Raw genomic sequence first — 111,159 nt, forward strand, 5'->3', positions numbered from 1 at the left:
GCCGGACAGAAGAGGTTCAATCTTGGAGGTCAGCATCTCTCTTTTGTTGTTTATGTGTAGATGGTAAAAGGCTGAGAGTTTGTCAAAGGATGTTCCTGTCTACACTTGGCATCAGGCAGTGGACTTTTTTAAAGTGGGTTGGGCGAAGAGGGGAAAGTCCCGAGAAGATGACGAGAGTGAGTTTAAGGACAGAGGAGCAGGACTTTCTAAAGACCTTCCTTCTGGATCTGCCAAAAGTTCCATCGCACTACTGCAGGTCCTCATCATCAAAGATGTACCTGGAGCCTTTCTTCAAGTTCATCAGTCATCTCCACACACAGTATAAGCAATCATGTGCAGACCACAGGATCCAGCCTCATGTATTCATCCTTTGGAGTGATGGGTGTGGCTATCATAACAGAAATCTGGTCCTGAGCAATGCCCTCTTAAAGTTTGCTACTGAGAAAAAGAAATGTGTTGAACGAGTACCTTGAAAGAGGTCACACACAAATGGAATGTGACTGTGCACAATGTGATTGAGAGGAAGTTGAGAAACCGTGACATACATGTTCCAGCTGAGTATGCTGCAGTTATTCGAGGAGCTCGTTCCAGTCCAAAACCATATGAGGTGAAGTATGTTGGTTACAGCTTTTTCCAGGACTTCAGCAAAGTCAACATCTGTATGTCAGTCCGAACTGTATGTCAGTCCGAACAAAGTTGGAAATCCTACGGTGCATGACCTTTGAGCAGTCAGGTGTTTTTTTTTTAACACACTTTTTCACAAATACATGAAACATCAGCCATATCATATTAAAATATTTGGTTTCATAAATCTAAACATGCTTTTGGTTCCCTCTTATCTCTGTGACCTATGTACCCCGACACACCTCCCCCCTCTTTTCTTTAATCTATCTATTAGATACAATGTGGATGGCAGTATGGAGTTTAAATTACTACACTCTTACAACTGGCAACCCTTCACGTCCCCATCCCTGAGGAAGACGTGAGTCATATCACTTTTCGATAAAGCCTACTCAGCTTCAGTGTGTATGGGGAAGGGCCAAAAGAGTTTCAATGCCTGTGGGATGTGGCCTGTTGACATTACTTCCCTTTTACTTTTAGAGATTAAAAACTGTCTGTTCATTTTGCTGTTGATCAATGAAGCAACCTGGTTGGTAAGAAAGATGGCTGTGAGTGCTCGCAGGCTGGCAGGTACTGCGACTCCACTTAATTTAAAACAATCTAGGATGCCACCAAATGTATCTTACAACAACAAAGGTATAAAACCGATATCACAACGTCTGCACGTTAGGAAAACGAGCACTCAGGTACAACGCGTAATTTTGATTCTTCAATTTGTTGCAATCTGCGCTGCAGCATGGAACACCTGGTCAACTTCCTATCACTTTTCGTCACGCTCTGTGAAGCATATCGCTTTCTCCCCTGTCGTTTCGTGGTGCCAGTACATCGCTTTGATTTTAAACTACGGACGCGCTGACGTTCATCAACAGGACCGCAATGAGGGATCTCAAACATCGGCACAAAAGAAAGCGTCAAATTTACTGTGTATGCTTCTACTACTGTGTGGAGATATCCATCTAAACCCGGGTCCTGTGGGCGGTCGGCTAACTACGGAACACAGTGTCAACTCTTCGCTTGCTGCTTATGGTTCTACAACTTCCACAGTGGTGAGTTCTGCTCCTTCTAGAGCCGCGGACATGTGTGTGTCGTCTTTGCAAACCAACTTAATATCGCGCACAGTGAAAAGGAAAGTTGAAATTCCCGCTGTTGACCTTTTAACGCCACGCTTTCCCCCGTGTTCAGAGTATACGTGCAAAGACAGAGTGACTTTGAAACAACAAAGATTTAGATTGTTCCAGACTGTAAATCATGCAAAAATTCTCTGGGAGCCAAAAGTAAAGCCGAGGGGAATCCTTGGTGGACATTTGAATATTAGAAGTGTCATGTCAAAGACTGAACAGTTGGAACATCTGCTAACGGACTCAAATCTGGATTTTTTGTGTTTGTCTGAGACTTGGCTAAAACCCTCTACTCCTGAAACTCTATTTTATGTATCTGGCTACAATGTTTTTAGATGTGACCGGAAACAGGGAAAGGGTGTTGGAGTAATGATATATGTGAAGGAACATTTGGATTGTAAATTGATTGAAAATCTCACTGAGTCGTTGGAATGTGTGGGAGTAACAATCAGACTATCATCTGAAATGTCTTTTAAGGTCATTGTGTTGTATAGACCACATACAGCAAAAGACATTTTTTTTAACCATCTCATTGAGATACTAAAAAAATGTGATGATAAGGAAACCATTTTGTTAGGTGATTTTAATATAAATTGGCTGAACAAGAGTATCAAGAAAAAGTTAAAACAAATTAGTAACAAGTTTCAGATGGCACAAAGGATAAAACATCCTACACGAATAACAAATTCGTCCCAAACTTTAATAGACTTAATCTTTACTAATCACGCAGAACGAATTACCAAAACCTATAATTTGATAACAGGCTTGTCTGACCATAATCTTACTTTAATGGTTAGGAAATTATCAAAAATGAGATATAAACATTTTAATTCAATTGACCGTGATTCAGTGGCTTCTTATATTCCCAAGAAAGATATAGAACTGTTTCATAATGAAATACAAAAAATTGAATGGAAACAATTAACATCTGGTAAAAATTGTCAGTCAGCATGTAATGATTTTTTAAAAACATTCCATGAACTTTTATCCAAATATTCTAAACAATCCCATTTAAAGAATAAATCCAAAAAAAAATTCTTGCCTTGGATAAATGAGTCCATATGGAATCTAATGAAATCAAGAGATACAGCACTTAAAAAGTCCTTGAAAACAGGTCACATGACTGATCGACTTTTATATACGGAGCTTAGAAATAAGGTTATAAGGTTGTTAAGAGAGACGAAAGCAAACTTTTATATGAATTTGATTGAACAAGCAAAAGGTGATACTAAAAAACTTTGGAAAGCTGTTGATAAAGTCACTGGACGAAAACATTTTAAATGCCAGAAAATGGAAATTAATGTAAATGAAAATCTTGAAAACGATCCACAAATAGTTGCAAATTATTTCAACAATTATTTTATAGAATCAGTTAATGAACTTGGCAAATATTACAATTGTACTAATTATCAAATATCTGATCCATTTATTGATAATAATCCAAGTTTTTTGAAGTTCAAACCAATCAATGAATCTAAAATATACAAAATCTTAGAATCACTGACAAACTCCAAATGTAAAGATATTTGGGGGCTTAATAGTTCAATCTTAAAAAGACATAAAGATATTTTAATGACTCCTATTACTTATATGACTAATAAATCAATCGAAGAAAATATGTTCCCCACTGTTTTTAAAAATGCAATTATCACGCCAGTTTTTAAAACCGGTAATAGATATGAAGTATGCAATTATAGACCTATCTGCATACTTCCTGTTGTCTCAAAGGTCATTGAAAAAGTAATTAAAGAACAGTTATTAGAACATCTAAATAAAAATAATCTTCTACATCCCATGCAATTTGGATATAGGAAAAACCACTCCACTGAAACTGCATGCTGTCATTTTATAGAAGGGGTAAAAACTAAACGGGACAAGGGAGGGGTCGTTGGCACTGTGTTTCTAGATCTTCGCAAAGCATTTGACACGGTCAACCACTCAGTGCTGCTGAAGAAATTGAGCAACTATAAACTGTCCAACAGTGCACTGCAGTGGATAAAATCATATCTAAGTGACCGTGTACAGTGTGTGAGTGTCAGTAATATGCTGTCTACTCCAAAGGCTTGTGACACAGGTGTCCCCCAGGGCTCTGTTCTTGGACCTCTGCTGTTTACACTCTATATTAATGATCTCCCTACAGTGTGTGGTGAGGTGGATGTTCAAATGTATGCCGATGACACTATTATTTATGCACATGGAAATGACGCTACTAGTGTCGCTAATAAATTAACTAAGGTCATGAATAACATCGCTGACTGGCTCACCTCTGCTTCGCTTACACTTAATGTAGATAAAACGGTGACAATGTATTTCACTAAAATTAGAAAACCAACAACCTTTTCATGTGTTTTTGTAAAAGATAAGAAGATAAAAGTAGTAGATGAATTTAAATACTTAGGTGTCCTTTTGGAACCAACATTAGGATTTAAAAAGCATATAAAAAAAAATGTCTAATATTTTAAAATACAACATCTCAGTTTTTAAACATATTCGAAATATGCTTACTTATGATGCCGCAAAAATATATCTTGATGCAATGATTGTTTCTCATGTTAATTATTGTATCTCGTGTTGGTCTCAAACAAGTGAAACAACATTAAAACCTTTAAAATCCCTTTATAATCAGGCTGTAAAGGTATTCAATAAAAAACCATTGAGACATCATCACTGTCAAATTTTTAACCGGTTAAAAATCTTAAATTTTGCGAATTTAATTGTGTACTCAAATGTACGATTAATTTTTAAGATTCTTAATAATAGCGCACCTCCACCACTGAGGAGATTTGTACAGCTCTGCTCAGAACAGAATACCAGGACATCTAGGTCCACAAGTCGAAATGACTGCAGATTACCGAACAGAAGCTCTGCCTTTGCACAGACAGCCTTCTCATTCAGGCTGTTAAAGAATGGAACAATCTTCCAGATAGTCTTAAATTATCCTCTGATCTGAAGTCCTTCTCGCAAAATGTTAGAAAGGTATTATTAGATAATCAGTTATGCCAGCATTGACTATGTTTATGGGTTAGTCAAGTTTTTAATGTAGAAATTTTAAATGGTTTATTGTTGACAGTATGTATAGGGTTAGTCAAGTTTTTAATGTAGAAATTTTAAATGGTTTATTGTTGACAGTATGTATAGGGTTAGTTTAGGCTGAAGTATGACTGTAAATGTGGTTATAAATAGATAGTGAGTTATTGATGTTTAGATGCATATATTTTATTGTTTTACCTGCCCAGGGACTGCGGATGGAAATTAGCTGTAGCTAAATCTGGTGTTAAGCATCTTTTCTCTTTGAAGATTAATGTACTTGCACATGGTCCCTGTCAAATAAATAATAAACAAACAAACAAACAAACAATGTACGAATCAGTGTTGTAGTCAAGTCACCAACTGTCAAGTCCGAGTCTCGAGTCCCAGTCACCAAAGAAGAGTCAGAGTCGAGTCCAAGTCGAGTCACCATTACCTGAGTTCGAGTCCGAGTCGAGTCGAGTCTCGAGTCCGGTGTTTGAGTCCGATTCGAGTCTTGAGTCCCCAGTGCCTACATGATTCCACTCTGGCACCTTTAAAGAGCTGATCAAATTTATAAAAGAGGTTCTACATTAAACAAAAATGACAACACTGTCACAAATGCAAAGGGAGTTTATTTATTGATTTGACACTTTGCAACACACTTTACAACTTTATGACGGCATCAAAAGCATTTGTTTACTTCCACTGTTGTGATTGAGAGACCCCAGTGTAGAATATTTACAAATTGCATCTTTAATCATGCTGCATTTTCATGTTGCATTTTAAAAGCATCAGATTTGAAAGCATGGTACTTCTCAACCTTGCACGGTGAGGCCTCATCAAAATGCCTCCATGGCTAAATACCCTTTCAATGGGTGCACTGGTGGCAGGAATACAGAATACCTGTGTGGCAAGCTGATAGAGTGCAGGGAACTTGGCTTTGTGTTGCTGCCAAAACCCAAAGCATGGGACTGAGTCCTGCTCGGCGATCAAGTTGAGATATGCAGTAAACTGAGCATGGACAGATGGCTTGTTGTTAGCGGAGGAGGGAGTCTTCCGATAGTGGGAGAACATTTTCAGCTTCTTCTGAGGGGCATCAGGAGGAGATGCTGGAGCATCACCTACCCCTGGCCCGGTTGCAGAGGCTGATGATAATGACTCTTGTTTCTCACCTTCTGATACTTGATACATACTCTGAAACAAAAGGTGGCAGGAGATATATGTTATAAATATGTTATCAAATGGGCTTACATATTAAATGTAGACGTAAACATGAAAAAACATTTCTCACCTTTTATTTGACTTTTTAGATCCCCTTTAATGCTATTGTCCAGCTGCTCATCATGTTCTAGCCACTGGAAATCAAATGCTGGGTCCAACACAGATAGAAAGTAGGCCAGGCTTGAAAGGAAATTTGGTGGGACCTCTTTCTTCATCTGGCTCACATCCCGGCATCATCACTGCACTGAAGATCTCTGTGAACCTTGCTTTTATGGAGTTCTCCAGAGCTCTCACCAGCGGCCCACATTATCTGACTTTTCCTCTTATTTCCTGCAGATGACTGTGCAGAGTGAGGACACAGGGCACAACAACACTGACAGTGACAGTTTTCTCTCCCTGAGTCAGGTTGGTTGCCTCTAAGAATGGATCGAGAACTTCAATCAGTTTTTTAAGCTGAGCATATTCTCACTGTGATAGTATTAGACTTTTGTGCCCCTCTGAGTCCAAAACGTATGTTAGCTTTTGTATGTCAAAATTGACATGCCTTTACTTGCTTCAAAGTGGAATTCCATTGCATAGCATTTGCTGTTGGAATTGTTGCATCACCGAAGTATGCTTCAAAGCAGTCTTTAAAAGAGGTGCCACTGTGGAGTAGGTTGGCTGTACGGGACAGCTTGGCTAGGGTGCCTGACAGCCCATTGGCTTCTTTCAAACCATCTTTTATGACCAACTGCAGTGAATGTGTGAAGCACGACAGTCTCTGCATCTTACAGTTTTCATCCAAAGTGGCATTGACTGCCTCTTGATCTTCTGCTGTGAGGTCTTGCCAGATTTCATCCTCCAGCTCCATGAATGTGTTGGGATCATGAACTTCAGCAGCCTCATCTTCCTCTGGCAGAAATCTGGCCTGGAATGCCTTCCTCATGTTGGATGCATTATCAGTGATGACAAAGTTGATCTTATTCTTAATCAGATACTCTTCAGCACAGCATATAGGCCTATACTGAGGGTCCAGGACATGAAGGAAGTGCCTGAAGTTCTCATTGTCAACTACGGAGAAAGGCAAGCAACAGCTGATGATGAGATCTTTTACAAGGGCATCACTTATAGCCTTTTGACGTGGATGTTTGGTGTCGTAGATTCCTTGTTGTCCAGCATGGAAAAATGATGTAATGGCACTCTAAACTGAAGCACCTGGTGTCAAATGTGATGCAACGGAGGCACAGTATTGTTGGTACCTAGCGGGAAAAATTATATACACTTAAGCCAAATCAAGCAACATATTTTAGGCACTCTTTCTTGCAGCTAGAAATGTGTATGATATCACTAGAATTGTCTTCGACCTTTGATTCATGAATCGGATCGTGTGACATTGGCAATTTGAATCATGAATCAATACGCTGATTCATAACCGTTCAAATCTTTATTTGAGGAAGCATATGCTCTCGGACTAAATATAAAATATCTTAAACTGTGTCTGAAGATGAACGGAGGTCTTACGGGTGTGGAACGACAATAGGGTAAGTCATTAATTACATAAATTTAATTTTTGGGTGAACTAACCCTATAAGCGCTGAGCGCGTCCGTCTTTGGCTCAGCGCCAGCCATTGCAGAAAGCACAGTTTGAATCTGGCAGTTATGTCACGTCACTGTACATTCGCTTCACTGTACGTATGTCTGATGCCAAACAGGCCGACTTCGCCCAACCCTAGCTTCCTCTGTTTATTATCATATATCAATAATATATATATATATTTTTTTTTAAAGGAAAGCATTTTACTTACTTTTCTGGGTGCATCCGTGATAGATGTTTGAACTTGTCCCAGTCTTTTCCTCAATTGTGCGATTACACACACAACATTTAGCGCTGCTCTTACCATCATTAGACCCTTACGAAACAAAAATATATTGCAATATACTAGAATTTATATTGCAATACATTAGAAAATATATTTCAATGTATCAGAAACTTCCTCATATATTTGAAAATATATAGCAATATATGGATGGACAACCTATTGCTATATATTGATTCATATATTAAAATACATTGATATACAAACAAAACTGAATTATTTCATGTATGTTTATTGAAACAAAGTATTTTTTGTGAGTTAAGCAAGCTCCTGCATATGTTTACAGAGGTTGATTAACAATAGCCCAAATCAGATGGTGCATGACATTCAATATATTTTCTATATTTAGAAAATCAGATGGTGCATGACATTCAATATATTTTCTATATTTAGAAAATATTTCTATTAGGGCCGGGACTTTAACGCGTTAATTAAGATTAATTAATTACGTGACTTTAACGCGTTAATTACGTGACTTTAACGCGTTAATTAATTACGCAAAAAAAAAAAAAAAAAAAAATTTACCACACTTATTTTTGCACCGCGGAACGTTTTTCAATGAATGAGTTTCGACGGACCAATTATACTGGAACACCAACTAGCGCTCCGGAGTCACGACAACAAACCATGAGTGAACATGAACGAAGCTATGGAACGAAGAAGCTGATGAGACTGCTTTGCCTGGCCCCGTGGATGGGAAATTTTGTTTAAAAAAACGAAAGAATGGAAGCGTCGTCAAGAGCATGGTTGTGTGCAAGCTATACAACAAGGAATTCGCGTATCACCGCAGCACATCGAGCCTCAAATATCACAAAAATGCTTTTGCTAAACTGGCAAACGTGCACTGGTCTGCTGGACTGAAATAAATAAACAATATTTTGTTGATTAAGCTTATGTATTCAGTCATTATTCAATGGTATACTAAAAATACATGTGAAAAATTACTTCTCATTGTTCTCAGGTCAAATATTTATATGCAATTAAAATGCGATTAATTAATTACAAAGCCTCTAATTAATTAGATTAATTTTTTTAATCAAGTCGCGGCCCTAATTTCTATATTATATTTTAATCTGTTATATTTTAAAATATATGACAGACAGTGTACATTAGATTATTTCATATTTACCATGTATACAATATATATGATAATTATATACTATGTAATATAAATCAATATATTTAAGACATATGTTCCCATATAAATCTGATTATATTATCCAGTACATTGAGGTATATTATCTCATATAATTTTACATATATATTTACATATATATACAATGACTCTTCCAATATATTATTTCATATATTGTAGGATATATTTCAATATACATAGCAATATATTGAATAGTATAATGATATGTATTTAGTCAATATATGAAAACGGCAATAATTGCAGTATTGTCCCATATATTGCAATATATGACTTGCATATAATATTATTATATAATATATCATATGATATATTACCATGTAAATTTCACAATATATGGAGACACATGAAATATATTGTCAACTAATATATTGAGAAATATATTGTCAGCTAATATATTGAGAAATATATTTTTGTTGCGTAAGGGCACATACATTCAATGAAGAGAGCCAAATCACAGAAACTGCAAAAAATGGCCTAGATTCCTCTGCTCACTTATGAACTATTACAAACAGCCACTCTATAAACTGGTGAAGTTTACTTAAATATTTTTTTTTTTTAAATGATCAATTAAAGTTGTATTAACAAATAATACATTAAAAGACATGTGTATATTTCCCACCACGCGAATAATGCAGGACAATGCGGCGTAAGTGAGTGACGTCAGTGAATTGTGTTCGTCGAGCAAGGAGAGCGAGCGGTAGCAGTGTCTTTGAGGGAAAAATAGATCACAGAATCCAAAACAGGAAAAGTGTAACATCTTATATCAAATTTTATAACCTATTTAGTCAGAAACAACGTAATCATTTGATGAATGCTCAAGTCCGATTTTATATATCCTCAGCTCGAGACTCGAGTCTAAGTACGAGTCATCAGTCCTCGAGTCCAAGTTGAGTCCAGAGAACGGAGTCTCCAGGGCTCGAGTACTCCATCACTGGTACGAATTAATTATGAAGGCTGAGCAATTGTAATATTTGGTGAATAACTCCTTCCATAGTCACTCAAAACTGGGAATTCTAGTCACATTTATGTTTGTTTCACTGTAATGTCACATTTTAACAAGTTGGTGAAAACAGCATTCTTTTATTTCAATGTTTTACCAGTTCCTGCAATTATCAACAGCATGATTGTTCACACCTGAAGTTATAGTTGAACAATATCACATGAGCAAGCGTTGTTTTCCAGAATCATGTTGTGACATACAATTTAGACACAATATCTTGTCCGTTTTTTTGCTATTTCACTCATCAGTGCCTCGTCAGTTTCCCCCATGCACGTTATTATGCATTAATTCTCATCTTGTTTATATGTTGAATCCTGTGCAAGACAGAAAATCACCTCTTCAAGCCATGAAACACAGTTACTAGAGAGGGAGAAACTTGAGCTGAGAGAGTGGCTACTGAGAAAAGGTTGCAGTTAGAGAGAGAAATACTGCAGCTTTGCTAAAGGTGCAGGCAGGAGTTAAATATACTGAATGTTTGAATATTTTTCGAATAGCGAGAGCGCAGACAATTGTGTCATTAAAATTAACTACCAAATTGCATTTTTTTATAACAAAAGAAAATAAAAACACCTGCTTGTTATGTTTATTTATTCACTGAATTTAGTTTGTTTTATTTATTTTTTAAAGAAAACAAAACGACTACACTGTCTGTCACTGTCACACACAGGCGTGTGATGTAGCCATACTGCTGTTCATTTCCTCTAGTTCATGTGTGTGTTTAGGTACACTGAGCTGTTAAAACAGATCTGGTGGTTTATTTGTGAATTTATCTATAGTGTTTGGGAGAATTGTTCTACCTGGTCGATAACATGGAGCAGTATGGCAAATATCAGTGCGCAGTGTGCACGTGCGCTATGATGTCCCAATTCATTGGCTGCATCCTTCGAAGGCCACATTTTTGGTGCTCCCTTCACCAAACACACAAATCCAGTGCAGAATTCAGCAGCTCGATGGGAAAAAATCACATTGGGAGTTTTGGGCTAATTTTGTTGCAGTGACCTGGCAACCCTAGCTACCGTTGTTCTACCATTGTTTTCTTACCGTTGGACACGAAGGGTAGAATGGATCCTTCGAAGTGTAGCCCATTCCACGGCTGAATAATACAAATATAAAAGGACATAGCCTTCAAAGGATGCAGGCCTTGAATTGGGACAACTTTTATCAGTAGAATTGGTTAATTAAATCTAGTTTATGGTTAAAACGTTGAGTGCGTACATATTTTGCTTGATCCCGTTCAATAAGTCTGTAAACGCAGCTCCTAGCACATAATTTGTATTATCTACATCAATATTAAAAACACAGAAAATCTGTGCTTTATTGACAGTGAACAATAGGTATGAGTAAAAAATCTGCAAACTCTTTTAGGAAATTAAAATAGGGTCCCGATGGTCTATATATGATAGCCAAAGCAAAAAATAATAGGGATTTTTTTCTTAAATTTGAGTGTACCATTTAGCATAAGTGTAAAAGTAGCCACTGTGCAAGTAAACCTCACTCCACTGTCCTCAGGACACGCTCTAGCGATTGACACTAAATGTTGCAGCCTTTAGCCTTCTTGTTAGAGCGTCCGACTCTCATGCCGGCAGACCCGGGTACGAGTCCCACTTGGAGCGGGTGGTTCGAACAGGAGGGATTACACAAGTACTTCAAATGAATCAATCCTGTTTCCTGTTGTTTGAGTAACATTAAGAATATCTCTATAGATAGTTGCAACACCCATCATGGCCAATCAGACAGGGCTCTTGCATAAAACAGTAGCCTGGTGGAGTGGACTCATTAGGACTGTAGTGAGATCTGGTATTTCAATATGATCAATATTTGTTAGCAAAATATCAAAAGGTTACATATTATAATACTTCTGCATTTCCAATATCAACAGCGCAGTCCTGTATGAGTGGAAGAATACACATGCTAATTACCTTGTATGGAGTTCAAAGCAATAGATGTAAAAAAAAAAAACTTGTTCTCATTTTGCAATTTGAGCAAATACTCGTAGAGAACTAATTTCTCCACAAGGATACACCTATCAATCAAATCAAAAGATGCACAACCAATAGACAAAAAGACAGAGGTATTTATACAGAGTCTTCTACATTCATCTCAATGCAGCTCCTATGGGTTATGTGTATCTGGAAGTGTATTTGTAAGTTCATAATACCTTTTAATATTTATATTAGAATCTTCCCTTACAGGTCTGAAATAATCATTAGGTTTAAGCCAGGTTTCAGTCAGAGAGATTATATCAAAGATATTATCTGTGATCATTTCATTTACAATAATTGCTTTAGGTGTGAGTGATCTAATGTTAAGAAGACATAGTTTTAGAGAATGTTTTTGTGAATTTCTTTTAAGATTATCTGGTTTAATCTTGCGTTCTGTCTCGCAAAGAGGGAAGAAGCTGTTCCAGGTGGAGATCTTGAAGACCGGGGGCGGCGGAGGAGAAGTGGTCCTCACCCAAGGGCTAGCTCGCATCTTCCGCTGCTGAAGCCGTAGTAAAGGAGGGATAGGATGATCGCATTCTGGGTGCTCAAGCCCTGAGCAGAGCACAAAGACTAGAAGAGATCGGAGTGATAAAATTACTCACCATCGACTTGTGAGAGCCAGGCCACGATATCCCTTGCGCTGATCAATGGTCCTGTAGCTGCTTCTCCACAAGGTTAGCGATACGCGAGACCACGTTAGTGATTCTAGCAGGCTAAGGCTAGTAGCGAATGATCGGAAATGTGTAGCAATATTAAAGCAATCAGATTTTCAAAATGAAATACTATTGGGGATATGTTCACCCGCTATAAAAGAGAAAATATTAGAAAGGAAAACTGAGGATTTAGAGCAGGGGTCTTCAACTAAAATAGCTTGGGGTCCAGAAAAAAACCTTCCTCACCGGCTGAGGTCCGAACAATTATATACCTAAAAACATGAATTGATGTCTTTTTGCCAGACTAAAGAAATTAGTGTAGATTAAAATGTCTTTATTGAACAAAATATATGTTCTCATATAGATAAAGAATGTCTTTTCATATTGTTAAAGCAAACATAGGTAATCCTTCCAAAAATGTATTTCATTTTGAGGTTGTTCTGTTTAAGTTGCGTTGATCTAATTCAACCAGTAGCCATGTCTGACAAAAATATGATGAATGAAAAAATGCCTTCATCTCTAAATCTGCACTGAAAATACATTAATTTCAACATTACTAGCAACTGAAGTGCTTTTTCTGCTGAACTGAGATAAACAGTAACAATCAATTAAAACAAACGCTCCTGGTTAAAAAACAAAACTGAAATATCATAACATAATTTTATGTTCATTCACATGAAGGAAGCATCATACACCCTCAGTACTGCTGTTTTCACCATGTCAATTAAGTCTTCGTTTGGCAAGGCAGAGCAAACTTCCTGCACCCTGCCCAACCAGGCTGCTCTGTAACATCACCGCCCACATATCTTCTGACCAGCATAATTTACCTGCCACCCCCAAAGGGCATGAAGTAGGCATTAACCTCAGATTCTCTGAACTGATAAATATTTCATAAACGTCTGGTGTCAAACTGACAAATGCTATCTGGCACTTGTTCCTTATTATCAGCAAGTCTGGCATTTCTTTATGCCAAGAAAACAATTTAGAAAAAAAGTTGTTTTAATGGTCCACGTGGCATCGTGGATGCTGTTTTGTTCTGCTTATATCGAACATTTTATGAACTTTTATCATTTTATGTAGGAAAATTATATAGCATTAGTTCTATTGCCCAGTCCTAGTGCACGGATAAATCATTTATAATAAATACTGCAATATTCAATTAAAGATTTGGCCGTTTAAATTTAATGGCAACTTTAAGGACTAGTTCTGGACAGTATTCAGTCCTGCAGTATCAGTGTAGTATTTAGAATACAGGATTACTTTTCTTTCTTTTTTTTTTGTCTTGTTTCTCTAACTTAGATTTTTTGAGGGTGTGTCTGAGACTGATTAAGCAAAATGCATGTGGGAATACACAAGGAAACTAAAATCTTAGCAGGAATGAGGATCTTCAGAGCTAGGAATGAAGATCTTCAGAACTAGGAATGAGGAAACTGCTTTACATACAAACCTGATTTAAACACATCACTCAAACACAGAACCAGGAAACAAGAATCACCTGAGTTCAGAGAAACTGAAGTGTAGTCGAGCTGTTGTGTGTTTGTTCTCTGTGTTCATGCAGTAAAATGGCAGAAGCCAGAATTTCTCAGGATGAACTCATGTGTTCAGTGTGTCTGGATCTCCTGAAGGATCCAGTGACCATTCCCTGTGGACACAGTTACTGTAGGAGCTGTATAACAAGCTGCTGGGATCAGGAGGAAAAGAAGAGAGTGTACAGCTGCCCTCAGTGCAGACAGACCTTCAGTCCAAGACCTGCCTTAGCTAAAAACACCATGCTGGCTGAAGTGGTGGAGAAACTGAAGAAAACTAGACTTCCTGCTGACTGTTACGCTGGAGCTGGAGCTGGAGATGTCCAGTGTGACATCTGTACTGGAACAAAACACAAAGCCGTCAAGTCCTGTCTGGTGTGTCTGAAGTCTTATTGTCAGAATCACCTTGAACAACATGAGAGTTTATCTAAAGGAAAGAGACACAATCTGGCCAATGTCAGTGGACGACTGCAGGAGATGATCTGCCAGAAACATGACAAGCTCCTTGAGGTTTTCTGCCGCACTGATCAGAAGAGTATATGTGTGCTGTGTACGATGGATGAACATAAAAACCACGACACTGTATCAGCTGCAGCACAGAGGACAGAGACACAGGTATGAACTTAGAGGTCTCATTCAATTATGAATTATAATAATGTACTTGGCTTGCTGTCCTTTTAAATGGAGGCACAAACCCAACACTGTAAAAAATGATTTAGAAAAAAAATTACCTGGTTGCCTTAAAATTTTGAGTTCATTGAAATTAAAATTTTGAGTTAATACAATGAAAATTTTTAGAGATTCGACAACCTTTATTTAAATATTATTAAAAGATTTTGTAAGCATATTGGGTAATTGTGTGTGTGTTATTTCTGATGATGCAGTGAAACATGCCAAATAGTGCTATTTTCATGATTTATCATTTTTTTTTATGTGGTTCAGATACAATAATATTTTGAGTTTTATTTATTAAACTAATTTCCTTCATTGTATCAACTCAAAGTTTTAATTTCAATAAACTCACAATTTTAAGGCAACCAGGTTACTTACTTTTTTAAGTTGAACCAAAAAAAACCAACCAAAAATGTTTACAGTGAAGGCTTGGCTTGAGCTCTGAGCTCAACACCCTAATAATGTTTGAAAGAAATATAAGTGGAGGTGAAGGCGCACACTAACATCTGCTTATATATTCTCATGAAGACGATTGACAGGACTGAATGATTAGACTTCTCCCGATCCTTTGTTTGTAAGTTCAGTAATAACATCTGACTTGCGTCAAACGGCACAGATCAGAAATCCGTTATAAAAGTGGTAAGAACACAACAAAATATTGAGAGTGTATATTGTTGAGGAATAGTATTAAAAGTGCATTTTAACCATCAATTTGGTCTGCATTAGTGTTACATTCCCTCCTCAGTCTAGGGGGATGAGGAGGGAGTAACAAGACAAAACGATAACTAAATGAATGAATGAATGAATAAATAAATAAATAAATAAACGAGGAGAAATCTCCTTTTCCACTATCCCAGCACTATCAATTGTTACACTTTTTATTTTTTGGAAAGAACCAAGGATATATTTTATTAAAGGGTTAACAAAAAACAGTAAATACATAAAAATCAGAAAACAGATATCAAAACCTTCATAAGAGGGCAAGGCCAAAATAACAAACAAAACAATACCTTCAGGGTTTTAAACAAAATAAATTCCCTAACAAATGAAACCAAAAGTAAAAAACAAACAAAAAAACAGGAGAACACCCCCCTACATGGTTTAACACGTCAAAACTCACACTGAGTCTAAATGGCAACGTCTAGGTGTGTAACGATTTGTTTTAACAACGTAACACGATTTGAGGTTGTCGATATGATTTAAGGACAATATTGGTTCACTTAGAACGATATGATCCGAAACGATTCAGTGACTTGAAATCGATTAAGTAACTTTTTAGCCAAAAATTTAAATCAGTGTGACTGTTTTATTTCAGTCGAATCGAATCATTGTTAAAACGAATCATTACACCCCTAGCAACGTCGCTGTGATCACACCATAGATTCACAATATACAATTTACTCAACAGCAACTACAGCCAGTTACCGTTTCCGATTGCATCTCAAATGAGCCTTCCCTCAATGGCTCATGGCTTTATGATCCTACATCGCCATCAAAACACTGCAAATCCAACGCATTCGTGTAGCTCACCATGATTTGTATAGACAAAGATTACAACCGAGCAGCTGTTATTTAAAAAATGGTGGTCACAAGTTCGTATTCGTCTTGTTGGTCACGTTAACCCTGCCCCTAGCCACTGATGCAAGCGGTTCTTACTTTAGCCCAGCAATGTTTTTGTGCTACTTAAAGGGGTACTTCAGCGCTGGGAAGATGAATCTGTATTTAAACTGGATCATCAATGTAGTAGAGATGTGAAATTATTTTTTAATTTGGTGCCTTCTAGACTGAGAAAAGACAAAAAATGTATTTTTGTCTCATGGGGATGAAAGACTACTATTCCCAGAATGCTTCGCTGCCCTGTGAGGCCATTCCCAAAGCCACCAACTTGATTACAGTGACTGAGTTGGAGAAGACACTACAAATAAAAACTGAACGTGTGTGTTCAATATAATGAGTGAGTCACCGCGCGAGTATCCCAGCACTGAGAACTAACAGCAAGAGTGAAAAAAATGAGCTGATGAGGTCTCGTGAGGAGAGCTGAGGTAATCGCGACTACACTCGCGGCATACGCTCACAACGCGAGTTCAGTCTGGCACGCGTTTCAGTTCATGGCTTTGCAAGCTTAACTTTCATAGAAATTAATTTGAGAAGTTAGAAGACTTACATTGCTCACCATAGCTCTGTTTAAATGAGTGCCTGTAGCTGCAAGCTGAGCTCTCCCTGCAAGATGAGTGTAATCTCCCATCCCCCATGCGCAGATTCAAAACATGCGGAAATGGCTCCCTCTGCTGGCTGTAGTCTTTAGCCTTTGGCCAAACATTCCTCCTATGATGCAAATATCGTCAATTTGCATCATAGAAGGAATTTTTCCAGAAATAAAATGCATAAATCTCTTGTCTCAGGGGGATATGAGGGGGGAAAGCACAATCATTTGAATATACTCCAGGATTTCTACTGATACAAAGCCATATGCTAATCGCTGAAGTAACCCTTTAAGAACCACTTTTTCCGATTCGGAGCTGGTGCTTTGGGTGTGGAAAGACAAAGAACCGATTTGAAACTAGGCTCTGGCTCCGAATCAGCACCAGCACTGCCTTGGTGTTAAAGGGGTAAGTCTATATGATAACAGAAGAGGGACTCCTCAAAAGCTTCGACTCACTGCTGCTTCATATCTATTACACTGAAACCACACTCCTGCTAATTAAGATTAGCTGTGGATGGTTTAGAGCGCTACATGACAGAGATAGTGAGAGAGAGAAAGAGGGAGGGGAGAAAAACATTACATATACAACCACAATTCCGTCATGGGACGTAACAAATAGGAATTAGGGTTTAGATTTGAGTGGTTAAAACAATGTCTCTTGGACATGGTAACAACACACTAACACAACTCAATCAGGCCTCGCTCCCATCACTTTGTGTATACCTTGGGAGGGAATTAATTAACTGAGGGATATTATGGTATGTTCATTCCCGGAAGAAAACTCAAGACTAAAATGGAGGAGTTTCAGAGTTCAGTGGTCTGCACAGGCTTTGATGTGAAGTTCTTCAGGACTGGTCGGGTTCGGGTCAGGTAGCAGACCTCAAACAGCAACATTACAAAAAAAATTACTAACACACTAAAAAAAATATGAAATGGAAAAAACGTGGAACCCTCGGCTTTAAACCAGTAATATTTTCATTAAAAAAAGTACATACTTTTAGGGTGTAGCATAAGCAGGTGAATTGGGATGCAGCATTTATCTTCTAAAGTGATAAGATGGTGTCATATGACATGCATGATCCAGTGAGGTTTGATGTTATTGAAATGACACCCTTTTTAATTTTGGCTCATTAAAACAAAGACATTCTTCAGAATATCTTCTTTTGTCTTATAAAAGAGAAAATCATAGAAGTTTGGAAAGACACGAGAATGTGTAAACAATGAAAGAATTTACATTTCTGGGTGAACTCTCCCTATAAATCTTGGCACTTATAATGAACCCCTCAGTCTCATCTCTTCACTGATACTGGATTCATATCTTTACTGATATATGTGTTTCTCCTGTTTCTGGTTTGTGCTGCAGAAGCAGCTGAAGGAGACGCAGAGGTCGTTCCAGCAGAGAATCCAGCAGAGAGAGAAAGATCTTCAGCAACTGAGAGAGGCTGTGGAGTCTCATAAGGTGAGTCTGGAGAAGAAGAGAAGTTTGAGAAGTCTCAGTCAGGACTCACTGAAGCCACTGTGTGATTGTGATGTGTGTCCTAACAGCGCTCTGCACAGACAGCAGTGGAGGACAGTGAGAGGATCTTCACTGAGCTCATCTACTCGATTGAGAGAAGCCGCTCTGAAACCACACAGCGGATCAGAGATCAAGAAAAGACTGCAGTGAGTCGAGCTGAAGAACAACTCGAGCGACTGGAACAGGAGATCAATGATCTGAGGAGGAGAGACACTGAGCTGGAGCAGCTTTCACACACACAGGATCACATCCATGTCCTGCAGGTAACAGAGATCTAGGAGAACAAGAGACTCACAGAGAAACATTCCATGAGAGCAGAAGTGTTGATGTGTGTGTTTGGTTATTATATAATCATCAGTCAGACTTTCATCTGATTATCATCTTCTGACAGAGCCATTTACATGTATGAGACACTTTTATCCAAAGCGACTTACATTGCATTCAGGGTAAACATTTTCCATTTAGTCAGTTCTTGCTTTCCCTGGGAATCAAACCCTTTACCTGGGGTTTGTTAGCGCCACACTCTTATTGTTAAAGCTACAGGAAAGCTACTCACAGGAGACGCACTTACAAATGCAGTTCAGCTCTGGAAATCTCTTAGGAAACATGTTTCTGGGATTTTCTTTTGGAATATATATTAAGCTGCCAAACAACAACAGTTTAAAACTTTTTTAAACCATGAACTTGATGATACACCATCCAACAAACACAAAACATTTTCACATATTTTGATTCCTATTTATTTTCTAAAATATTAAGATTTTTAATGTTGCAACACAACATTTAAAATTAGTATAAATTTGAAATGTTAATATCATGTTTAATCCGAACACAAAACCAGACCAAACTGCGAATTTTGTGAGATGTTTCATTTATTTTATTAGTTGTTAAAATAATGTAATATGTACATTGGAATAATTTGTTTAAAAAATTCATAAAAGTGCCAAAATACAATCAGAACAAATTGTTTATGGTAGTGCTTACCAACCCTTGTGAGTAAAAGGAAACAATCCACTCTCATGCCTCTACTCAGCCATGGTTCCTCATCTAGGCTGTGTTCCACTCCACATTTAGACGTGCACTCAAACTTCCCTAAGCACTTGCCCTCGGGGGAATCCCAGCCGCCATTTTAAAGTGCGTTCCTCTTCTTGAAGTGGTCATGGGAAGTTTAAATGGACAGACCCTCATCCCCTCGATTTTGCCTAAGAGAGCAAGTCTACTCTTATGTTGACAGTCGAAGTATATAGTTTATAGTGGCTGATCATGGCTGAGGTAAAGATGTACATCTTTAACCATGAGTCTGGCTTTATACTTGTTCTCCAGGTACAAGGTACAGTGCTGAAAAAAATGTGAATTTAAGAAGTTTCCTTAATGCCATATCACTCGGTTCTCGGGTGTGCACAAATCTCCAAAAATCCTCTACTTGCTTCTCTGTGAACCAGCCCTGAAGCTGTTTCTGTTGCCATTGCAGTCGCTCTGACTTTCAATTAAATAGGCATTACTGTCAATGATGTGTCTGTGAAGGGTTTCTAATCCACTCTTCTGTTACAGACATGGCTTGATTTTCATGCAAATACTCACTGAATTACATGCCACTTCCGTTGAGCCCCTATAACCGAAAGCAATTTGACTTGTTCGAGTAAATCTACTATTTAACCCTCAAACCCTTCTAAGAAAAGGTTTTATCATCCAAAAAAGAAAAGAAAAAAATATTTACCAGTTCACATATACTGTAAGTGACATGGTAACATGATATGATTTGTTGCTCTAATATCAAATGATGAATATGAGAAGACTGGATCTGATGCTGCTAAAGTGCTGGATTAAGGAGAGTTGCTAAAGATCAAATCTGACAGTAGTGCAGGTTATTGGCTGAAGTGGGGAGGTGATGAGCTTTGATTTCTGTTTTCTGTAGAGTTTCCAGTCTCTCTCAGCTCTTCCTGAATCTACAGATGTATATGAAAATCCCTTCGGTTCTCTCTCCTCTTTTGATTGCGTGAGAGAATCGGTTCTTCAGCTGAGAGGCAAACTCGAGGATTTCTTCAAAGAGGAGCTGAAGAAGATCTCTGACGGAGGTAAAGTCCTGGAGATTCATCTGCTCTCAGAAAATCATCCTCCATCATCTCATATAATGTAGAAGATCTTATTAGAAATGTCTCAGGAATGGATGCAGGGATAATTTTCTCTTAACATGATAATCACACTCTACATGTCTGTTGATTTCCACAGTCACTGCTATCTGGACCAGGAACGACTTTGTAAAATGTAAGTCACTAAGAAAACAAGCAAAAAGTGTGTTCGCGGGGAGCGTTTGTTTAAGAAACATAGACGTGTAGTTGTATTAAAGGGGTGGTTCCATGTTTTTTTTCTAGGCTTGGTTGTGTTTATGGTGCGCAGTAGAGGGCTGCATTGGGATTGAGTCCCGCCGGGTTCCGCGGGACCCAACGCAAATCTCGCGGGAGCGGGCGGTTTGAATTTTACTGCGGGCGGGAATGGGCGGCTAAAAAAAACACCGCGGGATAGGGAGGTTGCCTAGCTCCATGATGTAAATGTCAATAGATGATGTAGAAAGGAACCTCAAACGAGGTATTTACAGCACAAAAGCTAAGCAAGGAAAGTCTGACATTTGGAGAAGATAAAGATGGAAAGCAGCTGGACTTTGTTCATTGTGACAAATGTGCAAAAATACTCATCTACAATGGGCACAAATCCAGAACGTCTGGGTTGAGGTGACACACCTGCTCTGTTCTCCCCGGTCATGTAGTTTTCATGTAGCCTAGTTTATCATATTATGTATATATTTTTTTCAAAGCAGTCTATTTTTATGTGCAAAGTTTTTGATAAAAAATGAAATTATATTTGAATGTATTGTGTGTTTTGTCTTTTTTATTTATTTAATTTTTTACATGCAGGCCAGGGAAACGAAACGACCCCATGAATCTCTTTAATAATATCAATACAAATACGTGTGTTTTTTTTCCTGCGGGACGGGAGAAGACACAAAATCAATGCATCTCTATTATTGTGCGGGAATAAATTCTCAGAGGTTTGCGGGTGCGGGCGGGAGTGGACATACAAATTGCGGGAGCGGGCGGGAGTGTAACACATACGTTGCGGGAGCGGGCGGTAATGGTCAGAAATTCGGCGGGTGCGGGCGGGAGCGGGATGAAGAAAACAGTCCCGCGCAGGGCTCTAGTGCGCAGTATAACATGTCTTAATACTTCCTTTTTTTTAAACACTTTATTTTTCTTATATTTTACCTTTATTCCACACCGCTGTCTAAACCTAGAAAAATGCATCGGCAATGCAGGATGTCAAAGTATTTAGGTACCCTACACGTTAAAGGTGCCCAAGAATGAAAATTTGAATTAACCTTGCCATAGTGAAATAATAATAGTTCAGTACATGGACATCACATACTGTGAGTCTCAAACACCATTGCCTCCTCCTTCATATGTAAATCTCGTGAATCAAAAACACCACGGAAAAAAAGTGCTTCTCAACATAAACCCAACCGTGACGCAAGCGTTGGGGATCATTTATATGCACGCCCCCAACATTTGCATCTGTCCAAACATGTTCATTATCAGGCGGAAATGACGGCGCCAAATCATCAAACGACACTTGAGGATAGCAAAAACGGCTCTCATGACACATGTCATGTTTAGGCTGTGCAGGGGACTGTTATCATATGTCAACAGTCATGGTTGAGCTTTATTATAATCGGATACCACAACAAATTGTTCGTTTGTTCGGCCCATTTCAAGCAAGCTTTGCTCAGCATCTTAAGGGGCAACATTCCTGCAAGCAGTAAGTAGTGATTTATCCACTTATTGATTAGGTGTTTAACAATTCTTATTGTCCGCATTGTCTAGAGATTGTCATTGTCTATTGACCGCATTGTCTAGATGACGCAAGATGATAGTACAGTAACAATAGGAAACTCCAAGTACCATACAAAACTAAATAGTGTGTCTAATGACAAGGTTAATATTATTTTGTATTACAAAATACAACCGTAGATACCGTTCACTCAATACTTCTAGCAAACGTCAACTTTTCCACCAAATAAGTTAGAATGAGAGTCATTGGAGATTGCTGAAATGCAGCTTACTTGTTTATTGGTGTTTTCGGATCATCCGCGTGCGAGAGAGAGAGCTCGCGTGCATACAGTTGCCAGATTGGAACAAACACGAGCTCTTTCTCGCACGCAGATGATCTGAAAACACCAATAAACAAGTAAGCTGCATTTTATCAATCTCCTTTTGAGATGTTCTGCTTAAAGTAGCATTCAGTCGGTCTGTGTTCTGTCAGGACCAAGCCTGCAGTCTCCCTCTCATTTACTGAAGCTTTCGCGCCTCGATCGCCCCCTGGTGGCCGGTTCCAGTATAGCCGCACCTCTGTGTTTTCTAATGGACGCGAGGCAAACTAAATAATAAAATTACACTTCAAATATTTTTTCCCCAAAGTTAGTTTCTGTCACTGAAGGCAGTTATCATCACGATTTCATTTCAAGTGTTCGTTTTTAAAATAAGTTTAGTTTGAGTTAGTTATTTGATGCTATAAAAACGGGGGGTGTGACGTCATGATTCACAGCTGAGACTGACGGCTTCTCTGAGTGAAGTTGTCACTCAGGCACTAACGGACTTTTTTCGAAATTTTTGGGAGCAGATTGGAGCTTTAGCTTTAATTTCTACATTTCCATAACTGTTTATTTCACACCAACATAATTAATCGTTCTGCATCTGCGAGAGTGTGGGCGGGCTTTTGATATCGCAGCTGTACTTCCTGCTCTACTTCCTGCGCTCTACTGCGCAACTCCAGTCCCGAAATCGCTACTGCGCAGACTCGGTCCCAAGATGTCCACGCTGTGCAGGCCGCCTAAAAGCTTCAAATCTGCCAAGCGGAAACGGATGATGTCGAGTCGTCCATTTTTTTTTACGGTCTATGGTCAGGACTCACGAGCTGAACAGCTGAACTGCTGTGAGCTGCTGAAATAAGCCAATCAGAGCAGAGCTCAACATTAATATTCATGACTCTTCCAAATAAGGCAAAAACAGAGCATTACATCCTAGGGACAATGTATAGGGTTGTAAATGGACCTGTAAAACTGTATCTGGACAAGTTTGCCCTTAAATAAGCAACATACCCTCTATGTAGATATCAGAGAACAATTTAACATATTGTTTCAAATCATTCTAGGACACCTTTAACATGTTGCTAGCATTAATTCAAATGTTGCTAACATGATTTAACATGTTTTAAAACACTGCTAGCATGAACTAGCATGTTGCTAACATGTTTTAACATTGCTAACATTAATTAGTATGTTGTTAACATGTTTTAAAAGATTATTGATACTAAATGATTTTTTGAATAGTGTTATTATAACAAACAGAATAATAACCAAAATTAAAGGAACGGTATGTAGGAAATGTATTTCAATTAATCATAAAATGGTCCTGATATGTCACTAGACATTAAGAAATCATGTTAATTTCAAATACTTATATCAGTGACAATGTAGTCCAGTCAGGATATTGTCATTTAAAAGTTTTTGTTGCAGCCCTCAACTGATGTTGATGTTGACATGTGTTTTGGCCTGAAACTCCACCCTCCAACTATTTACCAATCATGAAGTCAGTAGTGTTTCAGTATCCGGGTTGCCAGCTCTGCTCTAGTTACCACAGCTGCAGCTACGCCTATCTGGCAACCTCGAGTCAGGGGGAAGGGGGAGAGATGATACACCTACAGTACCAGTTTTGGCCACAATCTTACATACATCTCCTTTAATAAGACAATTAGACATTTTATTTTAATTGATGGATAATGATACTGATGGTTTGCACAGGAAATCAGACAGACAGATTCATAATTCCTGATTGTGATATGTTTTCTCTCCATCAGATACCCATCAGCTGACTCTGGATATGAATACAGTGAATAAACACCTCCGTCTGTCTGAGAGCAACAGAATGATTACTTACACTGACACAGAGCAGTCTTATCCTGATCATCTAGACAGATTTGATGTGTATGAGCAGGTTTTGTGTAGAGAGAGTGTGTGTGGACGTGGTTACTGGGAGATTGAGTGGAGTGGTAATGATGTGTTTATATCAGTGTCAAATAAGAGCATCAGCAGGAAGGGACGGAGTATTAAATGTTTGTTTGGATATACTGATCAGTCCTGGAGTTTGATCTGCTCTTCCTCCAGTTACTCATTCAGACACAATAACACAAAGACTGAACTCTCTGTAAAGCCCATTAACAGAAGACATAATAGAGTAGGAGTGTATGTGGATCACAGTGCAGGAACTCTGTCCTTCTACAGCGTCTCTGACACAATGAGCCTCATCCACACAGTCCAGACCACATTCACTCAGCCGCTCTATCCTGGGTTTTGGGTTTGCACTGGATCATCAGTGAAACTGTGTTGATGAATCAGGATAGACTGATGAGAGATTCTACCCATAATGCTTTGAGCTCACGATAAATCAGTAACAGTGAGATGTTATAGTCTCTTATTTTTTCTTCATAACATTAATACTACAGCTTAATATCTGTCAGTGAAATAACGTCAGAATAAATGTATAATCAATCCTCATTTAGACAGTCAGAACAGTGTGTGTGTAACTATGAGTAACGGTGTGTACCTGTGCTTTTCTCAAACTATTTCATTCGTTCACTTCTTAATGTAGTGTTACATAAATCATTTTCGTTATTACTATCAAAAGTACTTGTTCGATTAATTAAGAATGTATTTGTTGTAAAATGTATAAATGTAAGTTTATTAATAATTGTGAAATAGGTAAACCCCTGATCAGTGAAAGTATGAGCTCAATTATTCTAATCTAATCCAGTGTACTTTAAATAAAGCTCCTCCTGAACATAACTGAACACAGACCTGATGCTCTGACTCCTAGAAAGATATAACAGGATTGAATCCATTCATCATCAGTTCAATCCAGATAACTCAGAAATATATGAGGTATAAAATAAGGAAAACTGTGAACTGAACTCAGTCCAGATGAATCACTATTACTGTAAATGTCAAGAATTGTTGGTGTTTCTCTGTACAGTGGTTCATATTGGTTGTCCTCCTGATCTGTCTTGGGATCGTCCTGCTGCTGCTCTCAGTGCTGGAATCAACACAAATAGTTCCATATATTAACAAACTTCACTTTCATCAGAGCAAAGAGAGTAAATGATGAAGTGTGATGTTTCAGTTCAGAGATAAGTCTATAGATAAGTCTAAGATCTATACAATGAACTTTGACCTTCCTCGCTGCTCAGGTAAATGTTGTTTAGTTGAATCTAAATATGTCTAAAACGGTAACAGCTAAGATATTTTTTTAATTCAATAAAATAATACTTTTTATTAGTCAAATATATAAATTAAGGTCTTTGAATAAACCTAAATACAATAATTTATACCAGTACATTTTTGACTAATTTATAGGTTAAATGCCTCTTACAGTTACAGTATCACTGTCAATAGTGTAAACTACACTCACCTAAAGAATTATTAGGAACACCTGTTGAATTTCTCATTAAAGGGGGGGGTGAAACACTGTTTCAGTCAATCTCATGTCATTCTTGAGTACCTATAGAGTAGTATTGCATCCTTCATATCTCCGAAAAGTCTTTAGTTTTATTATATTTGTAAAAGAAATATGGGCTGTACCGAGTCTTTCCGGAAAAAACCGAGCGCCTGGAGGCGTATCGTGTGGGCGGAGCTAAAGAATGACGAATGCGCAAAGCAGTGACGTCCTCAAGCGTGGAGAAACCCTTGCTATCGATCTCAGCTAATACGTGATCCAGAATCTAATTCAGAGGCTGAAATAGAAACAGCAACAGCAGGACGTCCGTCTCTGTGGTATGTACTGTATTTACTCTCAGTTTATGAGGACATGATTTGGTTTATGGACTATTGTATGCGACCAAACCTTAGTAGCAAGCAAAACGGCTTTGCACGTCAGACTAGTGTAACGTTATAAGTTACATAGAACAACAATGAATTCTGTTAGCGCATTTGAATGACGAAGTACGCGATCGTGTCGTTTACTGATGTTTACATACGCGACGATAAGCAACAGCACAGACATTTTAAGCAGTTTTACTTACCGGCTGCTTCCAAAGCAGGACCGAACCTTTATCGCTGGGACCGCTCCGTCAAAAACACACTTCTTGGAGTGTGGAGATCCACTTTGCGATGCGACTGAAGCATTTCTGCATTCAAATCGGTTCAAATGCAGCGCTGCCTTCCCGGAATGCTGTGTTGAAGAGTTGAAGTCGCTTAATGTCAAAGTGGAGGAATGAAGTGGAGCGCGGCGCGGACTATAACCGACATTAGTGTTCACAGACGACTGGATCTGCAGCTGAGAGAGTGTTTACGGCCGTGCATTTGCTCTCTCACCTCTAGTCACGCGCGCGCGCACCCTACCGGGAAAAGAGCCCGTACGGCCCATACAAGGACCTTCTGGTCTATTAACGTCAAGTCGACCCATACTCGAAAAAAACTCTCCGAAACTTGTGAGAAACCGGAAGGAGTATTTTGAATACAGAAATACTCCATCAAACGTCCAACATTAGTTTTTGAAACTTTGTCTATGTTTAGGATGGGAATCCAAGTCTTTAACAGTGTAAAAAGCTCAGTATGCATGAAACAGCATTTCACCCCCCCTTTAATGCAATTATCTAATCAACCAATCACATGAAAGTTGCTTCAATGTATTTAGGGGTGTGGTCCTGGTCAAGACAATCTCCTGAACTCCAAACTGAATGTCAGAATGGGAAAGAAAGGTGATTTAAGCAATTTTGAGCATGGCCAGACGGGCTGGTCTGAGTATTTCATAATCTGCTCTCGATTTTAGTTGATACATTCAGATGGTAAAGTCAGAATTTGGCATAAACAGAATTAGAGCATGGATCCATCATGCCTTGTTACCACTGTGCAGGCTGGTGGTGGTGGTGTAATGGTGTGGGGGATGTTTTCTTGGCACACTATAGGTCCCTTAGTACCAAAGGGGCATCATTTAAATGCCTCAGCCTACCTGAGCATTGTTTCTGACCATGTCCATCCCTTTATGACCATCATGTGCCCATCCTCTGATGGCTACTTCCAGCAGGATAATGCACCATGTCACAAAGCTCTAATCATTTCAAATTGGTTTCTTGAACATGACAATAACCAGATCTCAACCCAATAGAGCATCTTTGGGATGTGGTGGAATGGGAGCTTAGTGCCCTGGATGTGCATCCCACAATTCTCCATCAACTGCAAGATGCTATCCTATCAATATCGGCCAACATTTCTAATGAATGCTTTAAGCACCTTGTTGAATCAATGCCACATAGAATTAAGGCAGTTCTGAAGGCAAAAGGGGGTCAAACACAGTATTAGTATGGTGCTCCTAAAAATCCTTTAGGTGAGTGTAGTATAAACAAAAACTAAACATGATCACTATCATGATGTAGTTTAGACTGCATTAGCTTTCATAAAGTGTAACAAATGTCAGCATTTTGTAATAGTAGGGAAAGGTTACCCAGTTATACATGACTGCAAGTTGTGTAACAACACTACTGTTACGGAACAGAGATTCCAAACAGGAAATATACAAAAGGTGAGTTTATTAACAGTAGGGGAAATAATATAAAGGAAGGCGAGTACTTCAGATGAGTTGGATGGTAGAAGAATGGAGAATGGGAATACTGGAAATCTCTGTTTAGACGGAGAATGAGGAGGTTGTGACGATGTATAGACACGAAGGACCAGGGAAACAATGGAGACACAGAGGAACAGGAGATACAATATAGGAAGACAATCTTTGTGGGAATGGGGTGGCTGGGTGGGCATCCTGGAGTCTTTTGAGGAAGGTGATAGAGAATGTGGCGTTCTGAAGGTGGATCGACTGAGCAGGAGGGCATATAGGATGTATTGCTCTAACGTGCAGCCATGCACATTCCATGGTAATCCTCAGCAAACTCCCATGCACAAATGCTGCCTTACAAGTCATTGTCTGATAAGACAGCAAGGCTTTATGTGATAATTATCCTTTTTCATATTGTGGCAAGCAGCGAGGCGAGGGACCGTGAAAGCCAGTGACGAGTGTTAATGGGCGCCAGCTGCGCGCCACACCGGTCTCGTCTCACGGCGGAGTGACGGGAGCATAAAAGGAGGAGCAAAGACAGTGGAAGCAGGAGAGAGGACCTGACCTGGATTTATGTTATGGTTTGTTTATGGTTTATTATGTGTGTGCGGGCAGTGGTCCACGAGGGGCTGCCCGTGTTACTTTCTATTTGTTTGTTTAGTTTGATTTAAAGTTGTTGAATGTTAGCCGGTTCCCGCCTCCTTCCTGCCCATCTACGAACTGCGTTACACATATCTATTCTGCAAAATGTAATGGTGTTCAAGACGATGAAAATTAAATCTTTGATGATGACAAGATCAATAACGTCGGGAACAGTGTGTAAGTTGTAGTAATTTATGTTTGTGATTTTTCTTTAAATTATATATTAATGTAAAATTGCATGTATATATAATTTGATTTCAATAATCTACATTTGACAGCATTGCTTGGAGAGAAAAGATGATGAAGAAGAAGAGAAAACTGAAGGTGATGACAGCCAAGATAAAGAATATGTTCCTCGTCTTTGTATATGGTATGTTGTATGTTGCTATTACCAAACCAACAAGTTGCTGGCATAGTTTTTATTATTGTAGACATTGCACAAAAGAGTCTAAAGTCACTAACAGTATTTAACTGGCATTTTTTTCCTCACAGTATACACTCTCCATGTTTGACCAAACTGAGTATCCATTGCCCCATTTGCCACAGAAAAAATGAAGCAACATGAATATGAGATGCTTTTTGGCTAAACCAGTGGTTCCCAAACCTGTCCTGGAGGACCCTCAGCACTGCACATTTTGGATGTCTCTTATCTAACACACCAGTAGAGACTGCAAGACATGCGTCAAGTAATGTGCAGTACTGGAGTCCTTCAGGACAGATTTGGGAATCACTAGGCTAAAACCATCATATTAGCTGTTAAATGTGATTTATTATTTATATTGTATGTTCTGACAGAATGGGTGGAGCACTGCAGGTATCACCATGCATTGACAGTCTGCCAATAATCGGACTGGAGTAGACTTTTCATGACATATTTAACACAGAGCCTCCGTCCACTGACCCACTTCCACATTCTCAAACATCTTGTTTTCCCTCTCCATCAGAAGTCCTCACTGAGGCTGCCAGTACAAAAGTGCCCATACAGGTGCAATTTCAGTCATGTGGAGTGCCAAAGCCTTCCCTTTAAGGTTTCCATCATATCCAGGGGTACAGCAAGCATCATGGAATGGGTAAGTAATTGTAACCATACTACACTGTAACCATGTTTAAAGTCTATGTCCATGTATTTGCTGTGAACTTGATTACTCCTTTGTTAAAGCTGTTGGCTCATTGTATACTGGTATTTTTAAATGTATTTATGTTGCTTTTGGATGTTTTTGTCAAAGTGGATGTACTTAATATCCTGTTTACTCTTAGACCTGTCCCATTGGCCATATTGTGTGGAGGTGGAGCTCAGAGCCTACAGTAAAATGCAGGATGCAAGCGGGGGATTTCATGTTGGCCACTAACATCTTGTTTTCTATTAAATAGAATAGGTGCCAATAACATGCAATAGGTGTCACCTATTGTGTGGACACCATAAAGGAGGTCTGGAATGGCAAAAGAGCAGAAATAGTACACCGTCTACAAGAGAGAGATGTGGTGATCGTAAGTGAGGTGCAACTTAAATTTGTGGTCTTTTTCTTAAAAAACTAATTTAAGGTATAGTTTACAATGAAATTGGCTGGAAAACCAAGGCTACTCACCTATCCAAACCTTGCCACACCACCTCGACAATTGCTGTGTTTATACCTCTGCTGGCCAGGCAGCATCTGCTTGACACTCTATAGCGATACTCCAAGCAAAGCTGCCTAAGGATTTGGATGAGGCTGGACTCAACTCAGCCACATTCAGAGAGCTGTGCAACGCCACGGATCTGCCTCTGTGCACCACAGATATGGCTGTGTGCGCCACTAAGACAACGGCACAGGCCATTGGTTGTTCGATAGCCAGGTTGGAGCCAGTGTTGGAGCGCCACATGTGGCTGATCTTACCCGAGCTCAAAGACGTGGATAAGGTCGTTTTTCTTGACTCACCAGTCTTCTCCACTGGCGGCCGGACCACCCTCCAAAATGTCTCATTCAGTTCCGGGTGCTCGAAAAAGACTGTATGTTGCCCACACAGAGCCTCTGTTCTCATACCCTGCTTGGGAGCTGCTTTTATAGTGTAAATAAAAATCAAACATACTCAAAAAGCGAGGCAAATTTCCTCTTCCACACACATGCACATTCCTGATTTGTCCTCATGTGCCATGATGTGACAAAGACAGCACACCACACATGAACAGATTTTCAACCAATCTGTCCCGACTGTTAAAACACAGGATATCTCGCAAAATTTTGTGAACTTCTCAGATAAAGTTTGAGGCAATGCACACACGCTGACCCTGTGTATAAAACATACCATGGTTTTACTACAAATACAAAATAAAACAAGGACATTGTAGTTAAACCATGATAACCACAAATTAACCATAGTTTTGTAAAAAATAAAATAAAAACAGAAAACTTTCTACTAATGTAGGTCAAACCAGCAACGTAGTACTTACCCAACATGATCATCATTTTTGAGAGAAATAGTGAAGGTGAATGCATATACAAAAAAAGCTCTCCGTTTAGGATTCGAACAAATATAATCCAAGACCCTTTGATGACGTGTAGGGGTGTAACGATTCGTTTAACAACGATTCGATTCATATCACGATTTGAGGTTGTCGATACGATTTAAGGACGATATTGGTTCATTTAGAACGATATGATCTGAAACGATTCAGTGACTTGAAATCAATTCAGTAACTTTTTAGCCAAAAATTTAAATCAGTGTGACTGTTTTATTTCAGTCGAATCAAATCATTGTTAAAACGAATCGTTACACCCCTAATGACGTGCATGTTTACGTTACTGTTTATCATCTGTCCATCATCGTCTAAAGCCCGCCCTGATAATTTCATTGGTCCGGAGATAATTACTCTATGGATCGAGGCCAGACCGAACCGCCCGGCCTAAAAATGTTGTGGGCGGGGCTAAGTTTGGCTGGCATCTAGGCTAAGGTGTGCCCACTGCGCTCGAAATTGGACGGTGGTTAAGCTGCACGTCAAACTGCAGCTCGTGTGGGGAGATAACTAGAGCAGCGAAAATGTACATTTAGATTTAATTTATGCTTCTCCCAGTATTACAGTCTTTATAAAATGGATATTATGTTATCACAAATTGTTAAATACATGACCTTTTGTTGAATAAATGCTTTTAAATGGGAATTTTTAAACGTCAATTGCAGGTGATGACTGCTTGGCGCCACTCCCAGGCTGAGACATGCAGAGTTTTGAAGTTTACACAGCGTTTGTTAGGCTTCCGTATTCTGTATTGTTAGGTGTGCTTTCTGATGGGATATTATTTCGTTTCACGTGAGTGTGCATGCGTTTGTCTTCGGGGTTCCCCCCACACATCAGGATTTCTGAACATGTTGAATATTTATGATTCGTGATCGGGGCGGCTCCGACTTTCTTCCGAGCAGGTTCGGACACTCATAACATATTTCACACCACAGGAAAATCTGATAAGACAATCTTTAAAACCATCAAGATAATCGGGACATTGCTAGGATTATCGGAAGGGTGGAGATCGGCCCCAAATCAGCCCAATTATCTTTTGGTGTGTACACAGCATTTGTGCATGTATTAATTCAGCCCCTCGCCACATGGGCCAAGGCCTGGCAAGCCATCCCTGTAGTTTCAGCCTGGGTTCTGATCATAATAAAACAAAGTTATGTACTTCAATTCACTCGAAAACCTGCGTTATTTAACAGTGTGGTCAAAACCTCTTTGGAAAGCAAGGATGCATGTTCTGAGGTAAACACTATGCTGGCGATAGGAGCTATAGAAATTGTTCCTCCAGCACTGAGCGGGTCAGGTTTTTACAGCAGGTACTTCCTCATCCCCTAAAAGGATGGTGGTCCAAGACCCATTCTCGATCTCAGACAGGGCCCTAATCAAACGCTCATTCAGAATGTTCCCTCTGAAGCAGATCTTCTCATAAGTACGTTTGGTAGACTGTTTTTTTTACCCTGGATCTGAAAGATGCTTACTTTCATATCCAGATAGCCCGCCCATCACAGGCGGATCTTGAGATTCGCCTTTGAGGGAGCGGCATATCAATATCCGGTACTGCTGTTCGGCCTTTCACAAAGTGCATGGATGCAGCTCTCTCCTGAAGGGTTTGGGCCAGACACACTTGTCTCTTCACTTACATTTATATCCTTCCTAATTATTTTTTGTTATTATCTTTATAAAATGAATAATCAGTGATAATCAATATTGTGTAATCCTCCCTATATTCAATAAGATTAACGTATGACTCAAACTCTAGGTTCCTTGTGCAGTGTAATCAACTTTCTCAGGTATATTCTGATTCCTGCTGACCAAAACTGATTCCTGCTGTACACATAGGATTATGATAGGTGGGTGGGACACAACCACAACTGAGGATGATTCATGATTGGCTTAGGTAGACACGCGCGACCAGGAGTCAGAGCGATGGCATGTCCAATGGCTTTAAAGTTCAAAGCGTTCGCAAACTGGAAGTATAATCATTACTTTTCCCTCGTTGAGGTGAAAGGTAAGACTGTTTATGTAATGTGCAACTTATTCCCAAGAAGAGTCTCTCCACGTTAAGGATAACGTGAGCTCCGCTACCAAAGGAGGAGATACCAAAACTAGGTTTCTCTCCACCGCAAACTCTTATCACCCAGACAGAATTTAACAAAATAATATCAAGATATATAGTCGAGGACATGCTGCCATTGTCGGTAGTTGAGTCAGATTCTTTCCGGGCAATCATTGCGAAAATACCCGTGAGAGACAGAGAGTGGGTAAGCCCGCCATACAAACAAGACTTGAGAGCACTTCTTGTTAAACTGTTTACTTTTGTGAGGAAGAAAATACTTCAAGCAGGCTACAGTATGTCTACCAGTTGTGAAGTTGTGTTTTAGAATTTTAATGTGCACTACAAAGAGTCTAGGCTGTGTAGGCTAATATATTTTTTCTTATTATTATTTTCTATTTTTGTAGACTTTTCTTAAGGAGCATAATTTATTTTTAGATTTATTTGATGGCCAGTTGGGTTCTGTGCAATAAATATTAGTTCTAAACAACCTATTTAGTTTTATTGTTCCACTATATTACTGATATTTACAATAATGTATTGAATTTGATAGGTGTCTCTCACATTGGCCCTCATTTATCAATCTTGCTTAGAAACGGGCGTATATGTTGACATAAGATTATGCTTACACACTCCTCTCACAGCCTGATTTATGAAACTGTGTATGCCTCTGCAATCCAGGTGTACGCAATACCTGCCCTTGATAAATGCCGCAGCTGAAACCGATCGTCATTAGAATAACACGCCCCTATATATTCAAGTCTCTGCCTCCCCCACACCCTCATTTTAAGCCATGAACACACGGAAGACAGCAAAGAAGCAAAACTTCTCCGATGTGGAGCTCGAGACCATCACCAGATTGAAAAAAACGAAATTGTTTTATTTGGGAGTTTAAAGAGTGGGATTAAAGGTGCCCACAAAAACAAAATATGGACCCAAATTACGAGTACTGTTAAAAGTGTGGGGGTTGAGAAGCGCACTCCAGCAGTTTTAATAGCTGTTTGGATGATAAATTACATATCCCAATGCATTATTTTACAGCACATGTTTTGAAACAATTAGCATTTAATTTCGTATCACGTGTATTGGGGTGTACAATAGTGATGATGATGTGATGTGGAGTACCATTAATTCACATTAATAATTGCATGACAATTTGTAAGATTCTTATTATTATTATGATTTTTATTATTAATGGCGCTTATTGTTATTTAGAAGAAGAATGTTGTTATTATTTATTTTATTATTATTATTTAAAAGAAAAATGTCATTTTTATTATTTTGTCAGACTGAATTATTTTCAGTCCCAGTCCGTGCGCAGCTATCGGGTCTAACCTTGAAATGTCAGGTAAAGCGCACAGGCTCGCAACTGGAGGGATACATATGCCTACAAATCAAATGCTTTGGTATAGTCACACAAATTAAACATTGAAGTCCATGTTGCACAAAAATAAACACTAAAGTTTATAATTACTGTTGTTGTTGTTTTACAGTGGGTCATAATATAGCATATCTTTGTCAGTGCGTTTTGTGATGTTAGGTATTTTTTTCCTGCGCATTTTCGCAGAAAAACTCAAAACGTGCGTACACCACCTCCTGAGCTGGCGTAGGATTTGAGCGTGGCGTAGGATTTGAGCGTGCCGTATGCCAACGTCCATATTGATAAATCTCAAAGTCACCTTGGGTTTGGTGTACGCACTTGTGATAAATGAGGGCCACTGTCCCCCAGCAACATTAAAATGGTGTAGATTAGTGTACAATGTTTTATAATAATAATTTATTCCATTTATTGTCCATTTCATTCATTTAATATTGGGGGCATCCAAGTTATTTTATATATATGAACATTTAAAAAAGTGCAACACAGTAGTTACTTTTCCTGGTAATTAGTTAATTGTATAATGATGCAACTCAGTTACTAATTGAGTTACTATTTATGAGAAGTAACTAGTAAACTATAACTACCAACACTGCGGCTGGGAAAGTAGAGTTCATTAAAATTCCAACAGAAGTACCATAGAGGGTGTGTGGCTTATTTAAGGGCAAAAATTGTCCAGATACAGTTTTACAGGTCCATTTACAACCCTATAAACTGTCTCTAGGATGTAATGCTCTAATTTTGCCTTATTTGGAAGAATCATGAATATTAATGTTGAGCTCTGCTCTGATTGGCTTATTTTAGCAGCTCATAGCACTCAGCCGTTCAGATGTTCAGCGAAGCAGCTTGTGAGTCCTGACAGAACACAGACTGGCTGAATGACACTTTAAGCAGAACATCTCAAATGGAGATTGATAAAATGCAGCCTACTTGTTTATTGGTGTTTTCAGATCATCTGTGTGCGCGAGAGCGCTTGCGTGTATATGGTTGCACAAGATTGCATATAGATTGCAAATGTTTAGGTAAAACACCGGAAAGTATACGTGTTCTTTTCACAGAAAAGCTCGGATTGGGGTCTTTAAATTACTGAAATCTGGCAACCGCAAGCACGAACGGTCTTCTTTCCCCCGACAAAACCAAAACCAGTATCAAAACAAAAAAAAACCCAGGTAAAAAAGTAGTATACTTAAGTGTATTTGAAATATGAATAAAGTACATGAATTATAAAAGAAGTATGCTTCTACTTGTTGTACTTTATTTAAAGAGTATTTGATTTGTAATTTTTAAAACATTTTAAGTATATTAAATTTGACATACTTAGAGTGGCAATTCAGTGTACTTATGGGAAGTATATTTTTTGGAAATGAATTGTTAGTATACTTTTTTAAGGTGTACTATCTTCTCACTTCATTAGAAGTGTGACTTCTGTACACTTTATACAGTACACTCTAAAATAAGTGTATTTCTAGTGGCATATCAGAGTACTCTCATAAAATATGTTAAAACAAAAAATATATAGTGGTAATTTAGTGTACTTTTAGTAAGTATGTTTATTTGTAATACAAAGTATAATGTATTAACGTGTACAATGATTTCACTTCATCTGTAGTGTAATCTTAGTACACTGTAAACAAAGTACACTCTATACGTGTACTTTTTTAACATATCACAGTACTGTCATAAAATATGCAAAGATGCAAACACTTTTAGTGGAAATTTAGATATTTATTAATTTACTGTAGCCTACTAATGTAAAGTGTATTGACATTGTTAGGATTATTTCTTAAAGGGTCATATGCTACAATGCTGCAGTGAGTAAAACAAGTTCATTTTGTTTACTGTTACATCTTGTATTAATGCACAAACACTTGATTGACAGAAGGGTCACTTTATGTAACAGGTAAAGAAAAGTAATTCTTTGTACACATATTGTATTTACAAGTCAATTCAATAGGTCACAGGAATTTTGGGACTTCTTGGCAGTATTCAATTTTTTTGATGCCACATTAGTCTCGTTCAATGTTGTTTGGCAGAGGAAGAACATATACCTTCTCCCTGGATTCAACCATGACACATTTGCGTGTCAATGACTCTGGATGGATGGCATACACTATATTGCAAGAGGAATTTCATTTCTCAGTTCATGACCCCTTTAATCAGGTTAATATCGGAGTATTGTTGTCCATGTAAACGTACTGAATGTTGAAAACAGTTTCCTAAGCCTTTGTTATTTTTTTGTGGAAAAATTTTCAGGATCCTATTATGAATAGAAAGGTCAAATAACAACATTTATTTGATTTAAAGCTGATGTAACAATATAAATCTCTTAACTGACACTTTTGAACAATTTTGTGTTCTTGTTGAATAAAATAATTATGTCTTACAAAAAACCCCACTTGAACAGTAATTGGGCAAATATAACATTTCAGTATACTTTAAAATTTGATAAAAAGCAGTTACAGCTTCATATAAATAACCTTATACAGAACATATTTAAAACTATCTTTTAAAACTAGAATGTTTAGATTTTTTTTTTAAACAGTATTTTTGTAAGGCACACGGAAAATTTAACTAAAAAGAAAGACCAACAGAAAATAGACGTGTTTTATAAATACATTAAAAAATAGTCAAGAACATCTAAACTTTAAATGTCACAAATTAACAATCAAATTATTGTCCTTTTTGTTTTCCAATTTGTATGTGCTTTTGTAAAAGTTTTAATTAATTTTAACTTAGTTGTAACTTTCCCCCAGTTTCACAGACAAGACTTAGGCCGTGAGTCCACTAAAGCGTTTTTTTTCACACAGCTGGCTGGCGTTTTCATTGTTTTCAATGGGAGCGCCGCGTTTTTAGAACGCCTGGTGCGCAACGATGTGCTGAGCGAGTATTTCACGGTCAAACGCTGAGCGGTCAGCGTTATTTACTGGTAGCCGAGAGTTGAACAATGTTCAACTTTGAGTAAAACGCAGCGCTCACTGTCACTCTTCACCCAGCTGTCCAATCACAGTGGAGGAGGGGCGGGACAAATACAACACCAACCCAACTGCCACATTCTGTGTGTCGTGAACAGATGACAACAAGCAATAATAACGGAACAAAATTATTTAAAACAAGAGCCAGAGCTTTTTTTTTTGCTGAGTTGTACTTTACATTTTATCTGCAATTTAATATCAAACCAATACAGAAACAAACTACCTGTGAAATTAGTAACACTTCCTCGGATTTCAGTAACACTTCCCCAGTCTCAACTGAAGAAAAAAAACGAAACAAAAAAAACGCTGCCTTCCAAAACGCTCAAGCGCTCAAAGCGAGGCGTTTTCAGCAGAGCGCCTAGCGTTTTCAACTGGCTAAAAACGCTTTGGTGGCCTTAAGCTACTCTCAGACAAAATTCATGTTTTAGCTGTTTTAACTAAAGTAACGCGCTCTGAAATATCTTAAAATATGCCATTGTTTTGTCTCAAAATGCACATCAGTATAGTTTTTTCTACGGTATGTCTAAAAAAATGACTTAAGTGCCCTAACTGAACTAAGGCCTAATCCTAGCTTAGTCTAAGCACTGTCTGTGAAACCGGGCCTTCATTGGATAAAAAATAATCACGTTTATATGGAGGACTAAGTGCCACTTAAAAATAAATAAATACATTTATACATTGGAATATAAAAATATAAACTGGCATTACAAATTTATCAGTATTTTCAAAACTGACCAAAATATTGTAACTATTTAAATGCAAAAATTGCCTTTTAACCTTTACCACCAAACATGACACTCCTACATGTCAGCTTTTTTTGACAGCGATTGGATTCTTCTTGATTTGCAGCAGCTGTATCTCTGCGAGACCAGATGCCATCACTGCTTCTTACTGAACTGCTCCAGTGCTTTACTGACTAAGTCAGAGGTGATTCCTTCATGAACCAACACGCAGTGAACGCCTGAAAGAACGGGAAACAGCTGTGGATTCAACCAAACTTGGATTTCCAACTTTCATCACACAGTTCCAGTAGATCTCTGAAGAAGCGGTAAAGGTTTGTGGTGGAGAATAAGCCGAGACCTACCCAGCCTGCCAACTTCCTTGATGTTCCAATCCTCATCGTCAAAGAACATCATGTCAGAAAACTGGACGCCACTGTCAGCTTTCAACCTGGAGACAGAACGACAGTCATTAGATGGTCTAAGATAGACAGAGACACACACACAAACATGTACACTGTGATGGCCAGAAGAAAACATTGCCCCTAAGAACACAGCACATTCACCTGCCGCACTATGGAGAGCACCACCAGAGGAGAACAGGGGAGCTGAGCAGAGACTGAGTGCTGGATGTTATACTGCCCAATCAGTGGAGTAATCTTACCCAACCATGTTCTGGAGGATAGAGGCCTAGCAGAGTATATGAGTTGCCTGGACCACCCTTACTAACCCTACATCTCTCCCAGATATAAATGAGATGCCACAAGGTGCTTCCTAAAAAAGAAGGAAAAGCCTGAGTTACAGATTTCTCCCACACCTTATGAAGAATAAAAGTTCAGTCATGGTACTATTTTCACTGATACTATAGTTTTCACGAAATTTTGTTTTAAGAGTTTTTTAGGTGACAATAAAGCTATTTATACCTCAAATATGTGACTCATAGTCTTATAATTCTAGAATTATAATTAGTATCGGAGGCTTGCGCTACACTGTTTAACTGTGAACTTGAGATTTGAATCCATGGCAGAAGGAAGTAGTTTCTGCACAAAAGAGGGATTTTAAAGGATGCTCCATTGTTGTTTCCTATTTATTAACTCAAAATGTATATAAAAGCAATATCTCAGCCATACTGATAAATTATGGGATGAAATTAGACTTGTTATCCATTAACTTGATAAATGTTGCAGATGTTTTACTATCCACAACCAAAAACCTTTCAACTTTTATGTGCAAAATCCAAAATTACATGAATGTGCAGCATTTTGTACAAATAGACATAGTTTGATTTTGTACTAATGTGGGTCAGAATTTGTGTCTATCAAAAGGAATGAACAGGCGAGAGGCTCATAGGGCATACACATTCTTATTTATTTTTTCCATAGGCGGAATTATTTTTATACTGAGCTAATGACATTTTTCCCCTAACCCTAAACCTACCTATCACAGAAAACTTTCTGCATTTTTACATATATAATAAATTATCGTTTAGTATGTTTATCACTACAAGGACATCGGCATGATCTCACAATGGAAAATGGACTGCATTTATACAGCGCTTTCAACAGACCCTATGGCCATCCAAAGCGCTTTACATGTTGCCTCACATTCACCCATCCATACACCGACGGCAGTGTCCAGCTAGTCGGGAGCAGTTTGGGGTTAGGTGTCTTGCTCATGGACACCTCGACACTTGGTCAGGTGGAACCGGGGATCGAACCACCAACCTTCCGGTTTGTAGACAACCTACATGAACCACTGCCGCCCGCCCATAATGTGGTGGAGTGACCTGAAATCTGAATACACACTAATAAAGACTGTAGTACTTATAATGTAGGTCAAACCATTGCACACCCACACACGACTGCTTTACTATCTTCGTTGGGGCTCTCGATAGATGTAATGGTTTTTATAAGCTGTATATTCGAACCCCTTACCCCTAAAACCTACCCATTACAGAAAACGTTTTGCATTTTTAACAAACAAAAAAAACTTTTCTGTATTACTTAAGATTCCTTCCTCATGGGGACCTCAATTTAAATCCCCAACAAGCAGAAACCTCGTGGGGTGCTTCCCAATTCTAATTTGTGTTTCCTTTCCTAGCTACCTTTCCTCGCGCCTTAGCTCCACCCCTTCAGGATGCGAGGGAAGGATGCGAGGAAAAGACGTGAGGATGGAGGAATTGAATCAAGTGAAATGATACACTCTCTTTAACGTCACTTCAAAGCGTCGTCAATTAATGATAACACCGCTGGATTTAGTCTTGGGGATTCTTGAACATTAGAGATAACTATTTATATTGTGAGCTTCAGCCTCCACAAAATACCACATTTGTCCATATTTTAATCAATATTACCAGTTATTATTAACAACGAATTCCAGTTAACTGCTTTTTATTTGTTGTATAGTATTAGTTTCTATTGGTTTCTTTCATTTTCTTGTGCTTTGATATAATTCTGCAACTGTCAGGTGTTGTTATTTGACAAACATTTGTGTGTAAACATAATAATAATTAAAGCTGCAAGCAGCATTTAGCGGGGTTCAAGCGTTTAAGGCCTTTTAAGCACATAGGCATTAAAGACATTAAGTTTTATTTAGCAAGGTTTTAAACACTAAAATAATAGATGGAAAAGTCCATTTACAGCCAATATAGGCAATTTACCATAAAAAATGCATGGTTTTTATAGCTTTTTAACAGTTATAGCGCCACCTATAGTCCGATCTCTTTAAAACTTTTCATGCTTCATCAGCATGTCATGCTACATATACCCAACAATTTTCGTGAATTTTTGAGCTTCCCTTTTGAGTTAGCGCCAACTAGTGGCCGATTTCTTTTAAAAAATCTTACAGACCTCTAGGACCATGAGTCAAACATGCCCACCAAGTTTCGTTCCGATCGGCCTCTGTTAACCTTGTCTAATAGGTGCTCAAATTTCATTGGCCGATGGCGGCCATGTTTTTTGAGATACGCCAATGTCTGCATACCAATTTTCAGGTTAATTGGACTAGCGGTCGCGTGGTTATAGCCCTTTTCATGTTTTTTTTTCACATTATAGCGCCACCAAGTGGCCAATCGTCGCAATATTTTAATCGTGACCTCAAATTGAGCCGATATACATGTGTACCAAGTTTGGTGACAATATCTCATTTCCTTCTTGAGTTATAGCCTTTTTAGTAAAATAGGCTCCGCCCTGAACGTCCATTTTGAAGCCAATTAGCAAAAATGAATTGAAATTTCAACTTTTTTTCGATAACTATTGATAAACAGAGACCAGAGAACATTTTGACACTGGTTTGGTTCCGATCGGTCAAAAAACCAGGGACTAGTTTGCAAAAGTAGGTTTTTAACATAATTGTGAATATTTAATTAATGATTTGACTGACAGCAATGGTTCTAGAGGCAAATTTGTTCAGCATGAGGAGATCTATCATATGATATGCATATTTTGTGGATGCGTGAAAAAACACGTGATTTCAGAGCCATAAAACTCGTTAGCGCCAACTAGTGGCCGATTTCTTTCAAAATTCTTACAGACCTCTAGGACCATGAGTCAAACATGCCCATCAAGTTTTGTTCCGATCGGCCTCTGTTAACCCCATCTAATAGGTGCTCAAATTTCATTGGCCGATGGCGGCCATGTTTTTTGAGATACGCCAATGTCCTCATAGACGTACATGGGGCCTTGGACCAAGACACTGCATACCAATTTTCAGGTCATTCGGACTAGCGGTCGCGTGGTTACAGCCCTTTTCATGTTTTTTTCGCATTATAGCGCCACCAAGTGGCCAATCATCGCGATTTTTTTATCGTGACCTCAAATTGAGCCGATATACATGTGTACCAAGTTTGGTGACGATATCTCATTTCCTTCTTGAGTTATAGCCTTTTTAGTAAAATAGGCTCCGCCCTGAACGTCCATTTTGAAGCCAATTAGCATAAATGAATCGAAATTTCAACTTTTTTTTGATAACTATTGATAAACAGAGACCAGAGAACATTTTGACACTGGTTTGGTTCCGATCCGTCAAAAAACCAGGGACTAGTTTGCAAAAGTAGGTTTTCAATAAAATTCAAAATGGCGGAAAAATTTGCATACTGGAAATAATATCTGAGATATACATTTTGTTCGCCAAGAACTCAGCTTTCCAATGATATATGACACTTGAGTGTGGACCAAACGGTTTAGGAGTTATGAGCCTTTTCTCGCAATTGATTGCTATAGCGCCACCTATGGGCCAATTGGGGTCATAGCTTCTCAGGGTCTCCCCAACATGAGTACTACCATCTGACAAAGTTTCAAATTTCCAGCTCTTACGGTTTGGTCTGCACGATGCGTTTTAGCGGAGAATAATAATAATAATAATAATAATAATAATAATAATAATAATTAAAGCTGCAAGCAGCATTTAGCGGGGTTCAAGCCTTTAAGGCCTTTTAAGCACATAGGCATTAAAGACATTAAGTTTTATTTAGCAAGATTTTAAACACTAAAATAATAGATGGAAAAGTCCATTTACAGCCAATATGGGCAATTTACCATAGGAAATTCATGGTTTTTAAAGCTTTTTAACACTTATAGCGCCACCTATACTCCGATCTTTGTAAAACGTTGCATGCTTCATTAGCATGGTATGCCACACATACCCAACAATTTTCGTGAAGTTTTGAGTTTTCCCTTAGGATTTATAGGCTTTTGAGTATATTTTGCCACGCCTCTTTTCTAATTGGCCCTGTTATAGCCTTTCAAATGCAAAAGTTCAACTTTTTTTCAATGAATATTTATCTAGAGAGTCTATAAAATTGTACTAGACTGGTTTTATTCCGGTCGGGCAAAAAACCAGGGACTAGTTCTCAAAAGTAGGTTTTTAACATAATTGCAAATATTTAATTAACGATTTGATTGACAGCACTGGTTCTAGAGGCAAAGTTGTTCAGCATGAGGAGATCTATCAAATGATATGCATATTTTGCTGATGTGTGCAACACCACGTGATTACAGAGCCATAAAACTCGTTAGCGCCAACTAGTGGCCAATTTCTTTCAAAATTCTTACAGACCTCTAGGACCATGAGTCAAACATGCCCACCGAGTTTTGTTCCGATCGGCCTCCGATAACCTTGTCTAATAGGTGCTGAAACTTCATTGGCCGATGGCGGCCATGTTTTTTGAGATACGCCAATATCCTCAGAGACATACATGCTACCTTGGGCTAAGACACTGCATACCAATTTTCAGGTAAATCGGAGTAGCAGTCGCATGGTTATAGCTATTTGCAGGTTTTTTTCACATTATTGCGCCACCAAGTGGCCAATCGTCGCGATTTTTTTATCGTGACCTCAAATTGAGCCCATACACATGTGTACCAAGTTTGGTGAAGATATCTCATTTCATTATTGAGTTATAGTCTTTTTAGTAAAATAGGCTCCGCCCTGAGCGTCCATTTTGAATCCCCTTATCTTCCGTGAATCGAAATTTCAACTTTTTTCAATGAATATTGATTTTCAGACTACAGAAAACATTTTGGCACTGGTTTGGTTCCGATTGGTCAAAAAACCAGGGACTAGTTCGCAAAAGTAGTTTTTCGACAAAATTCAAAATGGCGGAAAATTTTTCCAGACGGAAATAAAATCGGAGATATACGTTTTGTTCGCCATGGTCTCAGCTTTCCAATGATATAAGGCACTTGAGTGTGGTCTAAACGGTTTAGGAGTTATGAGCCATTTCGCGCTTTTGATTGCTGTAGCGCCCCCTATTGGCCAATCGGGCTCATAATTTGATAAGCTCTCCTCGATTTTTGGGCTACCATGTGGCAAAGTGTCAAGTCTCTAGCCCTTACGGTTTGGTCTGCACGATGCGTTTTAGGGGAGAATAATAATAATAAATATAGCTGCGAGCAGCAATTAGCGGGGTTCAAGCGACTTAAGGCATTTAAGCATTTAAGGCATATTGCATTTAAGGCTCTAAAGCAGTAAAATAATTAAATCTGGGAGCTCAGGTGAAATGAAGTGATACATTGACAAAATTCGATTGCAAATGTTAAAATAGTGACTTTATAAAGACTGAATTTGAGTTGTGCTTGCAATGGCAAAACTTGTGGCCCTGTTGCTACCCTACACTGCTGACATGTTTTTAGCAAAATGCTAACACGATTAGCATGTTTTTAACATACTGGTAACACAATTAGCATGCTGAAATAATCGATGGAAAATACCATTTACAGCCAATACAGGCAATTCACCATAGGAATACATGGTTTTCAAAGCTTTTTAACACTTATAGCGCCACCTATACTCCGATCTCCATGAAATGTTGCATCCTTCTTCACATTGTTATGCCACATATACCCATCAATTTTCGTGAAGTTTTGAGTTTTCGCTTAGGATTTATAGGCTTTTGAGTGTATTTTGCCACGCCTCTTTTCTAATTGGCCCTGTTATAGCCATCCAAATGCAAAAGTTCAACTTTTTTTTAATAATTATTGATCTAGAGAGTCCAGAGAATTGTCCTAGACTGGTTTGGTTTCGGTCGTGCAAAAAATCAGGGACTAGTTCGCAAAAGTAGGTTTTTAACATAATTGCGAATATTTAACTAACGATTTGATTGACAGCAATGGTTCCAGAGGCAAAGTTGTTCAGCAGGAGGAGATCTATCATATGATATGCATATTTTGGGGATGTTTGCAACACCACGTGATTGCAGAGCCATAAAGCTCGTTAGCGCCAACTAGTGGCCGATTTCTTTCAAAATTCTTACAGTCCTCTAGGACCATGAGTCAAACAGGCCCACCAAGTTTCGTTCCGATCGGCCTCCGTTAACCCCGTCTAATAGGTGCTCAAATTTCATTGGCTGATGGCGGCCATGTTTTTTGAGATACGCCAATGTCCTCATAGACATACATGGGGCCTTGGGCCAAGACACCGCATACCAATTTTCAAGTCAATCGGACTAGCGGTCGCGTGGTTATAGCCGTTTTAGTATTTTTTTCATGTTATAGCGCCACCAAGTGGCCAATCGTCGCGATTTTTTTATCGTGACCAAAGAATGAGCCCATAAACAAGTGTACCAAGTTTGGTGAAGATAGCTCATTTCTTTCTGGAGTTATAGCCTTTTTAGTAAAATAGGCTCCGCCCTGAACGTCCATTTTGAATCCCCTTAGCAACCGTGAATCGAAATATCAACATTTTTTCGATAATTATTGATATTCAGCCTACAGAGAACATTTTGGCACTGGTTTGGTTCCGATCGGTCAAAAAACCAGGGACTAGTTCGCAAAAGTAGGTTTTCGACAAAATTCAAAATGGCGGAAAAATTTTCATGACGGAAATGAAATCGGAGATATACGTTTTGTTCGTCATGGTCTCAGCTTTCCAATGATATAAGACACTTGAGTGTGGAGTACACGGTTTAGGAGTTATGAGCCCTTTTGCGCTTTTGGTCGCTGTAGCGCCACCTATAGGCCAATCGGGGTCATAGCTTCTCAGTTTCTCCCCAAATTGAGGACTACCTATTGGCCAAGTTTGAAGTCTCTAGCACTTACGGTTTTGTCTGCACGTTCAGTTTTAGGGGAGAAGAAAAATAATAATAATAATAATAATAATAAATATAGCTGCGAGCAGCAATTAGCGGGGTTCAAGCGACTTAAGGCATTTAAGCATTTAAGGCATATTGCATTTAAGGCTCTAAAGCAGTAAAATAATTAAATCTGGGAGCTCAGGTGAAATGAAGTGATACATTGACAAAATTCGATTGCAAATGTTAAAATAGTGACTTTATAAAGACTGAATTTGAGTTGTGCTTGCAATGGCAAAACTTGTGGCCCTGTTGCTACCCTACACTGCTGACATGTTTTTAGCAAAATGCTAACACGATTAGCATGTTTTTAACATACTGGTAACACAATTAGCATGCTGAAATAATCGATGGAAAATACCATTTACAGCCAATACAGGCAATTCACCATAGGAATACATGGTTTTCAAAGCTTTTTAACACTTATAGCGCCACCTATACTCCGATCTCCATGAAATGTTGCATCCTTCTTCACATTGTTATGCCACATATACCCATCAATTTTCGTGAAGTTTTGAGTTTTCGCTTAGGATTTATAGGCTTTTGAGTGTATTTTGCCACGCCTCTTTTCTAATTGGCCCTGTTATAGCCATCCAAATGCAAAAGTTCAACTTTTTTTTAATAATTATTGATCTAGAGAGTCCAGAGAATTGTCCTAGACTGGTTTGGTTTCGGTCGTGCAAAAAATCAGGGACTAGTTCGCAAAAGTAGGTTTTTAACATAATTGCGAATATTTAACTAACGATTTGATTGACAGCAATGGTTCCAGAGGCAAAGTTGTTCAGCAGGAGGAGATCTATCATATGATATGCATATTTTGGGGATGTTTGCAACACCACGTGATTGCAGAGCCATAAAGCTCGTTAGCGCCAACTAGTGGCCGATTTCTTTCAAAATTCTTACACTCCTCTAGGACCATGAGTCAAACAGGCCCACCAAGTTTCGTTCCGATCGGCCTCCGTTAACCCCGTCTAATAGGTGCTCAAATTTCATTGGCTGATGGCGGCCATGTTTTTTGAGATACGCCAATGTCCTCATAGACATACATGGGGCCTTGGGCCAAGACACCGCATACCAATTTTCAAGTCAATCGGACTAGCGGTCGCGTGGTTATAGCCGTTTTAGTGTTTTTTTCATGTTATAGCGCCACCAAGTGGCCAATCGTCGCGATTTTTTTATCGTGACCAAAGAATGAGCCCATAAACAAGTGTACCAAGTTTGGTGAAGATAGCTCATTTCTTTCTGGAGTTATAGCCTTTTTAGTAAAATAGGCTCCGCCCTGAACGTCCATTTTGAATCCCCTTAGCAACCGTGAATCGAAATATCAACATTTTTTCGATAATTATTGATATTCAGCCTACAGAGAACATTTTGGCACTGGTTTGGTTCCGATCGGTCAAAAAACCAGGGACTAGTTCGCAAAAGTAGGTTTTCGACAAAATTCAAAATGGCGGAAAAATTTTCATGACGGAAATGAAATCGGAGATATACGTTTTGTTCGTCATGGTCTCAGCTTTCCAATGATATAAGACACTTGAGTGTGGAGTACACGGTTTAGGAGTTATGAGCCCTTTTGCGCTTTTGGTCGCTGTAGCGCCACCTATAGGCCAATCGGGGTCATAGCTTCTCAGTTTCTCCCCAAATTGAGGACTACCTATTGGCCAAGTTTGAAGTCTCTAGCACTTACGGTTTTGTCTGCACGTTCAGTTTTAGGGGAGAAGAAAAATAATAATAATAATAATAATAATAATAAAAATCTTTACAATTACAATAGGGTTTCAGCACTTCGTGCTTGAACCCCTAATAATAATAAAAATCTTTACAATTACAATAGGGTTTCAGCACTTCGTGCTTGAACCCCTAATAAAAACCCTAACAATTACAATAGTGTTTCAGCACTTCGTGCTTGAACCCCTAATTAAAGCTGCAAGCAGCATTTAGCGGGGTTCAAGCCTTTAAGGCCTTTTAAGCACATAGGCATTAAAGACATTAAGTTTTATTTAGCAAGATTTTAAACACTAAAATAATAGATGGAAAAGTCCATTTACAGCCAATATGGGCAATTTACCATAGGAAATGCATGGTTTTTAAAGCTTTTTAACACTTATAGCGCCACCTATACTCCGATCTTTGTAAAACGTTGCATGCTTCATTAGCATGGTATGCCACACATACCCAACAATTTTCGTGAAGTTTTGAGTTTTCCCTTAGGATTTATAGGCTTTTGAGTATATTTTGCCACGCCTCTTTTCTAATTGGCCCTGTTATAGCCATCCAAATACAAAAGTTCAACTTTTTTTCAATGAATATTTATCTAGAGAGTCTATAGAATTGTACTAGACTGGTTTTGTTCCGATCGGGCAAAAAACCAGGGACAAGTTCGCAAAAGTAGGTTTTTAACATAATTGCAAATATTTAATTAACGATTTGATTGACAGCAATGGTTCTAGAGGCAAAGTTGTTCAGCATGAGGAGATCTATCAAATGATATGCATATTTTGCCGATGTGTGCAACACCACGTGATTACAGAGCCATAAAACTCGTTAGCGCCAACTAGTGGCCGATTTCTTTCAAAATTCTTACAGACCTCTAGGACCATGAGTCAAACATGCCCACCGAGTTTCGTTCCAATCAGCCTCCGATAACCTTGTCTAATAGGTGCTCAAACTTCATTGGCCGATGGCGGCCATGTTTTTTGAGATACGCCAATATCCTCAGAGACATACATGGGGCCTTGGGCTAAGACACTGCATACCAATTTTCAGGTAAATCGGAGTAGCAGTCGCATGGTTATAGCTATTTGCAGGTTTTTTTCACATTATTGCGCCACCAAGTGGCCAATCGTCGCGATTTTTTTATAGTGACCTCAAATTGAGCCCATACACATGTGTACCAAGTTTGGTGAAGATATCTCATTTCATTATTGAGTTATAGTCTTTTTAGTAAAATAGGCTCCGCCCTGAGCGTCCATTTTGAATCCCCTTATCTTCCGTGAATCGAAATTTCAACTTTTTTTCAATGAATATTGATTTTTAGACTACAGAAAACATTTTGGCACTGGTTTGGTTCCGATTGGTCAAAAAACCAGGGACTAGTTTGCAAAAGTAGTTTTTCGACAAAATTCAAAATGGCGGAAAAATTTTCCTGACGGAAATAAAATCGGAGATATACGTTTTGTTCGCCATGGTCTCAGCTTTCCAATGATATAAGGCACTTGAGTATGGACTAAACGGTTTAGGAGTTATGAGCCATTTTGCGCTTTTGATTGCTGTAGCGCCCCCTATTGGCCAATCGGGGTCATAATTTGATAAGCTCTCCTCGATTTTTGGGCTACCATGTGGCAAAGTGTCAAGTCTCTAGCCCTTACGGTTTGGTCTGCACGATGCGTTTTAGGGGAGAATAATAATAATAATAAAAACCCTAACAATTACAATAGTGTTTCAGCACTTCGTGCTTGAACCCCTAATAATAATTAAAGCTGCAAGCAGCATTTAGCGGGGTTCAAGCCTTTAAGGCCTTTTAAGCACATAGGCATTAAAGACATTAAGTTTTATTTAGCAAGATTTTAAACACTAAAATAATAGATGGAAAAGTCCATTTACAGCCAATATAGGCAATTTACCATAGGAAATGCATGGTTTTTAAAGCTTTTTAACACTTATAGCGCCACCTATACTCCGATCTTTGTAAAACGTTGCATGCTTCATTAGCATGGTATGCCACACATACCCAACAATTTTCGTGAAGTTTTGAGTTTTCCCTTAGGATTTATAGGCTTTTGAGTATATTTTGCCACGCCTCTTTTCTAATTGGCCCTGTTATAGCCATCCAAATGCAAAAGTTCAACTTTTTTTCAATGAATATTTATCTAGAGAGTCTATAGAATTGTACTAGACTGGTTTTGTTCCGGTCGGGCAAAAAACCAGGGACTAGTTTGCAAAAGTAGGTTTTTAACATAATTGCAAATATTTAATTAACGATTTGATTGACAGCACTGGTTCTAGAGGCAAAGTTGTTCAGCAGGAGGAGTTCTATCATATGATATGCATATTTTGGGGATGTGTGCAACACCACGTGATTACAGAGCCATAAAACTCGTTAGCGCCAACTAGTGGCCGATTTCTTTCAAAATTCTTACAGACCTCTAGGACCATGAGTCAAACATGCCCACCGAGTTTCGTTCCGATCGGCCTCCGATAACCTTGTCTAATAGGTGCTCAAACTTCATTGGCCAATGGCGGCCATGTTTTTTGAGATACGCCAATATCCTCAGAAACATACATGCTACCTTGGGCCAAGACACTGCATACCAATTTTCAGGTAAATCGGAGAAACAGTCGCATGGTAATAGCTATTTGCAGGTTTTTTTCACATTATTGCGCCACCAAGTGGCCAATCGTCGCGATTTTTTTATCGTGACCTCAAATTGAGCCCATACACATGTGTACCAAGTTTGGTGGAGATATCTCATTTCATTATTGAGTTATAGTCTTTTTAGTAAAATAGGCTCCGCCCTGAGCGTCCATTTTGAATCCCCTTATCTTCCGTGAATCGAAATTTCAACTTTTTTTCAATGAATATTGATTTTCAGACTACAGAAAACATTTTGGCACTGGTTTGGTTCCGATTGGTCAAAAAACCAGGGACTAGTTCGCAAAAGTAGTTTTTCGACAAAATTCAAAATGGCGGAAAATTTTTCCAGACGGAAATAAAATCGGAGATATACGTTTTGTTCGCCATGGTCTCAGCTTTCCAATGATATAAGACACTTGAGTGTGGACTAAACGGTTTAGGAGTTATGAGCCATTTTGCGCTTTTGATTGCTGTAGCGCCCCCTATTGGCCAATCGGGGTCATAATTTGATAAGCTCTCCTCGATTTTTGGGCTACCATGTGGCAAAGTGTCAAGTCTCTAGCTCTTACGGTTTGGTCTGCACGATGAGTTTTAGGGGAGAATAATAATAATAATAAAAACCCTAACAATTACAATAGTGTTTCAGCACTTCGTGCTTGAACCCCTAAAAATCTTTACAATTACAATAGGGTTTCAGCACTTCGTGCTTGAACCCCTAAATATAGCTGCGAGCAGCAATTAGCGGGGTTCAAGCGACTTAAGGCATTTAAGCATTTAAGGCATATTGCATTTAAGGCTCTAAAGCAGTAAAATAATTAAATCTGGGAGCTCAGGTGAAATGAAGTGATACATTGACAAAATTCGATTGCAAATGTTAAAATAGTGACTTTATAAAGACTGAATTTGAGTTGTGCTTGCAATGGCAAAACTTGTGGCCCTGTTGCTACCCTACACTGCTGACATGTTTTTAGCAAAATGCTAACACGATTAGCATGTTTTTAACATACTGGTAACACAATTAGCATGCTGAAATAATCGATGGAAAATACCATTTACAGCCAATACAGGCAATTCACCATAGGAATACATGGTTTTCAAAGCTTTTTAACACTTATAGCGCCACCTATACTCCGATCTCCATGAAATGTTGCATCCTTCTTCACATTGTTATGCCACATATACCCATCAATTTTCGTGAAGTTTTGAGTTTTCGCTTAGGATTTATAGGCTTTTGAGTGTATTTTGCCACGCCTCTTTTCTAATTGGCCCTGTTATAGCCATCCAAATGCAAAAGTTCAACTTTTTTTTAATAATTATTGATCTAGAGAGTCCAGAGAATTGTCCTAGACTGGTTTGGTTTCGGTCGTGCAAAAAATCAGGGACTAGTTCGCAAAAGTAGGTTTTTAACATAATTGCGAATATTTAACTAACGATTTGATTGACAGCAATGGTTCCAGAGGCAAAGTTGTTCAGCAGGAGGAGATCTATCATATGATATGCATATTTTGGGGATGTTTGCAACACCACGTGATTGCAGAGCCATAAAGCTCGTTAGCGCCAACTAGTGGCCGATTTCTTTCAAAATTCTTACACTCCTCTAGGACCATGAGTCAAACAGGCCCACCAAGTTTCGTTCCGATCGGCCTCCGTTAACCCCGTCTAATAGGTGCTCAAATTTCATTGGCTGATGGCGGCCATGTTTTTTGAGATACGCCAATGTCCTCATAGACATACATGGGGCCTTGGGCCAAGACACCGCATACCAATTTTCAAGTCAATCGGACTAGCGGTCGCGTGGTTATAGCCGTTTTAGTGTTTTTTTCATGTTATAGCGCCACCAAGTGGCCAATCGTCGCGATTTTTTTATCGTGACCAAAGAATGAGCCCATAAACAAGTGTACCAAGTTTGGTGAAGATAGCTCATTTCTTTCTGGAGTTATAGCCTTTTTAGTAAAATAGGCTCCGCCCTGAACGTCCATTTTGAATCCCCTTAGCAACCGTGAATCGAAATATCAACATTTTTTCGATAATTATTGATATTCAGCCTACAGAGAACATTTTGGCACTGGTTTGGTTCCGATCGGTCAAAAAACCAGGGACTAGTTCGCAAAAGTAGGTTTTCGACAAAATTCAAAATGGCGGAAAAATTTTCATGACGGAAATGAAATCGGAGATATACGTTTTGTTCGTCATGGTCTCAGCTTTCCAATGATATAAGACACTTGAGTGTGGAGTACACGGTTTAGGAGTTATGAGCCCTTTTGCGCTTTTGGTCGCTGTAGCGCCACCTATAGGCCAATCGGGGTCATAGCTTCTCAGTTTCTCCCCAAATTGAGGACTACCTATTGGCCAAGTTTGAAGTCTCTAGCACTTACGGTTTTGTCTGCACGTTCAGTTTTAGGGGAGAAGAAAAATAATAATAATAATAATAATAATTAAAGCTGCAAGCAGCATTTAGCGGGGTTCAAGCCTTTAAGGCCTTTAAAGCACATAGGCATTAAAGACATTAAGTTTTATTTAGCAAGATTTTAAACACTGAAATAATAGATGGAAAAGTCCATTCACAGCCAATAGAGGCAATTTACCATAGGAAATGCATGGTTTTTAAAGCTTTTTAACAGTTATAGCGCCACCTATAGTCCGATCTCTTTAAAACTTTGCATGCTTCATCAGCATGTCATGCCACATATACCCAACAATTTTCGTGAATTTTTGAGCTTCCCTTTTGGGTTAGCGCCAACTAGTGGCCGATTTCTTTCAAAATTCTTACAGACCTCTAGGACCATGAGTCAAACATGTCCAATGAGTTTCGTTCCGATCGACCTCTGTTAACCCCATCTAATAGGTGCTCAAAATTCATTGGCTGATGGCGGCCATGTTTTTTGAGATACACCAATGTCCTCATAGACATACATGGGGCCTTGGACCAAGACACTGCATACCAATTTTCAAGTCAATCGGACTAGCGGTCGCGTGGTTATAGCCTTTTTCATGTTTTTGTCACATTATAGCGCCACCAAGTGGCCAATCGTCGCAATTTTTTTATCGTGACCTCAAATTGAGCCGATACTTATGTGTACCAAGTTTGGTGACGATATCTCATTTCCTTCTTGAGTTATAGCCTTTTTAGCAAAATAGGCTCCGCCCTGAACGTCCATTTTGAAGCCAATTAGCAAAAATGAATCGAAATTTCAACTTTTTTTTGATAACTATTGATAATTAGCCACCAGAGAACATTTTGACACTGGTTTGGTTCCGATCGGTCAAAAAACCAGGGACTAGTTCTCAAAAATAGGTTTCAGACATACTCCAAAATGGCGGACATTTTAAGACTAAACAAAAAAATTCCCGCTTACAGTTTTTTCGTCTTGGCCCAAGGATTTCAAAAGTATAAATCATTTGAGTCTACGACCACCGGTTTATGAGAAAAGCTCACAAATGTAAAAAAAAATTGGTTTTTTGCGCTATAGCGCCACCTATTGGCCGATTGGGCTCATATTTTGATAACCTCTCCTCGATTTTTGGACTACCTTCGGGTAAATTTTCAAGTCTCTAGCCCTTACGGTTTGGGCTGCACAACGCGTTTTATCGGAGAATAATAATAATAATAATAAAAATCAGTACAATTACAATAGGGTTTCAGCACTTCGTGCTTGAACCCCTAATAATTAAAGCTGCGAGCAGCATTTAGCGGGGTTCAAGCCATTTAAGGTCTTTAAGCATTTGACGCCTTTTGCATGGAAGGTTTTTAAGCACTGAATGAATTTGAGAGATATCAGGTGAAATGAAATGATTAACTGATAAAATATTATTATAAATATTATAGTAGTGACTTTATAAAGTCTAAATATGAATTATAGAACAATATTAATCAATTGTATGACAAAATTACTATTTTACTTTGCTAACATGATAAACATGTTGCTAGGTGGTTGCTAGGTTGTTCTTGATGGTTGTTATGGTGTTGCTAGGCAGTTGTTAGCTGTCACAGATGGTTACTATAATGTTTATAGAGTTCTTACTATGTTCTTTGCCTGATTTAACACTTAGCTAATCACTGCTAGCATGTGTAGCATGTTGGAAGTGCTGTTTGCTCGAATGACAAACAGACAGACAGACACACACACACACACACACACACACACACACCACCTATTTTTGTGAAGTTTTGAGTTTTCGTTCAGGATTAATATAGGCTTTTGAGCATGTTTTACCACACCTATTCTCTAAATGATCCTGTTATAGCTACCCAAAGTGTAAAGGTCAACATGTTTTTGATAACTATTGATCAGGAGAGTCCAGAGAATCATACTGCTGTGGTTTGGTTCCGATCAGGCAAGAAAAACCAAGGACTAGTTTGCAAAACGAGGTTTTTAACCTAATTGTGAATATTTAAATAAAGATTTGATTGACAGTATTGGTTATAGAGGCCAAGTTGTTCAGTATGAGAAGATCTATCATAATATATGCATATTATGTGGCTGTTTTAACCCCACCTGATTAACGAGATGGAAAATACCATTTACAGTCAATACAGGCAATTCACCATAGGAATACATGGTTTTCAAAGCTTTTTAACACTTATAGCACCCCCTATACTCCGATCTCCATAAAACTTTGCATGTGTCTTCAACATGTTATGCCACATATACCCAATAATTTCCGTGAAGTTTTGAGTTTTCCCTTAGGATTTATAGGCTTTTGAGTGTATTTTGCCATGCTTCTTTTCTAAATGGCCCTGTTATAGCCATCCAAATGCAAAAGTTCAACTTTTTTTCAATAATTATTGACCTGGAATGTCTATAGAATTGTCCTAGACTGGTTTGGTTCCAATTGGATAAAAAACCAGGGACTAGTTCGCAAAAGTAGGTTTTTAACATAATTACGAAAATTTAATTATTGATTTTATTGACAGCAATGGTTCTAGAGGCAAAGTTGTTCATCATGAGGAGATCTATTATATGATATGCATATTTCATGGATATGTGCAACACCACGTGATTTCAGAGCCATAAAACTCGTTAGCGCCAACTAGTGGCCGATTTCTTTCAAAATTCTTACAAACCTCTAGGACCATGAGTCAAACATGCCAACTGAGTTTCGTTCTGATCAACCTCCATTAACCTTGTCTAATAGGTGCTCAAAATTCATTGGTCTATGACGGCCATGTTTTTTGAGATACACCAATGTCCTCATACACATACATGGTAGCTTGGGCCAAGACACGGCATACCAATTTTCAGGTCAATCGGACTAGCGGTCGCGTGGTTATAGTGATTTACATGTTTTTTCCCCATTATAGCGCCACCAAGTGGCCAATCGTCACGATTTTTTTATCCTGACCTCAGAATGAGTCCATACACATGTGTACCAAGTTTGGTGAAGATATCTCATTTCCTTCTTGAGTTATAGCCTCTTTAGTAAAATAGGCTCCGCCTTAAATGTACATTTCCACGCCCCTTTTCGTTCATGAGTCAAAATGTCAACATATTTTTGATAATTATTGATATTCAGACCAGATAGAACATTTTGGCACTGGTTTGGTTCTGATATGTCAAAAAACCAGGGACTAGTTTGCAAAAGTAGGTTTTTGACAAAATTCAAAATGGCGGAAAAATTTGCATACCGGAAATAAAATACCTCCTATGTTTTTTGTTCGGCTTGAGCCAAGGATTCCAATGATGTAAGACACTTGATTGTGCGACAATGGGTTTTTGAGATATAAGCAAAATAGTGACTTTTTTTTGTTTTTTGCGCTATAGCGCCACCTATTGGCCAATCTGGCTCATAATTTGATAACCTCTCCTCGATTTTTGGACTACCTATTGACAAAGTTTCAAGTCTCTAGGCCTTACGGTTTGGTCTGCACGATGAGTTTTACGGCAGAATAATAATAATAATAATAAAAATCGGTACAATTACAATAGGGTTTCAGCATTTCATGCTTGAACCCCTAAAAAAATCTTTACAATTACAATAGGGTTTCAGCACTTCGTGCTTGAACCCCTAATAAAAACCCTAACAATTACAATAGTGTTTCAGCACTTCGTGCTTGAACCCCTAATAATAAAAATCAGTACAATTACAATAGGGTTTCAGCACTTCGTGCTTGAACCCCTAATAATAATGATTATTCATGTGATTATAATAAATTTATTCATGTGATGGCAAAGCTGAATTTTCAATACTATTACTTATTTCAGCCCCATTACACCATTAGTGTAGTACCATTACTACAATCTTCGTGATCCTTTAGAAATTATACTAATATGATTGTTTTCTGCTCAAGAAACATTTATGATTATTATCAATGTTGTAAAAATGTTGTGCTGTTTTATTGATGAACAACAACTTTTGTAACATAAAAGCCAGCGACCAGTGGTGTATATAAATGTAACCCCTCAGGTCTTACTCGCCCTGCTCTGTGTGGGCCTCAAACCTGAGCCTCCGGCATGGGAGACGGGTGTTATAATAAGGAGGCTTGTTAGCATCCGTTGCTTGAGCACCTCTTGTGATCAATTACATTTTTAAATATTCTAAAGAGAAAATGTGTGTGATGCCACAGAATGCGTTGTTATGGGGTTACTCGTGTTCTGAATGTTTTTCAGCATTGCTATGTGGTTGCTAGGGTATTCTGGGTGGTTACCATGGGATTGATTACTGGCCATATTCAAAAGAGTCAATCCTATACCTCTTAAAGTGAGTGACCTTTGACCCAGGGTAGATCTCTTTGAAGGAGATGTATTGGTTGAAATTATAGAGTGACAGCAGTTGATTGGCTCCTTCTCGATCAGTGGATCTTTGAGAAACAGAAAGAACACAGCTTATATATATATATATATATATATATATATATATATATATATATAACCATTTTTTTCTGATTTTAAGTCTTACCGTGATGCAATGCCGATCTTGAATCCTTGACTATGGAGTGAGCTCAGGATCTTTTCAGTATCTTGGCAAACGGGAACTTCAGCAAATCTCGAATCCCGCACTGTTCCGCTGGAGCAAAGAAACAACAGCAAAAACAACTGGGTAAACAAACATCTATAAATCAAAAGAACAAACGGTGAATGAACACAATATCTGGAGAAGACCAACCTGTCATCGATGTGAAAAGGTGCCTGAACATGAGCGTCAGAAAATAATGGCCAGAGGGTGAAATCTAAAAGACAAAAAGGTAAATAAATGTAAAAAATAAATACATGTACACACACACACACACAGACACACACACACGCAGTAAGATTTTTTTTAATGTTTTTAAAAGTAGTATCTTCTGCTCACCAAGGCAGCATTTATGTTATTAGAAATACGAAAAGCTGTAATTTACAGCTGTATTTTATTAAAATATATTTTAAAATGTAATTCATTCCTGTGGTGCAAAGCTGAATTTTGAGCACCATTACTCCGGTCTTCAGTGTCACATGATCCTTCAGAAATCATTCTAATATGATGATTTACTGCTCAAGAAACATTTATAATTAATATTAATGTTGAAAACAGTTGTGTAAAATTTTTTTTTAAGATTCTTTGATACAAAGTTCAAAAGAACAGTATTTATCTGAAATATAAAGCTTTTGCAACATTACAAATGTCTTTACTGTCACTTGATCAATTAAATAACTGTACATAATTTATGTATTCAAGTTCTTTTCCAAAAAAATTAATACAATTCTTACCGACCCAAACCATTTAATTGGAAGGACAATGTTACAAAATATTTTTTATTTCAGATAAACACTGTTCTATGTTAACCACTAACACAAGACAGAGCGACGAATCAGTGACTACGTTTACATGGACAGCAGTAATCTAATTATTGACCTTATTCTAAATAAGACAATATTCTGATTAAGGTGTTTACATGAGTTGCTTTTAGAGTACTCCGTTCATGTTCCCGTTTTACATGTGATAGAACATAGATCGATTATGGCACGTCATTACGTCCCCATGCCACGCTATGGTCTCCAACATCCAATCATAGTGTGACTTTGGCAGGTGTGTTAATTTTATGGGCTCAGGAAACCTGCTAACTTCACCTGCGGGTGTCGCTGTTGGACAGTGTTACTTTACATTAAGAAGTACTAAAAAAAAAACACTCATTTTTATAACGTTTTATATACATTTACTTTAATTTATTTGTGTAATAGTATGTATTGTCTATTTCTGTTTTTTTGAAGAGACACTGCTCCTCTTTCCTCCTTATTGACAGCCTACATTTATAATAATAGCTTTGATTAATGATGAAAAAGGTTTAAAAATCGTGACTGTTTGGATTGTTTTTCCTGCCGTCGAGCCACAGGCGTTCACTGAATGACCCATCTGGTTTGCGATTACAGATACAAACTTATTGTATTTTACTTTTACAATGAGCATTATTACAACAAAAATAAAAATATAGAGAGAGGACGCAGTGTTCAGAATGAACAGTCAAGCAAAACACACACCACCCATAGCAACGCGTTATGACAACGACATTTCAGACTCACAGATAGGTAAAAGATAAACGTGACTTTTCCGCCATTTGTTACTGTTTTGTACACATTGTTATATTAATTATAATTCCAATTCTGTTTTATTGGCCACAATATTATCGATGATTGTTGAGGGGCACATTTGATTAATTTTCAAAAAGGGCAGAGGCTCCAACCCACAAAGCCTCCCCTCTGCACTCCCCTGTTGTGCGTAACGTTATGTGTCCTGTCACAAAATGCGGTGAAATATCCGACATGACATTAATAGTTAGATTAGTGTGTACATGTCTCCGATAATGCAACTAAAATAGGCATACTCCACATGTCTTAATCCATTTTATGTTCAGTTAGATTATGACTTTAATCAGATTAAGGTAAATAGAAATCGCTGTCTACATGGTAGCCTCTTAATCAGAGTATTGTCTTAATCAGATTAATATCGGAGTATTGTTGTCCATGTAAACGTAGCCACTGAAACAGACGCTAAGAAAAAGCTCGCCAGTCCACTTCCTCTTCTTCTTTTGGTTAATGGTGATTTACAGAACCTACTTAATACAGATTGCCACCTACTGGATGGTTGTGCAATCATTTTTTCAATGTTTTCTTTTAATAAATAATCTTTAAAGGTCCTTTTCTTCGCAATCCCATGTTTCAAATTTTAGTTAGCGTGTAATGTTGCCGTTAGAGCATAAATAATACATGTAAAATTATAAAGCTCAAAGTTTAATGCCAAGAGAGATTTTATTTAACAGAAGTTCCCATTCAAAGCCTACAGCGAACGGCTGGTTTGGACTACACCCCTGCACTTCCTTGCAGTAGAACAGTTTGTTGACTAACCCTCCGCCCACAAGTACACGCAAAAAAGGGGGCGTGGTCTTGTTTCTCTCCCACTTGGAGAAGAGCACCCATAGGCTCTGTGCACAAAGCGTAGTGACGAACTTCCGCTGTCGCCAGAAGTCGGCATTTCTGTTTCCGGTTTTCTAACGCATCGGCCAGAATGTCTTGCTTTACTAGATGTCTCCAGGACCTTCCAAAAATAAGCGTCAGCGATGTTCATCGCATCGTCGATGCCTGGTCTCCTGCTCCGACAAGCAAGAGGGACAAGGGATTTAAACTTTATATATCAAGTTACCTGCACAACTACGAGGGTAAGTAGTTTAATCTAACGTGTTATGCCGGCAGATAGCGGCTAAGCTAGTTAGCGACGTATTCGTTTGTAGTGTAAAGTTAGTATAGAAGTTTGTTTTTCTTAATTTTAAACGCAGACGGTTCTTTTGTGATAATTGTAATCTCAATGGCATTAACTTGCTCTCCTCTCAGTTTCTAATAAAGATCAGGGCACAGGCGCTGTCACTGTCAGGGCATTGTGCTACAGGTCCATGAGGAAAGCAGAGAAACCTCACAGTTTGAGAGTATGGTGAAGCTAGAATTGATAAGCCAGCAGTTGTAGGCTTGTTACTTTAATAGCCCGGTGTTCCTGATGTTCCTGGGGATTTAGCAAAGGTAATCTTGTTTAGTATTATTATAACTCTTAAATGAGTAACGTTATGTAATGAAAAGAGTGGTTAAAATTGACAGGTGAGTTTACTTTGCTTGTCCCCATTCGGGTTACTGCATGCGTTCTTGTTGATGTTATAACGTTAATATTATTACTTATATAACCCGGTGTTCCTGGGGACTCAGCTAAGGGCATTCATGTTTAATGTAACTATATTGTAGGCAGGTAAGTTTCCCTAGCTGGTCCCCTCTGGGTAAAATGTGTTCTTGTTCAAGTTTTCCTCAACTCAGTCATTCGTTTAAGATACAATCTTGTATTATTTAAAGGTATTAGGCTAACATGTTTCAAATAAACATTTAAGGATTTTGTTGGCATATTATACTACATAATCTAGAATATTAGATATAGAATGAAAAAACAAGATTATGTCCTAAACAAATGATTAAACAGTGATCAAGCAATGACAAATCAGTATTTAATACTTCATTTTACTTATGCAGGTGGTGTTGAAAGACTCCAGTCCTGTGGAGCTTATTGAACACAGCTGCACATGTGTTGCTGGAGCTGCATTATGCAACCACTGTGTTGCTTTGCTGTTCCAGTCAGCACATTACTCTGAACTGAATATGTCAGTGGTCCCTCCTGTGCTAAGCTGTACTGAAGGGGAACAGCAGTGGCACAAGCCCAGAACTTTGGTAAGTGTGCACTATAATTATAGACCTGTGGCTATATTTTCTAACTACATCTAACTTTTAACTGTATCCTCAATAACTTGATAGGGTATTAAGCCAGGCCCTGTGGAAAAGATGGTCGTGTTGTCTGCTAAGCCAAAGTGTAGAGCAACAACTGAGGGTGTAAGGTAAAAGCTGATTATTGGAGATTTATTACATGTTGCATGTTAAATTAAAATTCCTTTGTGGATATGCCACTTTCCACTCATGAAAGTTTTATGTTCTACACAGGAGCACACTCTACAAAGGCCTGACTGGAGATCTACCTGATCTATCCGTCCTTCAGGTGAGTAGGGATATAACAATCAAATTTCACTGTACAGTTTATCATAACCAAAATCTGTAAACCAATATTTCATGATTTTCTGATTACAAATCCATGCATAACACACTGCGGATAGAAATTACAGAAAAAAAAGTTACTGGTATGATAATAGTGGTTATTTTATATTATTATATTTAGCGAATTGTTATATTATTATTTCCCAGGTGAAAGAGGTATATAAAGATTTCTCTATAGCTGAGGCACCGATGATCTGCAGCTTGGGCGTCAGCTGTGAAATTCCCCTGGTCGACTCTGCCCTGGGCAAGGTTCAAGCTGGTAGTCCCTTGTCCTACCAACAACCTGCAATAGCAAACCGAAACCTCTCCTTCCATGCTGCCCCACCACAACCATCTGTGCCTCTTCAGAACTACCGCCTACAGCCATCTAGTTGCATGTATGTCTGTACTGAACCACAACAGCTACACTGTAAGAGTCTGGAGGTCACCTGGGACATGGCACACAAATATGAATGTGCTACCAGAGACCAAAGTTCATGTACTGAATGGCATCAGCTAAGGAGGCATAGACTGACTGCCTCACGGTTTCGGGAGATCTGCCAGGTTCGAGAGAACACAGAAGAAGGTCTGGCGAACCGGATACTGCAAGGGACCCGGCAGACGGCAGCTATGAAGAGGGGGCTCGAATTGGAGGCAGATGCAATTTGGGAATATTGCCAAATAAAAAGGGTCAACCACTACCCCTGTGGATTAGTAATTCACCCAGATGCTCCTTGGCTGGGTGCATCACCAGACGGGTTAATCTTTGACCCTTCAGAGCAATGTCAGTTTGGGCTGGTTGAGATTAAATGCCCAAATGTTAAAAGCTATGTCGACTGCCCATATCTGAAAATGAAGGCAGGCAAATTGGAGCTAAAACCAACACATGCTTACTACTGGCAAATACAGGGGCAGATGTTATTAACAGGGATGATTTGGTGTGATTTTGTTGTTTCAGCCGAGGAAGACATACTCATCCAAAGAATTTACAGAGACAATGATGTCTTGGATGTGATCAGAGGGAAAGTAGACAGGTTTTATTTCTATGTCTACATACAGAAATGTCTGCTTCAGGAGTAGGACTTCAACTAATGTTTTTTTTGTTTATTGTTTCCTTTTAAATGTTTTATGCTTTGTGTTATTATTAAAATTTAAAATTAAAGATGTTTTTATGATTAATAAAAGTATGTTAACACTGAGCACCCCAAGAAAAAGACTAGTCATTTATAACCATTGTACTAAAGGCAGATGTCTCTGGCACTACAACCGTCTTTAACAGCAAATGATAGTAAATGATTACATGACCATGCCTGTGATTTTTAGGTGTTTATTATGTTCCACCTACAAGTTAATATGAAAGTTTACAAAAATATTTACAAATTATATCTGAGAATCATTTTGCAAGTTTAGTTATTCTTATGAATTTGTTGAACAAATAGTTAATATAAATCTCTTTAAAATATGGCAACAGTAGCTCACAAATGTATAAACATATTTACTAATTATATCAGGCAATTTACAAAATGACAGTTATTATTTTGTGAACACAAGTAGTTAACATCAACCTCTTTAGAAAATGGCTACAGTATCTCACTTCATAATCTCCATTTCTTGACCAAAGGTCCATTTTGGTAGTTTGAGAGGAGACAAGCAACTGTAAAGATTTGATTTATGCTCCCTGCAATAGAGAGAGGGATAGTAGTGTCAAAGAGTTTATTCTCTTTAACTCTTCTGATTAACCTTTCGATGTGTACTCTCAAACGGGCAATGGACTGCGTCTTCAGAACATCTACCTCAGACATTTGGGCCTTCTTGGAGAGGAAGGCAGGACGATGAACAGGCCCAGGTACAAGGTCATCCACCAAGAATCCCTTGTCCACCATGATGGCCATGTCAGGTGTTAAGAGTGATGTAATCCCTGACTGACGAAACACCTCTCTGTCACTCATGGAACCCTCAAAGAGTGCTGACACAAAAGTCAGGGCTCCGTGAGGGGACATGCCCACCATAGCCTTAAAGGTGCAATGGGACTTGTAGTTTGAAAAAACTTCGCTCTGAAGGAGCAGGGATGAAGGTGTTTGACACCGTAGCTCTGTACAATCAAGCACTACTTGTGTGTTGCTGTAGCTGCCATCAAAGTCCCGAGGAAGACTGGCCTTCACAGCTGCAGGAGACATCCATATACAGACTGAGCCCAGTAAGCTGTAGAGGAAGTTGGCCCAGGTCACAATGATTCGGCTGACTGTTGCTCTGTGGATGTTAAATCTGTGAGCCAACTCTCTCTGGGTACAGCCAGTGGACAGGTATGTGAGGAAAAGAAAAAGCTCATCTATCGGCAGCAGTTTCTGGGAAGAGATGAGTTTAATGAGTAGGGGTGTACCAAGATAATGCAATACAAACATGTAACAATATGTATCATGGATGGTAACAATCTGTATTGTGTATAATACAGATTGTCACCCAAAAAGAAAATTACTGTGATAGAAAAAAAAAGTTTACAGAGTGAACTTATTTTTAGTGTCAGTACTACATGTATCTCTCATATTGGGGTGTGTGTGTGTGTGTGTGTGTGTGTGTGTGATTGAGAGAGAGAAAACTTACAGTTGGTCTGGATATAGGGCTTTCAATTGATGTGCTAGTGGCATAGGGTTTCTTTGCCCTGGTGACCCTAACCATTTTTGCTGTTGCTGTCTCGATCAGGTTCCAGAACGCCATCAGATGCTCGTATGAGGGGAATCTAAAATACAGTATTACAATCAAAATTAGTTGTTTTCGTCATACAAGCTCAAGAATATGATTAAGATGACAGTGAAAAACAATTACTTGGTCAGTTAGTCAATCAGTAAAATGTTATGAGATGATGTTGATATTACAACTGTCTTACCTGGTGTAAAATCTGATGTCTTCGGGCGACGAAGCAAACCGTTTAAGTCCAAATGAGTGATGAAGGTGAACTGTTTGGAGCTGCTCCCTCAGTGCCTCGATTTCCCTCAACGCATCTTCATACTGCTTTCGGTCTACACATACAGTACGACTGGTAGCGTAGTCGTGGTCTACAACCATCGGAACCATGGCGGGATGCTCAATGTCTTCCTCGGGTCTCGGCGGGTCAGGTTCTGGACTTGGTGGTCGAGATCGGCGCTCCCAAACACCGGCCCGTGACACCTTTGTATAGTTATTCCACTCGAATAACGATGGAACAGAACCTGCTGCTAAAACCCGTCTACCCTTAGCAGAAGTGCGGATTTCATTCTCGGTGAAATGTCGACTGCATACCTTGGTGTGAGTGGTAACCGAAAATCGCGCCCTCCTTATTTTGTGCAACCACTGCGCACGAAGGTTGGTGTCCTTCGGGAAGCGGTGGAAGCTCAAATGGCTGTTGTACCGACTTGAAGCCGAGCAAAGTGGCACACAGCAATGCTCCTTAGACCCACTCATGGTACTTTGAAATCTAGATGTGTCTCGCACATTATATTTCTTTTTCCGTACAACAACAGCAGCACACATCTTGTTTGTTTGTTTATAGCGGATGAAGACAGGAAGTAAACCGGAAACTGATATGCCGACTTCTGACAATAGCGGAAGTTCGTCACTGCGCTTGTGCACGTAGGCTATTGAGCGTGTCCATCTCCCTGTTATGGTAAGAGGCGGGACCTTTCCGGGCATGTTATATTCCACACTGTAAACACAAAGCCTCAAAAACGCATGAAAAACGGGACCTTTAAATTATAACTTGCTTGATGCTAATTAATTGAATGCAGATGATATGTGCGAGATGACAGTAAAATAAATAAAATATATTTGAATTGCATTAGCATTTAACTTCTTTTGTATTATTTTGTATTCTAATTCTTTAGAATTAATTTAATAATATTGTATATTATATAACTGAAACAAATGTGGTTATATTAATAACTATTTTAATTATATAACACATCTGAATACCTCTTAAGCAAACTAACCCTGGAACATAACCTGTTCCGGAGCAGATTATGTTTAGAGAGGGAGTTGCCATGTTACTTACATACCCTGAAAGTTTTTTTTTGTTTTTTTCATACCCTGAAAGTTACCTCCGTTTATGGAACCGAAAGTTGAGGATATCCACTTGCTCTTAGACATACCGGGGCACATCTCACAACCGGCTTTCTGGATTACCCCAGTGATTAACTGCGGTCAAGCTAGCCGCGCTTCGAAAATCGAGGTGTGAGCTGTGACTTTTTCATGGTATGCTGGGTGACGCGTATGTAAAAAAAAATGCACCTGACGCATCGAGGATGGGTTCACTTTCGCTCTATTGTTCTGCTGCTTTACTCTCATGACACACACACACACACACACACACACACACACACACACACACACTATTATATTTATATATTTTATGTTATTAGCCTATATGTTTTATAAAACATATAGGCTTATTATAATATAAAATTCTAACAGCTAACTGTTATATATCACCATTTTTACAAAAGGTAAAGAGTTTTGAACATACATTTTATAGTATTACTATTAACATCACACATAGTTTAAAAAAATACCATAGGCTAGTATCTATCAACAGTTACTGCTGCTGCATTAAAAATATCAGCCAGTGTGCTTAAAAATATTCTGTGGTTTCTACATAGTGAAATATCACATAAGTGTATTTATCTTGGCATTTACTGAGCGTTACTCTGAAGTAAAAAGCTAAACAATAACTGTAGAAACTTACCGAGGTCGAACACTATTAATTTCGGTTTAGACATCTTTGATTTGTGACTGACACGGAACTTAACAGAACTCAAAATCACACGAACAGCAACCTACTTCTGGTTTGCCGGTAAGGAGGAAGTAGCGTCATTACGTCATCAACGCGTAGGTTAAGTAGCTTTGATGTCTTTAAACATGAACTTCTCAGACAATAATAAAAATATTACATATAATTTTAAGTATTAATCATGTTGCATATTGTAATTCACATTAAAAAGTATTAAGTATACAGTATTAATTGTGTTTTTCACCATCAAATGTTAATGATTGAGTGTGATCATTATAAATTGAATTGTTATTGAATTTGCTTATGATGATTTAACTTGCAAATGTGCAGAAGATTGCTGAGGAAATGTGCTGAGAATTTTGCAAGATGCCTAAAGGGTGTGAAACAAGGATAAGCAGATGTGGTACGAGGTCAAGCAAGGGTGAGACCGCGGGAGTAGGGGGTCTCTAAGATGGAAAAAATACCAGAGCTGTAAGTAAGAAGAAAGTAGAAGTACTACAACGACAACCCTACTCAAGTAAAAGTAAAAAGTACTTGATTTTAAATGTACTTTAAGTATTAAAAGTAAAAGTACTTGTATAACAGTTTGTTATATTAATGTCTATATTCTAATAATTAAAATGAAGAAAACAGTATGGGCTGTGGTGCTTTAATTTAATTCGTTTTGGGTTAATGTAGGCTAATTGTGCTTATCATCTGCTGCCCAGTTTACATTCTGACTCACAATATCAGGGTTATCAGCAAAGTTAAATATCTATTCAGAAGTAACATTTTCATCAGCTTTGATTTATTTAAATCTTCATATTTATGAGGATTAATCTTATAAGATATGCTTCAGCTTTCCTTTTATATTCTTAAATTTGATCAATAAATTAAATTAGAATAACGTTTGTTAAATTAAATAATTTACACTGACAAACTGCATTAAATAATGTTATGAGATTGTTTTAAATATATATATTTTAATACAAATAAGAAACGTTGGAAAGAATGTTTAATCATGAAACTAAACAACCAGTAGGTGGCGGAAGGTCTTAATGAGTAAGTCATTGAGTCGGTTCGTTCAAACGGCTGATTCGTTCATGAATGAGGCAGTCGTTTATGAACAGGTCATTGAATCTTTGATTCAACCGATTCATTCAAACGCTGAATCATTAATTACCACACTATTGCTGTGAGATGCGTTGTGGTTCTGATGTGGAAATATGATCTGATCTAGGAAATATTTTCGCTGCTGTAATAGAACAAAAGTTTATGGAACTATCATGAGATCAGTGTCACATTTTCAGTCGTGATGGTATTCAGGAATTCCGTTTTTTCCGTTTTAATTTTTGCAAATTCCGTTTTTTCCGTTTTAATTTTTGCAGATTCCTTTTTTTCCGTTTTAATTTTTGGGAATTCATTTTTTTTTACCCTTTGCTGTTATTTTAGTTTAAAAAAAAGAGTGTTCTTTTAATGTTAATATAATAGAACATAAAACTAAAAATAAGAATGACCTTAAATTTATTGAGGTAACAAACATCATATTTACTTTTTAGGACAAATACTGCATGTCATGATGCAACATAACACTGCACTTCAAGTACTTCAAATATTAATGGTTATGAGCTTTAAACTTTCCGGTAAAATACATTATATTAGTTTATATAAGTAAAAATGAAAGTCCTCCATTAGCTTTTTCTTTCAAGTTAATTTTTTAAAAATTAATAAGAATCATCTTTTACATACAGTACTATTAAAGGTGCACTATGCAACTTTTCGTCCACTGAAGGGGACCTATTCTAAACGGCTCGCGAGTACCGAGACTTTCATTATGACGGGATGGGACACAGTCACCGGGCGCCTGCACTTCCGCTTTTTCCGGTCAGGTAAAAACAGCTATTTTTATCATAGATACATTTAAGGGGCCAAAGGCTTCGGCCATCCGTCTGCTCTCTTCCCTGAACTGAAATGAAGTAGTGGGCTGTACTTACCACACAATTGACATCAGGTTCAAGTACGCCCACAAGCCGTGCGGGTTATTCGTGTATTGCAGGCATACCGCCTCCCATGGCCGAAACTGGTATTACGATACCTAACGGGCCGGGGCTAGTAATGCTAAAGCTAATTAAGGTTGATATTTCTGCAGCACTATAACTTGACACATTTTTAATGACATCATCGCCCTTATTTCATCTCATTCTTTTGATGCGTGTAGGTCATTTTTTGGATATTTTTACCTCAATTTTTAAATATGGCACCTTTAAGTAAAACATTTAAAGCTGAAAATTAACATGAAAAAAAAACACATTTCACCATGAAATAATGTAGTGAATTGTTCTATGTGTTAAACAATCACCATTATGATCCAGAGCTGTGAAAAATAAAAATAAAATACACGAAAACACAACACTGCCAGAAGTTTTTTCCCCAACTTCAAAGGCCCCTTTAAATGATTAAAACTAGAGGCTTATCTTAACTTTAAGATTACTTTTATCATGTAAACTACCCATATACAGGATGTTATATGCATGTGTTTGGAACAGAGGGGAACCAAGGGGGTAATCTAGCACTCGGAAAGCGTTCCACCCATAGGGACGGAACCATTGCTAACCAAGCCATCACCTGCTGTTAGCATTCATTTTTGAGTCACTTTGACAGTGAATAACTTTACATCTGAGGCGTTTAAAGACTCCATTGTTTATTTCTAAAGAAACACGACAATGTATAAAAGGCTCCATTACCTTGTATCTTACACTATCGCCCCGCAGAAGCTGTTTTTGTAAAAATAGGCTAATGATTGCATCATAACCAACGCGACTCTGTCGCACAGTTGAGAAATTACCGTATAGACCTGAGGAGACGCTCGCAGGCAATCTTTTACTGTCTATGAGACAGTCGGGGGGACGTGGAGACATAAAGTCTGATAAAGTCAAGGGAGATGGATGGGGAGAAGTCCATAGTGAGCCAAAAGCAATGGGACAACACATTTAAACAACGTGATTCAGATTTTACTTTCCACAACTACTAGAAGACCTACAGCTGTCACGCCGGCTTCACACTGCACGCGTAAGCAGGGCGTAAGCAGCGCGTATTTTTTTCGGCGCCCATGTTAATCAATGAGTGCATTCACACCGGCAGCAGAGGCAGCGCAGCGGCGCGTAGCAGGAGCAGAGCAGAAGCGGCAGTGCCGCGATCGTTTCGGCGCCAGGTCTATTTTTGACGCGCTGCTCACGATGAATTAAAGCCACAGTACATTGTTCTGATCAAAATTAACCTGGTTAACATGAAAAATAACACATTTAACCATGAAATAATTTAGTGAAGTGTTCCGTGTGTTTCTCAGTCACCATGACATCCAGCGCTTTGGAAGAAAAAAAAGTTCTACACAAAAAAACGAAGTCACTGCCATAAGTTTTTGCCTGAACTACAAAACTAATTTTAAATAATGTATGCCAGTTTAGCTTAAATTAAATATGAATTAAATTATGTATATATTATAACTATATGCTGGCATAACAGAAACGATAAACAAAAAGCAAGTGGTGTCACAGGCAGTGTTCTTCAGAGTGCACCTGTCCTGGAAAGACAGCAATGGATGACACTCTCATCGTGGAGGTTTAGAAGCACACAGTTCTCTGTGATCCACACAGTTTGCTTTATAAAGACTTGCAAGTGAAGGAAAAAGCATGGGAGGAAGTTGGTGAGCGTGAGCGGCTCTTGGTGCTGATGGTACGTCATTTTTAAGTGTTTTTGACAGTCTTTCGTTGTCTCACGAACGAACAACTAAATATGGATAGGTAAATAGAATATACACACATTAATATAGCACACAAACAGTATAGACATGTAGATAGACTATGATGTGCGTTATTTTGTCATTTTTTTTAAAAACGTTAGATAATTTGCTCATATAGTTATTAATTATTCGATAAATCATTAAGAAGTTTCCTCTTAGTTATTACAGTCATTTATGAATTATCTTTAAGAGGTTTATGATGGGTAATGCATGTAAATTTGATGCCTATCCAATATTTCAAGACGATTTCCTGAAGTTTCTCTTTTTAGCAATGTGCTTTTCATGGACATTTAGTGCGATGGCCTTTCTTCTATCAAAAACTCGCACTAAACGAAATAAAAAAAACATCAGAAACAAGTGAAACGATTTTTTAAAAATAATGATAAATGCTTCATGATAAATCTGAATCTTTGCTTTATTTCCATTTCAAATACATTAAAGAGAAATGCAAACTTATCCATTATAGAGTAGCCTACTCAGTATACAACTGCGCGTGACAACTGCGCGCGACAAACGCTGCCTGTGTGAAAGGAAAAAGTGTGCGCGCTGCTACTGCTTTACACACGCGCTGCTTCAGCGCTGCCTACGCCCTGCTTACGCGTGCAGTGTGAAGCCGGCGTCAGACAGGAGGCTCACGTCACATCTATGTCGTCAAGCTCAGTCTGAGCCTGCTCAGTTCGCTCAGCCATCAGGAAGTGAATGCGTCTAATTGACCTCACTTTCTGCCGTTGAAGTCTATGGGAACGCTCTGTCCATTTCTTTTACTGTCTTTGAGGGGAACACCGTCGCATTTGCAGCAGATATGCTGCCAAGAATGACAGGGGTCGAGCAGACCACCAGAAAATCAGACAGAATGTACAATATTTGTCTTTATTTGCAATACACGAGCCGCAGTTCAGCTGCGCGCGACCAATGCTTAACTTTTTCGCTGACGAAAGCAGAGCCGTGGAGACCAACTTCGCCATACTTTCATTGTTTTGAAGGGGGAGCTGAAATGACGGGAGAGGTTGTGTCGCAAAGATTTGCTTCCCCCGGTGTTGTGTAATATTCAGTTCCTGTGAAAAACTGTTCCAATGGGCAGGGCATACATAGCCTGGTTTTACCAGACTCTCGTACATTTCATTTGTACATAGAGTCTGGCCACCCTTCATTGACAAGGGTTTATTTCCACGAAGGCGGGCACCCTGTTGAGGTTTAAAACTATTGGATCTGCCCTGAGCCACTCTGGATCTGCCATAACCAATCGCTAACGTTGGGTCGTGACGTATGTCATGCGCCCTTCGCCTGTTTCACTCATGGAAATCCGACAAAATAAAATAACACATGTGCATGCCACCTCAGTAATAAAACTATAGGATAAAACCTAAAACTCGTGCATTCGGATTGCGATTTATTCACGCCACGTTGGAGAGGAGAGTTTTGTGTTCGGGAACGCGGCGCTCACGTGGGCCGTAACATGATTGTATGCTGTAAATAAAATGTCATATGCTTGGTATGATAATAAATGCTGCTATAAATAACGGACCAATTCAAATGTTTAAGTGCTTTTATTTTAATTTGTTTGAGCGGTGATGAAATATATTGCCCTTCTAAATACTTGCCAGCATTTTAAGGAAATACAAGTCTATAAATGCATCCTAATAACAGCAAAGCAACCGTATGGTGTTCTGCAGTGGTCAAAAATGATTATAAACAGTGAATTTTGAAGTGATATATTGTTGAAAACTCAAGAGATGTGGATTCGGACAGCTATTACATCAACACGACCTTGCGTTTGTCAAAAGCAGTCGGTAACTCGGCCGGGGATTTTTACGCGGGTGGTGAGAGACGGACGGCAATAAAATAACTGACCAGTCCCTGTAACTTAAATGATGGCAATACCTTCCGACCCCACGAGAAACAGTTACCGTCCGAATAGCTTCAGCCAACTCCTTCATCACTAACGAAGCAATCTGGGACATCAAACTTTTCCCGAATTTACCCTGCTGGAGGGCCACAACATCATGGCCACCAACAAACCCCAGCAAAGACTGTTATTGCTCCGGCTTTAACTTCTGGATATTCGGCAGCGGTGCCACAATGCAATGAATGGTTTAGTTTGCATCTTTCTCCGCCGCCATTACTGAACTACATCTCAAACTAGCGCTCGACATCAACGTCATCGTTCTCAGCCACTCCCTCTGTTCGCTGATTGGACCGGTAAAAATTTGTTCGGAGAAAACCTAAGACTACACAGCAGTCCCAGACATAGTACTGAAGGAAAATGAAAATTGAGCGGAAGTACATAGGAGGGCAGAGCCAGGCTAGGGCATACATGCATATTCATGAGTATTCGCCAGCTGTGGGCACGGGTTTATTGGAATACAAACGAATGGATTGAAAGGGGTTGTTGTTTTTTTTGGGATCACATGTTCGGTGGATTATTTCGATAAGGCAATACAGCCGAATCGACTCGCGTGAATGGATTTACTTGTAAGCCTACAACTGTTTGTAATCTTTACATAATATGCCGTTCGGCTTTGCATGTGCTTTTATCAGAACGCTGGTTATTCATGGTTTTGTCATACATTTTTTTTGCCGTGTAGCCTGTTTATCTTTAGGGATAAAACTAGTCGCACAACTATTCGTTGTTTTTCGCATCTTTGTAAACGGTGTCCCTATAGTTGTCATTTATTTTGCAGATCTGAATGAAATGACAAATAACATTCAAATGCAAGTTTTAATAGATATTTTTAAATGTTCTCTGATGTTTTGTGTTTACTGTTGGCAGTTTTCAAATATGGGTCATATGCTGACACCCATAAGCACTCATAACACTCATAAGGTACTTTGGCCATCAAGTTATGCAACTTATTTGGCTATTGCATTTAAATAAGTTTATTTCCTTTGGATTCATTCTAGAAATGTAGCGCTGTAAAAGAAAGAATGTAAAGTATTCACACAATGTATTCTTTGTTCTGATAAGCTGAGTGTTAAAATGCAAATTAAGAGAAAAGCAATGATAGATTTATCAATCCTTTTTTTAATCATTCATTGTAGTCATTGAATAAATACCAAAATAATGCATTTCACATGATAAGCTTAAGCAGAATGCATGTTCTCTGAAGATGCACAAACAAGACAAAAAACAATAACAAAAGCTTAAACAAAACTAAGGGCCTTGGCATCCATGACAAACAAAATATCCTTTCAAATTGGGTCTGTTAACACAATCATAGTGATACCATCCATTGCAGCAGTCACACTGAATCTGAAAGAGACAGTGACATTATAACAAGTTTTAAAGCATGAGCATACTTAAAGCATAGGTCAAAATTCAAAGAAGTATTTACAGACCCAAGTGTCCTGTGCATCCTCCCTCTGCATGAGGATATTTGTCCCCACATGCCAAGCAGAGGTCAGAGAGGTCCTCTGTGGAAATAAAGGTATATACACACATATGATGCATGTCATATATAATACATATATCTGAGCCGTTCAATGTCCCACGTAAATAATTAGTATGGCCCAGTTTTACTACAGTGTCCCACCTTTTTTTCTTGCCCATATTTCTTGTAACACTAGAGAGAGAGATAGAGAGTTCATTGCAAGCTTAAAAGTTATTTATATGAAGATGTGCATGCATGTTGGCAGAAGAATACATACAGAGTTTTGAAGGACAGTTAGTTTGGAGTGCAGGCTGGGTGGTAACAGCACAGGCAAGAGGCTGGGTGGCAACAGCACGGGCAAGAGGCTGAGTGGCAACAGCACGGGCAAGAGGCTGGGTGGCAACAGCACGGGCAAGAGGCTGAGTGTCAACAGCACTGGCAAGAAGCTGGGTGGCAACAGCACGGGCAAGAGGCTGGGTGGCAACAGCACTGGCAAGAGGCTGGGTGGCAACAGCACGGGCAAGAGGCTGAGTGGCAACAGCACGGGCAAGAGGCTGAGTGGCAACAGCACGGGCAAGAGGCTGGGTGGCAACAGCACGGGCAAGAGGCTGGGTGGCAACAGCACGGGCAAGAGGCTGGGTGGCAACAGCACGGGCAAGAGGCTGGGTGGCAACAGCACGGGCAAGAGGCTGGGTGGCAACAGCACGGGCAAGAGGCTGGGTGGCAACAGCACGGGCAAGAGGCTGGGTGGCAGGATGTGCAAGTTGAATGTGGGTTGTGGGGTGAGGGACAGGTATAAAGGAAACACTGAAAGGAAGCATTTCTTTTATGGTGGAAAGCTGTGTTGTATGTGGGAGGGTAATGTAGTGCAAAAAAATGAGAGGGGGTTGCAGAACAGGGGTGTAGCCAGGTGGGTTAGGGAGGGCTGAGGACACTGTGACAGGAAACAAATCATCGGTGTGTTTGGGAAGTTTTAAAGGGGTATGTGGCAAGGGGGGCGTGGTTCAGCGAGGTCTGCAGCGGGAGAGAGAGCCGCGGGACAAGCGGTACGTGAGTGGGTTGGAAGCAGATTAATAACACCTGTCTCTTGTTCTAGTAATGAGCGCGGAGAGGGGATAAAACAGCAGTGGAACCGGAGATCGAGGAGAGAGAGAACCCGGACGGTTGATGCGAACCCCCATGTATTGAGACTGAGTACCGGAAGCCGGAAGTGCCGACCCGGAAGTGATCGAGAGATCGTGTTATGAGATTCCACACTTGAATGTGTGTGTGCTGACAAGTTTATTGAGAAAATAAAGAGAAAGCATCAACCGTCCAGCCGACCCCTTGTCCTCTTCCTTCCTCCTTATATCGAACTTTGCTACAGTGGTGCCGAAACCCGGGAAGGAAGTAGGACCGCGCCGCCGCCATGACTACTCCAACGCCCTCCGCCACGCCGTTTGCGGACATTATCACCTCTCTCGCGGCCCTCCACCAGGAACAACATCAGTCAATGCTGGAGCTGCGGGCGGACCAGGAGCGCCGATTCGAGGCCATCGTCCGCGGCCAGCAAGAGGACCGCGAGAGGTTCCGGAGCTGGATAGACCGGGAGGTTCGCACCGAAGCCGCCGGGCTCGCCAGCGCACCGGTCCACGTGCCCCTACACAAGATGGGGCCACAGGACGATCCCGAGGCCTTCATTGACCTATTTCAAAAAGCGGCGGAGGCCTGCGGGTGGCCCCGGGCACAGTGGCCGGTGCGCCTTATTCCACTGCTCACCGGAGAAGCCCAGGCGGCCGCCCAACAACTGCCGGTGGCGAACCTCCTGGATTACGAAGATCTGAAGAGGGCCATCATCCAGCGGGTCGGTCGGACCCCCGAACAGCACCGTCAGCGTTTCCGCTCGCTAGAGTGGGGGGAGACCGGCCGGCCCTTCGCGATGGCCCACCAGCTCCGGGACGCCTGCCGCAAATGGCTATTGGCCGGTGGAAGCGACGTGGACCACATCGTCGATCTGGTGGTACTGGAGTAGTTCATCGCTCGGCTACCCAAGAAGACCGCCGAGTGGGTCCAGTGCCACCGGCCCACGTCGCTGACGACGGCCATCAACCTGGCGGAGGACCATCTGGTGGCGTGCCCAGGGGTCGGCGAACCCCGACTAACCTCTCCCTCTCTCTCTCCCCCCTCTGTCTCTCCTTCTCACCCTGTCCCTCTCCCTAGGTCCCGCCCTCCAGGGCCCCCTCGCATTCCCCCCAGAGGTCGGGGTGGAATGGGCCCAGGGCAGTACGGGAGTTCGAGGGCCCCGCCCAGGGGGGCGGGGCTGCTGGGGTCGGGCGGGGATAACGGTTCCGGTTCCACCCCCCCTCCGCGCTCATATTCCAACCCACTCCCCGCCGCAGGGGCGGCGGGCAGGCCTGGGCTGGCCTGCTGGCGGTGCGGCGACCCGGACCATTTTGTGGACCGGGACAATGATCCGGGTCCCGGACGTTCAGCGGGCCACCCCTGATCAAGCAGGAGAGTACCAAGTTCCTGTGAGTATCAAGGGGGGTACATATCAGGCTTTGGTGGATTCAGGCTGTAACCAAACCTCGATCCATCAAAGCCTGATGCAGCCTGGGGCATTGGATACAAGCCGCATGGTTAAGGTGCGGTGTGTGCACGGGGATGTGGTGGAATATCCGGTTGTCCCAGTCACGATACAGTTTAGGGGAGAAAATCATAGTGTTGAGGTGGCGGTTAGTCCCCACCTCCGGCATCCGCTAATTCTGGGGACAAATTGGCCCGCCTTTCCGGCGTTATTGGGGTCGATATGTGCGGATGCCGCTTGGGGGAACAAGGCTAGGAACGGGGCGGTGCGAGTGCAGGTTGGTGAGACTGATACGGGACCCTCGGGAACTGCTTCAGAGGAACCGAGCGGGGTCGAGAGACTGATTCTCTCGGACCGCGATGACTTCCCTCTGGAGCAGTCTCAAGACGATACCCTAAAACATGCTTTCCAACAGGTCCGCACTATCGACGGTCAGTCCCTTCAACCCGCCTTGCCCGTCACGTATCCTTATTTTGCCATAATTAAGGATAGGTTGTATCGAGTGACCCAAGACGCTCAGACAAAAGTGGATACAACCCAGTTGTTAGTACCAAAGAGCCGCCGGGAAATGCTTTTCCAGGCGGCTCACTCTAACCCGATGGCGGGCCACCTGGGACAGGCGGCCACGCTGAATCGTTTAATGACCCGATTTTTTTGGCCAGGCATTCACGACAATGTGCGCAGGTGGTGCGCGTCTTGTCCTGAATGTCAGTTGGTGAATCCCCTGGCCTCCCCAAAAGCGCCATTGCGCCCCCTTCCATTAATGCAGGTCCCCTTCGAGAGAATTGCGATGGACCTCATCGGGCCATTAGAGCGATCCGCACGCGGACATCGTTTTGCGCTAGTTATCGTGGACTACGCAACACGATATCCGGAGGCAGTGGCTCTCCGCAACATCTCGGCGAAGAGTGTTGCGGACGCACTGTTCCGTTTAATCTCCCGAGTGGGGATTCCGAAGGAAATCCTCACTGATCAAGGCACGGCGTTTATGTCACGCACGTTAAGCGAATTATACGGGTTATTGGGCATCAAATCGATTCGGACAAGCGTCTATCACCCACAAACAGACGGCTTGGTCGAACGATTTAATCGCACTCTTAAATCCATGATCCGTAAATTCGTACAGGAAGACGCCAAAAATTGGGATCGGTGGTTAGAACCCCTCTTATTCGCTGTGCGAGAGGTCCCGCAAGCCTCCACGGGGTTTTCCCCCTTCGAGCTTCTCTACGGACGACAGCCCCGTGGGGTGCTGGACGTCCTACGAGAAACTTGGGAGGAGGGGCCTTCTTTGGCCAAGAACGAAATTCAATATGTGCTGGACTTGCGAACAAAACTCCACACCTTGGGGCGGCTATCTAGGGAGAATTTGTTGCAAGCCCAGGACCGCCAAAGCCGGTCGTATAACAGGGGTACGAGACTACGCAAATTCACACCGGGAGAGAAAGTGCTTGTATTACTCCCGACATCGAGCTCTAAATTAATGTCGAAATGGCAGGGGCCGTTTGAGGTCGCTCGACAGGTTGGAGACCTCGATTATGAAGTGATACGGTCCGATAGGAACGGAGCACGGCAAATATATCACCTCAATCTCCTGAAGAAATGGAATGAGGTCGAATCAGTGTTGTTGGCGACGGTGATCGGGGGAGAGGATGATCTCGGGCCAGAGGCGAGCATCAAAGCACAATCGGTCGCACTGGCCCCTGGGGGAGATCACCTCTCACCGTCCCAACTCACTGATCTCTCAAAACTACAGGCGGAATTCGCCGACGTGTTCTCGCCCCTACCGGGCCGTACCGACTTAATTCAGCACCATATCGAGACCGAGCCGGGCGTGGTAGTTCGCAGCCGGCCGTATCGTTTACCTGAACACAAAAAAAAAGTAGTTCAGGAAGAATTAGGGGCAATGCTCGATATGGGAGTAATAGAGGAGTCCAACAGTGACTGGGCGAGCCCGATCGTTTTGGTCCCTAAAACCGACGGCTCGGTCAGGTTCTGTGTGGACTACCGCAAGGTGAACGCAGTGTCGAAATTCGACGCGTATCCAATGCCGCGGGTTGACGAGTTGCTTGATCGGCTCGGCACGGCTCGATTTTATTCGACATTGGACTTAACGAAGGGCTATTGGCAGATCCCCTTGTCTCCATTGTCCAAAGAAAAAACAGCCTTCACCACGCCGTTCGGATTGCACCAATTCGTCACGCTTCCCTTCGGTTTGTTCGGGGCACCCGCTACCTTTCAGCGCCTCATGGACAGGATTTTGCGTCCCCATGCCGCATATGCTGCTGCCTACCTGGACGACATCGTGATTTACAGTCACGATTGGCAGCGGCATATGCAACATGTCCGGGCGGTCTTGAGGTCGTTGAGGGGAGCGGGGCTCACGGCCAACCCGAAGAAGTGTGCAATTGGGCGGGTGGAGGTAAGGTATCTGGGCTTCCACTTGGGTCATGGGCAGGTGCGTCCCCAAATTGATAAGACCGCCGCAATTGCAACCTGCCCGAGGCCCAAGACCAAAAAGGAGGTAAGGCAGTTCTTGGGGCTGGCGGGATATTATAGACGGTTTATACCAAATTATTCGGACCTCACCAGCCCCCTGACTGACCTTACTAAAAAGGGGCTACCAGATACGGTCCAATGGACGGAGCCGTGCCAGCAGGCCTTCACCCGAGTTAAGGCTGCTCTATGTGGCGGGCCGCTTTTACACTCCCCTGACTTTTCTCTCCCTTTTCTGTTGCAGACTGACGCGTCGGACAGGGGGCTGGGCGCAGTCCTGGCCCAGGAGGTGGAGGGGGGAGAGCGGCCGGTGCTGTACATTAGCCGTAAGCTCTCGAAGAGAGAGGCTAAGTACAGCACCATCGAAAAAGAGTGCCTTGCCATCAGGTGGGCCGTTCTCACTCTCCGCTACTACCTTCTGGGGCGGGAGTTCACCCTCTGTTCGGACCACGCTCCTCTCCAGTGGCTCCACCGCATGAAGGATACCAACGCGCGGATCACCCGTTGGTATCTAGCTCTTCAGCCTTTTAAGTTCCAGGTGGTCCACAGGCCGGGTGCTCAGATGGCTGTGGCCGACTTCCTCTCCAGAAATGGGGGGGGGGGGGCTGCAGGCCGGACGGCTCCCCGGCCTGAGTCGGGCGGTGGGGGTATGTGGCAAGGGGGGCGTGGTTCAGCGAGGTCTGCAGCGGGAGAGAGAGCCGCGGGACAAGCGGTACGTGAGTGGGTTGGAAGCAGATTAATAACACCTGTCTCTTGTTCTAGTAATGAGCGCGGAGAGGGGATAAAACAGCAGTGGAACCGGAGATCGAGGAGAGAGAGAACCCGGACGGTTGATGCGAACCCCCATGTATTGAGACTGAGTACCGGAAGCCGGAAGTGCCGACCCGGAAGTGATCGAGAGATCGTGTTATGAGATTCCACACTTGAATGTGTGTGTGCTGACAAGTTTATTGAGAAAATAAAGAGAAAGCATCAACCGTCCAGCCGACCCCTTGTCCTCTTCCTTCCTCCTTATATCGAACTTTGCTACAGGGTAGTCCTCCAAAAAATGAACTAAATGATCTTTGTTAACCTTTGGACACGTATGTCTTTTGTCATCCTTTAAATGAATAGACTTTCCATCCACGTTAATAATTGTGTATGGACCCATATGGTCTGGTCCAGTTTGCCCCCCTTTCTCTGCCTGCTTCGGATGTTATGCCGCAGTACCTTTTCACCTACTTTAAACTGAATCGATACTCCCTTTTCCAGTTTTCTTTTTTTCTTGCACCATTCTGCAAATCATGTCCTGCCTTCTGATGCATTCTGCAACACACTCCTCTGCCACAATATTCTCAATGCTTTCATTGATCTATGCAGGAAAATGTTGCATAGTTGCATTTAACTTTGGATTGCAGAAGAAAAATAAAATAAAATAGCACCAAAATGTAAGATACTAACCTCGTAATTGTTAGGTACCTCACATGGATACCTTGCTTCTTGACCAAACATCAGAAAATAAGGCAAGTATTTTGTGGTCATTTGTTTTTTTGAGCGGAGACCAAACATTGTGGCCTCCAAATAATCTGTCCAGTTTTGCGGCTGCTTACCCACCAGTTTGCTCAAACACCTTAAGAGAAGAATAGAGTCATCAAGAGTGAACGATTATCCATTTTTGTGGCAATTATGACAAATCCCTGTGCAAAATGTGAATGTGGGAGACAAGAGAAGAGGCATTCTTTATCTCCCATCTACACAATAGTTGGTAGTTTAATTCATGTTTATTAGGAATTGTCAGTTTTATACCTTTGAATTGTGCCGTTAAGTCTTTCAACCAATCCATTGGTCTGTGGATGGTACAGTGCACATTAACTCATGATTCCAAGTAAGTTAAAAGCACCCATATTGATGTATATATTAAGGGAATTATAATTTTACAATTTATAAAAAAAATAATTAAAAACAAAGAAACAAAACAAGAAATATAACCCCAACCTTGTTCACAAATTCTGTGCCTTGGTCAGTTAACAACCTTTTAGGGGCACCGAATTTGTAAAACAACTTGACAATACAGCCAGTGACCCCCTCTGCACTTTTAGATTTTAGTGGGAAAGCCTCACACCACTTTGTGAAATAACCAGATATACTGATAGCCATCTTCAGTTGGTGTGAGCTTTCCCACTAAATCCATGCCAACTATTTCCCATGGCTCAGAAACCTGTGAGGGGAAAAGTGACATGTTTAATGTGGTGCTTTCATAAATCGGAAATTATACAACCATCTCATTTATACTAAATTACCTCAATTGGTATATAATCTGCTTTGTTCTTGATTTCTGTTTTCTTTGACTGACAGGCAGCACAGTGCATGACCTAACAGACAGTCATTTTAGAAATGATAGAATGTATTAATACATAAAAAAGTAGTCATACATTTTTACTCACCCAATTTCTGATGCCCACAGTCATGGAAGGCCAATAAAATAGTTGACTGAAGACATCAGTTGTTTTTACAATTCCACAGTGGGCATCAACTGGATTGGTGTGGAATTCTGCAAAAACTTGTTTGGCCTCCTCTATACAACAAAGCACCTTGGCAAAACCACCCTCTCCACGTCTTTTGTAGTACAACACTTCATCTAAAAGTAGTATGTTTGTTCAGTAAGATATCTGAACAGACCTTAAGACTCAACCATCAAATATACCCCACTCACCTTTGATCTCATAGTTTTTTGCTTTTCTTAAAAGAACATATTTTAGTTTTTTTGACAGACCATCAGGTATTCTTTCAGATTTTTTCAAATCATACAACAACTGGAAAGTCGTTTCATCCATCTTTTCCCAATCAAACAGACAGATTTTTGGGTAGATGGTGAGGTTTATTTATAAGAGGCTCGTTAGTTATTCAACTCAACACCATAGCTCATTCAATTTTGGATGTCTAACCAACTGGATTTATTTAGCTAATTATTTAGCTAATTTCTCATATTTTTTATTAATTTTATATATGTCGTTATTGTGCTGAGATGGTGTATCAGGAATAAATTGTCCAACATATAGCATTATATATCTTCATGCTTTTTTCTTTAGTTTGGACTATTTTTTTAATACTTTGTTCCTCTACCAGCCCTGTGCATTTACATTTATGTATTCATCCATTTGCCTTTAACATAACTAATTGGGTATTTAAACAAACAAAAACATCTCAAAACCTTGCAGATTTTTTTTGTACAATCTTTTAACATGCACTAAAAATACAATTTTAGTTTCATTTCAGCCATTCTTTTGAAGATTGCAATGCTGAAAAACAAACAACAAACAAGGATAAGTTTACAACTTTTGTAGTTCTTGTATTTGTTTAAAATCCTTGTTAAATATGTTTTTATTTTATTTTACAGCAATAAATTCACAGAATGAACCTGAGAGTAAAAAAAATTCATTTCATAATGAGATTTTCTCCCACATTCAGTCGTTACTTCAATGAAGGTTAGATAGTTGTGATATTTTTGAATGAAAGATCAAAAGGATAAACGATGTAGATTTATTTTATTAAACCCACATGTAATCTATGTAATTGTTTTATGTCAGGTTTTGTTAGTACATTTTTATTATAATTTTTTTAATTATTACTATTATTTTTAATTATTACAGATTTTTTTGCCATTATTTGAAAGTGAAGTGGGCTGTGACTTTGACTCTGCTGCCTTTTAAAAATCATTAGTTATTAGGCTACTTGTAAGCAGTAAAATAAAATTATTAAAAAATGCAATATTTACACTACATGTAAATAGTATCTAGCAACTCTCAATACCCTTCTGAGCTGTAATCGCCTAACTCTTGCTGGAACAATCACATCGTGTATAGAGTCTGTGGGCGGGGCCATAATGGCCGAGTTGCGTTTGCGTGCTTCTAGTAAACACAGAAACTGGCGAACGGCGGCCTTTCGAATCAGCTTTGACCGCGACTCTGGAAGACTTGGTGTAGAGGTTTGAAATCTTGAAATATGCAATGGCTTACACTAATAACTGTCTAACATTATTCCAGGCAGCTATTCCCATTCACAGTGTCCATTGTCAGCCCAGCACAGTTCAATAAATCCACTTGAGAAACGTTGTTGAAATAAAAGATGAAAATCTCCGGTTTTATTCCTTGGTTTCAGATTTACAAAAGAGAATGTGAGCTGACTAAAACACTTCTTCTAGTTACTATAATAAAATAAAAAATTCCTAACAGAGAATTAGCTAAAAGTTGGCAGTTATAAGTGTAAGCCATTGCATATTTCAAGATTTCAAACCTCTACAATAGTAAGAAAACCAGCTTGACATTGGATAACGAGCCTTTGGAGAGGTTTGTGGAAAGTGGACCGTGAATGAAGGTTCAACGAGGGACTGACTAGCCTGTACATGTGCTGTGCTCATGGCTGGTGAGCGCTAAGTGGATTGTTAACGATCTCAACGAGTTCGTCGTTGCTGTTGCGCGACTGTGGCAAGTGAACTTGTAAAAAAAAAAAAAAAAAGCAAACGAACGGACTATCAAAGCAATCATGACGGAAACAGGAACAGAATCCATGGTAAGCCTAACTGAGGAAAAGCGAGTGGTTAAACCAACATTTAAAGCATTGGAATATAATCTGCAAACGAAAATAAACTCTAGAAGAGCCATACTAGGACAACTTACTGAGAAAAAGAACGAATTGCATGCTTTAATGGATGACGATGCAAATGTGGAAATCATAGCAAAGGAACTGTTGGCTAAGTATGAAACACTGATAAAGAAATTCAGTAAAATAAATGAAAACGTTAAAGACATATTCTGCCAGATTGAATGTGTAGAGAATTTGGAAACAGATCAAAGGGATTGGTTTGAGCCAAGAAATAAGGAGCACAGAGAATTTGTGCACGAAGTGAATGCATGGATACAGAATGCAATACTACGCAGAGAAGAGGCTAACAAAGTTAGTGAGCAGATACATCCTGAAGATAGTGTGTCAGTCACTTCCAGCAAGTCCAGAAAATCTAAGTCTGTTTCAGCTACTTCTGCAACATCGTCAGCTCGTGCTGAGCGCTTAAAGGTTGAATTAGAAAGAGCTGCTCTGTTAGCCAAGTCAGCTACATTGAGAAAAAGACAGACTTTAGAGGAGCACGAACTACAGCTCAAGGTTGAAAAAGAACAGTTGGAGCTGCAAGCAGGGCTCGCTGCAACTGATGCACAATTAGCCGTGTTAAGAAAATATGAACATTCAGATGTGTCAGGTAGAACCAAAGGCAGTATGGTGGAAATATTGATGTCTGCACCAAGGAAGCGTGATGTCAGCCACAGTAAGAGGAGTTTGGCTGGCAGCGGAACTGAGCATAGCCACATTAGTGGAAGAGGCGCAGATGCGATACGAGCTCATGTCCCTTCAGATAATCACTCAGATAATCTGGTTACCATCATGCAACGGCAAAACAACATCACTGAAAGCCTAATAAAGCAGCAAAGGCTATCTACATTGCCATCACCGAACATTCCAGTTTTTAAGGGAGATCCATTAGAATATCGTCTCTTCATGAGAGCTTTTGAGCACCGCATAGAAAGCAAGACTGAAAACAGCAAAGATCGGCTTTACTATCTAGAACAGCACACAAATGGGCAGCCTAACGACTTGGTGCGCAGCTGTTTTCATATGGATCCAGATCAGGGTTACTCTGAAGCCAAGAGACTGCTAAAGGAACGCTTTGGTGATAAATATAAGATATCCATGGCATACCTTGACAAGGCTTTAAACTGGCCTGCCATTAAAGCAGATGACACCAAAGCACTCGAAGCATACGCCCTCTTTATGACAAACTGCAATAATGCAATGTCAGATCTGGAGTACTTAGAAGAGATGGAAAATGCTGCTAACATGCGCACGATCATATCAAAGCTCCCATACAGGCTGAGAGAGAGATTCAGGAGTGTCGCCATAGACATTCAGAAAAATCAAGATCGGCGGACAAAGTTTAAAGACGTAGTGTCATTTGTCAACACGCAGGCTGAAATAGCAGCACACCCTGTGTTTGGCGAAATCTCAGGACAAACAAAGCGTCAGACTGAAAGGTCAAGTGGAAGGAAAAACATCACAACACTAGCCACTGAAGTAAAAGAACAGAAAGCTAAGAAAGATGCTGCTGGTGCTGGAAACAAGAAAGCTCAGGAGAAGGGAACAAACATGGACAAAGCCTTCATGAAACCTTGTATCTTCTGTCAGGGAGATCATACCATGGAACAGTGCAAGAAACTTCAAAGAAAGCTGCATAAAGAAAAGCTTGAATTCCTTAAGAGCAAAGGACTTTGTTTCAGTTGTCTTATAGGAGGACACATGAGTAATGCCTGTGAAGAAAAGAAGAGCTGTCAGATATGTTCAGCAACACACCCTACGCTCTTACACATAAAGCAGAAAAGTAAAGATTTACCAAAGGAAGAGGCTTCACAGGAGGAGCCAGAGGAGGAGTCTCCAAAGGAAGGGCAAACCGTTGTCAGTGGATTCGTGGATGCAGGGGAAGCATGCTCTCAGACTGGGGTCGGGGGTACAGGTAGTGTCCTCGCAATTGTTCCTGTGAGAGTAAAGGCAAAGAAAGGCAACAAGGTGCTGACTTGTTATGCATTCATGGATCCAGGGAGTAACGCCTCCTTCTGCACTGACAAGCTGGCAAATGACCTTCACCTGCAAGGAAAAAACGTGAACATCCTACTCACTACAATGGGAGACCAAAAGACAGTTTCATGTAAAGCTGTATCAGATCTAGAAGTGAGTAGCCTAGAAGGTGATGACTTTATCGAGCTTACTGGTGTTTTCTCACAAAGGTTCATTCCCGCAAGTAAAGAGAACATTCCAACCCAAGAAGATGTGGATATGTGGCCACATCTACGAGGTGTACGAATTCCATCAATCAACGTGGATATTGGTCTTCTGATTGGGACTGATGTGGCAAAGGCTTTGGAGCCAGAAGAGGTAATCCGCAGTGTCAAGGATGGGCCGTATGCAGTACGCACAGCTTTGGGATGGACAGTAAATGGACCGCTGCGTGAGAACATCAGAAGTTGGACAAAGAATGGATACCCGCAGATCCAGATGAATCGGATCTCAGTGGCTCGACTCGAAGACTTATGGACTCAGCAATTCAAGTATGATTTTCCTGAGAATGCTCAAGGAGAGCAGTTAGAAATGTCTAAGGAAGATAAACTGTTTATGGACAGAGTCTCCAAATCGACAAAGCTGGTCAATGGCCACTACTCTATTGGTCTGCCGTTGAAGAACAAAGATGTGAAAATGCCCAACAACAGACCAATGACCGAGCAACAAGCTCTCAACATGAAAAAGAAGCTTCAGAGAAATCAGATGTTTAAAGAGGATTATGTCTGCTTCATGAATGATGTGATAAAGAAGGGCTATGCTGTAAATGTTCCAGATGAAGAACTAAAGCGGAGTGATGGAAAGGTGTGGTTTATTCCGCATCACGGTGTTTACCACCCAAAGAAGCATAAAATGCGAGTGGTATTCGACTGTGGTGCTTCGTACCAAGGAACCACACTCAATGAACAATTACTGCAAGGGCCTGACATGACAAGCAGTCTGGTAGGTGTCTTGACTAGATTCCGTCAAGAGCGAGTCGCAATCATGGCAGATGTGGAATCGATGTTCCACCAGGTCAAAGTCCCATCAGAAGATGCTGACCTCCTCAGGTTTTTGTGGTGGCCAGAAGGAGACACCTCAAAGGAGCTGCAAGAGTACAGAATGGAGGTACACTTGTTTGGAGCCACCTCCTCACCAAGCTGCGCGAGTTTTGCGTTGAGAAGGTATGCTGAGGACAACAAGAACATGTTTGGTGCAGCAGTAGTGGATACAGTTTTAAATAATTTTTATGTAGACGATTGTTTGAAATCAGTTGCCACTGAACAAGAAGCAATTAAACTACTCCAGGACTTGAAGGCCATCTGTCAAACAGGAGGTTTTAGACTGACAAAATGGACAACGAACAATCGAAACGTGTTGTCAAACATTCCACTTGAGGATCGGGCAACAGAAGTCAAAGATCTTGATCTTGACCAGGATTCATTTGCCATCAAGAGAGCTTTGGGAGTACAGTGGTGTATCCGGTCAGATCAGTTCAAGTTCCACGTGCACATAGATCAGAAGCCTCTCACCAGGAGAGGAATCTTGTCTACAATGAGTTCAGTCTACGACCCACTGGGAATGTTGTCGCCAGTCATACTGCCAGCTAGAAACATCCTGCAAGAATTGTGTAGACTAAGAATAGGCTGGGATGACACTGTGCCAGAACATCTTGCACAACAATGGACAGAGTGGACTGAAGAGCTTCAACAGCTCACTGACTTTGGAGTGGATCGGTGCTTTAAGCCCCCTGAGTTTGGGAAAACGGTTCACGCTCGGCTGCATCACTTTTGTGACGCGTGCGAAACAGGCTATGGTACTGTTACTTACTTAGTCCAGAAGAACAGTAGCAACCAAATATGCTGCTCATTTGTCTTGGGAAAGGCAAGGGTCGCTCCTCTCAAACCACCAACCATCCCGCGGATGGAGCTGACAGCGGCTGTCTTAGCAGTAAAGGTGGATGTCATGCTGAAAAAAGAACTACAGTTGACACTGTCAGATTCCAGGTTTTGGACGGACAGTACTGCCGTACTCAAGTACTTAGCAAATGAGAACACCAGATTTAAGACATTTGTGGCGAACAGGATTGCCATAATCTTGCAAGCATCAAAAGTGCAGCAATGGAGCTATGTCAACAGTTGAATCCTGCGGATTGTGCTTCCAGGGGACAAAGGGTGGGTGTCTTCATGAAGAACGAAGCTTGGATCACAGGGCCTGTCTTCCTCAGTAAACCTGAAAAGGAATGGCCAGATAAGCACGATCAGCAAGAAGAGCTCACGGCTGAAGATCCTGAGGTCAAGAAAGGCATACTTGTCAATGCTACAACAGTAGAAGAAAGCACTGATGCAATGCAACAACTAATTGGATACTATTCTTCATGGATACACCTCAAGAAGGCTGTGGCGTGGCTCACACGACTCAAGGGAACTCTGGTAAACCTGTCAAGGAAGAGAAAGGAGATGAATGGTTTGTACAGTGACCAACAACGGGTGAACAGGGAGATGTTAAGCTATAAAAAGAGTCTCAAACGGACTTACCTGACCGTGGACAATCTGCGACAAGCTGAGAAGGATATCATCAGCCATTGTCAGCAAAGTAGGTTCCAGGAAGAGATATCTGCTCTTCAGAGAAAGGACTCCATCAAGAAGAGTAGTCGAATCTTCAGACTGAATCCACAACTTGAAGAGGGAATCCTTCGTGTTGGAGGGAGGCTTAGTCGAGCATCCATGCCAGCCGAAGCCAAGCATCCAATGATCCTGCCTAAGAACCATCGTGTGTCTGATCTGATTCTCCAAGATTCACATGAGCGGCTGGGACACAGTGGACGTAATCATGTTTTGTCTCATGTACGTCAAAAGTATTGGATTATCGATGCTCCTTCTTCAATCAGAAGAATGTTGTCACGGTGTACTATCTGTCGAAGACAACATGGTGCATCAGGCACACAAATGATGGCGGACTTGCCAAGAAACAGAGTCGTACCAGACGAACCACCCTTCACCAGAACTGGAGTGGATCTATTTGGGCCATTTAACATTAAACGTGGAAGATCATGTGTTAAAAGATATGGGGTGATATTTACCTGCCTTGCATGTCGTGCGGTCCACATAGAAATGGCAACATCATTGGAAACAGACTCCTTTATTCAAGCTCTGCGTCGCTTCATTGCAAGAAGAGGTCAGGTGAAAGAGATGAGATCTGATAATGGGACCAACTTTGTTGGAGCTGATCATGAGCTCAGAAAGGCAATAAAAGAGTGGAATACTTCACAAATTGAGAACAGCTTGCTCCAACGTGACATCAGATGGTTATTCAATCCGCCATCCGGATCCCACCATGGAGGGGTGTGGGAGAGAATCATCCGCTCCATCAGGAAAATCATGGGTGCCATACTGAGAGAGCAAAACTTGGATGAGGAAGGTCTTCAGATGTTCTTCTGTGAATGTGAAGCCATTCTGAATAGTAGGCCTATTACCATGCCTTCCAATGATATAAATGATCTGGAAGCTCTTACCCCACAGCATCTACTCCTGCTCAAGACTAACCCCAACTTACCACCAGGACTCTTCCATAAGGAGGATACTTATGCCCGTAAAAGATGGAGGCAAGTCCAGTATATGAGCGATCTATTCTGGAAGCGCTGGCCAAGGAATATCTGCCTCAACTCCAGAAGAGACAGAAATGGAACCATTCATCACGGAACTTCATTCCAGGAGATGTAGTCTTGATTGTTGACGAATCAGCCCCCAGGGGATCATGGCTGATGGGAAGAATCGTTAAGACTATGGAGGACGAGCATGGAGTGGTCCGCAAGGTTCGAGTAAAGACAAAGACGAATGAGCTTGAGAGGCCGATAACTAAACTCTGCTTACTTCAGGAAGCAGTATAAAAAGGACTGTTAATGAGTTTATTCAGAAGGAAGACATTTAAAGTTGTAATTGCTTCTAGGATAGAAGGCAATTAGGGGCCGGGTATGTAGAGGCCAAAGCACAATTCATAGTAATGTGAATGAGAATTGATGTTAAAAAGGTAAATAATTTCATTTAGAAGTTCATGTAATGGTTAAAATGTTATATGATACTTAAAAGGTTAAAAGCTTACTAAAATTCATGTGTTTATTAGGATTTGGTACATATTGGTAAAATAGTGTACTGCCTCTTTAAGAACAGATCAACTCCGGCTACGTTGCGTTGATTCTCTTTGTGATTCAGATCTTGAGAACTGTGGAAGCGAACGGTTTTCTTACCTTATAACTGCCAACTTTTAGCTAATTCTCTGTTAGGAATCTTTTATTTCATTATAGTAACTAGAAGAAGTGTTTTAGTCAGCTCACATTCTCTTTTTTAAATCTGAAACCAAGGAATAAAACCGGAGATTTTCATCTTTTATTTCAACAACGTTTCTCAAGTGGATTTATTGAACTGTGCTGGGCTGACAATGGACACTGTGAATGGGAATAGCTGCCTGGAATAATGTTAGACAGTTATTAGTGTAAGCCATTGCATATTTCAAGATTTCAAACCTCTACAATAGTAAGAAAACCGTTCGCTTCCACAGTTCTCAAGATCTGAATCACATAAAGAGAATCAACGCAACGTTAAGCTTTTCTCTGAGAAAAGAATAAAGAACGGCACTGAAGTCATTCTTAAAAAGAGAAGATATGTTCTGAGTTTTGCTGACCGGATACGGCGAATGTTTAATCTATCAACAAGCTCTGTTTCACCTTCGTTGCTCTGGTTGGTGGTAGCGCTATCCTATTGCGTGCAGAGGGAGTTTGAAAGACAACTGTTTATCCCGCCCCTCGGATTGAGCCCTGTCAATGGTGAGTTTCCAGACCAAACATCTTGATGTGGGTCTGGCTTGTCAGGCTATGTTAACACCAGATTCCGCGCTAATATGCAGATTCCGCGATTCCGTGATCGCGGAAATTATAGGGCCCTGGGAAAGCTTGTTTTGAGGAAAATAAAGTTGTAGTTGCCAACTTTACTCAAGTTTGAGACGCTGCACGATTGTCAACAGCGCAACCGTCAGTTCATACATTATATATTATTATTCATTAACTATCCGAACAAGCCTTAATCTCGAGCCCTGAAACTGATCTGAAAATGTAACGAAAATATGGCAGAACGTTGTAGAAATGTAGTGAAGTAGAAAGTAAAATATTTGCTGCAAAATGTAACAAAGTAAAAGTAAAAAGAATGCACTATTGTTTCTACTTAAGTAAAGAACAGATCCGTGAAAAATGGATTCGTTACATTCCACCACTGCTGGAGACTGATGATTCAGGACACCCCAATTGGAGGAGACTGTCGTAGAAATTTTCAAAACAAATATCTGACTTCACCACGAATAATTCAAAACAACTCCCAGTTGTTAATATAAAACTAAAGTATCTCGAGGTAATCCCCTTCTCGAAGACATCTAACACAATTTCAATACTTCGAGGTAATTCGCCTCTCGAAGTAAGGTGACGGCGTCAAGAAGCTACTATCACTAGAGTTTACTCAAACACACCTGAGCACACAGGTCTTTAGCGTCTATACACTGTCACCGCCCTTCTCAACCGTACCCTGGTCTCCTTAATACTTTCGTATTACAGCCTCACCTGGAGGACGTCTCTGAACAGTGAACAGTGGCCGGTGCGCCTCATTCCCCTGCTCTCCGGCGAAGCCCAGGTGGCCGCGCAAAAACTTCCGGTAGTGAACCTCCTGGTCTTCGACAACCTGAAGAATGCCATCATCCAGCGGGTCGGCCGGTCGCCCGAGCAACATCGCCAGCACTTCCGGTCCCTGTACCGGGGCGATGCCGGTCGACCCTTCGCGATGGCCCAACAGCTCCGGGACTCCTGCCGCAAGTGGCTACCGGCCGAGGGAAGCGATGTGGATCAGGTGATCGATCTGGTGGTGCTGGAGCAATTCATCGCTCGGCTACCCAAGAAGAAGGCCGAATGGGTCCAGTGCCACCGCCCCACGTCGCTGGACTCGGGATATAGTGCTTCCGTTTCTCCTCTCTCTCTGCGCCAATTCTCCAGCCCACTCCCTGCCACTGGAGCGGCGGGTAGGTCTGGGCTGGCCTGTTGGCGTTGCGGGGACCCGGAGCATTTTGGCTTATGCACCCGGGCATAAGCCCAGTTCATTCACTATGGAACCAAACAGAGATCAAGTTAGAAGTACCAAACACCTCCACGTTTCCCCTATTTAAATACAGTTACACGAATAGTTGAACGATCAAGTATGGTGACAAAATAAAACGTGGTGGTTTTCTAATCGGATTAAAAAGGAGAACTATAATGTATGGCGGAATAGCACTTATGAGAGTACTTCGGCTCGGCGCAGTAAAAAGTCCCGGCCGAAACATCTTCCCTCACATCTCCCTATTGGCAGAAATGAGAGAGTGAGGGGGAGGTGTGAGGAAAGATGTTTCGGCCGGGACTTTTTACTGCACCGAGCCGAAGTACCATACATTATAGTTCTCCTTTTTAATCCGATTAGAGAAGTACCACGTTTTATTTTGTCACCATACTTGATCGTTCAGCTATTCGTGTAACTGTATTTAAATAGGGAAACCGTGGAGGTGTTTGGTACTTCTAACTTGATCTCTGTTTGGTTCCATAGTGAATGAACTGGGCTTAGGGAGCTAAGCTAAATGCTATCAGATCATCACCGCACTTCAGAGCGATTAAGTGCACGCACTGAGACGAGAGAGGTATGTAACAACTCGTCTTAGTTAAGGGAATAACATAGTTTAATATGAAAAAGCGGTGAAGTATCCCTTTAACAGATGGGTAGATTGAGCTTGCTCACAAGTAGAAGGGGTTTGTTCAGTGCCAATATACCTACATAGAGCCTCCAATTTAATTTGAAAGTGGTGCAAGAAATAGCCACACAAATCATCACAATCAAACTGACTTGGACTATGGCTGATGGCTGGACTAAATTATTTACATTGCTAAACTATTTTTTTGGTCTATTATTAGCTTTATTGATGATGTTGGAAATATAGGAAGAGCGTGCATCATTCAAGGTAGTTTTATAATGCATACATTTTCTGAAAATATTTGAAAGTGGACAGTCAAGCCAGTTTTCCTAAAAAGGCGTATTACATTGTTTACAACACACGGTGGTGTTGATGTAAAATCCTCTCTATTCTGCTTGTTACGCAGTAATGAATTGAGGTCAATGCTTTTAATGTGTTGTCTATATTTTATATGAAAACGGTAAAAAATAAATTTACGCACTGTGTAATTTATGTAAGTTATGTGTAACTGTGTAAATTATGTAAGTTATGTGTAAATTATCTAATTTAGGGTAACTTAACATTTATTATGGTGAAATACTCTTTTGGATTATTTTAGTCTGTTACTGTTGCTATTGGACAGTTTTTACTGTAATTGTACTCTTATTTTTAACAGTGTGTGTGTGTCATGAGGGTGAGAGTAAATGATGAGAGGATGTTCATCTGTTGGTGAACTAACCCTGAATGCTGATCTATCAAAAATGGATGAACCGGAGAGATACTGGAGTTGGTCTTAGTGAAAGGCTAGTGGCTGAACCGTGTGGATGATGGGACAATGAACACAAATACTGTGCCAGTAGATGTGCGTCTATATGAAAAAAATATGTAAGAAATTATTCATACAAACAGAAAAATTAAGGAACTCCATTGTGTTATTGGTTTATTTTTATTTATTTTTTATTGACAATGTGAACTGTATTATAAATGTACCATTGTGTTAAACATATTTCAATAATACATTCAGCTCTGAATTTTGTTAACTTTTTTAATAGATCTTTTCTACGTAAATTTCTATGCACTTGTGATTTTAGATGCAACAGTGCTGGGACTCCTATTTTGGTATTCGATTGTGATGTCATAAGGACACGCCGCGCTCCTGCATCTGTTGTGATTCGGCTGAAGAAAGGTTTGTTCGTTAAAGTGTTTAAAGCAAACACAGAATGAATGATGTATTATTAGATGTAATATTGCATTGATTTATCTATCTAACATTGACGTTGTGTGAGTAAAGTAACAAAATAAACTCATGAGTAACAGAAGGAGCGTCTCATTTCGCTCTTTATGATGAACCAGTTCAAACTCTGGCGAATGACGCGAGAACTGGAACTTTTCGATTCTCCGAGTCAATTGAACCGATTGATTCACAACAAATGATTCAGTGATTCAAAGCGCTATATTTCTATTTAAATCTCGATTTCTCCAAATCATTAAAAAACTAAACAGACTAATATACCAAGGGTCTGTATATGAATATGCATTCTTTTATTAATTTGTTGTGTTAGTTTTGAGTGTTTTTAGTCTAATGAGTTGAATGAGTCCATTAACTCTCTCTCTGACTCTCTTAGCAGAGACTGAACTAGAGCTTAATGAGACAAGAGATTTAGTTTTGTGTGTTTTTAGTCTAATCAGATAATTTATGTTCTTTAACTCTTTCTCTTTTACCAGAGACTGAACTACCAAACTAGAGCTGATTGAGACTCAGATTTAGGTTTTATGTGCTTTTCTTTCTGTTAATTATTCTCATCTTAAACAGGACAAACATACCGAAAAACTCCTGATGAAATGACTGAGATCCATGTGATGCTATTATAAAAATGGCATTTATTAAAGTGGAGAGTCAAGATATTAAGACTGAAGAAACATTCAGATTAAACCATGAAGATGTGAAGATTGAAGAAACATTTAGAGTGCAACATGAAGAAACTGAGGAACAAACAGGTTGGTTTCATTCTCAAAAAATAACTAATTTGATCATCATTAAAATGTTCAGATGTTAATGATGGTATTTTAGTCGTGACGCTCTAGTGTTGTAATTTCTTCTTGAGAGGTTGCGCGAGCGTCAACAGCGCAACCTTGTTATCGTCAGTTCATTATATATTATCATCCAGTATCGATCCCCACTTACACTAAATGAATGCACAATCATTCTTGCATTTTCTTGATTCGCTAGTTATGTTTTGATTTAATCAGGCTCTTGTCCGTCGGGCAAGTAAAATTCTCTTTCACTTGTCCCTTCAAAAAACCCACTTGTCCCGGACAAGCGTTAATGTCAAGCACTGCATTATTAGATTGTACTTCGATTAAAGGGGGGGTGAAACACTCAGTTTCAGTCAGAGTCATGTCAATCTTGTGTACCTATAGAGTAGGGCTGTTTCGAATGCCATTTTTTGAGCTTCGAAGCTTAGGTGGCAATCAATATCGAATATTCGAAGCTTCGGTGGGTGGGGCTAAATATATAATAATAGTGTCGGTTTGCATTTGTATCATCTTTCACGACTTCACGTTTCACTCTTCGGCATCGTAAATGTGTTGCGGCAGACCCAGTGGAGTGCAGTGTTGCATTTGGTGCAATATGATCAGGTGGCACACATTCTCTAAATATTAATAAACATTTAATAATCTTTTAAATAGAACAGTTTCCGGTATGCATTACACGGGCAGGTTTATGCTCCGAAAACGCACAGTGCACAAGTGATACAAAACACAAAGTCTGTTGAGAGCAAGAACTTTAATAAGGTATTAATAACGAACCTTTCTTTAAAACAAATGAATCCCAAAACAGAAATTAAATTAGTAACACACAGTGATTTCAACGAACTGTAATAAATAAAGAACACGGTAGCATGCTTATAAACAGTTGAATAAGAATAAATTAAATGTTTTTAAAATGACACAAAATGTAATATCTATTACAATTAGTTTTATTCTATATAAGGGATTTATTTTGTTTTATTCTCACTTTTTGTTAATTTAAATCTTTAAAATGCGCGATGCTTTTATTGAAAGCATGTTGCGGTGTTTTTTTATTTTATTTATTAGTATTATTTCAAGCATGAGTGAGAATGAGTCCGCGACGGAAGTCACGTGTTGAAAAACCCCCCGAATATTCGAATCTCAAAACTGAAAATCGAATGCCACCTCACCGAACGAATATTCGAATATTATAGTACAGCCCTACTATAGAGTAGCATTGCATCCTGCATATCTCCGAAAAGTCTTTATTTTTTTTTATAATTATATAAGAAAGATGCGCTGTTCCGAGTCTTTCCGAAAAAAGCCGAGCGGGTGGGGGCGTGTCGTGTGAGCGGAGCTAAATAATGACGTGTGCGCGCCGCTGTTATTGTGTTGAGCGCGTCGTAAAGCTGTGTCATCCCTAACAGCGGGAAAAAAACTTTATTCAAAATAAAAATATGGCTTTTAATCAGATACAGCCATACATCTGATCCGGAATCAGACCCAGAGGCTGCAGTTGAACAGGAGCAGCAGCAAAAACGACTAGAGCAGGACGTCTCTATGTGGTACAAGTTATACACTAACTATATAATATGCTTAGCGACTTGTGTTATTTACATATTTATACTTGAATTATATCGTCGTATTTTTGTCTTTGAAGGTGTACATGTGGGAAGTGCAGTTGTGCACGTGTGTGTGTGTGTGTTTACGCGTGGTTTGTGTAGACAATTGTAACGTTAGTAAGCAGACTGGTTTTGCACGGCAGGCTAAGTTAGTGTTTACATAGAAAGACACGGAATAGTAGCGAATTTGAATGAAGAAGCGCGCTTATTTAGTTCAACATATTTCCCCACTCTTTGTGTATTGTTGTTTGGAGTGCTTTTACAATACACAAACATAAAGTTACACATATAGTGGCCAGCTAAACAAATGTACACGCACTACACATCGCATGCTCCATTGATCAATTAACTATACGTGATCATGTTTGGGCTACTTGATGAGCATAGGCAAAAACACAGACATTTGAATCAGTCTTACTCACAGCCTGCGGTTCTAACGTTGGGACTGCTCCATCCTTCAGCATTAGGCGATTGGGAAAATCCGGCGTCGAGCTGGGCCTTGTTTATGAAACAGTCGGCACCGAAATGCAGCGAACAGATATAAACATTCGCGCAACTCAGTTGCTGATCCGGAAAAGCAAATTACATCCACTGTTGCCTTACCGCGGGGATTTTGGGGAATCTGTGCAGGACTGTCTTGGTCTGGCAACCAAAAACGCACTTTTTTGATGTCATTGTTAATTGTGCACATCACCTGTGCAGCGCAGCCTACGAGCCAGCGCTTTGATGGGCATAGCCTGTTGCTTTCGCTCTCTCCCCCTCTCTCTCTCTCTCTCTCTCTCTCTCTCTCTCTCTCTCTCTCTCTCACGCTCTTCCGGTAGAATTGTCCGTAAGGCCCATACAAGGAAATTCCGCCCCCATTAACGTCAAGGGGACGCATGATCGCAAAAAACTTGCCGAAACTTATGACTAACCGGAAGTAGTATTTTTGACAAAGAAATACTCCCATCAAACGTCCACTTTAACTTTTGAAACTTTGTCCATGTTTAGTATGGGATTCCATGTCTTTAACAGTGTAAAAAGATCAGTATGCATGAAACAGCATTTCACCCCCCCCCCCCCTTAATAAATAATATACCAATTGTTAAACTGGCTTTTTTTTTAAAATGTTATACTGTTCTCTGAGGTCAACTAATGACATTTGTGTGTTTTTTACATTCAAAAACATCATAACTAATAAGTAATAGGCTATTTTCTACACTGGTTTTGAGGCTCTCTCCTGAACGCTGGGTTTTGATGGGCGTGCCATCATCATGGGCGTGGAGACATAAATGCTCACGGCTAGGATTGGAAAAGATTTGCATATTTATTGAGCTTCAGCTCCCCTGTCAGTTCAGTTCACATGAGGGAGGGATTGTTTTGAAAGCAGCAACTGGAATGATTCTCTCACAGGGCTTGTAAACAGCTTTATCAAAAGCCCCGTTTCCACCAAAATTACCCGGAACAATTTGTACCAGGAACTTTTTTACAGGAACTTTTCTCCCCCCCAGACCTGCAGCTGTCTGCGTTTCGACCGCGATAAAGTTCCGAGAAGATTAGGCAAATTAGTCCGGTGATGTAACGTTAGGACTGCACGCGACTGCTCCTCCAAATCAGTGAAGGACATGTAATCATTTTTAAGTGTACCGATTGAAAGGACTGTTTACATGAGACGTTATCTAAACCGATCTGATGTTTACATGTGATGACTTTCAATCGCAATCATTTTGTCACATGCAGTTTGTCTGCCGCATCAAAAATGTCGCCGCTGTTTTCTCCAGCAGCTGAATGTGTTAACTGAGGCCATAGCAACTCTTAACGGCCACCAGGACTAATACAGTATTATTTATATCTATTTGTTGTAAAGTGTAATAATCATCCCAGAGAAAAAAATCTTCTGTCAGGCGCAGTTAAAGTAAAAACTGCCCGGGCAATATACGTTGTGTCATTACTCCAACATTATCTTCATAACTCACGAAATAAAAAGTTTACCCCTCAGAAAAATTTACTTTCCTCTCTTGTCAACATGAGCGCGGCGCGCGCCGTGACGCCGTCACGTCATGTAAGGACACACACACACTTAAAAGTAATCGGTCAGGTCGTTTACATGGTGAAAAAAAATTTATAACGAGTATGGAAGAGATTCAAGCTGTGCTGCTTTTGCTGGTTATGTATAGGTTTACGAGGTAATTAACAACGACAGAAAAGAGTACTAATATGCAGATTCAGCAGCATGCAGCATATTCAGAAAGCTTGTAAAGCTAGATTTAAAATGACAATATATTATTATCAGCTATTACGGACATTGAACGTGAGATGGCTGAGACGACCGCGCGCCACCAGACAGAGAGCAAGACTGATATTTATTGAACGCAGAACGAACCTCGCAAAAGACTTTTAAAAATGCCTGTTGAACTTAAAAATGCTGCGTGAGCTCAACCAATCAGCATGTTCAGCGCCCAAGTCCCGCCCTCGAAAGTTCCTGAACTTTGAAAAAGTACTACCTCGCGAGCAGGGCCGTTTGGAGGGGGAAATATTTACCCGGAACTTCATTTATACCCTGGTTCCTGCGGTCTAAACACACGAAGTACCACCCAAAGTTCCTAGTTCCTGGGTAAAGTTCCTGTGGTGGAAACGGGGCTAAACAAACACATTGATTCTTTTCTCATCCACCTGCAATTGATTGGACGCACACTGGCCTGCCGACGAGCTTTCATTTTGGTAGCCCAATATAGAAGGCACAGCATTGTGTTTTAATGTCAATATGTTTGCAAATCCAGTATCAATCTGAGACTTGTTTACAAACGTTTCCGCAGTGCAATTAAGCGAATACTCGTATATGTCTTCCCCATGTGAGCTTTAAAATAAATGAAGTATCACACCTTCCTAATATTAGGACCTGAAGGAAGCTTATGCAGCAACTTTTTTCTACAACAACCAGGACATGCGCAATATCTTGCCATCTTTGGCATGTTTATTGCTGCTGGCTAGCGTGATCCGAACAGCTCCATGAGTCTGTGGGCGGGGCTACTGAATTAGACGTGCAGTGAACTGGTAAAGCTTTTCTTTGACTAGCAAGAAGTTTTCAGCTCTGAAACGTACAGGATATTCTTATATTACCATGACCTTTTATATATCAAAAGCTCAAGGGAAAGTTGATTTCTCAATTCATCACCCCTTTAAAACACATAGAAACTCAAAAGGTCTTCATTCCAACCTGGCAAAATAAAAGCTCTGGCTACCTTGAAATTAATATTAAATTATTAAATAAATTGAACAGTAAAAACATACTTATTATTATTAGTTTCATCATCATCATTAATTTTGTAATAATATTTATAATTACATTTTTAATTTTCTGAATTGTTAGGTAAAAACAGTGATTATACTGTGAAACCACTAAAATTTTGCAATTTTTTTTTACAAATAATAATAATTTTTGGTCAAACCTCCAAACACTACTACACCCTTGATCAAATACCACTGCAAAATTTAACCCAATCCCCAAATATAACCAAGTCTTCAGGACTGCTTGAAAATTAAAGGCAGGCGTCTTTCATTATAACTCAACTCAAGACAGTGGCCCTCCAGGACAAAAGCTGCCCACCCTGATTCTTTGGATAGAAAAGGTTATACTGTATATCATACTATGTCTATGTTTATATCATACTATGTTTATATGTCTAAATTGTTTTATGTATGTTTTTGTCCTAGACCTCATGGAACTGGAAGAGGCAAGTCATGAACTTAATGAAAGGGAAGAAGAGAAAGACCATGATTTCATGACTGGAGAAAGATCGACACAGGCTCAAAAGACAGGAACTAAAAATGTCACCTGCCAACAGTGTGGAAAGAGTTTCAGATGTAAAGGAGATCTTAACGTCCACATGAGAGTTCACACGGGAGAGAAGCCGTACATCTGCCAACTGTGTGGAAAGAGTTTCAATCAACAAGGAAGCCTAAACAGACACATAAGAATTCACGCTGGAGAGAAGCCTTATACCTGCCAACTGTGTGGAAAGAGTTTCACTCGAAAAGGAAGCCTTGAAGTCCACATGAGAATTCACACTGGAGAGAGCTTTTTCCCCTGCCAACAGTGTGGGAAGAGTTGCAGTAATAAAGGAGATCTTAGCATCCACATGAGAATTCACACTGGAGAGAATCCTTACACCTGTCAACAGTGTGGAAAGAGTTTCAGAAATAAAGGAGGTCTTAACGTCCACATGAGAATTCACACTGGAGAGAAGCCTTACACCTGTCAAGGGTGTGGAATGAGCTGCAGATATAAAGGAGATCTTAAAGTCCACATGAGAGTTCACATGGGAGAGAAGCCGTACACTTGCCAAGAGTGTGGAGAGAGTTTCAATCAACAAGGAAGCTTTAACAGGCACAAGAGAATGCACACTGGAGAGAAGCCTTACACCTGCCAACAGTGTGGAAAGAGTTTCACTCGAAAAGGAAGCCTTGACGTCCACATGAGAATTCACACTGGGGAGAAGCCTTACACCTGCCAACAGTGTGGAAAGAGCTGCAGAAATAAAAGAGATATTAACGTCCACATGAGAATTCACACTGGAGAGAAGCCGTTCACCTGCCAACAGTGTGGGAAAAGTTTCACTGACAAAGGAACCCTTAACAGGCACCTGAGAATTCACACTGGAGAGAAGCCTTACATCTGCACTTTGTGTGGGAATGGGTTCACACGGGGACTAAGCCTTAGGAAACACATGAATATTCACACTGGAGAAAAGCCAATTACATGTGATCAGTGTTGAAAGAGATTCAGATGTAAATAAACCTTAATTACCACATGCAAATTCACACTGGAAAGAACTCATTAATATGTGAACAGTGTGGAAAGAGTTTCAGATTTAAACCTCTGGAATCTGACCTGTTTTGGGACACAACACACTGCAAGCATTTTGAGAACTATTCTATAATTTCTGTCATTTTTCATTGTCAATAATTTTATTGTATGTAATTTAAATGTTAATGCCAAAATGATTAATATTCAAAGTAACTTAGGCCTATAGCTATTTGACTGTAATTTTCATCTTACATTACATGTACGTACTGAGCATTTAGTCTACTTAAGGCTGGACTAAAAGTACCAGCGCTCTCAAGCGTTCCTTTTTATTAGTTAAATTCATTTAGCAATGTAAACTCGTCATCAGGTATAAATTATGGTCAATATGAGAAAAACACTGTTAATGAGAGGATGAGCACTGGACTGCTGCAGGATAGGGGGGAGATATATTTATTTATTATTCAGAATGCACAAAAAATATATAGAAACATTTCAGGAACGTGCAAGGTAGAAAAGCGTCGAACATTAGGTCTCTGTTCCATTCTGCTGCACGCAGCTCATAAATTGACGTTTTTGATATCATCCATCTCCTCTAAATACCTCTGCCTGGCACTGGTAGCAATATCTCCCTCTAGTGAACCTCCATTTCTTTTTCTTTTCCATTTTAAAATTTCTCCGTTTAAACGACGTGATGATAATTCCTTGAGCCGTCTTTCCTGCGCCGATCTCTGTATCGCTCTTACAGTATTTAGACCCTGGTTCCTGCAGTCGAAATACACAGAGTACCACCTCAAAGTCGCTAATTCCTGGGGAAAGTTCCCACGGTGGAAACTTGACTTTTGTCTTTAGGAATTCCAAATGGCCCTTCTGGTAAGAAAGAGGGGGGTTGAAAACGGTAAAGCAAATTTCTTTGTTTAATTTCAAAAATCAAATATCTCTGATTATTTTCAATCCTACACATCATTTCCTAGCCTAGAAATCTAGACGCACCCTAGCGGCAGCAAATTTAATTTGCCCGCAAGTGTCGTCTAGGAACTCTCAATACCATTCTGAGCTGTGTTCCTCAAAATCTGGACGGCCCAATCACATCATGTATAGAGTCGGTGGGCGGGGCCATAATGACGATTCTAGTAAACACAGAAACTGGCGAACGGCGGCGGTTTTTCGAATCAGCTTTGACCGCGACTCTGGAAGACTTGGAGTTAAGCTTTTCTCTGAGAAAAGAACAAAGAATGGCACTTAAGTCATTCTTAAAAAGGGAAGATGTGTTCGTAGTTTAGCCGACCGGATACGGCGAATGTTTAATCAGTCAGCGAGCTCTGCTTCACCTTCGTTGCTCTGGTTGGTGTAGCGCTATCCTATCGCGTGCAGAGGGAGTTTGAAAGACAACTGTTTATCCCGCCCCTCGGATTGAGCCCTGTCAATGGTGAGTTTCCAGACCAAACATCTTGATGTGGGTCTGGCTTGTCAGGTTAGAATTTAGGGCAGTGGTCTTCACTATTTTTTTCGTGACAGCCGCACTGATAGCACAAAATCAATAGGAGAGCCACTTTTATTGCAAAGCAATAAAATTTTTATTGGTTTGTGCAGGTAAAAGTTTCGTTTGTGCTGCTTTCGTTTTTAAAATATTATACATTGAATTATAGAATATGACGTCACCAGCCCCCGGGCCTGCTTCAAGTTGACTGCAAATAGTCTCGTTAGTTTGTGCTCCGTTTGTGCTGGTAAAAGTTTTGTTTGTGCTCCTTTCGTTTTAAAAATATCATACATTGAATTATAGACGATGACGTCACCAGCCCCCGGACCTGCTCCAAATAGTCTCAATTGTTTGTGCTCCGTTTGTGCTTGTTTGTGCAGGTAAACGCTTCGTTTTGTGGCTTTCTTTTTTAACAATACAAGTTAGCCTGATTCAAACGGCAAACCAAATTACATTAAACAGTAGCATTACTTACTGTGCATTTTTCAACTTTTAACGGACACGGCGGATCACAGGATGTGGATGTAAAAAAACTCCAAGGTAAGTGTTTTTTACTTGTTAATGCATGTTTTTACGTGAATAACAGTGGTAAAATTAACATTGTCACTAATGCACGCACCATATGACGTTAAACTGTTTGGTAATGTGTTTATACAATAGGCTAAATATGTGCGTTTGTATCTCCTATACAGTAAAGCAACCGGTCAAAAGATTGGAAATAAGATTTTTTAATATATTTGAAACAAGTCTCTTAACCTCACCAAAGGCAGTGTTTGTGAAATATTACACTTTAAATTAATAATTATTATGTATGTGATGTCAACGTTCAAATTTCCGCATACTTCAGTCTTTAATATCACCCTTGAGAAATCATAGTAAAATAAAGAATGGTTCTTATTTTTATCAATGTAAAAAAACAAATTGCATGCTTAATTTTTTTGTAAAAACCTTGATACATTTTTGTGTTTTTTACCTGTCTATAAATCAAAGATACAAATAACTTTTATTTATTTTAACATACATTATTATACAAATTTATTTTTAATAGTAATATTTTTATCAGTATAATTGTCTTTGCTGTCTCTTTTGATTGATTTATTGTGTCCTTGCTGAATAAAAATATCCATTTATATACATACAACCTTTGATGTATTGTGTATCATGGTTTCCACACAAAAAAAAAAAAAACATTGATGATAATTAATGTTTCTTAAGCAGCAAATCATTAGATTCATGTGACACTGAAGATTGGAGTAATAATGATACATTCAGCTTTGATCACGGGAATAAATTACACTTAACTATATATTCACAGCTGATTTAAAGTTTTCCCTGTATTTTTGATCTAATAAATACAGACTTGGTGAGCAGAAGAGACTTCTTTCAGAAACATTAAAGCCTAATGTTTTCCAACTATAATGTATGTGGAAACTCATGACTCAATGAATTCGAAATTAAGCCAAGTAAAGTGATTTTACTTTTGAATTGCTGTGTACTATTGAACAAATGGACCTTTAAAACTTAAACTTAAAAACACTTAATACTGACAAGCTACTATCTGTATTCAAACCAAAAATGCCACACATAATAATAGACTTGAGTGCAAACAACATCAAGCCTGACTTCAAAAAAAGCAGATACTTCTTCTCCAAACAGGAATCGGAAAACAAGGTTGTGTGGCATACAACAAAAATACGTGTACTTGTGAAAGTAATTTTAAATAATGAAATTAGTCTTTTGTGTATAATACAGCATGTGGGCATATTTTGTTTTTTTCTGACGCTCCTGTCACTCCACTTCTCAGGTCGTCATACATCTCCCAGACACATGGAGACCTCCTGCAATAGGCCACATGATGTCCAAGAGCATCCTGGGTTAAGCCTCCTCTGAAAGCAATGACTGCCCTTAAAGTAAATCTCTCTCCTTGGAGCATCAAATTAGAGGGAAATTCACGCAAAGCAAATTCTGTGGAGTTGCTTCCCAGGTCAGTGTCAACCCACAGAAGTTCTCCCAGACTGTAACTGTGAGAGACTTTTCCTGCACAAAGCTCTTTCCCTGTGGTACCTGTCTTGAATGCAGAGGGACACTGTGACGAACTTTGGATTGGCCTGAGGCAGGGGGACTCCGGAAGGTTAAGGCCTTCTTCTACTGCGGTCTGAAGATGAGTCATGCCAGAAGCCTGTAGTACAGCAACAGAAGTACAAACTAATGGAATTTTCCTTGTGACTTGTTTGCTGAGACCACAATACTGTGAGGAGCACTGTTTTGTGAGGGAAACACGCATGTTTTATCATTGACTTTCCTATGATAGTGGAGATGTGGCACTGTGCATCGATTTGAAGAGCACCAGATTTCAATCGAACAGCTTTGAATATTCCACTCACCAGCTCTGCCCTCTGTATGTAGGCCTGTGCATTCAGACCCTTTGTGGTGATGGATTTCACAAGTTGGAGGTTGTTGGAATCCTCACCGCATACAATATTTTCAAAAGTGACACTATCGCAGAAAGCACAACATAAGCACTGATAAAAAGCATCGAATGCACTTGTGTTCAGCACAGAGACTCTTGATTTCCTGAGTTTAACAGGCTGTTGATTATTTCCATTTTTCAACAGATCTACTTTCAGTTTTTTTTCCCTGACAGATGGATCCGCATGGAGCCATTCAGGACAAGGAGAGAGGTATGAGGTATTCCTCTTCCTCTTTTTAGGTGGAACCGCTTGGCCTCTCCAGTTTTCAACAGCGTCTTCATCTGTTGGATGGATGATTGTGAGGGGGTCAGACTTCCCAGAACAGTAAGTGCCCATTTCTGTCTTTCCATCAATACAGGTTGTGGTGGGTAGTGGATTGTTGTCTGTCGTGATCACTGTTGAAATGGTTGTATCTTCTTCACCTTTTTCCCCAGCTTTCTGTTTAGCAGAACAAATTCGCATGTTGCCTTCAATGAAGGACAGATGTCGAGCAATGAATCGATCCACCCGAATAGGCAGGTTTTCATGCTTGAAAAGGCCATGTTTGATGTTTTTGAACTCTGCTTCAACATTGGCGGAATTTGCGGTGATATTGGTGCTTCGGTAGTGAGGGATCATTACTCCTGTCCAGAGTGGCAAGTAACTTGCAATCCAGATTATATTGGGAATAATCTCAGGGAGAAAGTGCATATTGTCATGATCACCATTAGACACGGCAAGTGACCTGCTCTCATCACATATGTCTGTCACCCACTGCCGTAGGTCTGTCTGTGTTTGGTCACATGGATCCCCTTCTTCCAGGTCCTCACCCTCCACATCTGGAATGATGACACACTCTTCAGCAATTCTGGCTTTTAGGTGTTTCTTGCACCTCTCTGATATGAGGGGGACTCCAGAGCTGTCATTGCCCTCTGCTTCGCTGAGAGCCACAACAGTAATGCTGCGTAGTAGCTCTCTTGCATCATCCATGGATTGTGACATGAGAAGCTGTGCCATTGACCTCACAAAAAAATCTTTGATGCGATGTGGTTTCTTCTTCAAGCAGTCCCACTGGCAGATCATCTTGATGCAGTGAGCAACATCAACCCGAACAAAACAAGATGGCACTTTTGCTGACTGTTTGCAGAGTAAGACACCACAACACTCATTGACGTAGGTCTTTAGATCAGGATGAGGAGTAAAAGCCTTGACCAGAGCTCCAAGCAAAGCCAGAGAAAAGTCACTGACAACCTCCTTCGGTGTTGGTGCACCTGCGCGTATCCACTCTCTCAGCCAATGTGTTATGGCTCTATGTCTCTCTGACAACATTTGCACCACTGGGACACTTGAGTTCTCATCTCCTGCCAGAACGCCCTGATATAAAAAATATATGGCCAGATTTACCACTTGGTCTCTGTAGTTTCCTCACAACTGAGCCAGTTGCATCAAAACTCACAGTGGGGTTAGTAGATGTCTTTGATAATGACTTGTACATATACATTTGTCTTTGACTCCAATAGTGACAGAAAAACTTGTCCAGTCCAATGTCTTTAATGCTACCACTGTGAGGCGCACTGTATTTTAGCATCTGTACTGACAAAATCGAGTCCTTGTCACCTAATTCTATGTCATTTCTCTCTTGCTTTGCTTTGCGCAGGGTGGCCAAATTAGGCAGATGGTTTGGTCAGGATCTCCAAACTCCATCAGCTTTGCTGCTTCTGATGCCCTCCACACATGCGGCTCCATTCTACCCTCACACAGTTCTTTGGATATTTGCAAACGCAAGTTACCAGACATCGCACGTTTGGAACAGCCAGTGTGCAGGGAGTCATCAGTTTTTAATTAAACACTTGAACACCATTGGGCTGTTCATTTTAGGCTCTCTGTCACATTTTATGTGAATGTGGCCACGACACTCCTTACAGTTGCCTCTGATTTCTATATATTTATCTGTGGCTGATGGATAGACCTTGGCTCTTTTAAAGACAACTGTGCAGGGGCATTTCACTTCTTGCCAAATGTGATGATTTATCACATGCGTCCAGATGCCCGGCTTCAAAATTGTGTATCCCCTTTTTTGTGTTTTGGAGAACTTGTCTTTGTATGAAACTGTTTCAGGCATGAATTCAATCCATTTCTGAAATGGAACTTCAAGATCAAAAGTCCAGGCATCTTTTGGTCTGGGGGAATGGGACCCTGGCTCAAAATCAGTGTTATCACTACTGCCACTTGTTTCATGATCACGTTCACAATTAAACCCTAAAGCAGTCCAGATGTTGTGCCTGTTTAGTTTAACAAAAGTGTATAGAGCCTTTGCAGTGATCTTGTTTTCCAGCTGCTTACTAAGCTCTGTCCAGATGCTCTGATTAGGAGTAGCTATGTTGCCATTTTGTTTTATGGCCTCTTTTGATGAGCACAAGACTGTGAAAATGGAATCTCTGTCGACTGCTGGTTTCTTGGGCATCTGGCATAAACAAACATAATTACCTACTGAAATAATCCTGACTCAAATGTCATGTACCGTTTACATATTTTATGTATTACTGTATTTGTTCAAATATAAGGATAGGTTGACTCCTAGATGCACAATGTATTAAAAAAAACTAACTTGCAGCTGTAATAACCATTTCATAGTTGTATTATCAAAGAGTTTTCTGTTCAATAAACCTTGACAATCTTAACTTTTGAATGTTGTACCATTAATCTTGAAGGTAACTAATAATATTGTAACTGACAGTGTAAAACATTGTACTTACATTTGCCAGATTTGTTTTAGTAACGACTTTTGTAGATTGATTTTTATATCAACTTTTCCTCTACTAACTAATTTCCACTACTAGTGTGTCACTTACACCTAGTGGTGGGAGTGAAGTGCAGCAGATGAAACCCCTTGCAAATAATTAAAACGTTAAATAAGGAGAGACCAGTGAATGGAATAAAAATAATTGTTTATTGAACAAATGCTGTGATGGTTATCCTTGACAAAGTCTTTTGCAATTTGATTCCTAAAAAGTGTTCACACCGAGGGAGAATTCTGCTGAACTTGGAGCAGGTCGGGGGGGGGTGACGTCATCGTCTATAATTCAATGTATAATATTTTAAAAACGAAAGCAGCACAAACGAAACTTTTACCGGCACAAACCAGCACAAACGGAGCACAAACTAACGAGACTATTTGCAGTCAACTTGAAGCAGGTCGGGGGGCTGGTGACGTCATCGTCTATAATTCAATGTATAATATTTTAAAAACGAAAGCAGCACAAACTAAACTTTTACCGGCACAAACCAGCACAAACGGAGCACAAACGATTGAGACTATTTTGGGTGAATTTGGAGCAGGTCGGGGGGCTGGTGACGTCATCGTCTATAATTTAAAAGTCCAATATTTTAAAAACGGAAGCAGCACAAACGAAAATTTTACCGGCACAAACCAGCACAAACGATTGAGACTATTTGGGGTGAATTTGGAGCTTGTGGGGGGGCTGAGTGACCTCAGAATGACCTATAAATGTTCTTTTAATATCTTAAAAACCAAAGCAGCACAAACAAAAAATTTTACGGCACAAACGGAGCACAAACGATTGAGACTATTTTGCCGAAGTTTTGCGTTGGGTGGGGGGTCAACTTCACGCAGGTGCGTTACCAGGATTTTCGTTTTAGGGGAGCTCAGCCCCCAGTGAGGGTAATGGAAAAAATGGTAACATAGTGTAGTGTCCAAATTGTGCCATTAACTAGTAGTTTACAAACATGCATACCCATACGATATTGGCTGTTTATTACTTATAAAGCAAATATTACCCCCTTACTGCATGTTTATACTTTACATGTAATTTATGTATCCAATAATGTTTATAATTACAGAGATCCAAAATGTTAGGGGGGTTTTATATAGAAAATTTTATATTTCTATGATCTACATATGTGCATTTTAAGATGTTCTGAAGGCCAAAAAATTAGATAACAATAGCACTAAAAATGCCTAATCTGATGAAAATGGCTTTGTTAATATTTCTTGTTCGTTAATTAGGCCTACATTATGAATCACAGAGGCATATTTTCAGTTAAAAATTGTAAAATTAGAGTAGACAAAAGTTTATTAATTTGCCTGAATATTTTTGTGAAAATAAAACTTGGCCGCAAAAAGAAAATTGAAGATACAATACAAGAGAAAAATAAATTACAGATGTCTTAACTTTCATTTTTAAAAAAGGTGCATATATCTGCTACAGAGGCTCAGATGTATACACACACACACACACACACACATACACACCTCTGCTTCTGACGTGAGCTCTGCTCCGCGCCGCTGCGGATTGAAGAACACGCAGACTAAAAAAGATGGGACGAAGCCGAAGCCTCCCGCCATCCAAAAAAGCAGGATTACATTAATGCTGGGATGAGCGGAAGCATGCATGCATTTCCTTGACTTTCTTCATGTTGTATTTGTACAGTCTTGTTCAAAATAATAGCAGTACAATGTGACTAACCAGAATAATCAAGGTTTTTAGTATATTTTTTATTGCTACGTGGCAAACAAGTTACCAGTAGGTTCAGTAGATTGTCAGAAAACAAACAAGACACAGCATTCATGATATGCACGCTCTTAAAGCTGTGCAATTGGGCAATTAGTTGAAAGGGGTGTGTTCAAAAAAATAGCAGTGTCTACCTTTGACTGTACAAACTCAAAACTATTTTGTACAAACATTTTTTTTTTCCTGGGATTTAGCAATCCTGTGAATCACTAAACTAATATTTAGTTGTATGACCACAGTTTTTTAAAACTGCTTGACATCTGTGTGGCATGGAGTCAACCAACTTGTGGCACCTCTCAGCTGTTATTCCACTCCATGATTCTTTAACAACATTCCACAATTCATTCACATTTCTTGGTTTTGCTTCAGAAACAGCATTTTTGATATCACCCCACAAGTTCTCAATTGGATTAAGGTCTGGAGATTGGGCTGGCCACTCCATAACATTAATTTTGTTGGTTTGGAACCAAGACTTTGCCCGTTTACTAGTGTGTTTTGGGTCATTGTCTTGTTGAAACAACCGTTTCAAGGGCATGTCCTCTTCAGCATAGGGCAACATGACCTCTTCAAGTATTTTAACATATGCAAACTGATCCATGATCACTGGTATGCGATAAATAGGCCCAACACCATAGTAGGAGAAACATGCCCATATCATGATGCTTGCACCTCCATGCTTCACTGTCTTCACTGTGTACTGTGGCTTGAATTCAGTTTGGGGGTCGTCTCACAAACTGCCTGTGGCCCTTGGACCCAAAAAGAACAATTTTACTCTCATCAGTCCACAAAATGTTCCTCCATTTCTCTTTAGGCCAGTTGATGTGTTCTTTGGCAAATTGTAACCTCTTCTGCACATGCCTTTTTTTTTTTTTTTTTTTTGGATCAAAATTTTTAAAATTTGCACATGCCTTTTTTTTAACAGAGGGACTTTGCGGGGGATTCTTGAAAATAGATTAGCTTCACACAGACGTCTTCTAACTGTCACAGTACTTACAGGTAACTCCAGACTGTCTTTGATCATCCTGGAGGTGATCATTGGCTGAGCCTTTGCCATTCTGGTTATTCTTCTATCCATTTTGATGGTTGTCTTCCGTTTTCTTCCATGTCTCTCTGGTTTTGCTCTCCATTTTAAGGCATTGGAGATCATTTTAGCTGAACAGCCTATCATTTTTTGTCCTCTTTATAGGTTTTTGTCCTCTTTATAGGTTTTCCCCTCTCTAATCAACTTTTTAATAAAAGTACGCTGTTCTTCTGAACAATGTCTTGAACGACCCATTTTCCTCAGCTTTCAAATGCATGTTCAACAAGTGTTGGCTTCATCCTTAAATAGGGGCCACCTGATTCACACCTGTTTCTTCACAAAATTGATGACCTCAGTGATTGAATGCCACACTGCTATTTTTTTGAACACACCCCTTTCAACTAATTCAACTAATTGCCCAATTGCACAGCCTTAAGAGCGTGCATACCATGAATGCTGGGTCTCATTTGTTTTCTGAGAATCTACTGAACCTACTGGTAACTTGTTTGCCACGTAGCAATAAAAAAATATACGAAAAACCTTGATTATTCTGGTTAGTCACATTGTACTGCTATTATTTTGAACAAGACTGTAGCTTCTCGTTGCAATCCTTGTGAGGCATGCAAGATGTTCATTGGTGAGGCGGTTTCTCTGTTAGAATCGTCCTAACTTAGCGTCGTGGAATGTATTTGGCGTGCATATGGTACGCAGTTTTTCGCGTGCATATGATACGCGTATTATCATATACACGTGCGCGCGAAAAACTGCGTAGCATATGCATGCCAAAACTCATTTACATTCCACGAGATTGCACACTCATACTATTGATACACATTCAAATGTGATATAATGCGAGCCGCAAATTAAAGCTTGGCGAGCCGCATGAGGCTCGCGAGCCGCGCAATGAGTAACACTGATTTAGGAGGATGCACTATAAAACTATTCACAATTCTAACTCTGTTACACATGCAATAATAACGGCATCCTTGTATGAGCCGAGTTTCCTTTTTACTTTAGCTGCAGTGCTCTGGTAATGGTTTCAGAAGCTTCCAAATTTACAATTTAAAATCATAGCTCACTTTCATTGACTAAAATATTTAAATATTATTTTTTATAGCTAATTCAAAACGTGGTCACTAGTGATTGAATGCCCTGTACCCAGCTGATATGGAAGTTTTGATTGGTTTGGCACCAAGTCAGGCCTGCCTGTAATTGGCTGAAGCGGTGGGCTGCGCCACAGGAGTTTAAAAAGTCCCTATCAAATGCCAGCAAAGTATTTTATACTGCTGCAGAAAAATAAATGTAGCGAAGTTGAATACGTTATTTTATTCGACTCAAGTAAAACTACCACAATTTAATTATACTAAAGAAAGTAGTTTTTTTTTTTTTTTTTTTACTAAAGTACAGTAACGAAAGTATTTGTTACTAGTTACTGTCCACCTCCGCTGATGAGAGATGTTCAAATCCACTTTGGACAGAGTACATTTAAAGTGAAATCTCTGTTAGATTGTGCCAGAATATTAGATGGGCTGAATCTCCACATCAGAAATATCAGCTGTAG

General features: G+C 39.9%; 5 protein-coding genes across 5 annotated transcripts; 3 read left to right on the top strand and 2 right to left on the bottom strand.

Moving 5' to 3' along the window:
* Nucleotides 1-14,115: 14,115 nt before the first annotated feature.
* LOC137049249 (tripartite motif-containing protein 16-like) lies at nucleotides 14,116-25,553 on the top strand. The gene is made up of 6 exons (XM_067427742.1): nucleotides 14,116-14,757; nucleotides 18,381-18,476; nucleotides 18,563-18,796; nucleotides 20,449-20,608; nucleotides 20,763-20,798; nucleotides 24,441-25,553. The coding sequence occupies exons 1-6, from the start codon at nucleotides 14,179-14,181 to the stop codon at nucleotides 24,968-24,970; spliced, it is 1,635 nt and encodes a 544-aa protein (XP_067283843.1). The 5' UTR covers nucleotides 14,116-14,178; the 3' UTR covers nucleotides 24,971-25,553.
* An 11,053-nt stretch (nucleotides 25,554-36,606) lies between these two features.
* LOC137049398 (magnesium-dependent phosphatase 1-like) lies at nucleotides 36,607-66,205 on the bottom strand. Its single transcript, XM_067427953.1, has 6 exons — nucleotides 66,098-66,205; nucleotides 57,458-57,521; nucleotides 57,251-57,358; nucleotides 57,045-57,152; nucleotides 38,798-38,883; nucleotides 36,607-38,674 (listed from the first exon to the last, which is right to left on the bottom strand). Exons 1-6 carry the CDS (start codon nucleotides 66,129-66,131, stop codon nucleotides 38,592-38,594), a joined length of 483 nt encoding a protein of 160 aa, XP_067284054.1. The 5' UTR covers nucleotides 66,132-66,205; the 3' UTR covers nucleotides 36,607-38,591.
* LOC137049281 (uncharacterized) lies at nucleotides 59,746-62,597 on the top strand. The gene is made up of 5 exons (XM_067427780.1): nucleotides 59,746-59,981; nucleotides 60,832-61,026; nucleotides 61,111-61,190; nucleotides 61,294-61,348; nucleotides 61,552-62,597. Exons 1-5 carry the CDS (start codon nucleotides 59,883-59,885, stop codon nucleotides 62,461-62,463), a joined length of 1,341 nt encoding a protein of 446 aa, XP_067283881.1. The 5' UTR covers nucleotides 59,746-59,882; the 3' UTR covers nucleotides 62,464-62,597.
* On the bottom strand, nucleotides 62,706-64,980 carry LOC137049260 (uncharacterized). Its single transcript, XM_067427758.1, has 3 exons — nucleotides 64,268-64,980; nucleotides 63,985-64,120; nucleotides 62,706-63,728 (listed from the first exon to the last, which is right to left on the bottom strand). Exons 1-3 carry the CDS (start codon nucleotides 64,888-64,890, stop codon nucleotides 62,979-62,981), a joined length of 1,509 nt encoding a protein of 502 aa, XP_067283859.1. The 5' UTR covers nucleotides 64,891-64,980; the 3' UTR covers nucleotides 62,706-62,978.
* A 26,583-nt stretch (nucleotides 66,206-92,788) lies between the features above and the next one.
* On the top strand, nucleotides 92,789-100,132 carry LOC137049301 (gastrula zinc finger protein XlCGF57.1-like). Its single transcript, XM_067427808.1, has 3 exons — nucleotides 92,789-92,883; nucleotides 93,511-93,695; nucleotides 99,026-100,132. The coding sequence occupies exons 2-3, from the start codon at nucleotides 93,572-93,574 to the stop codon at nucleotides 100,084-100,086; spliced, it is 1,185 nt and encodes a 394-aa protein (XP_067283909.1). The 5' UTR covers nucleotides 92,789-92,883; nucleotides 93,511-93,571; the 3' UTR covers nucleotides 100,087-100,132.
* Nucleotides 100,133-111,159: the final 11,027 nt, after the last annotated feature.

The sequence above is a fragment of the Pseudorasbora parva genome, chromosome 20, assembly GCF_024679245.1.
Source record: "Pseudorasbora parva isolate DD20220531a chromosome 20, ASM2467924v1, whole genome shotgun sequence".
Taxonomy (NCBI): Eukaryota; Metazoa; Chordata; class Actinopteri; order Cypriniformes; family Gobionidae; genus Pseudorasbora; species Pseudorasbora parva.

Bases quoted from the DNA above. Each gene is read 5' to 3' on its own strand.
- LOC137049281 (XM_067427780.1), top strand. From the start codon at position 59,883: ATGTTCATCGCATCGTCGATGCCTGGTCTCCTGCTCCGACAAGCAAGA. The intron at 61,191-61,293 runs GTAAAAGCTGAT...TGTTCTACACAG, and splicing joins GCAACAACTGAGGGTGTAAG to GAGCACACTCTACAAAGGCC. The intron at 61,349-61,551 runs GTGAGTAGGGAT...ATTATTTCCCAG, and splicing joins CTGATCTATCCGTCCTTCAG to GTGAAAGAGGTATATAAAGA.
- LOC137049398 (XM_067427953.1), bottom strand. From the start codon at position 66,131: ATGTCTAAACCGAAATTAATAGTGTTCGACCTCG. The intron at 57,522-66,097 runs GTAAGTTTCTAC...TTTGTCTTTTAG, and splicing joins ATTAATAGTGTTCGACCTCG to ATTTCACCCTCTGGCCATTA. The intron at 38,884-57,044 runs GTATAGGATTGA...TTCTGTCTCCAG, and splicing joins AAGGTCACTCACTTTAAGAG to GTTGAAAGCTGACAGTGGCG.
- LOC137049301 (XM_067427808.1), top strand. From the start codon at position 93,572: ATGGCATTTATTAAAGTGGAGAGTCAAGATATTAAGACTGAAGAAACA. The intron at 93,696-99,025 runs GTTGGTTTCATT...TTTTTGTCCTAG, and splicing joins AGAAACTGAGGAACAAACAG to ACCTCATGGAACTGGAAGAG.
- LOC137049249 (XM_067427742.1), top strand. From the start codon at position 14,179: ATGGCAGAAGCCAGAATTTCTCAGGATGAACTCATGTGTTCAGTGTGT. The intron at 18,797-20,448 runs GTAACAGAGATC...TGTTTTCTGTAG, and splicing joins ATCACATCCATGTCCTGCAG to AGTTTCCAGTCTCTCTCAGC. The intron at 20,609-20,762 runs GTAAAGTCCTGG...TGATTTCCACAG, and splicing joins GAAGAAGATCTCTGACGGAG to TCACTGCTATCTGGACCAGG.
- LOC137049260 (XM_067427758.1), bottom strand. From the start codon at position 64,890: ATGTGTGCTGCTGTTGTTGTACGGAAAAAGAAATATAATGTGCGAGAC. The intron at 64,121-64,267 runs GTAAGACAGTTG...ACTGTATTTTAG, and splicing joins GACATCAGATTTTACACCAG to ATTCCCCTCATACGAGCATC. The intron at 63,729-63,984 runs GTAAGTTTTCTC...ATCTCTTCCCAG, and splicing joins GCCCTATATCCAGACCAACT to AAACTGCTGCCGATAGATGA.